The sequence below is a fragment of the Urocitellus parryii genome, chromosome 8 (genome assembly GCF_045843805.1).
Source record: "Urocitellus parryii isolate mUroPar1 chromosome 8, mUroPar1.hap1, whole genome shotgun sequence".
Taxonomy (NCBI): Eukaryota; Metazoa; Chordata; class Mammalia; order Rodentia; family Sciuridae; genus Urocitellus; species Urocitellus parryii.
This window is the reverse complement of record NC_135538.1, coordinates 78,296,619-78,440,797: the sequence shown is the minus strand read 5'-3', so window position 1 is coordinate 78,440,797 and position 144,179 is coordinate 78,296,619. Positions and strand designations below refer to the sequence as shown.

At 38.1% G+C, this 144,179-nt stretch overlaps 1 protein-coding gene and 1 non-coding gene across 2 annotated transcripts; one reads left to right on the top strand and one right to left on the bottom strand.

The window, feature by feature from the left end:
• Positions 1-11,512: 11,512 nt before the first annotated feature.
• Positions 11,513-11,703, bottom strand: LOC113198657 (U2 spliceosomal RNA). Its single transcript, XR_003302869.2, has one exon. It is a non-coding gene; the product is annotated as a U2 spliceosomal RNA (small nuclear RNA).
• Positions 11,704-44,566: 32,863 nt separating this feature from the next.
• Positions 44,567-126,359, top strand: Sh3bgrl2 (SH3 domain binding glutamate rich protein like 2). The gene is made up of 4 exons (XM_026411074.2): positions 44,567-44,740; positions 94,631-94,816; positions 118,345-118,425; positions 122,163-126,359. The coding sequence occupies exons 1-4, from the start codon at positions 44,696-44,698 to the stop codon at positions 122,172-122,174; spliced, it is 324 nt and encodes a 107-aa protein (XP_026266859.1). The 5' UTR covers positions 44,567-44,695; the 3' UTR covers positions 122,175-126,359.
• Positions 126,360-144,179: the final 17,820 nt, after the last annotated feature.

Below are 144,179 nucleotides of genomic sequence, written 5' to 3'. Positions count from 1 at the left end.
TTAATATTAATATTTGGATGCCAATTTTTGCTTTGTGTTATATTTACAGCTAAGTATGAATGATGTTAAATGAGCCAATATTAAAGTTAGGATTAGGATTTAGTATTTTGTACATCAAATTGTAATGATGGTGTTAGATGTTTAGTCTCATATGTGTTGTTGATTCCAGCAGCTTGAATTTCTTATCTGTATTCTAAACAACTGAACTACACTGTAAGATAAGTATATTCAGGAGATTCTACAAGAGTCAAAATATCTCTTCACTTATCAGTACATTGGTAGTTACCAGTAATTTTTTTGTATACATCATGTAAGGCTATTGCTAAATTGTTTTAAATGGCAAAACATCCTTTCTATATTTTCTTATTCTTCTATTCTTATTATTCAAATTATTTTCTGAATGAGATGGTTAAAGCTGAAAAAATCATTAATTTAATGTATACTTCATTTTAGTAAAGAGCTACTGCTCAGAATACCAACTCAAAATCACTATCAACTATCATAGCAATATAACTAAACGTTCTGCTTTAAAAAGTACTGTTTTTAGACTGGAAGAAAATATTTGATAGCTCCTCTCCTGCAGAGGATTAATACCTACAATACATAAGGAACTAAAAAAACTGTATATAAAAAAATCAAATGAATTATACATATACTTCTCAAAAGAAAAAATACAATGGCCAACAAATATATGAAAGAAACGTTCAACATCTTTAGTGGTTAGGGAAATGCAAATCAAAATTACACTGAATTTCATCTCATATCAGTCAGAATGTCAGTCATCAAGAATACATATAATAATAAATGCTGGAGAGGATGTGGAGGAAGAGGAACACTTTTACATTATTGGTGTAGAAAAGTACAACCACTATGGAGACCAATATGGCGGTTCCTTAAAAGACTAGGCATGGAACCATCATATGACCTAGCTATACCACTCCTCAGTATTTATCCTAAAGAATTAAAGTCATCACACTACAGTGATACTTGCATACCTATGGTTATAGGATCACAATTCACAGTAGCCAAACTATGGAACCAAGCCTAGGTGTCCATTAACAGATGAATGGATAAAGAAAATGTGGTATATATACACAATGGAGTTTTATTCAGCCATAAATAAAGATGAAGTTATGTCATTTGCAGGAAAATGAATGGAACTAGAGACCATTATGGTAAGTGAAATGTCAAACTCAGAAGGTCAAGGGTTGTATGTTTTCTCTCCTATGTGGAAGTTAGAGAGGAAAAAGGAAAAGAAAGGTGTGAGTTTTGGGGGGTAGAAATCTCATGAAAATCAAAAGACAGTAAAGTAGAGGAAAGTGACCAGAGGGAGAGAGGTGGGGAAGGAGGCCGGTAGTGCTGGGAAGTGATATTGACTGAATTGTTATGTGCCTGTATGTATGTGTAACAACAAATCTATCATTATATACAATTATAAAGCACCAATAAAATATGTGGAAAAATACTTTTCTTAAACTGGTATTATTACATAATGATAGTGTTGGAAGGATTTTTAAAATGGACATTTAAGAAGAGTCATACTCATACCTCATAGGTCTTTCACATCATGTTTCTAGTACAGCCTGAGGAAGTGCTATCTCTCAGAAATGAAGATGACATCATTAAATCAACTTCATTACTTCGGTTATTTCCTAGAGGGATTATGAAAGATATGAAAGTTTAAAAGCTAGCACAATCTTGGCATACATATAGCCATTAATATGATCACCTCAAGAGGCCTTTGAGATATGGCCAAAAGGCTATATCTGATTATTGTGTTTTATTCTGATATTATACTCTAAAAGCAGTGTTGAAACATAGTGGGATAATACCAGTCCCATCTATGTGAATTGATTTCCCAAGTATTTATTGAGGCTTTCTTTGTGCCAGCAATATAAGGATGAAAAAGACAGAGGAGGAGGGCTTCTGGTCTCAGTGTGGAGGTTTGAAGTATGAATAGACATCGGCAAGGGTGAGAGGCAGTATTCTAAGCATGTATAAATACAAAAGTCAAAATAAAAGTGGGAATATTTCTCATCTGCAGGAGCATAGAATTAAAGGAAGAGGATGGAAATGAGACTGAAGAATTTGGCAGGATCGTGGAGATGGTGTCTCTGTGGGGAAGCCCAGGACAGCTGGCAACATTGGTAGATGAGCAGCAGCTGTAATAGGGGTCATTAGGAGGCCATTAGAAGGTCCCCCAGAGCCATTGGCTGAGGACCCTGAGGAAGGTGAGACTGAGTGATTCTGAGGAGCTGCATTAACCCTGTCCAAAAGAGTTGGATGTTCATATGGGATAACATGACATCTGGTCTGACCTTGAATCTTTAAAAAGTAATCAATTCCCAGTGTAGATCTAGCTCTGAATGGCAAAACTTTGTAGGGCAATTTAGGATTATAAACTTAGCTCTAGAAGACAAGATTTCTTCTGCAAGTACAAAGCACAAGTAAAGATTTTTAAATTGTAAACATTTTAAAATTTAAATTGTAAAGCATTGATTTTAAGAGCCTACTGTTCATCAAAAGACTTCATAGAGAAATAAAAAAGACAAAATACAAATTGGGAGAAAATATTTGCTACACATATAACTGATAAAGATAGTTGGGCTATATAAGAAATTATTACAAATCAGTAAGAAAAGGACTATCAATCAATCCAGTAGAAAATGGGCAAATGATGTAAAAAATATTTCACAGAAGACAAATGGCCTGTGAATGTATTTTAAAATGCTCAAACTTAAAATCTGAAAACCATTAAGTATAATACACAATGTAATACTATAAAAAAGACAATGACCATATGGTCATCCCAAAAGACACAGAAAAAGCATTTGACAAAATTCAACACTTTTCAAGAAGAAAAAATTTTCAATAAATTAGAATTAATAGAGAAATTCCAGAATCTAATTAGGGGTATCTAGGGAAAAACCCAGTTGTCATCATACTTAATGGTGACACACTGAATGCTTTCTTCTTACCAGGAATAAGAAAAGGATTTCTACTCTTGTTGTTCTCTTTAGGGTTGTATTGAATCCTTTTGCCAGGGCAACTAGGCAAGAAAAAAACAAAAGATATCCAGATTCTAAAGGAGGAAGTAAAATTATCTCTATTTGTAGATTACATAATCTTGTATTTAGAAAACACCAAGAATTCCACTAAAAACAAAACAAGACATCTATTAGGACTAATAATTGAGTTCAGCTGAGTTGTAGGACACAAGATCAATTTACTAAAAATCAGTTGTCATTCTGCACAGTAACAATCAAAAAGCAACATAAAACCAAGAAAACAATGTCATTTATAATAGCAACTAAAAGAATAAAATATTTAAGAATAAATTAATAGAAATCTGAAATTTATGCCCTGAAAATTGCAAAACCTTTTTGAAGGAAATTAAAAGAAACCCAAATAAATGGAAGGATATTTTGTGTTCTCAAGTTGGAAGACAGCATTGTAAGATGGCAGGCAGTACTCTACAAATTGATCTATAGATTTAATGTAATCCCTATCAAAATCCCAGCTGTCTTTAGAGAAATTGAGAGACTGAACCTAAAGTTTATATGGAAATCAAAGAGACCCTGGATAGACAAAACAATCTTGTAAAAGAAGTTGGAGAACTCCCACTTTCCAATTACAACTTATTTCAGTGCTGTAGTAATGATGAAACTCTGGTACTGTCATAGTGAGAGACTCACGTGCAGATCATTGGAATAGAACGAAGAGTTCAGTCCTTCACATTTGGGGTCAATTGATTTTTGACAAGGCTGCCAAGACAATTCAGTGAGGAAAAAGTCTTTTTCAAGAAAAGTTGCTGGAGCTGGGCACGGTGGTGCACACCTGTAATTCCAGTGGTTTAGGAGGCTGAGACATAAGGATTGCAAGTTCAAAGCCAACCTTAGCAACTTAGTAAGGCCCTAAGAAGCTTACTGAGACCCTATTTCAAAATAAAAAATGAAGAAAAGGGGTGGAGATGTAGCTCAGCAGTTTAGTGCCTGCCACAGAGTGTAATACACAGTACAAAAAAAGAAAGAATAAAAGTAAAGGTGCTGGGACAACTGCATATCCACATGCAAAACAGTGAAATCAGACCTCTGCTTTACACCACCACACAATAATTAACTCAAAAATGGATCGTCTAATGTGAAAGTCGAAAGTGTAAAACTCTTAGAAGAAAACAGGCATAAGTCTTCATGACCTTGAACTAGGCAGTGATTTCTTTGATGTGATACAAAAGCATATGCAACAGAGTAAAAAACATTGATTGGACATCCTCAAAATTTAGAACTTTTGTGTTTCAAAGGAGACCATTAGGAAAGTGAAAAGACAACTGAACAAATGGTAGAAAATGTTTGCAAATTCCATATCTGATAAAAAAACTTGTATGCAGAATATGTAACAAAACCCAATTTAAAAATAAGCAAAGGATCAGAATAAATATTCCTCCAAAGAAGACACACAAATGACCCATATACAAATGAAAAGATGCCCAATATCACCAGCCACCAGGGAAATGCAAATAAAGACCACAGAAATACTATTTCACATCTATGAGGATGACAATCATCGAAAGATAGACAATAAGTCAGTGAAGATGTGGTGAAATGGAGACCTTCAAACATTATGCATGTAAACTCTGCAAAACAATGTGGCAGTTTCCTTAAAATGTTAAACATAGATTTACCATAAGACTTAGCAATTCCACTCCTAAAGAGATGTCTAAGAAATAAAATATATGTCCACAGAAAAAAAAATGTATACATGAATGTTGATAACAGCATTATTTGTAAGTCTAAGGATGGAAACAACTAAGATGACCATCAGCAGATGAATGGACAAATAAAATGTGGAATATCCATAAAATGGAAAATTGTATATTCAGCAATAAAAAGGAATAAATTATTGATTACAAGCTACAAACATGAATAAACCTTAAAAGCATCATGCTAAATGGTAGAAGCCAGTTACATAGGACTACATATTGTATGATTCCATTTATAGAAAACACCCAGAGTACATAATCTATTGAAAAATAAAGTCATCAGGGCTGAGGAACTTTGGGCTGGGAGAGTGGGGTAAGAATTGATGCTAAGGGGTACAGTATGTCTTTGTGGGGGGTGATGAAAATATTTTAAAATTGATTATGGTGATTTCAAAAACCTATCCATGAAATACATGAGGATCTTCTGTCAGCATGAAGCTAGGGAGAGATAGGCCTGGTACTGGGAACTTTCCATGCTCTCCCACAGCCAAAGATTGCCCAATGCATGTGACCGTTCCCTCTGCTTTGCTAGGAAGGTTCCTCATAGTAGCTCTGGATATGGGTTTAACATGTTAGGAACTGAACAGCCCAACTTTTAACCTTTTTTGGAGAAGAACATTCTGTAGAATCTCTTTGATGTTTCCCAATATAGATAAAGCCAGGTGCAGGCTCCATTTTGTCTAGAAGCTTGATCTGTCTGATCAGCTTGCCCGTCCTGCCCCGGCTTTTGAAATCACTTTCTGTGTTCTGTCATTTTTTTGCTGTTTTATTTCTCTTAGCTTTTATTTCTCAGCCAGCCCATTCCACCAAGGGGAACCCCATTCCCACTGCCCGGGCGGGATGGGATGTGGGCAGGAGGTGATGGCTGCATAACTCTGCATAAACTAAAAATAATTGAATTGTGTACTTTAAATGAGTGCAATGTAAGGTATGTGAATTTAGTAGAAAACTTGTTATAAAAATTAAAAAGCAGTCAATCTCATTCAACACTGGATGGATGAAAATTAAGTCACAATGATATTATTTGATTGTAGACAGTTGGGAAAAAGTTTAAATTTTGGAAAACATCAAGTATTAGCATGATCGCAGAACAACGAAAATTCTCATCCTCTGCTTAGGGAAGTGCAAATGGGAAGCGCTCCTTTGGAAAGCACTTTGGCAATAATTCTTACATACTAACCCAGCAAACTCTTTTCCTGAATTAAATACCAGCAGATGTGTATAATAACATTTATGACAACTCTTTTCATAACAGCAAAAGTCCTGGTGTAACCCAAATGTTCATCCACTGTGGAACAGATTTGGTTGACAGAATAAGCACCTAATTGTTCCATTAAAAAATTGTTCCCCAGGACTACAGATTGGTGCAACCACTCTGGAAAGCAGTAGGGAGATTCCTCAGAAAATAGTTTATACCCAAAGGACTTAAAATCAGCATACTACAGTGACACAACCACATAAAAGTTAATAGCAGCTCAATTCACAGTAGCTAAACTATGGAACCAACCTAAATGTCCTTCAGTAAATGAATAGATTAAGAAAATGTAGTATATATACACAATGGAATATTACTCAGCCTTAAAGAAGAATGAAATTATGACATTTGCAGGTAAATGGGCGAACTTGGAGAATATCGTGCTAAGTGAAATAATCCAAACCCAACAAACCAAAGGCCAAATGTTTTCTCTGATAAGTGGATGCTGATCCATAGTGGGGGAGTAGGGAAGAATGGAAAAACTTGGATTGTGCAGAGGGAAGTGGGGGAGGGCAGGGGTGTGGAAATGGGAAGGAAGGTAGAATGAGACGGACATTATTACCCTACATATATGTATGATTGCATTACCTGTGTGACTTTGCACCACGTATAGCCAGAGGAAGAAGTTGTGCTCCATTTGTGTACAATGTGTCAAAATGCATTCTACTGTCATATATAAATAACTAGAACAAATTTTAAATAAATAAATAAATAAATAAATAAATAAAAATAAAACAAAAACTTCCCCCAGTGAAGGAGAGGACATTCTATAAATAGGAATTAGGTGCTATTAGGGCCAAAAACTACCACCATCACCACAAAACAAATACCCTCTACACACAAGGTTTTGCTTGGTTTTACTTACTTGGTTCAGAACTCATAGGCAATAGAATATGGGTATGGTTGCTTAAATCTCTTAAACTCTTAAAAAGCAGTGCATCCTCTTATTATCCCATCAAAAAGCCCAGATTCATAGAAAGAATGTGACAATACAGAAAATGAGGGCTTGGTGAAATGGACGTTTTCCAGGATAGAGGAGATGGGACTCTGTGGGATGAAGGATTCTGTCTCTTGCCATGCACAGAGGAAAATTAATAGTGGGTTCAAGGCAGCTCACTCTCCTTTTGCCCAGGAAAAGGGCCAGGGGAAGCCGCTGGTGTCTGCATTCTCAAACTAGTTCAGAACCTGCATCCACATTAACTCTCCACCCCTGCACTGGGAAGCTTGGTTGAAAATCAGACTCATCCACCTTCTTCCCATTTTCTGTCTCCTTAGGCACAAAAAGAGAAATTGTCTATCTTCCCTCCGGAAAAAGTACTTTCTTTTCATCTGAACTGGATTCCCAGCGTCTCTTGCCACTAAATTATTCATCTTCTAAATGTGACATTTTTCCAGTTGTCCTTTCCATTAATAAATCCTCATGTGTCTCACCATCTTCCCAGGTGACACTGATGGCATCGATTTGCTCCCTCACTATAACTTCCTCTTCTGTCCTTGATATTTTAAGTCATCTCAGGAGTCCCTCCTCAGTTCTCCCTCTTCCCCACCATCAACTGTAAACAAATCTCAGTGTCAGTTGAAGGATTTCAAGTCCTGCAAACCTGACTCATCCAGCAAGACTATTTACTTCAGGGGGTAAAATCCAGAAATCATGATTTTTATACAATGTTTTTCACATTAAAAGGCAACAGGGAACTTTGCAGGCCACAGAGAGAAGGGGTTTTAAGTGGGCCTGCAAAAACATTAGGGAAAAAAAATCGTGATAAAGTAATGCTTAAGCAATTAAAGTGGATTTTACTTTTAAGATAAAGTTCAACCATTTGATAAATAGGACCAGTTTTATATACAAAGCTTACTTATTCTCACTCAATACCTTGTAACATAACTGAAGAGTAAAAACGCCCTTTAAACTTTCTACTATGTAAAGTTTCTTTGGCCTCCATTCATGTCAATTTTTAACAGTGTTAACCTTTCACAGTACACATCATCTCTCTGAGGAATTCCTGAAATTTTATTTCAAACTGTGAAGGATCTTATATTTATTTTCCTTATTATATTATGTGTTGCTTGTTTTTGTTACTGAAAGCTCCGTCCTTGTCCCCAATAATTTAATAAGGAGGACATGGTTTCGAGAGAAGAGAAAAAGGTTTATTGCTTTGCTAGCAAAGGAGAAGCACAGGGGACTCCTGTCTAGAGGCTGTGATTCTGTCCATCAGGGAGAACAGAGGGCTTTTAAAGAAGCTCTTCAAAGGCTGCATTCCAAGTGTGCCCTCATGCAGGGAATCCCAGATGGGCCTTGTTGGTGTGTTGAAATTCACTTGTTTATTTGGGAGATAGTCACTTTCTAGATCTTCCAGTGACATCTTCTTCCTATGGTGGGTGTGCGCTCAAGGACAGATAACTTGGCCTAGCATGGAAAAAGATAACCTTGTTCCCGGACCCCTGGTTAGGTAGGGGAAGAGGGAGAAGAGGAAAAGAAAAACAAATGCTTTTAAAACAGGCCTTAGAGCAGTGAGGGCTATACTCAAGCAGTGACATGTACCACTGTTAAACCTCCAGTATTTGAGGTGGCTTAAAATAAAACAAATACAAAAATAATGCAACTATATAAAAAGAAAAACACGAAGAACAAATATGCTAGTTTAGTAGGACATGTAGCTACACTGACCACTAAGCTCTGAGCTTCCTAACTGCAAAAGTGGAAGAGGAAACGGAAAACATACCAACATTTCTAATTAGAAAACCAAGTTTTATCTGTTTTCTTTTGAAACCAAATTCTAGAAGTTTATCAAAAAGAAAACTTTAATTTCATTTTATTGGAGGAAAAAAGCATTTTTTCAATACTTACAGTGAGCCAAGATACTAGGATTACAATGTTAAACATTTGAAAATGGTCTGTTAAGAAAGAAGTCTGTTAAGAGAGACAAGAATGAATGAATGAATGCATAAATAAACAAATAAATACAAGTTGCAATTGAGGAAGTGTACAACTAGGGGACTAACCAAGACACAGGAAGGCCTCCCCGAAGAAATGACATTTAAAAAACAAGCATGAGATAAAATATAGTTTCTGTACATAGACATGATTCATGGGAGAACAGGGCCTGGAAATGCTTCTCTGGATCAGATTTTGAAGAGCAGAGACCCAAAATGCATCTGTCAGATATCTTTCTCAGTTATGTAACAAACAGGCAAATTGGAACATAGGCTGCAAATCTGAAATGAATATGCCTAAGTATGAGGACAGGACAGAGCTGACAAAGGATTTTAACATGAGGGCTACTTGAAGTTAGATCCTCCTTAAGTAGCAGAATCTGCTTGAGGAGTCCTTCAGGGGAGTGTGTCTGCCTACTTGAGCCCTTCTCCAAGGTCTCACTTGAGTCAGACTTGGGTCTTATAATTGTCTCCACACCTCCTATTTAACCGAAAGAGAGACTAGTAAGAAATAGAGTTTTAAGATAGAAACAGTTCAAAATCATATTTCAGATTAAATAAATTAGAGATCAAAACCCCAGAGAGGGGGAAAAAAAGTTACTGGAAATCTTTGTTTCTTTGTTCTTTAGTGTGCTGGGAAAGAGTGATCAGAAGAGGAGATCACAAAGGGAGAGATGGAAAAGGTTGAAGATTGGGAGAAGGAGGGGTGCGAGCCTGCCTCTGTGTTAACAGGAATGTGATGTTGAAAAAAACTGACAAGCAGAAACAAGCCTAAATGCTGTTGCCATGGAAACACTGTACCATCTGTGTTCTTACCTAACCTACATTAAAGGGTTATATAACCCGGTAACTGGCTAAATATTAAAGTGGACCTAATAGTGAAACATGTTATTGTTATTATTTTTTTAAAATGGTGACTCTAAGTCAAAATGAAACACTGCACAATCATTCTTTTTTACTTACCTCCAAGAGAGCGCTCTGGGAAGCAATGACATTTTCCCTTAAGGCAGCAAGACATGCCCCCAAGTTCTGCAATGGCCCTGATTTTTCTATCCTTGAGAGTCTATTATTTTTATTTATTTTATAACTAGGCAATGTCAAAATGCTTGAAACCCATATATTGCTACAGTGGCAGTTGATTTACAATTAAATCAAAGGTAGTCTAAAACACAAAAACTGTCCTTTCCAAGAAAAAGGCACTCTCCATTGACCAAAGATAAATCCAATTTTCCTCAAATATATGAATGTGCAAAGAATACACTGTTCCTAGCACAGAGAATATTCGGAATCCATATTCCACATTGGATATGGAGCTTTCTTGTGCAGGAATTATGGCAAGAAGTATGGCATCACAATTAGTCTAAAAATCAGCTCTAAACCATCCCATCTACTCATGGTTTACAACAAGATATATTGGAAATGCCAGGTCACAGATAAGCAGCTTCCAATCATGATGAGCCAGAATGGAACAGGTTTGGGTTTTGCCCAGACCATTTTTCAATTTCTCTAGAAGAACTACTTCTTACGCCAGTCATTTCTAAGTCTGTATTTTCAGCTCTCGGTACTTTCCCATAGATAGCCTTCAGGCACCTCAAAGTCCAACAAGTTTAAAGATAAATTCAACGTTTTCACAACCTATTACATGTCTTGTTTTCTCTATAACAGTTACTATCCAAGCTCAGAAGTTCAAAGCTACCTTCCCTCTGCCTAGGTAACTAAGTGGGTTATCTCAACTATCATATCTTAGCCTAAGCTTTCATCAGTTGCCAAACAGGTATCTTTCTAAAGTTTGTTGGGAAGGTTAAATGAGAAAGTGTATGAAACATGCTCAGAATAGTACCTGGCACTAGAAAATGCTCAGGAAATGGTGACAGTTTCATGAGCATCCCTTGCCAGAAGACTTTGTGTTTTAGTCAGCTTTTTCACTGCTGTGACGAAAGAACCTACCCAGCACAATTGTAGAGGAGGAAAAGTTTATTTTAGGGCTCACAGTTTCAGAGATCTCCATCCATAGATAGGCGGCTGCCTACCTTGGGGCTCAAGGTGAGGCAGAACATCATGGAGGAAGAGTGTGGCAGAGGGAAGCAGCTCACATGATGATCAGAAGCAGAGACAGAGAGAGAGAGAGAGAGAGAGAGAGAGAGAGAGAGAGAGAGAGAGACTCTACTCTCCAGATACAAAATATATATCCCACAGCCACACTCCTAATGAGCCACTTCCTCCAGCCACACCCTACCTGCCTTCAGTTACCACCCAGTTAATCCCATTGGGGATTAATTCACTGGTTAGGTTAAGGTTATAACTGAATTATTTCTCTTCCAAACCTTCTTGCATTGTCTCACACGTGAGCTTATGGGGACACCTCACATCCAAACCATAACACATCCCAAGTTCCTAACCTATATTCCTGAGAACGGTACCTCTCCATTTTCCCCATGATTGTTCTCTGTTCCCTTCATGGCCCTGATTTTACAGAGTATATAATGATTTATCCATAGAAGTTTTCCTGTACTATTGTGTGCTGTGTGTGGGAAGCAGATAACTTGCCTTTTTTTTTTTGTTTTGTTTGGTTCATCATTCTTGGAAGTACTGCAATAGCAGGTCAACTTGTGGGGTGGAAGGAGCAAGCTCCTATTCCATCTTCCTGCTCCAAAAATCCGTTTCATATATTGTCCTTGGATAAAGGATGTATCAGATATTAAACTGACAAGAACAGACACTACACTCAATCTTAGCCAAAAGGCTGAGAAGTGATATAACTTGCCTTTTAGGGTTAGAGGCTTCCAGATAGAGAGAAGGCACACTTGATCAGTATATACAAGCAACATAAGGAGCCCTTCTTTGCACCTGATTGAGATGGCTAGACCCTGGACTTGGAGCAGATGCCTAACAGGATGAGCCATGGAGGGAGGTGGTGATTAGTGTGTTTCACGTGGGAGGAATGGGAATTATTTCAGCTAGGAGGTGGAGTGTAGTTGATGGTTTCCAAAAATGGCTGCATTGTTATTTCACATCCCATAAGCATTTGCAATGTGTCTCTGACACTTTTCTCTTTAAGAGATGGAGTCTATTTTCTCTCTCCTTGAATCTGGGCTAGCTTTGTGAGTTGCTCAGATGAATAAAATGTGGTATAAGTAATGTAGGTCTTACAGCCTCTATATAAAAAGTTTTAAAGCTCTGTTTTTACACTCTGCGAATGCTTCTTCTAAGAATTCTTCCTTGAGACCACAAAACTGTAAGAAAGCCCAGGCTGGCTATTTGGGGTAGTCACACATTTAAGATCAATGTGCCATGGCTGACAGCCCTAGCCAATCTGCCACTCAGGTGCAGCCACATGAGTGATGCCAAGAAAGATCAACAGAAGAATCACAACGCAACACGTGCAACTGTGAGCAAAAAATAAACTACTGAACTATTAATCATATAAATGAATGCCTTAGTAATCTGGTTCCAATCTTCCATTACAGCTCAACTTCTCACTCTGTTCTTGAATTTACATCAAAAAGTATTAAGACAAATATTAAGATCATAACTTTGTTCATAGAGTTTTATACAAGTCATCCTAAATTTGCAAAGCTGTGATAAATCTATAATATTTATAGTAAATTTTAAAATGGGAGTAATTAATTTACTTAAACTAAATTCAAACCTAGATTTAAATTTTAAGTGCTAATAGGAAATATGTGACATGGGAATTCAAGCAGCTGAATGAATATTTTTATGATCCAGTAATTGTTGCTGCAGCGTTCAGCACATGAGAGTCAAAGTGTGAGTTTTGCAAAAAAGACTTTGAACATGTGTCTTTACTCTAGTCAGTTTGATTAAACAAATTCACAAGATAAATTATTCCCACTGAGTGAATCAGGAAACAGAAACAAAAGACTGAAGGCATTATGGCAGATTAGTCACCAGGAAGCATCTGGAAATGGAATCTTGGTGACAATTTTTAATTTGGTTATTTCTTTCTGGACATTTGCTTATAAACTAAAAAATTTAAACCCCCAGTGGAAAGAATCCAGAGGCTTCTAATTTGGAATAAACAACAATATAATGAAATTTTGCAGGCTTTTAAAGATCAACAAAAGATTGGCTGGCTTTGCAGTTGGAAAACATGCTTAAATGTAGAAGAGGTCTTTCCAGAATTGAAAGACAATGGGGTGGAACAGCTGGCTAAGGAAGCACTCAAAACCCACCTGTATCCTATGTCTTCCCAATTTGGGGAATGGATGGAGGATTGCAAAGCTTACTTTTTGCTGAAGGAAAGAAAAAGTTGTCCCTGCTTACGATTCTGGTGATGTCTAAAGTCTCAGGAAAACCCTTACACAAGATCTTAAGGTTTTAAGTGGTAAAAATGTTTTTGATCTTCCTTATTTTTCTTAGTTATATATATATATTTGTATATTTGTCAGCAGGCAAAAGAATTATATAAATAAATTATATAAAATATATTTTATGTAAATATATATTTTATATAAATATATTTATATAAATAAATATATAAATGTTTTATAATAATATAATATAAATATATATTACTAAGAATATATATGTATATATGATATATATAATATATCATATATACATCTGACATAGTAACCTATAACATATATATTAGTAATATATATACTATATATATTCATATATGTATGGTGTTATTATATGTAGTATAATATGTATATTACTATATGTATGTACATAGCTATCTTCTTTTGTATTATCAGGCCCCTAAAAATTTTATTTTTTTATATTGAGAATTTGGACTTTTCTGTTGTCACAATTATGCTTTGACTACATTTGTCCTACCATGATGAACCCTGCTAGGTAGTTACACAGGGCCTGACACCAGTTCCTCACAGGAAAGTCTGACCCTTGGTGCCTGCCTGACTGGCTTGCAGACCCTTTAGACCATTTGCTCTTTGGTTAGAATGGTATCGGTTACTGTGTCAAGGAAATTTAATCTTTAGCTTTTTAAAAACCAGAACCCTACATTCTTCATTTTTACTCCATACTTTTTTTTTAATCATTTAAGCTCAGGACAATCTCATTTTCCAGATGAATTTGTATAAATTAATAAATTTTGTCATTTACTTACATGCTAAAATCTGGATGTAAAGTTCTGCTAATAAATAAATTGCATGAATAACATTGTTACTTACAAATGCATGCATTTTTAAAAAATATTTTGTTTTTAGTTGTAGTTGGACACGATACCTTCATTTTATTTATTAAAAAATTTTTTTTTCAAGTGTAGATGGACACAATACAATGCCTTTTTTTTTTTTTTTTAATGTGGTGCTGAGGATCAAACCTAGCACCTCGTACATGCTAGGCGAGTGCTCTACTACTGAGCCACAACCCCAACCCCCTTTTTGTTTTCTTTTAAACAAAACTATTTAGATTTTGGATGGGCATTATTTTCACAATTAAACATCAGACTCTAGTTTTGAGATAGATGTAAACATTTTTTCCTGGTTGTTTAAAATGAAAACACATTTTGCTTCATTATTGGCACAGAAACAAATACTCACAGTATATTTTCGAAATCCTTTAGACCTTTAGAAGGGACACACTGCTGACTTCACTACCAGAACCCCATCCATCCACTGTTTTATAAGAATGTAAACAATCTGTTTCACAGCATACCTTTTTGCACATAGGCCTGGTTATTCCCAAGACCATTGTGATCTTGGGTGTTGCAGTTTGGTTCAGCTAGTCTTACAATTTTCTGTGATTTGGAGCTTCCTATCCCTAGCTGAGACCTATGGCTTCTAAGCCACAGCAGTAGAAGTCTAGCCTTGCTGTAAAACATGGATGAATAAGAAAATGAGCAGTCTGATGGGCAGAACCAAGGATGGAAATTAGAGTACTGGAATATTAAGCTCAAAATATACAACTGGGCAAACCACATATGCTGAGTTTCCAGTTTACCAGGCAGAATGCTCTTCTTAGTTGAAATTGGAGTGGCTCTTTTCACTTCTTTCTTCCATCTTCCTTATCACTATCTCCCTCTTCAAACTTACAGTTCTGATGAGTGTTTACCTCTGGGCTCTGTGGCCTTATTGGATACTCCAGCTTTTCTTCAATTCTTCCCCTCCCCATAACTGCATCAGCCTAACTCCACAGGGAAAGCTGTACCCAATACAGATCCACTGCACCTTTGGGTGTTTCTTCAGCCACTGCAAAGAACAGTAGCAAGAGAGGCCTCCCTGGCCTCCTAGGAGGACAGTTACCAATGGAACCTGGACCAAAATGTACCAGGATCCTCCCTTCAGTACCTTTAGCTCTTTTAATTTCTAGACTATTAGTTGATCATTCATGTCAGAGACTCTTATTTTTCATAGTTTGAATTGGCTGTTAGTTTCCTGTAGACAGAAAACATGTTTAACCCAACGTGTTGCCCAAAGGGCTTGGCACATTGATCCTAATACCAAGAAGTCCTGACTTAATAGGATCCAGAGCTTCCTGCAAAAAGATTACAATTTAAAGTGAACAAGGGAAAATTCTGTCATACAAAATTGTGCGTGCGTGTGTGTGTGTGTGTGTGTGTGTGAGAGAGAGAGAGAGAGAGAGAGAGAGAGAGAGAGAGAGAGAGAGAGGGAGAGAGAGGGAGAGAGAGAGAGAGAGAAATCCAACTATCCAGGAAGCTGGCTCCTCACCCTGACTGTGGCTTAGACAATTTGAAGTGCTTGTTGATACTGCAAATGTTCCTCCCTTACCCATTCCCCTTATCACCAGTTTTGGATCCTGAGATGTAGGATACAGGTGGAAACTGCACTTAACTCACCCAGGTGATTGTCTCATGCCTGGCTAGGTCTAGCTAGGCACACTGCCTCCAAGGAAGACTGAAACACAGAGCCCTGAGTTACGAAAGTGGCAAGACTAAGTCTACCCTGTAAAATTGCTGTGGAGGAGGAAGGTGTAGTACTCCATACTTAACATTGCTTCCTATCAGGGCTGGAACCAGGAAGGGTGGAGATTCAAGTTGATCATTTACACTAAACATACATAGACTTTTGTTGCAAGAGGTGTCTCCTTGTCAGCAAGCAAAATAATTTCCCCTTGTATGATAAGCTCCTTTTCCATTCAGGACATCAGATGTTGGAATATATATTTGAGGCTGATATGCTGATAGTGAAAGTAATTAGGTAGCATTAGCTATAAATTGAAAGTTGTATGAGAGGAAAATAAAAAGATATGCAAAGGGAAGGAATTCTGTAATATTAGGAAAATCTCTCTGCCTATTAAGGACTTGGCTGAGACACATCCAAGTGAGTTTAAGAGGAATTTCCAGATCTAATAATGTATTTGTTTCAAGAATATGCCCTGCCTTGGCCAGGTGTGGTGGCACACACCTATAATCCTAGCAGCAAGGAGGCTGAAGCAGGAGGAGCTCAAGTTCAAAGCTAGCCTCAGTAACAGTGAGACGCTAAGCAACTCAGCGAAACCCTGTCTCAAATTAAATACAGAATAGGGCTAGAAATGTGGCTCAGAGATTGAATGTTCCTTTGTTCAATCCCAGATAACCCTGCAAAAAAAAAAGAATGTGCCCTGCCTTTCCATACTCAGGGTCCAGACCTGCACCTGCCCCGCCCTCTTCCCTACTAACAGGGGCTCTCCCACTCAGAAGAGTGTTTCCCTCTTATTCCTTGTCTCATATATCCAGCCTCTTTCACCCCCAGTCCTACAGCATGGTTAAGTCAACAAAACTGGGTTGGTACAATCTTTTTTTCTATGACATTTATTAATGGTTCATTCATACACAGTGTATATAATAGCCATATCGATCCAAAAAGTTACATAGCTACATTCCCATTAACTGTCAGAATTCTAAACACTAAATCAGTGGTATCTCATCCTGGCTCCCTTTATTATAAAGAAATCTTATTTTCTACTAATGCTTGTGGACACAGAGTTAGAAGGGGCTGGCTAAAAGCTTACCCATTTATTTGACTAAAGAAGGCAGGCTGTTCAAGTATCATTTCTCCTGTACCCCAGCAAATAGAAATATTATTGCATTTCTGCAAATGGAAGCACATTTCTAATGTCAGATTAGAGAATTTTAGAAATACAATCATTATTCAATCTGTTTTAGAGATACACTGCCAGAGATAATGCCTGCTTTTCCACACACTGATTTTTACATTTGCTTCTTCAAAGATTGCAAGACATTTTGCTGATATTTATATTCTAGAGTAAAGGAAGGCACACTATTACTATCCTTTTTGATAGTGGTAAAAGATTCCAAGGAGGCAAGCTCTGACAATGAAACAGAAATTGGATGTAAGCTTCACGTCCAAAATAGCTGATAGTTAAATAACCTTAGATACTCACTTAACCCATTGAACTCACTTTTCTCAGTCACGCATTTTTTCATTCAACATACATTTCTTGAAATATGTGCAAATGTTTATAGCCAGAAGAAATTAAAAAATAAAGTGCTAACCCTTAACTGCATTAAAATAAATAATTCTAGGGTTCAAGGAGGAATAAATCAAAAGGCTTGGACTTCATTTCATTCAAGACAAGTCACTTCAAAGTAACTCAAAATATTTTTGACATTCAAGATTAGGATCAAGTTACACTTGATGATCCAGCTCTGGCCCCTCGCCTCTGGCCTCAGGACACACTGAATATTGCAGTCTCTTCCATGACTTTGATCTTGTGTCCTGACTGCATGATCCCTATCCATTTCCTGTCTTCTGCACAAGGTCTGAGAGAAAAGTTGGGGATCTGAGAAAGAGAAGACTTGGCCATGCATAGCACATAGTAGGCACTCAAGTCAAAACTGATTAATTGAATTGAGTCTGTATTCTAGTTTGGATTTACAACCAATTAGACAATATGTGATTTTAGAGGGCAAAGTCCTAAACCTAATTTCCCCACGTCAAAGTGGGAATTTTAGACTAGGTTACCTTGACTGCCCTTTCTGCTCTAAAATTCTATGATTTTATTATTTAATATCATAGCTTTATCCTTGACTTGGATCTTTCAATGTAGGGCCCAATACCCACTGAACTGCTCTGTGAAAGAACAGTAGGTAACCTCTGAGTTCCTTGTCCTTATCTATGAAGGTGAAAACAGCCAGAGCTATCTTGTGTATTATGTAAAATAAGGACATGAGGTGCTTAGAAGCATTCCTGACAAACAGAAGGCAACCAACAAATGAGAGTTGTTGTTTTTTTATATTAAATTATAGTTTTCCCTCTACTCTTTTAAGCTAATAAAGGTTTGCACAATTGATTGGGCTTGTATTGACTACACTATATAAATTATTTAGTTTGAAAATCTTCAGTCATGGTATTCGACATAAAGCAAATCCAGATCTTAATAACGTTTCAGCCACTTACTGGTTGTATAGACTTGGATGGCCCACTTAGAACCTTAGTACCTCATCTGTAAAATATGGATAATTATGCCTCTCTTGCTGGTTCTCTGTAAAGATTAATTGTATGTAAATAATCTGGCATAGAAATATCTTCATAAATACTAATATAATCATATATTTGTGGTGTTAGGAAAGGATGGACCCTGGGTTTTATAACTTCAAGCATGGAAGAGAACAGGTACTCATAGACTATTAAATTCTGTTTTCCCAGTTGAAGCCTACAATGATTACTGACAACATTTGCCATAATGGTTTTTATTTCCCCACCTCATCTTTATCTGGAAACTCCCAAATTATCAGAGAATTAATAACTAATGGGTGGGAAACAGGTTCAGAGGATAAGAATCGTCAACCGCAATCCATTCCCAGATCTAATGCTGCTGAGCGCAGGTGTGGAACACCTTGCAATGCAAACCAGTGGATTATACAAAAGTCATTTTGATTTGACTTTGAAATGAAGCTTGAGATATTTTGGCAACAAACTTCCACTCTAATTAAGTTCCGTCTAGGATAAAAATCAGTTCCCATTTCCTGAGCTCACATCAACTGAGAGGCGACTCAAAGACCCACTTGGTTTCAGAGAAGCCCACTCTGCTACAGAAAACCCTCAGTGATCCACCAGTTGCACAGAACCAGAATTCATCTATTCATTAAGTGGGAAATGTTCAGGGAATATTGATTCTGTGCATTTGGCAGGCACAACCCAGTCCCACTCACATGCATCTGTGTCCTTCCTGGCCACCTATGAGTCTGGGAGCAGCTGTTAGGGACATCCAATTGCTGACCTTGTTGGCATTGTTTCTTGTGTTAGCCTGCTTTTCATTACTATAGCAAATAGTTGATATAATTAATTCAGAAAGAGAAAAAGTTGCCTGGGGATGTGAGTGATTGCCTAGCATGCACACAAGTCCTGGGCTCAATCCTCAGGACTGCAAAAACAATAAAATGGGGGTGGGGGAAAAGAGGGAGAGAGTTTTAGAGGTTTCAGTCCATGATAGTTGACCTTGTTGCTTTTGGTGGGGCAGCTCATCCTGACAGAGCTAAACTACTTACATCATTATGTCCAGGAAGTGAAAACAAAACAAAACAAAACAAAAAAAAAAAAAAAAGGAAGAAGCCAGAGTCCCATTATCTCCCTCAAGGACATGCCCTTGATGACTTAAAATCTTCCATGAGGCCCCTCTCTTAAAGTTTCCACCACCTCCCACTACTGCCAAGCGAGGGACCAAGCCTTTAATACTTTGGCTTTGTGGATCTATTTAAAATCCAACTGTAGCAGTTGTAGAAGGAAGCTCTATCCAGGGGCCCTAGACCCCTTCCTGAGAAATGGTCTTGCTGAGACTTTTGTTACCTAGGGCTGGGGGATGAGATACCTCTGCAGGACTGGTTAGCCCCAGTGGAAAGCAGCAGCTTTGTTTAGACCATAGCTAATAAAAGACCCAACTTTTAGAGGCTGTCCCATTTAGAATCAGAAAAGGGGAAAAAAAATCTGCAGCTCAGAAGGAAAGAATGTTTTGAAGGGCATCTCACTTCATTCTAATTCCAACTTCAAAACCAACATCAAAACCTATCAGTTCCAAGTGCCTGAAGCAGGTGTTTTATGCCTGAGATGTCTGAAATAGGTCAGTTCTGACCCCAGTGAAGGAACACTAACTTCTGAAAAGAAAAAATTTTTTTGATTTGACTTTCTTTGAAGGTAAGTTTGGGGCATTAAGTGAAGCTTTTAATCCAGAGTGGGGTAGGATGAGGAACAGGGATACAACAGTGAGAAGGGAGAAGCTATTCCTGCCTTAAGTATTTTTTAAATTAATTATTTATTATAATTAGTTATATATGACAGCAGAATGCATTTTGATTCATTATACACAAATGCAGCACATCTTATAATTTCTCTGGTTGTACACCATATGTGCAGTCATACATGTACCTAGGGTAATGATGTCTATCTCATTCCACGATCTTTCCTGTCCCCCTGCCCCCTCCTCATCTCTCCCTCCCCTTTGCCCAATCACAGTGCCTCCATTTTTTCCCATGCCCACCCCATTATGGATCAGCATCCATTTATCATTGAGAACATTCAGCCTTTGGTTTTTTGGGACTGGCCTACTTCACTTAACATGATAGTCTCCAACTCCATCCATTTACCTGCAAATGCCATATTTTCTTATCTTTTAATGCTGAGTAATATTCCATTGTGTATATATACCACAGTTTCTTTATCCATTCATCTATTGAAGGACATCTAGGTTGCTTCCACAATTTAGCTATTGTGAATTGAACTGTTATATGTGGCTGCATTATTATAGTATGCTGATTTTGAATCCTTTGGGTATAGACAGAGGAGTGGAAAAGTTGGGTCAAATGGTGGACCCATTCCAAATTTTCTAAGTGGTTGTACCAATTTGCAGTCCCACCAGCAATGTATGAGTATGCCTTTTCCCCCACATCTTTGCCAACACTTATTGTTGTCTATTCTCGATAACTGCCACTCTGACCTGCGTGAGATGAAATCTTAATTTTGATTTGCATTTCAATACATCAGTGATGAATCCTCTAAAAGAGAAATTAGGAAAACTATCCCCATTCACAATACCCTAAGTATTGAAAAGATATTATGTGCATGTGCTTTATGGCTGGAGGACAGTGGAACTACTGAGTTGTTCTTTCTCCCTGTACAGTCTCTGCTCCCCACCCCCTCTCTTCTCACCATTCTTGTTACACTGCCTCCGGGGAAGTACAGGACAAGATGGGAAGCAAAAGATCTATAGGTCATTCTGCCTTTGTTTTCCAAAATCCTAACCCTCTGAAAGAAGACCAGGCAGAGTTCTGGGGGATGTAGGAGGGAGAAAAGGCCTCCCTTTGGATTAGAAAAGAGATTTTCCCAGTTGTCTACTCAGGGGGAGAAAGTACACTGAAAAGCCAGCTCTGCTGGCTTCTGTACAGGACTAGAGGGCCCTGCTCTGAGGAGGGTGTCAAGCTTCAGGGACATAACTTCAGAGGACTCCTAAAGACTACACATCCAGGTCCCGAGTGCCCAGCTTGGGTGACAGATGGCAGATTTGGGACCAAAAACTCTCCTACTGTGAGGTTCCCACAGTATTAGAGACTGAATATTTATGTTCATATGTTGAAGCCCTAATCCCAATGAATGGTATTAGGGGGAAGTCCTTTGGGAAATAATTATACTTAAAATAAGTGTGAGGTGTGAGATCCTCATGGTGGAATAAATACCTTATAAGAGAGTAAGATGTGAGTACTCTCTCCTTGTACACACACACTGGGAGATCATCTGTGTTAGTCAGCTTTCAATGCTCTGACCAAAAGACCTGGCAAGAACAACTTAGATTAGGAAAAGTTCATTTTAAGTTCACAGTTTCAGGGATTTAGCCTATGGTTGGCTGGATCCATTGCTGTGGGCCCAAGGCAAGGTGGAGCTTCTTGCCTGAAGGACAGGGAAGAAAAAAGCTACTCATCTAATGGTGGCTGGGAAGGAGAGAGAGAGAGAGAGAGAGAGAGAGAGAGAGAGAGAGAGAGAGAGAGAGAAACAAGAGGAAGACAGAGGAGGGGAGAAGAGAAGAAGAGGAGGAGGAAGAGAGGGGTGGGGAGGGGAGAAGGAGAAGGGGTCACAGAGAAAATGAATCCAAATCCCCCAAATCCCCCTCCCTTCAGCCATACCCTCACCTGCCTACCTTTACCACCCAGTTAGTTCATTCACACTAGGATGGACTGGTTAGATGATAGCTCTCATATCCTAATAGTTTCACCTCTGAGTAGTCCTGCATTAACACAGGAGATTTGGGAGAACACCTCATATCCAAACCATTATATTCTGCCCCAGGACTGCCCAAATTCATGTTCATCTCATAAGGCAAAATACACTAAGTGCATCTCCCTAGATTTAACTTCCCAGCAGTGCCCAAAAGTTCAAGATCCAAGTCTCTTTGAAACTCAAGACAAACTCTTAGTTATGAACCCCTGTAAAAATCAAAAGCAAGTTACATATATCCAATATACAGTGGCACAAAATAAACATTTCCATTCCAAAAAGGGCCAAACTGCAAGTTTTTAGAATCTTCTGGCTCTGCTATATGTTCTCATTTCTCCTAGTACTGGTTAAAAACTTCTGGCAAAATCCGTGCCACTATCTGAATATTGTGTTGCCTGGAAGTTTTCTCAAACGGATTAATTAATCCATCATCTTTAAATTTGTCTTCCACTAAAGTCTCAAGACATGGGTGTTAGACCAGGACACAGAAAAGACCACTGACTCCAATTAAAATCAAATTAAAGCAAGCTTATTATTTCCACCAGCCGGGCTGCCTCTCCTTCCCCAAACCACGGGAACAAGACAGCAGCCTCAGCTTTCCTGTAGCCCAGCTTTATAGCCCAGAAAGTTACACAAAGGGGGGTTACAGATAACAGAACTCTGACAAGCATCATACTAACGGTAGTTTACATTTTTTGCTGGCCCCAACATCAGAATTTATGAGGACCATTAGAGCCTCAGAGAGGGTCGTTGTCTGGCCAGGGAAGGCCAATATTTATGAGGTGTCACTAAAGTTTCAGAGAGGGCTGCTATCTGGTCAGAGAGCCAGGCATGGGTGAGTTCAAGGCACGGGCAGGCATTCCAAGCAGGTTCAGAATTTGCAGTAATGTATAGTAAAGCCGAAATTAGCTTTTCATGGCTTTGTGGCAAGATGGCTCCCAATTTTAAGAAAAGATCAGGTTGTGTCTACCAATGGGCAAAATGTAGAAGTTCTTTGACAAAATATGACATGAATGGCCTCTAGTCCAATCTCCCCCAAATTTTTCATTCCCTCTGAAATCTTGTGAGCACATTTTTTTTTCTGTCTTCATTCCTATCCTCATTCTAGTCTTTTGAGCTTCCACCAGAATTGTCCATGAAGTTCTGCTTATAGCATTCTAAGGCTTCTCCAGCCTGAATCCCCAAACTTTTCCAAGCACCTCCACAAACCAGTTCCAAAGACTTATGAACCACACGGTCAGGTGAGTCATAGCAACAACCCCACTTCTCAGTACCAATTTCTGTGTTAGTCAGATGTTTGTCGCCATGACTGAAATACCTGAAGAGAACAACGTAGAAGAGAAAAAGGTTGACCTCATGGTTTCGGAGGTTCAGTCCATAGTCAGCCAACTCCACTGCTCTAGGCTGCAGATGGGACAGAATATCAAGGAAACAGTAGAGGAAACCTGATTACCTCATGGTGGGAGAGAGAGAGAGAGAGAGAAACAAGGGAGGGACCCACCTCCCCCAGCCACACCCCACCTGCCTATGGTTATCATCCAGTTAGTCCATTTAAATTAGGATGGACTGATTAGGTTACAGCTCTGGAAACCTACTCATTTCACCCCTGAATGTTCCTGAATTAACAAAGGAGCTTTTAGGGGACACCTCAATCCAAACCATAACATCCTGGGAAATAACATAACATTCCATAGCAGAAGGAAGTGTGGGAAGGCTGCAATCCAGGAAGTGGGCTCACATCTGAACCAAATCTGCTGGCACCAATCTCTTTCTCTCTCTCAGCCACCATGAGGTAATCAGGTTTCCTCTACTGTTTCCCTGATATTCTGTCCCATCTTCGGCCTAGAGCAATGGAGTTGGCTAACCATGGATTGAACCTCCGAAACCATGAGGTGGAACTCTTCTTTCCTCTTCTAGGTTGTTCTCTTCAGGTATTTCAGTCATAGCAACAAAAAGCTGACTAACACAGAAATTGGTACTGAGAAGTGGGTTGTTGCTATGACTCACCTGACCATGTGGTTCGTAAGTCTTTGGAACTGGTTTGTGTGAGAAAAGGAAAAGCAGACTCATGAGTGGCATTCAAAAACACTCATGGGAAGATGGCCAGACTGGACCACAAGAACTGGAATTTGAATTTGTGATTCCCCTGAGTACCAAACTCAGGATCTTAACAAAATCCTAGGTTCTAACACTTCATTTAGGATACCTTTGTATGTTGCATTACTATTTTATAATTATCAGGATCTTAAGGCAGGTTAAAGATTAACACACATCATTGGGTTGGCAGTGATGGAATTTTGTACATCAAGGAGGGAAAAATTACATGTTGTAGTATGATTTAGGAGAAGGAAATAGTAATTTCTCCTCCTCTTTCTCCTCCCTCTTCTCTTTTCTTCTTTTTCCCCCACCCCCTTCTTCCTCCTCCTTCTCTTCCTTTGGTAGATATGCTATGTTCAATATACAGCCAAACAGAAAAGTTGACACTGAAGGGCCTAAAGGGATTCTTTCTGTACCCCCAGCATGAAATATTGAGCCAGATACTGTGTCATTCTGGAAGTATGGTACCTGTCATTGCACTGTCATGAACAATTTATTGAATTGAAGCAGTGTGGAATAACTGCTTCATCAGCAGAATCTGAAGTTGCTGATGGTTGGCACAAGTAATTCTTCCTTAAAAATGAAATTTTTATGTTCATTTCTATCCTCAAAGTTGCAAGGAAAAGTTGAAAATATGCTATATATCTTGAATTTTAGAGCTGGAAGAAATCTAAAGAGAAGTGCATTTAGTATTTTCTCATGATGATCCACAGTAAGAAATAGATTTACGTATGAGACCCCATATATACATGTTCTAACATCTAATATCTGTCATATTATCACTTATTGTTTACTGTACTTCGTATTTTAATGTTTGTTTTGGCCCATTAAATTGTTTTGATCCACTAAAGGATCATGACTTAAAGTTTAAAAAAAATCACTGTTTGAATTACAGATCAAGATGAAATGACTTATCCAGGATCATACAGAAAATAGTTATGGAGAAATTAGTGACAGGGAACAAGGATGGAACTCAGGTTCTCATTTCATTGGCTCTCATGCACCATTTAACTAGTGAATTCATAGATAAACCATTAGATGTTTCATTTTGGAATACTTAATGTTTGATGAAGCCAAACCAGCTACTCTGCAGGCTTGCCGCCATGGTTCTTATTTAATCAAAGCATGACCAGCAGTGATTGTTCATCCTCCAGCCCTGGCATCAGAAGGTAGAAGAACCCTGGGGACTTCCATAAATCTTCATTCATCCATTTGATAAAACTAATGTTTGAGAGGAATGATGTTGGAGATACAAAAATGATTGGTCCCAACTTTTCAAGGAGGTCACAGTCCAATAATATATACCATATATCATATATATAATATATATTATATATATAATATAATGTGAGATACACTGTCACACAGTCACCATGGGCTCTTAAGGGGCCACCGAGGAGAGTATGTAAATCAAGTTTTGTGATCCTGGAAGACTTTCTAGAGTGACAGTTCAGTCAAGTTTGAAGAGAGGCTGTTAACTGGCTTGATGAAGTTTGAGTAAAGCCATAAAAACTGAGCAAACCATAAATTTCAAGGCAAGGAGGAAATAGGATGCAGTGGAGAGAGGTGAAGACAAGAGGATGAAGGATAGTGAGGTCATAGAGCCCAAACACAAAACTCTGTATACTGACACACACAGCTCCCACATACAAATACTGTACAATCTTTGGGAGCCAAGGAGGAACTTACTGACCGAGTTTATGTGCTCAACTCTCTGGCAGCCAGAGCAGTGAGGATGTAATGGAGGTGGAGAGCTGGGGAGAGGCCATCTCTCCCTTTCTCAATGTCATACATTCCCCTTTTGTAACAACGTCTTCCAACCCTTGCATATAAACCCCCCTTTGATGAAAAGACCTTATTCCTGGTCTTTCTGTTTTCCCAAGACATCCCTGCATTTCCTGGCACAATCTTGTGGATTTAAACACCCACTTGGATGATCCCTCTAATATCAGGTTTCATAGGTCTGTGACTTCCCAGATTCTGAAGACCTCCATTCTACCTTCATCACCAGAAATAAGATCATGCCCTAGGCCAGGCCCAGTAGCACATGCCTGTAATCTCAGCAGCTCAGGAGGCTGAGGCTGGAAGATTGTGATTTCAAAGCCAGCCTCAGCAATTTAGTAAGGCCCAAAGCAACTTAGCGAGACATGTCTTTAAATAACATACACAGAAAGGGCTGGGTATATGGTTCTATGGTTAAGTGCCTCTGAGTTCAATCCCCACTACCAAAGGGAAAAAAAAAAAAAAAGATCTTAGGTCTTAGGTCACACCAGCTCTGAAACTGTTCTCAGGTCTTATCCTGTGAAACTGCTCATATTTGTTCATTTTACTTTACCTACCTCCCACTTCTGTTTATTACTATGTGCTAGAACATGCACTTGGAGAGGAGGATACCAAGTTTTTAATGCACAATGTTTATAATGTTTATTGTGCTCAGGAAGATCCTAGTAATGAGATAGACAAGTAAAGAATTATAATCCACAGTGACATATGCTATTCTACCACTGGTAGCACTAATGGTAGCAGTAGTAACAGAAGTCAAAATTACTGTTTGATGCTTTCTATAGCAAGGCACTCTTCCATATGTTTTATGCATATGAACTCAGTCCTCTTAATAGGTAGATATTATTTATCTGGAAGGTGGTAGGGCCAGGATTCATAGCCAGACAATCTGGCTCCAGAAGCCATGCTTATAACCACCATCCTATACCATCAGTTATAAGGGAAGACACATTTTGCTATGGGAGACCATTAGAGGACATCTCTTGGAGGAGATGATTCTTGCCATGAGTCTTGAAAGGTAACATAGGATTTATCAGCTGAAGCTAATAATAGGTTGAAAGGTGATCCATGTTGAAAGAATAAAAAGTTGGAGGTAGAGAAAATTATGGGTACAGAAAATGATTTGGCCTGGCTGGATTGTAAAATGTATATGTGGGAATAGCAATAGAGCTGAGCACCCCAGAGGGCATTTGCTTGGAATCGTTATTACAGCATTTGCATTGAGCTTCACACTGGAACTACCTGTTAATTTTATCCTCTGTCAGAATTTAAGCATCTCTCCCTGAACCTAGAGTAGAGCTTTTTACATAGTAACCACTCATTTACTTACACAACTAGTTCTGGGAAGGTATTAGAGCAGATTACAAGGGTTTACCTGGAAAATTTGTGCAGAAAAGCCTCATATTCAATCTCATACTGAGTCATACATGCTGAGTCACATCTGTTGATGGGAACAATGTATATATTTGTAAGTGGCAGAAGCCAGAGGCCACAAAGAGGAAGAGGATAGTTTTAGAAAGGATTGGAATTGCAACCCAGGACAGATAGCAAGAAACCAGGCACAGGGTGAAGAAGACTGAAAGGCACTTTCTGATTAGGGAGTAGGAATAGAAAGAACTATAGAAGTGATCCAAAGTGGCATGAGAGTTTATTCCCAGGCAAGGCATTCTCTTCCAGGTAAGCATTTCTGGGTCTGCAGAGATGGTCTGCACAGGGGACAATAGGCAGAGGCAGCCAGAAAACTCACTGCAAACATTTGCAGTGGACAATGCCTGGATACCAGCACTCAGGCACTCTTGGATTGGTTGGGGATGATCCTACATCTCAGGGGGCTACAAACCTCATGGTTGCTTTAGTTTTGTGAAACATGCAGCAAGGATCACATCCTCTTGGAGTGAGAGCATGGGGTTGAAATTGAGCTTGCTTTGAGCCAAGCAGCAAGTGGGGTTGGATTATGCCATGAATTTACATCTGGACCGTACTTCCAGGATGATGTTCTGAAAAAACATCAGCATCCAGCTGGACCCTTAGCCACCTTGGCCACCTTGGTGACCTCTTTGGAGCGTCTTCTGGGCAGGGTAACTCTATAGCCCGTGAATGTTACCAGTGGTTTCCAGATGCAACTATAGTTCTGCACTTTATTAGATCAATCACTTTCTAGACAAGTCTCTCTGATCCTCAGTGTTCTCATCTGTAAAAGGGAAATATCTTCTCCAAAGAGCTGCTATCAGGATTAAGTGTGATTATACTTATAAAATATCTAGATTGGTACATGATACATATTAAACATTTCACAAATTACTGTGATTATTTTTTACTTTAGAAGCCTTTGGCTTTTCCTCCGTATGAGCTGTAGCACACAACAAACGACATGTCGAGTGATTTCTGGGTTTATATGTTTTCCTAATATTTTGTGTTTGTTTAAAATAATTTGTTTTTAAACCATCCCTGATTTCATCCGTGTTTTATTTTGTAATAACGTGGGTGAAACTACCTTCTTCTGTCATGTTTGGGAGGCAGCAAGGCCCTTAACAGCTGTTGATGACGTTGTCTCAGCAGAATGGCCCAGCATGGCTCACATCAGATGGCAGGGCAAGAACACCCACAAGGAGAAGCAGGAGCTCATTTGCATTATAATTCTGCACATGGCATTTCTCATGATACTTAAGTGAGGCAAATGCAGAAAGGTGACTGCAAGAAAAGCAGAAGCAGAAAAATAACAGGAAGGTGATAAGGACCTGGAGGCTGGGAATAGAAGCCAGCATTGACTTCTTGGCTCTGTGGCATTTCTGTTCTAAGCCCTTCTTACACTTTTTTTTTTCTCACTTTGCCCTTAGAGTAATGATGTGAGACACGGCTTATTATTTTTGTTTACTGATGAGGATCGTACATCTCAGTGTCTGGCCTGAGACCACGCAGGGAGGCTTTGCATTCATATCTTTCTGATTCCAGAGCTCATTCTCTAATTGGGAAAAATGACAAAGCTTCAGGAGACTAGGCCTGAAATTGCACCAGACACTGTGTTCAGGAATCAGAACTCACCCTCCTTATGGAGACATCCAGAGGTTAGACAGGGTGATCCTCAGGGTTCTTCCACTCCCATGAGCTGCCCTTATCACTTTGGGAAGCTCTGCTCAGTGATTTGGGAAAGCAACAAAAAAATGCATGGGGTTAACTATTTATTAGACACCCAATATTATCTCCTACTATATGTAATTCATATAAAATTTTCCACCCAATTTTCAATTATGAAAAATATTACTTTGATTCAATAATTATGAACATTTAATCATATTTGATTCTTCTGTATCCATGTGTCTGTCTGCCTGCATGTCTATCTATCTAACTGCATTTTTTGAGTTAAGGAGAAAGGACATCTTGAAATTTCACCCCTAAATATTTCACTCTGCATCTCCTAAGAGTAAGGCCATTTCTTACATAACTCTTACACTATTATTATACACAAGAAAATTGATAACCCGTTTAATATTCTGTTCAGATTCAAATTTCCTTGTCTCCAAAAGGTCTTTCATAGCTTTTGTTTTTGAATAAAGATTCAAACAAGTTTCACCCATTGTATTTGGTTAAGCAAGTTAAACAAGAACAGTCCCTCAATCAGGTTAAACAAGAACAATCTCTCAATCTTTGGCTTGTTTGTTTTGTTTAAACATTGACCTTCAGAAAAGGCAAGGCCAAAGTTTGTGAATTAACCTACATTCTAGATTTGTCTGATTTTTCCTCAGGGTGTTAGTTCACTCTTCCCACCCCCCCAAATTTTTCCCGTGAATGGAAAGTTGACTTTAAAGGCTGGATTGAAGTTATATTAAACATATTGGTAGGGATGTTTCTAAAAAGGTAGGAGAAATAATTTTTTTCTCTTTAATTGCTAATTTGCAGAATAAGGAGTTGTCACATCAATTGCAAGGACAAAATAGTTTTCTTTCTGTGAACTCTCTTATGGACTGTCAATTTTTACTGACTTAATTTTTATAATCAGTTGCAGCCATTTCTTTTGGTTTTCAGGTTACTCCAAAATTGGTCAAATGGAGCTCCTTCAAGCTGGCTGGTTCCTTTGTGTCCTTTTGGCATGTTCCCATCATTCTGTTGGCTACTTCTCAGTTCGGGGGTAGAAGAAAATAACTGGGTTCACTTTGGGCTTTTCCTGTACCAAACTCAGAAACAGCCATTTCTCCAAGGAACCCTGGGTCCTTGTATTGGAGATTAGTGTTTAAAAAATGAGATCAATGCACTCATTGAGCTCATTACCATTGGCATGTCATTGCCTGTAAGCTCTTTCAGAAGCCAGTGCTAGCAAATATATTTATTTAAATCATGAGTTCAGGGACTGAGGTGTAGTTCTGTGGCAGAGTGCTTATCTAGCACACACTAGACTTTGGGATCAATCCCCAGCACTGCAAAAAGAAACAAAAGCAAAACAACAAACCACAAAAACATGTGAATTTGTATTGAAATTTCTAAATAAAATTTAATATTATGGGATTTTTTTTAAACTTTAAAATTTTGGTATTTGTGTCTCTTTCCTCTTAAATAGAAAATTTCAGGTTCTAATAACATTAACATATTTACTTTTGCCATGGTCTATAATATATCTGAAGTAGATTTAAAATAACAGGAAATTATTGATTTCTTTGCATTTCCTTTTTGTTCTTAGAATATATTTCGTTAAGGATGAATAGTTAAGAGTCTGTGTTCCAAGGCATTTGACAGAATTATAGTCTATGTATATTATGTTGCTTGTGTGATATGCAGGGCAATTCAGTTCAGCCTGATTTTATATGTAGTTTGCCTTTCTAATTAAATTTTATATTTGAAAAAGTAAGACATATTTGAGCCATTATGTAGCTCAAATTCAAAATTATAAAAAATATAGTCAGAAAAATTGACTATATTCATCCATATTGTCTCCACTTTACATCACTTCCTTCCCACCTCCGGATCCCTCTAAATAACCTATTATTTTTATCTTTCACTTTGATATTTTATTGTATCTCTGTACTCCCCCTTCTTATACAAAAGATAATACATAATATTCATTTTCAGTTCCTTGCTTTTTCCCTCCTCAACAGTTATGCAGAATCTACATAATAGTACATATGTACATTCCTTGTTCTTTTTCGTTACTACCTACTTCAGTCTACAATTCTATACTGTTGTTACTATTTAGTCTTGGAAACAAGCAGTTTAGCTTATATCATTTTACTCATGGCCCCTTTTGCCCTCATGCGTACCCTGCTGGTCCTCATAAGCATTTAAGGTGTTGACTCCTGCTAGGGCTTTCCAGATGTGCAGAGGGAGGAAATGTCAGGTACAACTGACTCCTAGAGGATTCATCCAGTCAACTCCACTTGCCCTTGGAGGACAGGAGGGAAAATAGGAACACACCTCTGCTGCCATTCACTCTGGGCTTTTTCGCCTTCAGATGGGACACAGGGCAGGAGTGAAGGAGGAGAGAGGTATGGCTTCAATGTAGTCTGGTTTTAACTTTTGGATCTCTTCCCACTTCCCATAAGTGGGAAACATTTCCCTCTTGGGCTAATTTAAGAAAAAGAAAAAGAACTACAGGACTTACTAACTTTCAGAAGTCACACCATTGATTTAATGGAAAGCAAAGAAAGATTTTATTGCACAAGGAAGCTGAAACTTCCATTTGCAAAAATAAATGTTTCCGTTTTCTCACAATAGCTTAAATATACATAAATGAGTTCTCTGTGCTTTTCCCCTGCTCATCTCCAAAGCTCATAGCATATACATGCCCTGGTTTTCTTTCTTCCATTCAGTACTTCTAGAGGTTTGGTGCTGCCTCTTTTTTTTTTTTTTTTATAATTGGTAAATATAGTTTTATTGTTTTATTACAGGTAAAGAGATTAGCATTTGTTGAGATTCTATAACTTTTCTAAGATCATACTGCTTGTAAACAGAGTATTTGCAAATGATAACAAGCAAGGAAATAAAGACAGCCAAATTCCAGAGTCCATGCTATTAAACACTACATACTATAGTAACCATAGTACCTGTGTCTGTGTTGTAGTTTGGGTGTGTTTGACTCCCAAGGACAGAGGTGTTAGAGGCTTGATTCTCAAGGTGGTAGTGTTGAGGTCATGGACCTCTAAAAGCTGGAGACTGGGCTGGTCATTTAGCTCAGTGGTTGAGTGTTGAGACCATGGATTCAATCCCTAGCACCACACCACCACCAACCACCAACACACACACACACACACACACACACACACACACACACACACACACACACAGTGTTGGAGACTAGTGGGAGGCCCTCAGGTTATTATGGGCATGTCCTTAGAAAGGACTCTTGCTCCTGCCACTTCAGGGCCATCTGCCTTCACTGGAGATGAGCTAATGCTGGTGCCATGTCCTGAAATTTCCTGATCTGTGAGTTAATACACCTCTTTTCTTTATAAAGTTACATGGCCTTGGGTATTTCATTGTCATAACAGAAAATGGACCAATACAATTTGCAGCTATTTATCTTAGACACTCACTGTTATGGGTGGTTATTATTTGAATCTAGAATGTCCCCTGAAAAACCCATGTTTTGAAAGCATGATGCCCAATGCAGCAAGACTGAGAGGTAGGGTTTTAGGCAATGATTAGATCTCTGACCCATTTGCTGGATTAATCCACTGATAACTGAATGGTCTACTGGCTGGTAACTGTAAGCAAATGCACAGGACTATAGGAGATAGTCCCAGGGGCCATCCCTTGGGCTGTATCTTCCCTTGGCCCCTCTGTGCTCTCTCTGCTTCCCTGTCTTCTATGTGCTGAGATTTTCTCTGAATGCCCTTCCACCATGATATTTCTACCTTGGAGCTGGGTGACCATGAACTGATTCCTCTGAAACTGTGAGCCAATGTAAATCTTTTCTCCTGAGTTGCTCTTGTCATATATTATTACCACATCAATATAAAGCTAACTAACGTATGGTTTGAATTGTGTCTTCCCAAAATTCATATGTTGAAGGCTTCAGTACCTCAGAATGGGGTGCCAACTGATGTCTCTAAAAGATGAAGAGATTTGGACACACAGAAGAGACAGCAGTGAAGTATGGCAGCAAAATACGAAGTGAGAACACAAGAAAACCTAAATTACGTACTAGGGAGAGAGGTGTCAGAAGAAATAAAACACCATGGAATTTTAGCCTCCAGAACTACGACAATATAAATTTCTGCTGTGTAAGTCAGTCAGTCTATGGCATTTTGTTTTGGCAGCCTTTGCAAATAATTCACTCATCATATGTATTGACATAGCAACATGCGCACTGCACAGAGGTATGGACACAAGTTAGGTTGAGAACTTAGTCTTCACACAGCCTGCTTTTCCTGTAAGTAAGCATTTTATCAAACTTATGAACCTGCTGTAGATTAGTGTCAAAAAGAAACAGAAATTTACCAAAAGTAGCAAGACAGATTTTTATCCTGGTTTCTGCACTAAGGGAAGAGACTCCAATATAAAATGAACCCTATTTCTGCTAAAAGAAAAGTGGTTCTACCTTTTTTTTTTTAAATAGATAAACAAATGTTCTTTCTTTTGAAAACCTATTTTTGAAGCTCATTTTGTAGGTTGTGTCTTCCATTTCTACCCTAATCTTTAAAAAAATTATGGACAAACTAACTTGGTTAAATGTAAAGCTATTTTTGTTTGTCTTGCCTTTCTCTAAGTTGATCTTCTTTCCTCTTGAGTGGGTGTGCCAAAAAGAAAACATTCATGAGTGCGTTCATCAGACAACCAATGAACAAGGACTATTGCCTAGATTAAAAATTACATATGTTGTAATACATGCAGAATAAATTAACCAAGTTGTCAACCTATTAGTCCTTGAACAATAACATTTCGTAGAAATCAGAAGAGTCCTGTGTGAGGGAGAAAATCTTTTTAAGCTTTAAAATCAAGAACAGGGTGTAGTCATGATAATTTCCTGGCCTGAAAGAAAGGGGGAAGGTGTTCTGAAAGAGAACAATAAAAGAAGATGAAGTGGGGCTGGAGCTGCAGCTCAGTGGCTACACACTTGCCTAGCATGTGCAAGGCACTATGTCCGATCCTTGGCACCATGTAAAATTAAAATAAAGGCATTCTGTCCATCTATAACTATAAAAATTAGAAAAAAAAGAAGATGAAGAAGCAAATGAGAGGAAAGGGGAAAAGAGAAATGAGTCACAGTACAGGGAAGAGTAGAAAGGGTTTGTTCTATGTCACAGACCTAGGTCTGGTAGGAAGCACTCGATGCTGGGAGCTGGAAGGCACGTTTTCCAATTCTGTCATCTGCACAGGTGCCATCCAGAGAATCTGAGGAATCTGGTTGTAAGTCAAGCTCTTAGGAAAATATAGTACCTCTTTTTTTTGGGGGGGGCAGGGGCGGTACTGGGAATTGAATCAAGAGCACTCAACCACTGAGCCACATTCCCCAGCTCTATTTTGTACTTTATTTAGAGACAGGGGTCTCACTGAGTTGCTTAGTGCCTCACTGTTGCTGATGATGGCTTTGAATTTGGGATCCTCCTGTCTCAGCCTCCCTAGCTGCTGGGATTACAGGTGTGCACCACTGTGCCCGGCTAGTACCTCTTTTAAATAGTAGCTAAGAGTGCCTCTTTTAATTGTAGCCAATAGAATAGTGTATTCTGTGTACCAGGAGCTTATCCAAGCACTTGCATTAGTTATGTCATTTCATTCTCACCCCAAGACTAGAAATTAATTTTAGTCATTATCTCAATTTTCCTTATAATGAAACTGAGGCACAGATGATGCCATGGTCTGATGTCTGAGTGTCTCCCCCAAATACATTTTGAAGCCCAATGGGATGGTAGCGGGAGTCTGGGTATTTCAAGAGATGACCAGGTCATAAAGGTATGACCCTCATTATTTTAGTCAGTTTTTTTTTTCCTCTGTGACCTTAAGACCTGACAAGAACAATTTTAGAGAGGAAATGTTTATTTGGTGCTCAGGGTTTCAGAGGTCTCAGTCCATAGATGTCTGACTCCACCCAAAGTGTAATGGAAGGAAGCAGCCCCTGACATGATATTCAGGAAGCAGAGACAGGTCCACTCAACAAGGACAAAACAAAAGCCCCCAAAGCACCCCTCCCAGAGACCCACCTCCTCTATGCACACCCAACCTACCTACCTACAGTTACCATCCAGTTAATCTACATAAATATGATGAATGGATTAACATACTGATTAGGTTAAGGCTCCCATAACCCAATCGGTTCACCTCTAAACTTTCTTACATTGTTTTACATTTGAGCTTTTGGAGGATACCTCATATAGAAATCATAATAGACATGAATAGAATTACTGTTGTTATCAAAGAAACCTTGGAAAGGTTTTAGTCATTATCTCCATAATGAGATAATGAGGAAATGGGAAGAAGCCAACATCTATGAATCAGGAAATGGGCCCTCACCAGACACTGAATCTGCTGATGCCTTGATTTTGGACTTTCAACCTGCACAACTAGGAGAAATACATGTCTGTTTTTTATAAGCCACTCAATCTATGGCATTTTGTTATAGCAGCCCAAAGAGTTGAAGACATTTGTTAAGTAATTGACTAAGATAGTCACTATTTATTACCACTCAGACTCTGTTGTCTTTCTTGTTGGCAGAACCCCAGTAGTTTGGGTTGGTAATATGCCCACCTCTCAACGCAAACCCAAGGAATGTATGATATTGGATGTAAACCCATCTCGGTCTCCTACTCCCCTTCCCATTATGTATTTTCCCAGCATTCCTTGCAGGTGGCCATGTGACCCAATTCTGAACAGTGAGCTGACAGGCTTCTGTAAAAGCTTTTCCTCTCTGATAAGAGGAAAGCATATTTTCTGGGTGTACTCTTATTTTCTTCCTAATTGGGATTATGGTACAAAGATGCCATACTTGGCAGCCACCTTGTAAACATGAGGCAGCAAATCCAAGAAGAATGCCACTATGATGAAGAGGGCAGAATGTAAAGTGGAAAATCTCCTGGGCTTTGAGGATATTATTGGGTCTACTAAGATAAACATGAATTCACATCCCTGTATATATCTTGTTAACTGAAATCATCAAATGTAACTGTTGCTGCTAGGAATTTGTCAGGTTTGGCCCAAGTTGCAGCTGCATATTGATCAACTGACATGGAACAGATGTGGATTTTGGAAATAGGAAGCCTTTTTTTTTATTGATAGATTATTATTAGGTACTAAGAATTCCATCCAGTGCTTCCCACTGTCCAGCCTTGATTCCGCATACATAGTTGTTATTCTTAACAAAGCAACAAAGGCAAAATGTATCGAATAATAGGAAAATAGAAAATGGTGACATTTTAATTATCTGAATGTTACTTTTCTGTTTTACTATCTAAGACAGGAAGGATAATGATACATATTGCAAGTAAACTTTTGATCATACTACAAAGAATTCTTTGGAAAGACCCACATTCCATGTCATTCCTCATGGTTTTCACACATTCACTCACTGATCCTTGTGCTTCTTCTACCCAGCTCTTCAGTTTGTGAGAAAACCTTTTCACTTCATCCACAACATGCACCCTCTGTTTTACTAATCTTTGCATCTCCCACATTTTAGTACAGGGTCTAATGCATAATAGGCTATTGATAAATACTTCTGGTGTGGAATTAAAATTGCATAGTATCCCCTCCCTATTGAAGTTATCAAAATCACAGGCTTCAACACTTTTGCTTTTGAAAGATGACTTCTTAACAGTTATAAAATGTAAAGAAATGCAAATTGCTGAAAAGAGGGGGTTGGATATGTTACTGGTAGGATGTGGATGGATATTCAACAAATGAGTTGAATTGAACCAAACGGGCTTTTAAAATATTATGTGTTCCAAGCAAACATAAACTGTGATTAAAGTGATAAGGCATTTAACTATGTTGTTCTTGGGGCAAGAAAAATTTAATGAACTTTTAAAATATGTCTTATTTACAACTGGGAGCAGTTAACACAGGAAGGATTAAATTCCATTACTGAATGCTTCATTTTGTCATAAACTTAGTGATATCTAGGTCAGATCAGGGATCCCGAGCATAGCAAAGTTGCATTCACAGGAAAGACTTAGCTCTCTGGCATCGCTATTAAATGGAATTTCACTTAATTCATACATGCTTCCCTCATGAAAGATGCTCCAGTGTGGTGTAGACAGTGCTGAACAGAGTGCAGTGATATCTGCAAATTAAGTTGCCCGTGAGTGTAGCAGAGAGAAGTGGATGAAAAGAATAGAGGGAAAGAAATGATAACCTGGGGTTAAGTTGCTCTATTTCATTTTTCATCCTTTTGATTTTACTTTTAGGATAGAGTTAAGAAATTTAAAGGTAAAGACCTCCTTGTTTTCTTCAAAAATCTTATAACTCACTGTGTTAAAAAGCACTAAAAACACCAGTTCCATTCAGTAGGCCTTTGAAAATCACAGAGAAAACAATGTTAAATATATTGCTTCAACAATAGTAACACTTTATTTTGTTTAATCTGACTTTTCCATTTTCTTTAATTGTGTCTATCTATAAACACGTTCTTATATTTTACTGCAATTATTCTAAATGGCCTTTATGTCTAGCATAATGAGAAATTATAATGAATTCTAAAAACTCATTAGCCTTGTATTTATGAGGAATCAAAGTAGTTTCTGAATTCAACAATAACCTAAATGCAAATTTCATGTTTATCATAACATGGTAGTTGTTAACAAAGCAGCCAACTAATAAACAATAGAGCATTAGACATTCCTATAACTTATATTGCCTAGATATAGTCAAGCAATCATCAATTTTGAATCTTAATTTTGTTGCAATGATTCAAGAATATGTCCTAAAATGTCGTATAAGTATATTGACTCTTAGAGTCCTACATAATTCAAAAGCAAAAATAAAACCCCGAAACCAATTATCTATTTTTTTTTTCTTTAAGCACTGTAAACATTTATAATAATACATTCAACTTCCATCTTCCCCATTAGGCTGTAATCTCCATGAAGGAAGAGTCTGTGTTTGATAAACTATTGAATCCCCAGCACCTGATACAGCATCTGATGCCAATTGAATGAATATAGCTACAAGAAATGAACTAACACGGGGCATTAATTTTTCCTGTGGTCACCCAGCCAGCAGATCTAGGCCCTCTTGTTGCAGCTCCAAGATGGTGCCTTGTTCCATTCACATCCTGTCTCATGGCTTTTTCATGGTTGCTGGAATTCCTACAGTTTCCAGTGGGAATAAGTTTATTGGGGAAAAGAAAGATTTTTTTTTCCTGTCAAAGAGGATTGAGAACCCCTATTGGTTGGGAAGAATATGCACTATTTCAAGACTATGTCCTGAAATGTTGGTTTTGCATGCAATTCCTTACTTTACGATTTGCCTTCATTTTATTAGATTAAGAATTGACAGAATCTGTCTGACAAAGCAACATAAAGCAGTGAATGAATTCTCTTCTTATGAAATTCAAGCTGCATTATTTAACTTTATTGCTGTTCCATTTGGCTAATATCCCTTTTATCTCAAGCATGGACTCTAAACTTCATTAACATCAAAAAGATTTTGCTAAGTACTTTAATGGAACATGGCACTGTACAAAGAGGCTTATACAAAACAGATCCCAGTTACTTAGAAAGTTAAAATCACAGACATGAAACAAATATTTTTAGGACTTATATGCTTTATGCAGATGCAAGCTTTTTCCTGTTTTATTCTGGATGATTAGTAACAACTATTGAGCTGCATATTGTGACACATGACTGAAGTCCCAGCTACATGGGAAGCTGAGTCGGGATCATTTGAGCTCATGAGTTCAAGGTCATCCTAAGCAACAAGAACCATATTTAAAAAAAAAAAAGAAACACAACTACATACATCATCTTAATTAAGCTCCTTAAAAACGAAGAAGGGGAGGTATTGGCAAGTTGAGTAAATTGCCTGAGGTCATACAGTTGTGACATTTTTCTAGGTTTGTCTCTGGACTATTCCTTAACCTTTCTGACCTATCCTTTCTCATCCACAAATCTATCATTCAATAACAATCAAAACTACTGACTCTGCTCTCAGAGGAGCAGCCACTCAGAGCAAGGCAGAGATTGTGACAGGCATGATGTGATTTCTGTGAAGTTCCTTATAGAGTCAGATCCTTCAGAAGCTAGACAGTATTGGTTTAAGTGCTGTTAAGAATAGGGCTTCCCTGATGAAACAGAATATTAATCAGATTCAATTCCATTATAAAAATAAAATCAGGACAGTCAAGACTCCAGACTGTTTATAGAAGAACTCTTTATTTAATCCGCAGATAGACCTAAATGAAGGACATTTAGCTTCCTAGCTTCTGCCCTTGTTCTCATCCCCTCTCATCATTGCTCAACTTCCCAATGGGAGACATTGCCTTTGCTCTCTCACTGGCTCTTTGTCTTCAAGCCACTGCCATTTGGCTTCTGCTTCTACCCGTCTGCTGGAAGTGTTCTCATAAAGGTCAATGGTGATAAGAAACCATCACCATAATAACAGCTAGTGCTTCTTGTGGATTTAATCAGTGACAAACCCTGGGCTCAGTGCTTGACCTTGGAGGGAGAAACCTGGAGAACCACAGGGCCCCACAGGACCTGCAGTTGGTGTTGGTTTAGAGGGATCAGTATTTGAAAATCAAGACTGAAAAAAATCAAATATTTCGACAAAAATCTGAAGGAGACGTGCCATCCTGTTTGCTCTAGACTTCATAGTGCCCACCTCTTATGATGTGTCCCTTCCTCACCTCCTTTGTTTATGCCACCTGCCTGACCCCTAAAGGAGCATAATTTACTATCTGTGCTTTCCATGGTATTTGGTTCAGGATTTTATAGCTTCCAGGAAAAGAGACCCACTTAGAACTAGTTTAAGATTAAAGGAGGAGAGGGGCTTATGGAACAGCAACTCAAAAGCAGGAACTGTAGCAGACTTGGATGCGTGGAAGCTGAGACTGGAAGAACACCGCACTGGCCTCCCAGTTAGAGTCTCTGCTTCTCACTGCACAGAGGCTCCATTCTCCTTTTTCCACAGACCTGTGTTGTCCTTCCACTTTAGCTCCCTCATTGCCCCAACTTGTTCAAAGCTCCTCATCCTGTCCTCACCCTGCCACAGCATCTCCCTTTATATTCCTACTACCAACTACCTTAGTCATCAGTTCTCCCACTGGAAACTCCTGAGACAGGAACTCAATGGGCTAGCATATATTTTCAAGCCTGGTCATATATATGTATATCATGAATTATTTTCAAGCTGCACTAGGTCATCTGGGACAAGTACACAGATGTCTAAACATCTGTGACCAAATGGACTGGGAATTTCCTTTAGCTGTTAGCTATTCCTTACTTTGTTTCCTTTAGCTATTAAGCTATTCATTAGCTGTTGTCTACTTTCTGAAACTTTAAACTCTTGGGTTCTGTGCTACTGTATATTTTCCCATTTTGTACAGTTCTGATGGTTCCTTCATGCTTTTTATTCCTTGTTTTCCTTTCAATTCTTGTTTCTTTCTATTCATTCTTCTTATATGAAATCATAGACTTCAATAGATTTGGATACCGACTCCATGATTTCTTAACCTGGGTTCTTCTTGGACTTCCTCCCACCCGAATCTAGAGATTCTTGGAAGAAATTAAAAGGGTTCATGAACTTGAATGAGAAAAAAAATTACATCTTTATATTTTTACTAAATGCTAACCAAAATGCTCTCCTCCTTTAATCTTGAGTGGGTCTAGTTCCAATAGTTTTACCAGTTCCTTCAATTATGAATATAGGCAATAAACCACAGCAAGAACAATACTTCTGATTTAATTACTAATAGAAGTCATAGGTAGTTTTGTTTTCTAATTGTAAATATTGCAAAATTTTGTTTTTCCCATTACTACTTCAGAATCAGGGTAGCTAGTTATACTAGAACTTTATGCAATAATACTAATATAGCATATCAAAAATGTATTTACTATTTTTTTAATCGATAGATGGGCACAATACCTTTATTTTATTTTTATGTGGTCCTGAGGATTAAATCCATTGCCTCACACATGCCAGGCAAGTGTTCTACCACTGAGCCACAACCTCAGCCCCCCCAAAATGTACTTACTCTTTTGATAACTGTTTTGCAATGTAATTAGTTTCCTTTGCAATCCTTTTTATTTTCTATGCAGTACTGGAAACAAAAATATTTTTGAGATAGGGTCCATGGACTTCATTAGACTGCTAAAAGTCCCTAGTTTTCCACTGTACACACAAAAATTTAAGGACACTCACTTCAAACAGTTTTGCCAGATAGTCTATCATGACTTGTACGTGGGACAAGTCCTAGCAACTTTTCTAAAGCCTAATGATCTAATCAGTTTTCTGAGCTCTGTCTTCAAGTTTTAGCTGCTTACTCTATCTAAAGACTTTACTCATCTGATTGGTATCCAAACTGCTCCATGGTATGATACCTTGGTTTTGGTATTGGACTTGTAGCTTAATATCCCTGTTTTTTTTCAACCCTCAATCACTCTGTACTTGCCTGATTCCTGGACTGCTAACACACTTCACTGTGCATAGAACTGTTGAGATTAACTGTTTAAATAAGGATGGGAAAAATCATTTATTACCAGAGTAATATTCTTCAACTGCAGATCCTTGGAATGCTTACAAATTAAATGCAAAATTCTCAGGGCACTTTTCTTTGTATTTTTGTTTGTGGTGGCTTTAATAAAACTAGAAACATACCATGGATGCAAGGATATTACACTGCCCTCAATAGCAGGGTTATAGGAACAGGTTAAACCAGAAACAGGAATTGGCAAACTTTTTCTGTAAGAGACCAAATAGTAAAGGCTTCAAATTTTGCAGATCATTATGGTCTCTGTTGCTCTGCTATAGATAATATGAAAAGGAATGTGTTCCAATAGAATTTGAATTACAAAACAAATAGTTGTCCAAATTCAATATGTAGGTTGTAGTTTAAGGTTGCCCTAGATTAAAGCACTGTCAGGACTCTGAAATTTCTGTCACCCACCAGATGGCTGCTTTATTGTACTCTTCTGAAAGACTAGCTTCTTTGCCTTCTCTGGTTCTCATGTTAGAACATGGTTTCTATTAATGGTTTGAATATTAAATGTCCTCCAAAGACTAATGCTTTAAAGGCTTGGTCATCATCCTGTGGCACTACTGGGACATGGCGAAACTTTTAGGAGATGGGGGTTTAATGGAACTTAGGTTTGAGGTCACTAAGGACATGCCTTTGAAGGGGATGTTGACCTGGGCTCCTCCTCTCTTTCTCTCTTTGCTTCCTGGATGCTATTTGGTGAGCAGTTTCCTTTGCTATATACTCATGCAGTCATGATCTACCTCACCACCGGTCCCAAAACAATGAAGCCAACTGGCCATGGTCCGAAATTTCTGAAACCATTAGCCAAAATAAACATTTCTTCTTTTAAGTTATTTATACCTGATATTTGTCAACAACAAGGGAAAGCTGACTAGCACAGCTTCTGAAAGCTTTGAGCTTCTAGGTCATAAATTCAAGTTTTCTTACTTTTCCAGTCCCAGATCCAAATCCTTAGGATAGGGATGTGGCCTGACCTTGCTTGATTCAGGCACTTACTCTCAAACCAATCAGCTATGGCCAGAGGGCTGGCTCTTTTTGTATGAAAAGGTGTATGAACACTCTTTGGTGGTGGTGGTGTTGTGTTGAGGTTCTACCTCTATCACTCTAGGATCAGAGCTGAGAAACAGATGCCAGAAAAGTGAAAGGAGCTGGGTTGGTAAGCCAGTTAAAAATCCTTTGTTGTATCCATTCAAATCTACTTTTTGAACTTTTTTTCCTGCCAGCCTCCTCATGACTTTTCTGAAGTGATACCAGCTTTTTCCTGTTTTCCCCATACACGGAATACTACCTTGTATCTTTTATATCTGCAAGCTGACATTGTATTCATCTTTAAAGTCCCTTTTACAAAAGGTCAGGGACACACAACATTCTATTAGTACAGTGTGCCTCTTTCTGTTGCTATTTTTGTACCCATCTTTTTGTTTCACAGAAAATAGGTGCTCTGCTGACCCAAGAAATGACTTAACTTTTTCCATTCTGGTACCTCTCATGGAATAGGCTCTGAGTTAAATTTATTGAGCTTATATCCTCACAACTAAACAATCCAAAATGAAGAAAATGTTGATTTTTGTAAATACTTGCATTTTCACAGGAAATATGGTATTAATTTTATGAGAATTATATTATATATTATAAACATATATGTCCACATTTAAAGTAACAAAATTAAAATATATTTGCAAAATTAAATACACACACACACAAGCTACAGCAAAATTTAAATTTTTTGAACTCTAAGAAGAAATGAAATTCCACCAGGATTGTATATTCTTTTACTATACTAATAAAAAAGGAATACCACAGGAATGGCTTACTTAAGATAAGCAATAGGAAAGGTTAGAAATTAATATTCAAAATTGCTCTAGAAAATACACCAGAATGATTTATACAAGCAATTTACCAAGAGATCTCATCTTCTAATTTCTTTTTTTCTAGACCTATTAATTAACTTTGTTCCCAGAACTCTGCTAAAGTCCCCTGCTGAAACAAAGAAAGTAAATACAGTATTGCGGGAAAACGGATTCATTTCCACCAAACTGTGAGAAGCTTGGAGCTTTTGTCAAACAGAAAACACTTGCTAAAGAAGTATTCCTAAACTACTAACAACTACCTAAAAGCTTTCTATTTAATGGCAGCCTCCGGGGAGACTGCGCAGGAATGTGCAGCAGTTTTGAAAAAGGCTCAGATTTGGCTCAACTCTAAATATTAGGTGCACAGAAGCAGAGTTATTGTGTAGAATAGGGGGTGGGGCGGGTGGGGTCCTGATTCCCAATGTTGATAGAAGGATTCTAATTTCGCTTGGTATTTATTTTTTCTACTACAATTACAGTTTTGCTAAGAAAAATAAAATATCGGTTATACTCTCATCTGGGTTTCTAATTTTCAGCGTCTGCAGAAAAAAAGAAAACCTCTCATTTACCTAAAAGAATTGCCTTTCTACCACCTCCAGAGATGCTGGATAAACAGGCAAGCCCAGCCCCCATCCCCCAACACACACACACACACACACACACACACACACACACACCCCACATCTTGAGAACCTGGCCCGCCCCATCCTGTCAAACTCAGGTCGCTGAGACTAATCCTGTGTGTCTCCTTGGCGCGATCATGTTCGTAGGAGATCCTGGGTGGGGATGCTCTAAAACCAGTAAACCACAATACAGAACCTAAGCTCGGACTTTGAACCAAGCCATTTTGCCTAGTTTGCCTTTTCCTTGTATCACTGGGCTCCTTGCCACCCAAATCACTGTTTTCCCCGGCCTGCTGTGCGCTCTCCAGCCACCTGCGCGCCTAGGGGATCCAGGCACGGGAGGAGGGGGCTGAAAGCTGCGGTCCACCAGACACACTGGGGAGAGACGGAAACTACAACTCCCATCACGCCCCGCAGCCACTCCCTCCTCCCTCCACCCCTCAGCCTGCGGCCGGGCGGCGCTGGGCTTTCATCTGCGGACCAGCGGGAGGGAGCCAGATCCCGGCGATCTTCCTCGACGGCAGCGCCTTTGCAGACGGTGGAGGCAGCTTAAGCCGGCTTTAGCCTCAGCGTCAGTTCAGCCCGGAGTCCTTTGGCTCACAGGGTCCGTCCCGCGCGCGGCGAGAGGATGGTCATCCGCGTGTTCATCGCTTCTTCCTCGGGCTTCGTGGCGGTGAGTGTGGCTGGGACGGCGGCGGGCTGGGGTCTCGGGGCGCTGGGCGGGGATCCCGTGGTAGGTGTGCCGCGCTCGCCCCGGCGCGTCCTGGCGCGACCGCCTGCGGAGCCGGCACCTGGCAGGTGATCCATCACACTTGGACAACAATGAAAAAGGCGGGGAAGTAAGGTGGGTGGGGGACCCCGGGCTCACCCACAAGCCCACCCTGCGCTGCCTGGAGAAGGAGACGAGGCGGTGGGAAAATGGAGTCCGAGGGGAGCCCCCTGCTCCTGTAGTGCGACTTTGGAATTTTGGGGAAGGGGGTGGTTCTAGAGCTTTGTAGGTCCCCCTTCCCTTAGTTTTGTCCTTCCGGATTTGGGACGTTCAGTCTGCGTTTATTTTGTACTGGAGCTTTTCTGGGCTACTTTGGTTTGCTAATCTGACTCCCAAGTGAGACAAGTTTAAATGGGAATTGCTCTTCACCCTCTTACCTGCAACCAAGAACCTTTCTTTACTTTTATATCTGAGCAAAAGAGAACGGTAAACCAGGTCTGTCCTGTTGTGCTAGGGTTGTTTGATCACTTTTTGCCCAGGATGCAATAAATATTTTTACGGAAATGTGTGTGTGTTCTTTCCCCTCATAATGTGTGGGAAGGTTCATCTTGGGGGTCTATAAATTGTGGTCTGTAATTACTTTTAGATGCTGTTTGGAGGATGATGTGTTTCTTTAAGTAGTTGCCCCCCCCCCACATCACTTTTTTAATTTTAAGAAAAAGTTAGTAACCAAAGATGTCAAACTTTAAGGGAAAATTCAGTAGTATAGTTGACATCCCACTAAGACATATAGCACATGTGTTTTATACATTTATTGAGATTTGGTTTCCCTAGCTAAGAGTTAAGCTATAGGTTCAAAAGAATCCTGCAATACATAATCAGATGCATCAGGAAGTGCAATATTAATTGTTTAAAGTTTGCCTGCCTAGTAGCTCAACCTGATTGTCTCAAAATTTGTTTTTTGGGTGGAACAGAAGGTAGAATAAGATATCATTTGAATATCCTTATAAATTACTAAAACTTTTTATTTAAAAATAAATCTACATAGTATGAAGATCCCTATTTGAACTAGGAACAATATGTGGGAAACCCCATTTTATCTTTCTGTGCAGGCATGTTCTGGTTCTCAAACTCCTGACAGTTTCTGGTGTTTCTAATTATTTGTGGTTGCTTAGTCATACCTGCCTTTTATAGATTTTCCCCATTGAAGCTGCACTTCATGTGTTTGGAAACCTGTAATTCTTACTAAAGATGCTTTTAATTTCAACACAAACTTGCCTGCTTTGATAATTGTTCCAATGGCACTTTATTGCTTGTGGATAGAATGCCTTATAGCATTGAGCCTAGCCTACCTCCGGTAAGCCCAAGGCGAAGTCCAGGTAGTTATTTGGTTTATTCTGTCAGTAGTTCTAGAACCCTGCTTCCCTCTGTCATCAATCCCATGAACAGATGCTAATGCCTGCTTTTTGTATGCTTTTTAATTTTTAAAATTAATGTTATATGTTTGTATATGGAACCAAAATTAAGAAACTTAAGTTTTAATGCATACATTGGCTAATAATGTAAGTTTGAATTAGGTACCCCTTCTCTGCCTGAGTTTTTCTTCTGTAAAATTAAGGATTTTGAAGAATAACTCAGGGTTGTACTCTAGGTTTCAAATACTTTGACTTCCTCAGTTGAGTAAATGCGACAGACGCTTTATAAGAGCTTCTTTTACTTGAACAATATACCTATTAGCTTCAAAGTGAATTTATTCTTTTCCTTGGGTGTTTCATTGTTGTCTCAGGTCCCATCACTGTACTGCCTGATAACATATGTTCTGGAATGGTTGCATTGGATCTGAAGGTTATCACATAGCCCACAAACACTAATTATTCATTTTAATGGTCTGCCGTGTGAAGACCCAAGTTTTTCATGTTTTAGACTATCCTCATTCGTGGAGTCTCCCCAATTATAATACTGTCTCCCATATCAGTACATAGTTTTTCTGTAATACAGATACTTTTGGTGATGTAAAGTTTATGCTCATATACAAAAAAAAATGATTTCTTAGAAATAATGAAAATGTTTAGGTCAGCTCCTGGGCTGGAGAGGCTAAGTTCCTGGAAAAGCTTTTTTCATTCTAGCAGAGTTGGGCTTGCTGTTAGGGTTTTATTCAGTACTCGAGTGTGACCAGCAAGTGCATGAGAGAACAAATAATTTGATTCCCAAGTCAGTTTGGTTTTAGTTGAAGTTTATTAAACTATAAGGAAGGAATGTGACTAGAATTAGACTTAGCTAAGTCCCAGGGATTTCCAAAAAGATACTTTGCTGCAGTTAGCAATATGCTTAAATAAACTATTTAGAGAAAATCTTCTTTTCTTGTTCTGATTCCTCTGAGTTCAGAAACTTCAACAGTTGGAATAACTCCTATAATATAGGAGGGGGGATTGCCCTGTCATCTTCCCTGGCTCAAGGTCAAGTCTCTTTTTAATAGGAATTGAAAATAATGTGAAATTATTATGTCATGGATACCCCCAAATCAGAAATCTCTTATTATACAACTGATAATGTTGCTGTCATTCATTGTTATAATGAGGGGATATTTTATTTCCATTCTAAGAATATAGTATAATCATAGAATTGTCATTTTAAAATTTAATTTATTCTAAATATATACCCCAAAGGGGAAGCATTGGTAACTTTGTCCAGGAAATACATTAATGTGGCTTTTTCGCTTAAAAACATTAAAATCAGTCAATTAGTTCATGCATGTATTTATTCAACTGTATTTTCTAAACATTTGTAGCCTGCCCAGTTCTGTCCTTGGTCTTTGGGGGAACCAGAGAATAGAGGGTGTGGTTTCTGTCCTGAAGGAATTCACAGACCAGGTGGGGGAAATGAGATGGGAAAGGTGAAACCAGCAGTAATAAAGTACAGTCCCCAAACAGGCCCCTCCTTCAGGAACATTCTTACCAGAGATAAAATCATATAGAGTGCTGCATTGCAGGCTGTCAGATAAGGAGGAAATATGCCTGAAATTGTAAAATATGCATGTGGGAGCCTTATGCAGATGGCAGGAAGAGGAACTGAGTTAGATTTGGAGCCTTGGAAACAGTTCATGTGCCCATCTTGCTCAGGCTAGAAAGGGAGGAGCTTTGAGGCGAGGGACGGATGGGCAGCAGAGGTCCCACTTTTGAGGACAAGATAGATTCAACTTCCTGAGAGAAGCCCATGATAACAAATTCCACAGTTCTCAGCATCTCAGAGATGTTTAAAGTATCTGTTCTTATCTGTGTCCTGGAGCCTTTTGTTCCTCAGGGAACAAGGTGCTCTCTGGCAGGGAGCAACCACACCACCCACCCCATGTGATTTCAGAAGTCTTTACCTTCCTGCTTGCCTTGACTAAAATTTCTCAAAAAGCAAATAAAGAATTTTATCCTTGATTAAAGTCTCTGGGCTGAGTTAGAATTAGAGGGAAACCGGAAGTGATTTTATAGTGAAGTCCAGCTACTTAATTTTATAGAAAAGGAAATTTGGGCATAGAGCTTAAGTGACTTGTCCCGAGATCATTTATGCTGGTCATTGTAGGGCTAAGATGTAACTGGAAACCAGATTCCCGATTCTTGAATGCATTCATTCATGGGTTCACTTATCCATGCTTTTGTTCACGTGTTAACACTCATGTTAAGTTTACCCACATGTTAGAGATTGAACCCAGGGCCTTACACATGCAAGTCCACTGCCACTGAGCTGCATCCTCCAGGCCTGTATTGATTAAATCATATGTTTGTCAAGCAAACATTGAAAACTGAGTAGCAGGCTCTGTGTTAGGTGATATTAGATGCTAGGTGTCAGGTTGGTCAGGAAAACAGACATGGCACAAATCAGTGCCTGTCTCTCTGAAGCTCAGAGACTTAGCATGCAAAATACTTAATCAAGAGGGATGAAGGACTGATTCTGGCTTGAGAGATATTTTGGTGGGGGAGGGTGAAATGAGCTAGACAGCAGTATATCCCTGGGTCTTATAGAGCTAACAATCACTGAGAGCAAAAGAGACAAAGAAATTGGAAGCAAAATTGAAAAATATGGAGCTTTGTCGAGGGGTATCCAGGTCTGTGACACTATTTTCAAGTGAAGGTGGGTACAATGGGGGAACACACAGAAACTATGCTTATAGTTGTCTTGCTTTTTCAACTGTACAATGTATACCCACTACTTTGCATGATTGATTATTATTTTAAACATATAATTATCATGTACCAGTCAAGCTGTTGCATCCCTATGGAGTGTATTTAGTGAAGCTGCATTGTGTAAGAAAGCCTTAGAAAAGAGTTCTGAAGCAGTTAAAGTCAGAATATGATCGTGTAGAATAGACAAGTGTTATTTTCTAAGTTATTCTAATGCTTTAATGAACCAGTGAGAATATGGCTAGGTTCTTTTAGATCTTTAATTTGTTGGATTAATGTCATGTCACTGTCATATGACAAGGTAGTTATTTGTTGAGGTTTTACAGATGAAGAGGGCAGGGCCCCTGAGTCAAATCCTGGCAGGCAACTGACTCCAAAGCTTCTGGAGTAGTAGTGGTCTACTGGTCTTGGTCCCATCCTGGGGGAATGAGTGCATCAGGAGTGCCTGATAGCCTGCAAAGTGTAGGACAGTCCCACACAGAGAACTACCTCACCTAAAGTGCCAGTGGTACCTCCTGACCAGAAATAGTGCTGAAGGGTATCAGGAGAGAAGAGTGGAGTGAGATTAAAATGAGATTTATTCAAGTAGTGATCAGGAGAGGCAGGGACAAGTTAGGGGCCAAAGACAAGGATATGGTTGTAATAGAAGGTCAGGCTGAGAAGGCTTGTTTTCGTTTCCTAGGGCCACCATCAACAAAGCACCCAAAACTATGGTGCTTAAAAAACATAAATATATCTCACCATTTTCAAAGATAGAAGTCCAAGATAAAGGAGTTGGCAAGATTGCTTCCTTCTAGGTGCTGGGAGGCAGAATCTGTTCCATGTTTGTCTTGTAGCGTCTGGTGATTGGCTGGCAATCTTTTGCATCATTGACTTGTAGATATATCACCCTGATATCTGCCTTTATGTTAATGGATTTTCCTGTGTGCATGTCTGTGTCTGTCCCTGTATCCATGTTTCCCCTTTTATGAGGACACAGTCATATTGAAGTAGAGCCTACCCTAATGATCTCTTCTTAATCTGCAAAGATCCATATAAGGTCACATTTACAGGTTTTTGGAATTAGTACTTTAACATCTTTTTGGGGAATTTATTAAACACACAGTAGCATGCAATATGAAGGTTGAAGTAAAAAGACTAATGGAATTTCCCCCTGGAAAGACTAAAAGACTATAGGCAAATTTCTTTTCTTTTTTTTTTTTTTTGTTGTTTGTTTGTATGTTTTGTGTGTGGAGGCAGGGATTGAACCCAGGGCCTCCTACATTCTAGGCAAGTGTTCTACCACTGAGCTGCATCTCTGGCAAATTTCCTTAATCCTCAAGTCAGCAGTTGCATATCAAGTTATATAGAATTGTAGTCTACGTAAAAGCTCTTTTTATAGCAAGGGAAATTTCAAAAGGGAATACCTGACTTCAGTTTTTCTAGTATATTTTAATATTTCACAAGTTGAATGTTTTTTCCATTTTACAATAATAAAAATCCTACAATACTTATAAATATAATTTATAAATTATTAAATTCTGTAATAACTTATGAATATAGAGGCCTGGATTACTTTATGACATTGAGGTCTTTTATCCAATTGTATTTGGACATGTAAATAAGCATTTAAATCCATTTGGGGAAACTAAATTTTGACAAGTTTTTATAATGCGAAGCAGAAGGTGGTTTCCACATTGCAGACAGGAATGTAATACATGAATCTTTTTCTTTTCTGTTTTTCAATTTATTATTATTTTTTAATAAAACAGAAAAGGAGAACAGCTATTGTGAAAGACTCAACAGTTCCAGTAAGAAGCACTGTGAGCTACCTACTAAAGAATATTTTACTTTAGGTTTTCCCTAAATTTTAATTTATAAAAAATTTTTAATTTATAAAAAGTTCTGAAAGGAATTGTGTTTTTTCTTAGTCAAGTTAGAAATGAGTGACAGAAAGTCTAGATTTATAATGAATGTTTCACTCTTTAAAATAAAAATTGGCATGATTTTCTGATCATTACATCTGTGAAAAGTACTTGTGTTATTCAGCTTTTCTTTGCTGTGACCAACATACCTGACAAGCACAACTTAGAGAAGGGAAAGTCTATTTTGCCTCACAATTTCTTTTTTTTTTTTCATTACAGATGCAATTATTTTATTAATATTTTGATCTGTAGGGTTGAACCTGTAGATTCAGAGGGCCAAGAAAGTTAATTTTTTTTGTTTTTGTTTTTGTTTTTTTATTGATTGTTCAAAACATTACAGAGCTCATGATAAATCATCTTTCATACATTTGACTCAATTGGGTTTTGAACTCCCATTTCTACCCCAAATACAGATTGCAGAATCACATCTGTTACATACTCACATTTTTACATAATGGCATATTAGTGACTGTTGTATTCTGCTACCTTTCCTATCCCCTACTATCCCCCCTCTCCTCCCCTCCCATCTTCCCTCTCTGCCTCCTCTGTTGCCTCACAATTTCAGGGATTTAGTCCATGGTTACTGAACTTCATTGATCTAGGTCCAAGGTAAGACAGAACATCATGGTAGAGGGTGTGGTGGAAGAGTGCTCTTCATTCATCATGGCCAAGAAGCAGAGAGAGAGAGAGAGAGAGGGGCGGGGGCGGGGAGGGAATGTAATACAGGGAGGATGAACATTTCCAGGGCTTGGCCCCAGTGACCCACTTCTTCCTCCCATGCCCCACCTACCTGTACCTATAGAAACCACCCAATTAGTCCATTCAAACTAGGATGGACTGATCCTGTTATAGTTCTCATAACCTAATCATCTCAGCTCTGAATATTTCTGCATTAACGAGGAGGGGCCAGGGGAAACTCTTATCCAAATCATAACAATCTGCCCCCACCCCCTGAAAGATCAAGTCCACCTTATGGTGTACAAAGCATTAAATCCATCTTAAAGATTCCATGGTGTCAACCATTCCACCATTGCCCCAAAGTCCAAGTCCAAAGTCTTCTCTGAGATTCAGGGCAAACTTATGACTGTGAGCTCCTGTAAAAATCAAAAGCAAGTTGCATGCACACAATATACAGTGGCACAGAGTAAACATTTCCTTTCCAAAAGGGAGGAATGGGGACATAGAAAGAATGATTGGCACCAAAGCAGGACTACAACTCAGCTGGGCAAACAGTTTTAGAGCTGCACCTCTGGCATCTGGGGGCACATGGTAGTGAGACGTGACTTCCAAATGGCTTGGGCAGTCCTATCCCATTGACTTTACTCTTAACCTGATTCTCTATGCAGCCAACAGCTTTTTTTGGCATAGGCTACATTACTGGCATCTCTTAATCTCTCTATTTCAGCTTTGGCTTCACCTGTATAGTTTCACGCATTACCCCCTCAAGGGTTGCTCACCCTCTCATGGGCTGCCTGTAGGGATTTTGACCCTGCTACACTTTGCCTGGCCTCCTCAGCCTTCCTTTGAAATCTCTATGGAACCCTTCATGACCCCTTAACTTCAGCATCCTGCATTCCTGCAGAACCAGCACCATATGAATGATGCTATCATCAGTTTGCTGAAAAGCTAGACACCCAGAAACCATTGCTGCAGTGGATTCTGAGTGCCTGGGTAGCTGAGTACTATAAAACAACTTCCTAGGCCTCCCTGTGTAAAAGGGATTTTGAAATTCTTCTGAAAGGAATTTTCCTTCCTAGATTCTTGAGCTTGTAAGGAGTATGGTCTTGCAAATTCCTGAGATGCCCTTAAGCCAACTTTCCTTTAGTTTCTGCAAAATACTGAGCATCTCTTTAGTGACTGTAATTTCTTCAACAGTCATACCTTCCTTGGCCCCGTTTTACATGCACTTTTCTGGCCAAACAGCAAATTTTGAAAATTATTCAGCGTTTCTTTTTGCTCCCAATTCTCACAGTACACCTGGATAAAGCTAATAGCAATACTCATATCACTGACCACTGTACTGCCTTGATATTTCCTCCCACCAGATTAATTAATCCATCACCTTTAAATTCAGCCTCATTGAAAACTTTAGGAGATGGGCAAAATATAGGAAATTTCTTTGCCAGAATATAGAATGAGTGGCCTCTAATCCAATTCCCAGTAGAATCATTGTTCCCTTCTGAAATTTCATGAACACAGTCTTTACTGTTTGCATTCTGGTCTTCTGAGCTCCATAAGAATCACTCGTTAAGCTCTGCTTACAGCCTTTTGAGGCTTCCCTATACAAGCATCTGCAAACTTTTCCAAACTCTTCCCACAGACCATTTCTAAAGGCATCTGAACAACATGGTTAGGTTAGTCACAGCAGTGACCCCTCTTCTTGGTATCAATCTCTGTGTTAGTCAGCTTTCCATTGCTGAGTCTATTGCTCTAGACCCTAGGTGAGGCAGGAAATCAGTGGTGGAAGGGCATGGTGGAGGAAAGCTTCTCCATTCATGGTGGCCTCAGAACAGAGAGAGGGGAGGGGAAAGGGGTCTCAGGAGAGATAAACCGTTGAGGGCATACCTTCTCTACTCATGCCCCGCTGCCTACACTTACCACTCAGTCAGCCCATTCAAACTAGGGTGGACTGATTAGGTTTTAGCTCTTATGATCCAATCATTTTATCTGAATATTCCTGCATTATCACAGGAGCTTTTGGGGGGCACCTTATATTCAAAGCATAACAGTACTTTATTTCAAAATATAGATTTTAAAAAATGAGATCAAGAAATATGAACACAGTCTTTACTGTTTGCATTCTGGTCTTCTAAGCTCCCATGTTAAATATCAGTTATTTAAAAAGTTAGCCTACAAGCTGTAAACTCAGAAGGAGAACCTTTCAGACTTCAGCAGCCGTTCAGCAAGAACTGCTTTATTGGGTATTATTATAGCTGCATAGTTAGAAACTTTAAGGTTCTGATTTCAATCACATTCCATATTCATTATTTTTCTTTGATTAATTTTATATTACACTGTTTTTCCAGAGTATAAAACAGTACCTGAGCTTTTCTAGTTAGAAATTTAATGAAAATTTTCTTTTTTTTTTTTTCTGTTGCAATGGTCTGGATGTGGTTTTGTTTCCCAAAGTCTCATGTGTTGGAAGGTTGGTTCCCAGTGTGTTGATGTCAGGAGGTGGTGGAACCTTTAAGAGGCGGGGCTTGTGGGAGTGGTTGACTCACTGGGAAAGCTGCCTTCAGACCTGTTAGCTTCTGAGAGAGGGGTGATTATAAAAGAGCCAACTAGGCTTGGTGGCACATCCATGTAATCCCAGTTACTCAGGAGGCTAAGTCAGGAGCTGACAAGTTTAAGGCCAACCTCAGTGACTCAGGCCACAAGACTTAGTAAGATCTTGTCTCAAAATAAAAAATAAGAAAGGCTATGGATATGGATCAGTGATAAAGCACCCCTAGATTCAATCCTTAGCACCAAAATAAACACATACATAAACGAATAAATTAATAAATAAAAGGGCAAGCTTGACTTCTCCCTGCTGTCTGGCTTCCTGTCTTACCATGTATTATCTCTCTCTCATGTGTGCTTCTGCCATTAAGCTATCAGTCATGATGTGACAAAACCGAGGGGCCCTCACTAGAGGCTTAACTCAGAGGGCTGCCTGGTGTTGGGCTTTCAACCTTCAAACCTATGTTAAATAAACCTTTTCCTTACATATTACCCAGCCTCAGATATTTTGTTATAGCATGGAAAATGGACTAATAGATCTGTGAAAAGACAAATTAACTTATAAGAAATGTTTTCTATTCCTGATTGTGTACAATCTTCACTTTTGAGTCTCTTTGTAGTTGTAGTGTAACATGTCCTTAAGCCTTTCTGTTTAGGGTTGTTTTAGACAGTGACCAACATGTACCATTACCTATTTCTTTTGGTGGGGGGTTGGGGTGCCTGTGAGGGAGGAAGGAAGGAGTTTGGGGGTTGGAATTCCAAACAGCTAGAAACTGACAGGCTAGTTTAAGGCAGTGCAGCCTCTCTTTGTCTCCCTCTTTTAATAGCCTTATCTGGTTTTTTTTTTTTTATTGGTCGTTCATAACATTACATAGTTCTTAATACATCATATTACACGGTTTGATTCAAGTGGATTATGAACTCCCGCTTTTACCCCGTATACAAATTGCTGTATCACATCAGTTACCCTTCCATTGATTGACATATTGCCTTTCTAGTGTCTGATGTATTCTGCTGTCTGTCCTATTGTCTACTATCCCCCCTCCCCTCCCCTCCCCTCCCCTCCCCTCCCCTTTTCTCTCTCTACCCCTTCTACTGTAAATCATGTCTTCCATTTGTATTCTCTTGACTTACCCCTCCTTACCTCTTATATGACATTTTGTATAACCCTGAGGATCGCCTTCCATTTCCATGCAATTTCCCTTCTCACTCCCTTTCCCTCCCACCTCTCATCCCTGTTTACTGTAAATATTCTTCTCAAGCTCTTCGTCCCTACCCTGTCCTTGTTTACACCCCTTATATCAAAGGAGTCATTTGGTATTTGTTTTTTAAAGATTGACTAGCTTCACTTAGCATAATCTGCTCTAATGCCATCCATTTCCCTCCAAATTCTATAATTTTGTCATTTTTTAATGCAGAGTAATACTCCATAGTGTATAAATGCCACATTTTTTTTATCCATTCATCTATTGAAGGGCATCTAGGCTGGTTCCACAGTCTTGCTATCGTGAATTGAGCTGCTATGAACATCGATGTAGCAGTGTCCCTGTAGCATGCTCTTGTTAGGGCTTTAGGGAATAGACCGAGAAGGGGAATAGCTGGGTCAAATGGTGGTTCCATTCCCAGCTTTCCGAGAAATCTCCATACTGCTTTCCAAATTGGCTGCACCAATTTGCAGTCCCACCAGCAATGAACAAGAGTGCCCTTTTCCCCGCATCCTCTCCAGCACTTATTGTTGTTTGACTTCCTAATGGCTGCCAGTCTTACTGGAGTGAGATGGTATCTTAGGGTAGTTTTGATTTGCATTTCTCTGACTGCTAGCGATGGTGAGCATTTTTTCATGTACTTGTTGATTGATTGTATGTCCTCCTCTGAGAAGTGTCTGTTCAGGTCCTTGGCCCATTTATTGATTGGGTTATTTGTTATCTTATTGTCTAATTTTTTGAGTTCTTTGTATATTCTGGTTATTAGGGCTCTATCTGAAGTGTGTGGAGTAAAGATTTGTTCCCAGGATGTAGGCTCCCTATTTATCTCTCTTATTGTTTCTTTTGCTGAGAAAAAACTTTTTAGTTTGAGTAAGTCCCATTTGTTGATTCTATTTGTTAACTCTAGCGCTATGGGTGTCCTATTGAGGAATTTGGAGCCCGATCCCACAGCGTGTAGATCATAACCAACTTTTTCTTCTATCAGATGCCGTGTCTCTGATTTAATATCAAGCTCCTTGATCCATTTTGAGTTAACTTTTGTGCACGGCGAGAGATAGGGATTCAGATTCATTTTGGTGCAAATGGATTTCCAGTTTTCCCAGCACCATTTGTTGAAGATGCTATCCTTCCTCCATTGCATGCTTTTAGCCCCTTTATCAAAAATAAGATAGTTGTAGTTTTGTGGATTGGTTACTGTGTCCTCTATTCTGTACCATTGGTCCACCCGCCTGTTTTGGTACCAGTACCATGCTGTTTTTGTTACTATTGCTCTGTAGTATAGCTTGAAGTCTGGTATCGCTATACCGCCTGATTCACACTTCCTGCTTAGTATTGTTTTTGCTATTCTGGGTCTTTTATTATTCCATATGAATTTCATGATTCTTTTATCTATTTCTACAAGATATGCTGTTGGGATTTTGATTGGCATTGCATTGAACTTATAGAGAACTTTTGGTAATATCGCCATTTTGATGATGTTAGTTCTGCCTATCCATGAGCAGGGTATGTTTTTCCATCTTCTAAGGTCTTCTTCTATGTCTTTCTTTAGGGTTCTGTAATTTTCATTGTATAAATCTTTCACCTCTTTTGTTAGGTTGATTCCCAAGTATTTTATTTTTTGGGGGGATATTGTGAATGGAGTAGTTGTCCTCATTTCCGTTTCAGAGGATTTGTCGCTCATATACAGGAACGCCTTTGATTTATGCGTGTTGATCTTATATCCTGCCACTTTGCTGAATTCATTTATTAGCTCTAATAGCTTCTTTGTAGACCCTTTTGGGTCTGCTAGGTATAGAATCATATCATCTGCAAATAGTGATAATTTAAGTTCTTCTTTTCCTATTTTTATGCCTTTAATTTCTTTTGACTGTTTAATTGCTCTGGCCAGTGTTTCGAGGACTATGTTGAACAGAAGTGGTGAGAGAGGGCATCCCTGTCTTGTACCAGATCTTAGAGGGAATGCCTTCAATTTTTCTCCATTCAGAATGATGCTGGCCTGTGGCTTATCATAGATTGCTTTTACAATGTTGAGGTATGATCCTGTTATCCCTAATTTTTCTAGCGTTTTGAACATAAAGGGATGCTGTACTTTGTCGAATGCTTTTTCTGCATCTATTGAGATGATCATATGGTTCTTATTTTTAAGTCTATTGATGTGGTGAATAACATTTATTGATTTCCGTATATTAAACCAGCCTTGCATCCCAGGGATGAATCCTACTTGATCATGATGTATAATTTTTTTGATATGTATTTGAATCCGATTCGCCAGAATTTTATTGAGGATTTTTGCGTCAAGGTTCATTAGAGATATTGGTCTGTAGTTTTCCTTCTTTGATGTGTCTTTGTCTGGTTTCGGAATCAGGGTGATGTTGGCGTCGTAGAATGAATTTGGAAGTTCTCCCTCTTTTTCTATTTCCTGAAATAGCTTGAAAAGTATTGGTGTTAGTTCCTCTTTAAAGGTTTTGTAAAACTCTGCTGTATACCCATCCGGTCCTGGGCTTTTCTTAGTTGGTAGTCTTTTGATGGTTTCTTCTATTTCCTCTATTGTTATTGGTCTGTTTAGGTTGTCTATATCCTCCTGGCTCAATCTGGGCAGATCATAGGACTCAAGGAATTTATCTATGCCTTCACTATCTTCTATTTTATTGGAGTATAAGGATTCAAAGTAATTTCTGATTATCTTCTGTATTTCTGAAGTGTCTGTTGTGATATTGCCTTTTTCATCCCGTATGCTAGTAATTTGGGTTCTCTCTCTTCTTCTCTTCGTTAGCATGGCTAAGGGTCTGTCAATTTTATTTATTTTTTCAAAGAACCAGCTTTTAGTTTTGTCAATTTTTTCAATTGTTTCTTTTGTTTCAATTTCATTAATTTCAGCTCTGATTTTAATTATTTCTTGCCTTCTACTTCTTTTGCTGTTGTTTTGCTCTTCTTTTTCTAGGATTTTGAGATGAAGTATGAGATCATTTATTTGTTGGTTTTTTCTTTTTTTGAGGAATGAACTCCAAGCAATGAATTTTCCTCTTAGAACTGCTTTCAATGTGTCCCATAGATTCCGATATGTTGTGTCTGTGTTTTCATTTAACTCTAGGAATTTTTTAATTTCCTCCTTGATGTCTTCTAAAACCCATTGATCACTCAGCAACCTATTGTTCATTCTCCAGGTGATGCTTGCTTTTTCCTTTCTTCTTTTATCATTGATTTTCAGTTTCATTCCATTATGATCAGATAAGATGCATGGTATTATCTCTACCCCTTTGTATTGTCTAAGAGTTGCCCTGTGACATAGTATATGGTCTATTTTTGAGAAGGTTCCATGTGCTGCTGAGAAAAAAGTGTAGCTACTTGATGTTGGGTGGTATAGTCTATATATGTCAATTAAGTCTAGGTTGTTAATTGTGTTATTGAGTTCTATAGTTTCCTTATTTAACTTTTGTTTGGAAGATCTGTCCAGTGGTGAGAGAGGTGTGTTGAAGTCTCCCATGATTATTGTATGTTGGTCTATTAGACTCTTGAACTTGAGAAGAGTTTGCTTGATGAATACAGCTGCAACATTATTTGGGGCATATATATTTATGATTGTTATGTCTTGTTGGTGTATGGTTCCCTTGAGCAGTATGAAGTGTCCTTCTATATCCCTTTTGATTAGCTTTGGCTTGAAATCTATTTTATTAGATATGAGTATGGACACTCCTGCTTGTTTCCGCGGTCCATATGAGTGATATGATTTTTCCCAACCTTTCACCTTCAGTCTATGTATATCTTTTCCTATCAAATGTGTCTCCTGTAGACAGCATATTGTTGGGTCTTGTTTTTTGATCCATTCTACTAGCCTGTGTCTCTTAATTGGTGAGTTTAAGCCATTAACATTTAGGGTTATTATTGAGATATGGTTTGTTCTTCTATCCATATTTGTTTATTGATGTTACTAAACCTGATTTGTTATCCTCTATGACTACTTTCCCCCCTTTACTGTCCTACCTCCCATTGTTGGTTTTCAATGTTGTTTTCCATTTCCTCTTCCTGTAATGTTTTGCCAAGGATTTTTTGAAGAGATGGTTTTCTAGCTGCGAATTCTTTTAACTTTTGTTTATTGTGGAAGGTTTTAATTTCATCTTCTAACCTGAAGCTTAATTTCGCCGGATACACGATTCTTGGTTGGAGCCCATTGTCTTTCAGTGTTTGAAATATGTTATTCCAGGATCTTCTAGCTTTCAGAGTCTGTGTTGAGAGATCAGCTGTTATCCTGATTGGTTTACCCCTAAATGTAATCTGCTTTCTTTCTCTTGCAGCTTTTAAAATTCTCTCCTTATTCTGTATGTTGGACATCTTCATTATAATGTGTCTAGGTGTGGATCTCTTATGGTTTTGCACATTCGGCGTCCTGTAGGCTTCTAGGATTTGGGATTCTGTCTCAATCTTCAATTCTGGGAAGTTTTCTCGTATTATTTCACTGAATAGACTGTTTATTCCTTTGGAATGGAGCTCTGTGCCTTCCTGTATCCCAATGACTCTTAAATTTGGTCTTTTGATATTGTCCCATAATTCTTGGATGTTCTGCTCATGGTTTCTTAGCAGACTTGCTGAGCTGTCTATGTTCTTTTCCAGTTGAAATACTTTGTCTTCATTGTCTGATGTTCTCTCTTCTAAGTGATCTACTCTGCTGGTAGTATTCTCAATTGAGTTTTTAAGTTGGTTTATTGTTTCCTGCATTTCTAGAATTTCAATTTGTTTGTTTTTTATTACCTCTATCTCCCTGTGAAATTGATCTTTGACTTCCTGGATTTGTTTGTCAATGTGATCTTTCATTGTCTGATTTTGCTGTCTCATGTCTTCCTTGAGACTCCAGATCATCTGAAGCATATATATCCTGAACTCTTTATCTGATATTCCATCTGTTGCAGCTATTACCTCTTCTAAAGTTGAGTTGACCTGCATTGCTTGTGGTCCTTTCTTTCCTTGTCTTTTCATACTGCCCGCGTTTCTTTCTGCTTGGTGCAACTGTTGTGTTTTGAAATTTACCCCCTATTTATTTATGTTGCTCTTGTATACTTGAAAAGTCTCCCTTGCAGGTGCGGGCGGCGGCTGTGCCCCTATTCCAATTGGGGTGACGTGTCTATCACGCTGGCGGCTCTCTGGGCCTGTTCCGGGAGTGGAAGGCGGCTCTGCTCTGTCCCTATTCCAATTGGGGTGTCGTGACTACAATGCTGGCAGATCGCTGGGCCTCTTCCGGGCGTGGGCGGTGGGATTGGCTGGCGGGATTCCACCTAATGGCAGTCCCTAACCTCCCTGCTTGCTAATTAATGGCTTCTCTGAGGCGCCACGCCTTCTGTAGCTGCGGGGCAGGCCGCGCGAATCAGTTGGCCTGGATCTCCGGGGTCCTGCTGCTGGCTGTTTTGATGTTACAAGCTGTTGGAGAGTGGTGGTGTATTCTTCAGCTTTCCCGGATGGTGGCCACTGACTGCCTGGATGGAGTGTCCGCTGTTTTGATGTTGCACTCTGAAGGAGAGTGGCGGTGTATCCTTCAGCTTTCCCGGATGGTGGCCGCTGACTGCCTCGGTGGAGTGTCCGCTGTGGGGGATGGGACTGTACCGCTTTCTTCCCCTTCTGAGAACCCGAGCTCGGCCCAAGGGTCCGTGTGGGCTTGGCTGGTGGGATTCCACCTAATGGCCTTCCCTAACCTCCCTGCTTGCCAATTAATGGCTTCACTGAGGCGCCACGCCTTCTGTAGCCGCAGGGCAGGCCACGCGAATCAGTTGTCCTGGCTCTCCGGGCCCTGTTGCAGGCTGCTGGGATCCCTGGCACTCTATCACTTTGATTTTTTCTGCTTGCCCCTCCCCCAGCGCTGGCTAGCCAGGTTTCCTTTTGGCTGCTACTGGGAGGAGGGGTTGGAGGTCAGGTGTCTCTGGTTTCCCCCTAGCCTGTATGGAGGCTCAGCTTGATACTCCCTCTCCCGGCAAGCCTAGGAGAGATTTTATGCGAATTCCCGCTGTCTGGGGGGTGAGCTGAATGACACCGACCTGTTTTGATGTCGCACTCTGAAGGAGAGTGGCGGTGTATCCTTCAGCTTTCCCGGATGGTGGCCGCTGACTGGCTCAGCGGAGTGTCCGCTGTGGGGGATGGGACTGTACCGCTTCCTTCCCCTTCTGAGAACCCGTGCTCGGCCCAAGGGTCCGTGTGGGCTTGGCTGGTGGGATTCCACCTAATGGCCTTCCCTAACCTCCCTGCTTGCCAATTAATGGCTTCACTGAGGCGCCACGTCTTCTGTAGCCGCAGGGCAGGCCACGCGAATCAGTTGGCCTGGCTCTCCGGGCCCTGCTGCAGGCTGCTGGGATCCCTGGCACTCTATCACTTTGATTTTTTCTGCTTGCCCCTCCCCCAGCGCTGGCTAGCCAGGTTTCCTTTTGGCTGCTACTGGGAGGAGGGGTTGGAGGTCAGGTGTCTCTGGTTTCCCCCTAGCCTGTATGGAGGCTCAGCTTGATACTCCCTCTCCCGGCAAGCCTAGGAGAGATTTTATGCGAATTCCCGCTGTCTGGGGGGTGAGCTAAATGACACCGACCTGTTTTGATGTCGCACTCTGAAGGAGAGTGGCGGTGTATCCTTCAGCTTTCCCGGATGGTGGCCGCTGACTGGCCTTATCTGGTTTTATCTGCCAGCACAGGCTAATTACTCAGGAACTGGACTGTGGTAATTTGCAGGATTAGTATTGTTACCTCTTATATATTTGATTGGGGTTCCTCCAAAACTCTAAAAGAAATCAACTTAGGAAAAGCATTAATTGAGTGTTTCTTTCTGGATGCATGACAGATTTACAGTTGGACCTGCCTACCAATGTGTAGGTCCATGGGGCTCCACCTACCTACAAACCTTGATACTTTGAGGCTTGTGCAGCTCCCTGAAGACTCTGTTACAATTTGGTTGGTCCCTCTGTTTCCCTTTAGCAGCATTGAGAACGTATTCCTGAGGGGATCTGATTGGAACTGGCTCAGTATCTGGCAGAACCAAACAGGGGTGGGTTTCCTGGAAGAGGAGGAGGTGTACATCAGGGTGTGTCTGCTTTGTTGTGGACTTTTGTGAATCTCCTGCCAGCAGAGCTTCCGAGCTTCCGAAGCAGAAGTGGAATATTGGCTGTGACTGAAGGCAGAGGGTTCTAATTATTTTAGGATGTGTTTTCCATTTCTCTGGATAATAGCCCAAATCTGGATCTAGTGGCTATAGGAGTGTAGGGCGAAGACTCAGAGACCAATTAGGTAACTTGCTTGACAGGTCAGTTCAGTGGTATTTGGTGAATGCAGTATAGAAGTCAGCAGCTATTGCTGCATACCAGTCTGATATTGCAAACAACAAAGCAAAACAAAAAGCCCAAAGCAACAACAACCAGCACAACTTTTGATTTAGTTTGTTTTTCTTCTGTGGGTTGCACAAGGAGTGGGAGTGTGGCCTTCCTCATTCATGACATTCCTGTGTGGATTGGAGCTCACTGGTTCTCTACTTTAATTATTATGTTTCCTTATGGAGATTAAAATGGGAATTGGCCACCTCCAATTGACCTATACCCTCAATTGACAGGAACTTTGAATTACACTTCCCTTTTATGATGAATAAACTACTTACTAGCCAGATTAGGTGTTTAGGTTGAGTATTTGCTGATTTATTTGATTCTGGAGAAAGTTTCTATTCTGTTACCTGCAATGTGCTAACTACGCAGATGGTCATAGTCTTGCTATATGTTATACCTGGTTTTATTCTATTTATTTATTTATTTATTTATTTGGGGGATATTGGAGATTGAACTTAGGGAGACTCAACCCCTGAGTCACACTCCTACTTGTGTCCCATCTATGAGACAGATGTTATTGGAGGGCAGTGCACTTCATAACGAAGGTAGAGGTGAGTTGACATCCTGGCTCTGACACTGATGAAGGGCATGATCTTAGGCAAGTAACCAGCCACTTTGGGAAAATGGGATTGGAATACACCTTATACATAGGATTGCTGTGAGACTGAAGTGAATGAATGAGGCCAGGTAGGCATTCAGCAGAGTTCCAGGTGCACAGTGAGTACTCAGTTATGTCACCTATTATTCCTGTTATGTCATCATCACTGTCTTTAGTAGTAGCAGTAATAGCAGTAAAAAAAAAAAATTAAGGCCTTGAACTGTGTAAGAGCTTTAATCATCCAAAACATTATGTATAGTACATAGTACTTGTTAAGCTGAGGATACAATCTAGTGTAATTTTAGGAGAGTTTTAGTAAATTTTAAGTGTAACGTGTTTTCTACTTAAACTTGAATTAATAAGAAATTACAACTTAAGCATGCCATCCCCCAAACATACCACTTACAGATCACAGCATGCTGTGAATAAGCCCTCAAGATCATATTTATTTATTACCTGCAATGTTCTTACTACTGTACGGATGGTCACAGTCTTGCTTTATACCTGGTTTTATTTTATTTATTTCTGTATTTTTGGGGTACTGGGGATTGAACTCAGGGACACTCAACCACTAAGCCACATCCCCATCCCTATTTTGTATTTTATTTAGAGACAGGGTCTTACTGAGTTGCTTAGTGGCTTGTTTTTTTTGCTGAGGCTGACTTTGAACTCATGATCCTCCTGCCCCACCCTCCTGAGCTGCTGGGATTATAGACATGTGCCACCATGCCCAGCGTCATACCAGGTTTTAGAGGTCTGGCTTGATTTAAAGTTTTCCAAACTTGGCAATTAGATTTTTTCCCAAATGATAGCTTTGACTGATGGGCCGTGGTTGCTTGTGGTCTGGGAGGAGGTCTTGGAGTTTTGTCTGAGATCAGGAGGGAAATGATGTGATTGATGGTTGGTGCCTGCTCTGGCACCCAGAGGAAGCAGGATCAGATCTTATACCACACACATGCTATCCCTGTTGTAAACAGTGCATTTGGACTCTGTCTTTTAAATTCATGTAATGAATATAGAATATTTAGAGTCCCTGAGTAACAGCTAAGAGGAATATGAGATACTAAGTGGAATTGATGGATGATATCCTTTGCAAACATTCGCTCTTTGCGCACACTTCAAATTGGGGATGTGGGATAGCAGAAAAGGACCAGGATTTTTTATATTTAATGAAGATGAGTGGTACTTCCCAGAATCCTCACGGTGAAATTAAACACTGAATTTTGACTGCTTATGGAATGAAGGGTAGGCACATTCACATCTGGCTATGAGCAGGTACCTGGTTAAAGAGGTAAGGGGGTTTGTGGGAAAACGTGGTGGAGACAGGAATAAGGAGAAAGATACCTGGAATATGTAGACTCATTGTGTTGACACTTGGAGCATTGAAAGGGCAGGTTAATAATTATTCTTTACCTGTAGTGAGCCAGGTGGTAAGATTTTCTTATTGGTTATTTAACCCTTAAATTGCCCTGCAGTAATACACATTTTACAGTTGAGAATATTGAGGTATAGGTGCATAAGTTTAATGCCAGGATTGTTCTACTCAGTGTTGGATCCTAGGTTTTATTTTGCCTTCTAATTTTGTGTCCTGTGCTTTTCCTCTTATACCACATTGTTTGGAAGAAGAGCCCCTGACCAGAGACCCGTGAGATCTTGGGTTGCACTAATCCAACAGATAGGCTAGAAAGACAGTGTGTGAGCTCATGCTAAAAAATGGGGATAGGGCAGAATTTCCAAAGGAGCAGTTCCAGGAGTCCTACTGGGCTGTTGAGCTGGTAATTGTAGGCAGTATCCTTCAGGCAGGTGAAAACAATGGCTTTGCTCCTACAGAAACTGGGAAAAGCCAAAAGGAATGTGATTTAAAATGGAAAGCTAACATTTCACTATACAGGAAGTACTAGGGGACTGTATGTTTGTTATTTATATTCCTTAAAGTAACTAAATATAGTAGTCATTCATTTCTTTTCTGCAGAGTAGGAAACCAAACCTTCAGATAACTTGCCTTATCACAGATCCCAAGAGGTCCATTGCCAACCTCTTCCTATCATCCATGTCTCAGAGAAAGAAATCAGAGATTAGAAGAAAATGAGAATGGGTGGTGCTCCCAAGAGACTGTTTAATGTTTTGTTGTGTGTCCTGAAACAAAAGGTTTGCTGTGCCTAAAATGTGATTCTCCTTTTGTTTGTGATAAGTTTGGGTAGAACTGACTTGATGTGTTAAACTGGAGTGAATGGATGGGATGAGAGGATAGGAGGGCAATTTGGGAATGGAAAGATTGGCTGGGGGGCTGAAACCCAGAGATTAGGTTGAGGCAGAAGTATGTACTACACTGGGACATTTGGGACAAGTTGCGATATGCTGGGACAAGTGGTGGTGGGGGAGATTTGTGTCCTTATCCTTTCCATGTTAGATCTTAGGTTCCTGAGACAAAGAGCTGATCTTCACGGGCTGATCATTCCCTATTTTCTACTCTGAAAAACAAGTACTTTTGGGGGTGGAAGGAGTTTATCAGTATGTTGCAGTCTAAGGTGGGAATTCAATGCAAGACAGAGAGAGTAGAAAGTGGAAGGCCAGAGTCCAGACTGTTGGTGACTGGAGGGTCTGGCAGAGTGCAGATAGCCTCCAAGGGTAAAGAGAAAGAAGCAGTTTTAAAAACAACAATATTCATAACTAGTTTTTAGAACCAATATTAATATTATTGGTCATTACACACACACACACACACACACATACACGAAGGCAGGAAGCATACAGGAATGGTAATTAAACTGCTGTTTATAAACTTCATCTGCTTAGTTTAATTGTTCCAGGATTCTTATGTTTTGTTTATTGTAAACCATTTCTCTTTTTAAGATCAGATTCTTTACATGCAATTTACTCTCAGAGCCTCAAAAACCTGGGAGATAAGAAATTTGTGTGGTACAGGTGAGGCGATACATGGAAAGAATGTGGACTTTGGTAGCAGAAAGACCTGGGTTTGAATTGTGGTTCTGCTATTCTAATGAGCAAGAAGGCTGAACAAGTCCTTTCACTTCTCTGGATGTCATAACTCCTATTTGTAGAGTCATCGAAGCTTGACGATAATGATAGCCGTTATTATTATGAGTGTCATTTAAATGTAATACAGCAATCATTCTCCATTTTTTGTGACTTTTTAATTTTAAATGAGCTATTAAGATTGAATTAAGGAAAAAAATTGCGCTGATAATCAGATAATAGATCCTGAGTTAGACAGAATGTAGACTGAGGAAGACCCAAAACTGACATTGTTTATTGAGTGTAGAATAGAAGTTACAATCTGGTTGTAGAGTCTAAAAACCTCTCTTTAGTGAATGAATGCAGGATTTTGAAAATTTTGAGCAAATATATTTTAAATGCTAAAGGATACTTGTCTCTCATACAAACATGATCTGGATATCCGACTGAGATGTCTGGAGATCTCTTGATTTGACTCCATGGATTCGCCTATTCAGGATATTTCATATAAATGAAATCAGACAATTGAGACCCTTTATGTCTGGCTTCTTTCACTTAGTATGTTTTCAAGGTTCACTCATTTTGTGGAATGTATTGACATTTCATTCTTGTTATGACTAATATGCTAGTGTATGAATATACCACATTTTATTTGTCCATTGATGATGAATAATTTGGGTTGTTTCCACTTTTTGACCATTGTGAATAATGCTACTATGAACATTTGTACATAGTTTTGTATGAAAATATGTTTTCACTTTCCTTATCTAGGAGTAGAATTGGTGGTTCATATGCTAAGTCTGTTTTATGGCTTTGAGAAACTGCCAAATTGTCTTCCAAAGTGGCCATTCTATTTTACACTTGCATTAGCAATGTATGACATCCTTGCCAGCCCTTGTTTTTGTCTATGTTTTTGAGGATAGTCATGTTAGTGGACATGTATTGGCATTTCAGTGTGATTCTGATTTGCATTTCTGTAATGACCAATGATATTAATATTGTTTTTAAAAACTGGTTATGATTATTATTGCTTTTAAAACAGATCTCATGTATCTCTGAAGTTTAAATTTTTTCTTCCATTCCACACACAGATATTAATCACATGTTTTGAAAATTAATTCAGTAAATCAGTTTCTATGTATCTATGAGTACCTTCTAATATCCAGTGTTCAGCCATGTTCAGGATACAGAGTGGGTATTTGGTATGATCTTTCCCCCACCAACAACTCATAATTGGATGAGGAGAAAAGATAAATGGATGATGACATAGGACCATATGGGATGTACTCCCAAAATTGTACTTACAAGATAGGATGTACCTGTAGGTTTGTCACAAGGGCAGATTTATTTGTTTGAGGTGAGAGCAGAAAAAGTCATATACATAGCTTAAATAGAAAAATAACTTCTCTTGAACAAGATTTCACTTCAATAAAAGGCTCCAGTGGGAAACAAAAAAGACGTCTTTGTTTTCAAAATGTTTGGTATGAACTTGTGAACTGGAACAGGTATTTTCCATGGCTTTTTTTTTTTTTTTTTGGTCTGTGGAATAAATTTGGTTTGTTTATTCGTGCTGCCCTTTGTTTTAGACTTGAGACCCCTTTTTTCATTTGTGTATATTTTAGTAGTTTGAGAGCAAGACAAATGGGTACTCTATGGTTAGTTTCACACTGAGTTTTTAAAATACTGAGCTTGGTTCTAGGAGATAATTAACAAGGATGAGATGATTAATAATTTATGTTTTAAATTCCTTTTCCGTAAAAGAAAAAAAAAAAGACATCATCATCCTGTTAACAAGATTAGTCTCTGTGTTAGGGTCAAGCAAGGTTGGAAAAACCTCATTGGCCCTACAGAGCTTATGACTTCCAGGCCTCACTGTGGGCCTGGCAGTGTGGGCCCTCTGATCTGCTTCTGGTCTGCCTTTGCAACCTTTTCAGTCTCTTCCTTAGGCTGCTCTGTAAATGCACCTGTTTCCCCCACTCCTCTGTGTCTTTTCTGATGCCTATTTCTTTGCTTTGTCTGTGTTCACCCTGTATCACAACTAATCACAGTCCCTGCTCCCTTCAAAACCCAGGCCAGGGTCATTTCCCCATGAAATGTTCCCCTTTCACTTCCCTTCTTTTTCACTCTCCAAACACAATGCTCTTCCTCTACCACTCCAGGACAGCCTTTGGGATGGCTTCCTGGTAGAGGAAGAGCACTGTGTTTGGAGAGTGAAAAAGGCCTGGGTACTTTCCACCCTTGGTTGTGTGAGTTCTGAGTTCTTCAAGGTTAGGAGCTGTTCCATTAATCTTTATATTCTCCCAAGTTTCCTATTACAATACTTGGCATGTAATATTTTATTGAATGATTGCAAGAGAAATACTGTTTCTGTAGTTTCCATATCACAAATAAAAAACAAATCAGAAGAGGAACAGGAATGGAGTTTATAGATAGAAGTCGTCTTTGAAAAATGTCTAGGCTTTGAGGGATATGATTTGTTTTACAACTTCTTTAAACCTAGTGGCATAAAGAATTTATGTTATGAGGATAATTTTATTGTATTATTACTTCTGTTTAGATATCAGACTCCTAGAACCCCCCATGGAATGAAGCAGGGTGAGTGATTATATATTCAGAGTACATCCTTCAGGGTAGAGGCTTTTCAGGAAGAAGGTGTCCTCAAAGCCCCAGGGAGGGAGTCAGGGTGGGAAGAGCACAGAAGTGACAACTGCCTTGTGAAGGCAGATCTGAAGAACTCCAGTTTGGGGCTCTGTTGGTGTAAACTAAAACAGCAGACATTTACATTTAAATGAGCTCTGAGAATGTCAGTACACCACATCAAAGTGCAAACGTGGAGTGTCATGATGATTCTTGGTCCAGAACAGATTAAATCAGGTTTGGCCTGTGTGGGTTTGAAGCACTGTGCTTAACAATACAGAACAAATGGGGTACATTTTAGAAAGATTTCTAAATTAAAAATGGTTTAAAATAAAATGTAACAATAAATTTGTGTTTAAAGGTGTGAGCTTCAACTGTATAGAAAGCCTCCGTTTCTGGATCTAGGACAAGGTACTTCTTTGCTCCTAACTTTGCCCCCTATGTTGCAACTCCTTTTTCGCCTTCCATTCTCTCTCTTTCCACCTTTTGTAAAATCCCTCCCACATTCTCCCCATCCTTGGAGCTGTTCACTCTGTGCTCCTTCTCTTGACATTTCTGGTGCTGTGCTTTCTGTTCTTTGCTTGCACATCTGCTGCAGGCTTGCTGTCTGTCCCCCATGCACCTTCTCTGCAGGGTACCTATCTCTCGCTGGCCTGGCTCTACAGGCTGGCCTCTCTTAGAGCCAGTTTCATATTGAAGTCACTTGTTGGCATGCCCTATGACTATACACAGCATCAAATTAGAGGCCTAATTTGTTACCTGTATTTCCTAGGGCAGCATTTAGCATGTCACAGGTCTTATAAATGGCTTGTTAAGAGAGCAGTCTCTACCTTTTGAAGAGATTTTGTTTTTTCATTCTGCTGGCTCTTATTCATTCATCCTTTCTCTTTCCTTTGTTAGTTTTAATTTCTCCACTTTTTCTTTTGGATCAGGGTGAAATGGAGAACTATATGGCTAAAGATACAGAGGAATTTGAGGTAGAGACCAGAATTTGGAAACACTCTTTAAGTAGCAGATTCTTATCTGGAATGCAAGTGTTAGGGTCATCTGCAAGAAGGGCAAGTGTCCATAAAGATTTGAGAAAGACACAAAGCCTTCCAGCTACATTTGATAAGGATGGAAACAGCACGGAGTGTCCAGCTGAAGTTAAGACAGTTGTAATTTTCATGGACAGGACACACTGGCATTGCAGAGTAATTCAAGGAGGAAGGAGCTGGTAATGTGGTGAACCCAAGACAGGAGGCAGGGCCACAGAAGGCAGATAAGAGCTTTCAAACTTTGTCTAAGGTGTGTCATCTTATGCCTACTTTGGAAATGTATATATAATAAGTTATATAATTACACATTAAATAAAGTATAATTCAAAATGATCTGCTGTCCTCCAAATTGTTTTTCAAATGTAAACAGTAGTTGTTAAATCATCTCTGGAGTCACTTTTCATACAGTTGAGGTCTGACTGATACAGAAATGGCAAAAACATATTCCTAAACACAGTGTTGTGAGCACCACCTCTGGACATTGATAAAAGCACTGCCTTTGGCTGAAGTCCTGTAATTTGTATCCATGGAAAATACTGTACTCAGCAGGATTTCCTCCTTACTGCAGGGATTTTGACTATTATAGCAAGTTTTGCTGGAACAGCTTTTCTACAAAGTATCCTCTAATTAACAGGAAGCACATACATGAGGAGTTGTATATAATTTTGAGAGAAAATCTTGCCAAATAGTGGCATCGTAAATTCATATTTTATGCTTGACTGACTTTTTTCTTTAGGAAATAAACATGTAATCTTTACAGAAAATGTAAAAACAATAAAATTCAACACCCACATCTTTCATTTCATGTTTCTGCTAAAGTTTTATTATGGTCTCACATTACCAAGTGATGCAAGTTTTTAAAAAAGCGTAGACTAAAAGTAGTTTGTTAATACATCTGTTGATGGAGAAACTAGCTAGAGCCATTACATTGCATCACACAGGTGGGAAAGGACATAATCATCTGCTGGTATGTGATGAGCAGCTTCTCCAAAGCCACACTACTACTGAGACCCATAGGGTTCCAATGGGATGCTCATGTTGTTTTCATTTTCCAGAGGAATTTATGGCTAAGTTGGGGAATGAGGCACAGACTTATGTGACTATTATTGTTTTAATTTTTAAAAATTTTTGATACTATGGATTAAATGCAGGGGGACTTTATCTACCATTAAACCACATTTCTGCCTCTATTTATTTATTTATTTATGCAAAGTTGCCCAGGCTGGTCTTGAATTAGTGAGCCTCCTGCCTCAACCTCCCAAATAGCTGGGATTATAGGTGTACACCACTATACCTGGCCACAATCATTAGTAAATAGTGCAAAGTTGTCATTAAATGCTAGGTTCCCATGACCATGGAGATGTGTGTGTGTGTGTGTGTGTGTGTGTGTGTGTGTGTGTGTGTGTATCTAAATAGGAGTTTGGTGAAGGATATGATCCTTAAGGGCAGTGGTTAGCAATATTGTGTGTGTGTGTGGCCAGGTGGGGGAGGATACAGAACCTTGAACTCAGGGACAATCTACCACTTTTTTTTTTATTACTACTTTTTTTCATATTGAGACAGGATCTTGCTAAGTTTCCTAGGTGGCCTTGAACTTGTGATCCTCCTGCCTCAGCCTCCCAGGTTGCTGGGATTTCAGTGTGTGTCACTCTCCGAGGCTAGCCTTGTCACTATTGACATTTTGAGCTAGGTAACTCCTGTAAAGGGTTATCTTGTATATCCTGTGATGTTTGACAGCATTGCTTCTGCCTACCAGCTGCCTGTAGCAGTTCTGGCAGTGATCAAAAATATCTGTAGACTTTGCCAAGTATCTCCTAGGAGAGCAAAGTCACCCCCAATTGAGAAACCCTGGAACTGCTTCCTGGGGTATGGTTGAGTGCAGTCTGAGTCTTGGAGAATAAATAGAACTTGGATAGGAAGGGTGGGTGATGTGGAGGTTATATTAGTTGAGAAGAACCATTCAAGTAAAGACCCAGAAGAATATCTAGAGGAGTGCTACTGAAGTGTGGACCATGGATGAAACTATGTATGACAATTGTGGATAATCACTTGGAAACTCTTAAGGCAACTGTACAGAGTAATTTTATGTCTATCAACTGCAAAAGACTTTTATTTTGTGTATCTTTGTTATTTTGTATTTCTAGAGATTCTTTTTCTTGTTTTATAAAAATATCTTTGGAATATTTAAATAAAAACATCACCAAACTGGTCTTTTGTCACTGAGACTGAGAGAGGCTGTGATGAGCCTGAATGTCAGGTACACAGTAGGGAAATAAGATAGGCTAATTATGGTCCAGATGGAGCATGAGGTAGGTCAGAGTGGTTTCTGAGATCTAAGTGTTCGACACATCTTGGACCTGGTATATAAATATTTTTAGGATGAATAAATGTCTGGAAAACCTCCAAGCAGAGGAGAAAGGACCTAGGAGTAAGGAAGGTGCCAGCAGTAGCTGTTGTGGAGATGGGAGTGACTTTTAGTAGGGTATGTTAATGTCAATTAGCCTGTCTTTGTGGTTTTAGTCTTCTAGTCACCTGATCATTTCTATTTAGAAGCATTTTCTATTCCCTTAGCCTTGGGCCATAATCCTGAATTGATAATGGCCCATTTGGTGCTGTCATTTATGCATTTAGGACCTCATGTGTCAAATTATGTACTTGCCTCTTGAGATTGTAAACACTTTTTAATATCTTTCACACAAAGTACTTTTTGTGATTATTTGGTGTTTCTTATAGCTGTCCCTTAAATAAAAATAAATAAAGGATATTGTATTTTGGTTCATTTGCTTCCTCTTAGAGTAGGAAATGGTCTGTGTCCTTGGCATTGTTTCTGTAGTGGTGTAGGTGGATGGTGACCACTGGTGTGAGACTGGGAAGCCTGTAGCCATGGGCCTGTGCACATCTTCTTTAGAATCTTTAGGGAGCTTGAGTTTGCTGAGACTCTATCTGTCACCTACCTACCTTCCTACCTTCCTTTCTTCCTTTCTTTGATTCGTTCGTTCATTCTTTTTCCCAAGACATATCCTTCACTAAATTAATTGTCTGATGAAACAAAATACAATACTCTGCAGAGAAAGATAGCTGTGTTTTGTACTGGAAGTCAAATGGATGTATATATAAATATGTAGGATGAATACTTCAGAAACAAACCCAGATATACATATTATATTAGGTAATACCTAGATTCAGTGGTATTTAAAAGGGAAACATAAAACACCTTAAGATGATAGTGACTTCAAGCTCTATGTGATATTTTCTTCAGTATTTAGTATTCAGTAAAATCTTTCTAGATAGAAGAAGCAAGAATGTATGGCTCATAATCAAGAGAAAAATATTATTAATAGAAACAGTAAAAGATCACCGAAATTATATGGTTAATAGGGACTTTATTATTGTTATTTTAAAATATATTCATTTTTATTTATTTATCTATTTATTTATTTATTTACTGGGTACCAGGGATTGAACTCAGGGGCACTTGACTACTGAGCCGAGTTCCCAGCCCTATTTTGTATTTCATTTAGAGACAGGATCTCACTGAATTGCTTAGCACTTTGCTTTTGCTTAGGCTGGCTTTGAACTCGAAATCCTCCTGCCTCAGCCTCCTGAGCCACTGGGATATAGCTGTGCGCCATTGCACCCAGCAAAATTTCATTTATTGACACATAAAAATAATACATATTTATGGAGTACCATGTGATGTTTCAATACATGTATACACTGTGATATATTCAGGATAAACCTGTCTCCTCAAGTGTTTATTCTTTACATGTGGTGAAACAGAATCTTTTAGCTTTTTTGAAACACATAGTACATTATCATCATCTGTAATCATCACTGTGTAATATACCACCAGACTTATTCCTCCTGTCCAAGTATAGCTCCATTGATCAACCTTTCTCCATTTTTCCCTCCTCACTGATCTCCCTAGCCTCTGGTAACCATGCTCCTACTCTAAACTTCTGTGTGACCAACTCTTTTAGACTGCATATACAAGTGAGATTGTGTGGTCTTTCTGTGCATGGGTTATCAACTTAACATAATGACCTCTAGCTCCAACCGTGTTGTGGCAAAGAATAGGATTTCTGTTTTCTTATGGTTGAATAGTATTTTATTGTATATATGTACCACATTTTCCTTATTCATTTATCAAATGATGGATACTTGGATTGTTACCATTTCTTACTATTACGAATATAGTGCTACAGTAAACATGGGGGTGCACATCAGATGTCTCTTTGACATACTGATTTAATTTCCTTTGGATAGGTACCCCGTAGTGGCATTGCTGGATCATATGGTCATTCTATTTGTAATTGTCTTGAGGAACTCCAATCTGTTTTTTATAATGATTGTACTAATTTACATTACCACCTTGTTATTTAAGCATTACCATTTTTTACACATCTTTATTAGCACTTATTATTTTTCATTTTGAAAATAGCTATTCTAACTGGAGTGAATGATATCTATCTTGTTGTGGTTTTGATTTAGATTTTCCCAGTGATTTTTGAGCATTTTTTTTCATTTATCTGGTGACCATTTATATATCTTCTTTTGAGAAATATCTTTTAAGATTTACTGCCCATTTTAAAATCAGTTTATTTGTGGGTTTTTTTTTTTGCTTTAGAATTGTTTGAGTTCTTTGTATTTTGTAGATATTAACCCCGTCAGATGTGTAGTTCGAAAATATTTTTTCCCATTCTGTGGGTTGCCCCTTTGCTGATTATTTCATTTGCTGTGTAGAAGTTTCTTAGTTTGATTTGTAGTAATTTTTTAAGTTTGTAATCCCATTTGACTATTTTTATTTTTGTTTTCTGTGCTTTGGGGGACTTTTCTAAAATAACCTGCCCATTTCAATATCCTGAAGCATTTCCCCTACATTTTCTTCTAGTAGTTGTATAGTTTCACTAATTCAAGTCTTTAATCCATTTGGAATTGATTTTTGTAAACAGTGAGAAATATAGTTTTATACCTTACATGAGTGTTAAGTTTCCCCAGCACCATTTATTGAAGAGACTGAACTTTCTTCAGTGCATGCTCTTAGCACCTGTTTTGAGGATCATTTGGCTGTAGATGCCTCAGACTATTCTTTTCTATTGGTCTGTGTGTCTGTTTCTTTACTAAAACCATGCTGTTTTGATGACTAATTTTTTGTAGTATATTTTGAAGTCAGATAGTATAATGCTTTCTGGTTTGGCTATTGTTTGTTTGGTTTTTGGTTCCATACAAATTTTATGATCGTTTTTCCTAGTTCCATGAACAATGTCGTTGGTATTTTGTTAAGGATTGCATTGAAGCATTGAATCTGTTGGCACTGAATCTGTTGGTTTCTTGATACTACCAACCCATGAATATTTTGCTTAGGCATGAATATGGGTTGGATTTCTTTGAGCACATCAAGCATAATATTTTATATTATGTGTCCGATTATTTCAATCTGATGTGCTGTGCTTTTGTCATTTTCCCCCCATTCCTACTTTTTTTTTTTTTTTGCAACTCTGGCTCATGATGCCATGTGTTATTTCTTAAAGTGCTTAATTTTTGAATATTCTTCCTTCCTACTGTCTCAAAACTAATTGCTCTAAGTAATATATAGAGCTTTAGGCTTTTTCCCCCATTTGTCATGAAATGTATGAAATTCAGACCATTCATCAGAAAGGGGAAGTAGATGTCGGATTGCTTCTTAGAAGATCTGTGTTCCAGTTTTGACACCTAATACTTACATACTGAATTATTTGTGGTACATTACTTTACTAACCTCTCCGCATCTGTTGTTGTTTTATCTTGTTAAATAATTAGGTTGTTAGGTCATTAAATGGCTGTGGGATGAATGACTGGTTTCAGGAGCATGGTCTAGGCAGTAGCAACTTCACATCCACTGTTTCTGCAACTTCATCATCTACAGAGGTACTGTGAAAATTACCGTAGAATTAAAGAGACATAGCATATATTACCTCCTTCCAGAATTTAAAATTACTTATCTAGATAAGACCCAGTAGCTCTTAGACAGTAGCAGAATGAATACAAGGTAGCATATTCTTTGGTAGTTGAGAGGAAGTAAGTGAAGAATATTCTGGACTGGGGCGGTATTATGTGAGAGGTAGGCTCTAAGTTGAGTTTTGTAGGGAGAGCAGCACTTAAATATTAAGAAGGCAAGAGGACATTTGAGGCAAGGTGACTGGAGACAATCAGTGAAGATTTCTGGGGCACAGTCACTGTAGTGAGGAAGTGAGTATAGGGAAGGGAGGAGTGGGAGGAGATTAGATGGAGAAATTGGTTGGAACTGAGTTGTGATAAGCCTCAAATGCCAGGCTTAGAGTGAGAACTTCATTTTGTATTTAGAGGGCTCTGGAAGGTTTTAGGCCAATCAAATGATATATAAATGAAATTTCAAGATATTCATCGATATATAGAATAACCAGGAATGGTATATTATTTGGGTCCTGTTGGGAAAGAGATGGCATAGAGATGGCATATGCAACAGAACAATTAAGAGGAACTTAAGAAAGAATAGACATGAAGTCAAGAAAAGATTTGGAAAGCATTCCAGGGGTAGCAGCTGCAAGTTGGGGAGGGAGGTGTGACTATTGGACAGGGGTGACTGAGCCATGTATGCTTTATCGTCCAGCTGGCTCGCTCAGGCTTCTTCACTTGTTGGTGTTCTCCCAATCCTTACAGCAGAAAGAGTGCAAGAAGCCCTAAGTGATTTTCAGGACTCTGCTTACATGAGACTGGTGAATACACCACTGACCAAAGAAAGTCACAGGACCAATCCAGATTCAAGGGGTGGAGAAATAGACTCTAGTTCGAGGAGTTGCAGGGTCTCCTTGTCAGGGTGTAGGTAAGCAGAGAGGGAGAACTTTAAACTTAGCACAATGTATGAAACAAGAAATAATGTTTTCACTGATCTTTAAGATTAAAAAAAAAAGAAAATTTCAACTGCTACTTATTTTAAACATGGTTGATATGAAGTTCTGTGGCTTAAAATTCATATTTTATTCACTTTCTGAAAAGTTAGGGTACTCAGTGGGGAAGAAATTTACCTTTAAAAGGTAAGAATACTTGCTGTGATATGATCACACAGCGATATAGTTTTACTAAAAATGAAGTAAATTCCCCAGGTCTTTCCAGTGAATAAGTGGATGGAATTTATGTGCAGTTTTGTTTGACAGTGTGTATATTGCGGCACAGGACTAAGAATCTTTGTTGTTGCTTTAAAATGTCTATTTTCGTTTCTGTTCTGTGTTTCCTTTTCTGGACAAACACTGATGAGGAACCCCTAACGTGGCCTGCTGTCATTTCTCCAACTTGTTCATTAGTCAGTTAGATCCACTAAGCCAGAGGTGAAATGAATTAGACCTACAATTAGACCTACAATTCATTAAAAGTGTAATTAGTGTTATAAGAAATAATTAAGAGCACAGTGAAAATGTATACAAAGGAAAGACCTTACCTAACCTGGGTGCTTTTGTCAGGGAAGATTTACTTGAGAGGGGCTTGTAAGACTGAGGTCATAAGAAAACAGAGTGAGTTACCTAGGCGAGGGCAGATGCACTGGGAAGGGATTTCATGGACTGTTGACTGCTTTACATCTGATGCAGGAAGAACAGAACAATTGAGCAAATGAGGGGAGACCTGGGTAATGTTAATCTTAGAGCAGTAGCTCTTAAATCTATGAATTACCCCGGAACTTAAAAGAAATGCAAATGTGTACTTTTAAAAACAACTTTATTGAGGGCTGGGGCTGTGGCTCAGTGGTGGTGCACTTGCCTGGCATGTGTGAGGCACTGGGTTTGATTCTCAGCATCGTGTATAAATAAATAAAATAAAGGTCTATCAATAACTACAAAAATATTGAAAAAGCCCTCAGCTTTATTGAGATACAATTAACATACCACACACTTCATTCTTTTAAAGTATGTAATTCACTGACTTTCAATACATTTAGAGTTTAGAACATTACCCTGTTTTTCAACCATTTTTTGACAACTTTTTTGTTACCCTACAAAGAAGTCTCAAAAATTACCCTTAGCCAGCTGCCCCTAGTCCTTCCACCTTCTCTCTTCAGCCCTAGTGGACACTTGTCTAGACATCTTATTCTGGACATCTCATATCAATGGAATCTTACAATATGTGGTCCTTTGTGGCTGGCCTCTTTCACTTAGTATTATGTTTTCAGGGTTCGTCCATGTTGCAGCATGTCTCAGTATTTCATTCATTTTTATGGCCAAATAATGTTCCATTAATTAAAAATATAAAATACAGGGCTGGGGTTGTGGCTCAGCAGAAGAGCGCTTGCCTCACATGTGCGAGACCCTGGGTTTGATCCTCAGTACCATATAAAAATAAATAAGTGAAATAAAGGTATTGTGTCCAACTACAACTAAAAATAAATAAATAAATAAATGTGGTGTGTGTGTGTGTGTGTGTGTGTGTGTGTGTTTGTGTGTATAAAATGCAACTTCTTGAGTTCCACCTTAATCTTACTGCATCAGAAATTCTAAGGGGTACTCTTCTGTTACCTGTATTTGAATAAGGCCTCCAGGTGAAACCCAGGCTTACTTGCAGGGTCAAGAGATACTGCTTCGGAGTGGCTGGAATGAGGGGGATGTGAAGCTGGAGAGCTGGGTTATTCTTATCATTGCTGGTCCTTTGTCTTAAGGATGTTGGGAAGTTATTGAAAGGTTTTTAAACAGAGCTGTGAAATCATCCAGTTGATGTTTTAAAAACAATTCATTTAACTTTTCAATAAAAAATAATTTGGGGGAATCTAACTAAAGGAAGCTATAGGAAGCCCTTGAGGGAAGATGTAGATATGACATTAACCAGTAGCAGTAAAGATGGAGAAATGTGGATGGGAAAGCTTTGAATGCAGAAAAGCCATACTAATGTGTGTATGTGTGTGGGTGTGTATGTGTGATACCAGGGAGAACCAAGGTGAGATCCAGGTTTCTAGGTTGGGCAGGAGAGTGGGTGGTGGTGTCACCACTAAGGTCTTCTGATTTTTCTGTCCTGTGCTGAACTCTTGGTTACTCATTCCTCTCTCTAGAATCTGTTCTTTCAGACAACCCCAGAGAAAATATACTGGATGACCTTTGAACATGGATACTCTTGAGAAGACACACTACATCTGGAACCATAAGTAGTGTAAATAGCAATGTGTGTGCACACACTCAGCCTCTAGTAACTGTACAAAATTAAGAATATAAATGTCTGAGAAGGTAGAAACTAATGGTATCATCAAAGTGTTTAGACATAGGTTGTGTGTAGAAGTCTTTCCAAGCAAGGTGCATTTTCATGATTCAGAGAGAAAAGATGGAATGTTTTGAGGAGAGAGGACAAGAGATTGAAGGTCGTAGCCATTTCTAAAAAGAGCGCCTGTTAAGATTCCAGGACTCTGGGGCTGGGGATGTGGCTCAAGTGGTAGCGCGCTCGCCTGGCATGCGTGCGGCCCGGGTTTGATCCTCAGCACCACATACCAACAAAGATGTTGTGTCCGCCGAGAACTAAGAAATAAATATTAAAAAATTCTCTCTCTCTCTCCTCTCTCACTCTCTCTTTAAAAAAAAAAAAAAAAAAAAAAGATTCCAGGACTCTGAAGATGAGGTAGAGTCTAGGGTGGCTGGTGAGAGGCCTGGAAATATAGGACCAGGAGACTGTGGAACTTTTTATTTTTAAAGCCAGAACCAATAAGAAATTGTAGAATTCTGAAAGGCCATGACCTGTGCTCAAGAAGAGCACTCTTGACTACTTTTAGATGAAAGTGGTAGGACACTAAATTTCTGGAGGTGAAGATAGCAGCCAGAAGGGGGCTGTGAACTAGGGAATAGTAGGCAAGCTATGAGGGATAGTAGAATTTCCAGGATTTGGCTGCTAAAGGAAAGAGCCAAGGAGAAAGGATAGCTTGGGGTCACTAGGAAACTGGAAGAGAATATGGCTGTTTTAGCTGGTGGTGGAAGAATTAGGGAGAGGGCTGTGGAAGACGCTGGTTTTAGTTTTCATGATTCAGTACTTGGAATTAAACATTTTATTATGATTTAAAAAAATTATTAAATTTGAGGTAACAGATTACATAGATTTGTTGATCTTTTAAAATTTTAACTTAGTATTTTTCTACCTATTTTTAAATTCACAAAGAATGAGGAGCAATTATTGCTTTAGTACCTTGTAATCTGGATTGTGAAAAGAATTGACTAAGGTATTTGGACAATACTAGTTCCAACCAGAAAATACAGGTGAGGGCTGGGGTTATAGCTCAGTGGTAGAGCTCTTGCCTCGCATGTGTGAGGCACCAGTTCAATTCTTAGCACCACATATAAATAAAATAAAGGTACATTGACAACTAAAAAAATACAAGTGATATTTTCGTTGATGACAGATGTGCCAGTTTTGGTTGCTATGACAAAATACCTGAGGAAATCAACTTAAAGGAGAAAAGATTTATTTGGGCACATGGTTTCAGAAGTTTCAGTCCCTGGTCTCTTATTCTTTTCTCTGGGCCTATGGTGAGGCAGAAAATCACAGCAAGGAGCATGTAGCAGGACACAGCTGTTCCATATTGCATCAGCTCAAGAGCAGAGATGGGTAGGAGGAGCCGGGGACAAGATTTACCCCTTAAGGCAAGCTCCCAGTGACCTACTTCCTCCACCTAGGCCCCACCTTCTGAAGTTTTCACCACTTCTCAATAGTGCTACCAGCTGGGGACCAAGCCTTCATAAATGAGTCTTTTGGGACATTCCAGATTCAAATCATGAGAAGAAGCATTCAGCGATTAGCAGGACAATGGTAACTTCTTGATCTATTAAAAAATATTCCTTAAACTCAAAAACAGCAGAACATAAACTGTTGCCTACACGTTTCAGTTAGGAAATTAATGAAGTGATTGGATTTAATTACATATTAACTTCTTGAGTTTAATCTATAATTCTGAAAGAAAACCAAAATGGGGTATTGACTAAAAATCAAAGGTGTTTAAATTCATGCAAGTGTCAGTTTTAAACGGACCAGGAAAGATATTTCAGGTCCCCAGGGGACCCTACTGGAGACATTTGTTAATTCCCCTTTACATGGATGAAGTCCCTTGTTCTCCCTCTTCCACCGTCTCATTTCTCTTTTCCTCTGTGCAGCAGAGATGAGAGAATTAAAAGGTGCAGTCTTGAGAACATATATGAATGCATAGTGCCTTTTCCTAGGTTTGGCTAGTGTGGACAGGCTAGTTGAATTCTATTCTGCTAATGACAGGTATTCTGCAAGGTGGTTAGATATATACATAAGGAGCCCCTTTTTTTCTGTCTTCATCACTTCCAGTCTGCTTTAACCTGCTGCCTGGGTTGGGATGGGAGTACGACTGGTTAGCATAAGCCTGGGTGGAAGGTAAAAATCTCAAAGAATGTGTTCTGCTAGATAGCACTATGCTCATATTTAAAAGGAAACTGGTTCTTACCAAAACATATGTTCCCAGATGGTGGATCCCCTGTTTAAATATAGTTTTATAGCGTAGGCACTATCGTTGCTTGAAAGCTGACTCCCAGTTGTAACTCATAGCTCTCTTGGGGGTGTGCTGAAACAAGGTAGAGGCAGTTATATACCTGCCTCATGCCTTGACCAGTACCAGGAACTTTCTAGAATACTTTTGTGGAATGATGAAATGAATGAGTCAGTAGATGAATGGAGGAGATATCTATTTATCTATCCATCCATCCATCCATCCATCCATCCAACGAAGGAGAAGAGTTGTACTGATGTCACCAGTGTCTAGCAAAGGATTCCATTTGCTGAAGAATAGAATAGCTCAGGAGGTTTGTGGCCTTAGAATAAAAACTATAAAAATAATAAGGAATGTCTGGTGAATTCTTTTGACATGCTGGGCACTCCACTGAGAACTGTACAAGCTATTTAGTTCTCACTGCCATTTCTTTTAAGCTGAATTACTACCTATATTTCACAGATGAGTAGATTAAGGCTTTGAAAGAATAAGTAACTTGCCCAGCGAGACAAACATACATCATTTTGTGACTGTTTAGGACTAGTTAATCTCATGACTAAAATGTAACTGAAAGCTAATGGATGAGGATTAGGCCACATTGTGTTAGACCACAGGGCCACCTGTTCATAGACCAGCCGTGTGCCTCATAGACCTCAGCAACATGCTTTCCCTGTTTGGACTAACCTCCCTACCTTTTCTACACCATCCCTGTGTTACTGCTGCCAAACTGACATGGTGAGTGTATGGTGTTTCATCAGCGTGGTTTATTTTTGTAGCTGTGTTAAGTTTTGCACTTGTAGGCAGTTCTGTTGTCATGCTGAGTGGCCAACAAAGTGGTGGTGTTATTGATAATGGAAACAGAAGGGTGAGGAGAAAGAGACAGATGGATGGGTTGATGTGTGACAACAAGGGTTTTTTGGTGTTCTCTTTTACCAGTGAAGTTGAGGTGGTGATGGAAATTTAAACATAAATTTTCAGAAAGGCATTAGAGCTGTGGTGTTGGCCTTTGTGAAAGAGGCCAGTTTCAAGATGCAGATTTTAGATAGGTCCTTCCTCATAGAGGTGACAGCTAAAGTTGTGGGAATATATGATATCACCAAGGGTAAAATTATTAGTATGAAGAGAAAACAGATTCTGAAGGATTTTTTGAGGGTTTATGTCTTCATTTTGCCTAATTCGGGTGTGTCAGTATGCACTACATTCCTGTCCTTTTTGCCTGTAGGTTATTACCATGTCTCATGTATTAGCAGTCATATTTTACTTCTATCTATCTATCTATCTATCTATCTATCTATCTATCTATCTATCTATCTATCCATCTATCCATCCATCCATCCATCCATCCTAGTGGTACTGGGGATTTAAAGTATACTTCTCTAAATATTATACTTAGTATACATCTACATAACATAGTTCTATTTACCCTGACAGTTTAGTTAATTTTCTTGTACTTCATTTTAGTTTGACGTTTTTTCTTTTCTCATCATAGATGTGCTAGAATGTTTCTAAGCAAAGAATATGGGGGCACAAGCCACACTTTCAGAAAATATATGAGTTTTTCTCTTCTGTTTTTGCTGGTTTTACAAAACAGTAATTTATAAACTGTATTTTTAAATAAATTCAGTGCATATTACTATACTAATGAACTATGTACATTATAAAATGTGCACAAAATAGCAATTAAATGATGAGATACAGATAACATTATCTTTAATTTTATTTTTTAATGATAAAGTGTTTCTTTTTTCCTCACCACTTTTTTTTAGTGAGAACAATGTGAGCTAATGATGAATATTATAATTTCAAAATTTGCTTTTAACAGTTGTCATTGCTGAAAAAGATAATTCACAAAACACGTAGATGCAAATGACGGATGAATATCATTAGAATTAAAGAACAATAACAATCATTTTCTGATTCCATTCTAGTCATGTAAAGGTTGTTAAAATTTTGATACTTAAAATCACACTGTATTATCAAATATCCATCTGTTATTCCAGAAAATCAAGTGAAAGATGGTACATTTTTATATTTAAAAAACTCATTGATGCTTTCATTCAAAAGACTTTTAGGAAACTAGAAAAAATCTGTCTAGGTTTTTTTAGTGATAGTTTTTATAGATGATAGCATTGTTTTCAGTAACAAAATAACATTATCAGAATTTCTTAAAGGTGCTGAAGATTGAACTCAGCACCTTTAACTTTAGCTCTGCCACTGAGCTACATCCACAGCCCTTTTTATTTTTTGAGACAGAGTCTTGCCGAGTTGCCTATGCTATCCTTGAACTTGTGATCCTCTTGTCTTAGCCTCCTGAGTTGCTGGGATTACAGATGTGTGCCATCACACCTGGTATCTGTGTGGTTTTAATAACTGCTAGTTAGCTTATCCTGAAAACCATTCATTATTTCATGAAAAAAATCAGCAAATTTGGAACACTTGTTTTTTATATGAAAGAAAAAAAAATCTTTAAAACATACTTGAATTTCCAATGTCAACATTATGTTTTAATATAGTAATGTTAAGTACTTAATAGAATTTATTTGCATGGACTATGATAAATATGAAGATTATAGAAACAAAATATTTGTAATTCAACTGAAACATCTTTTACCTCAAATACACCTGTTATTATGGAAACTCTGTAAGGTATATTTCTAAATGCCAAGTACTTGGGAGGTAGTATGAAAAATGAATACTTTAGGATGATGAGATGTTTTTAAATTAAAACTTCTCAAATTAGAATGATGATTTAGCATTATAAACGTGAAGAAAAGAAATCAGTGCAAGTTGTTCAAGAAAGCATGACCAAAAAAGTTGACTGGTTAAAGAGAAAAACATGTTAAGATTATTTTTCAAGCTCATTAATTATTTGTTTAATAGAAATACAAGTGTCTACCAAGTATTAAGAACTGTGCTAATGATACACAGATGGAAAAAACACAGTCTGTGCATCATTAAAATTGTATCGTTTTAATTTGAAACATACAATAACGATTCTTTCAAAAATTGCCCTGTATTTTACAATCCGTCTTTCTTACATTCTGATTCTCTAAAATCCAAGCTTCAATTTCTTGCAAGACAGCCTCTTTGTCATCTTTGACTTAGTAACCTGGTATTTTCTTTCTAGTAAGATAAACTGAAATAGAAACCAGAGGCACGTGTAATCTCATTTTTAAGCATTGTTGGAATGTTGACAGCTGATGCTTGTTAGGGCTTATTCTATGCCTCTGCTGTCTTCCCCAACAATGAAACATTGGTGAGTGGCTCAATTAGGAATGTGTGCAGGGAACAGAGAATCTGACCAACTCCAGCTTAAACAGTGGTGTCATGGTGTCTCCTGGGAAATCTGGAGGCTGAACTTCATTGGGGCCTGCATTACTGGGATTCTTTTGTCCTTTACCTGATGCCTGTTCCCTCAAGGGTAAAAGGCTCCCCTGCCACCCCCATCTCTAGCTCTCACACCTGGATTCCAAGCAAGGAGACCAGGAGGGACAGGGCCAAAGGCCCACGCATCTTAATCTGTCTGCTGCACCAGGAAGGCAAAGCTGATTTAGGCATACCTCTCTGGCCCCAATCTGTGTCATGTGGCTGTGTCAGCTACATGGGTGGTAGGGAAATTAGAATTTTAGTTTTTTCAGCCCCCACAGGAGACGGAGGGAGTGGCTTTGGAGTAATTTGTACAGTGTCTGTCATAGTACTTCATGCCATTTGTATCCTCTTTATTTTTTCCCACATTTTATTTTATTGGTACGTCATAGTTGTACATATTGGTGGGATTTGTTGTTACATATTTGTACATGCACACAATTTAAAATATAGTTTGGCCAATATCACCCCCCATCACTCCTCCCTCCTTTCCCATGCTTCACCTCTTGGTCCCTTTCATCTACTGATCTCCCTTTGATTTTCATGAGATCCACCCCCACCCATCTTCCATTTTTCCTCTCTAGGTTTCACATATGAGAGAAAATATACCACATTGCCTTCTGCATTTGACTTATTTTTCTTATCATGATGGTCTCTCTAGTTCCATCTGTTTTCCTTCAGATGCCATAATTTCATTTTTATTTATGGCTGAATAAACCTTCACTGTGTATATTGTACATTTTTTTCATTAATTTATCCATTGATGGACACTCAGGCTGGTTCCATAGTTTGGCTATGCTATTGTGAATTGTGCTAGTATAAACATGGGATGCATGTATCACTGTAATATGATGAGTTCAGTTCTTCAGGGTAGATAATAAGGAGTGGTGTAGCTGGTTCATACAGTATCCCTTTATGACAAGGTAATGCCTAGTTCGTCTAAGAGTCGAGTGTTATTTAAAGAATTTTCCATGAAATCATATATCTCTGAGTTACCTGCTCAATTGCTGAAGAGTTCCTGGGAACTTTGAAAGGGAAAAGAGCCTTGGTCCTATCCTACCTTTTTAGTTGAAAGGAGGAGTTGTCTTGGGGCCCTCTGCCTCCTCTAGTCCAGTCTAGCCTCTTCTTTGCTAATTTTGTCAAGTTTTAAGAACATCTCTCTTTCACTCTTCTCTTTCCTCTTCCTACCTTTTGACTTTTTTCCATTTGAGATACATAAAAAGCCCTGACCAGCTTACGTCTACCTCATGTCATTAAAAAAAAGGAAGCTGTGGTTTTGAAGTATGAAAGTAGGTGAAATAAAACCTATTGCCTTTGAAAGTACTTAGATACCAGTTTATACTTTTTGCAGAAAGCTACATCTAGGGCAAAGAGGGAAAAGCTGATATGTTTGAATGAACAGTTGAGCAAGTGTCTTTTACTGCTTAGCTCTTTTCTTATTTAATTCTCCACTAGACCTATTGAAAAAAGAAAGCTACTGGTTTCATTTCATGGATTTGGAAACTGAGGCTGACAAAGAAGTTAAGTAATTTCTCTAAGACTACCCAAATGACAGGACCCTGATTAAAACCTAAACAGTCTTATCTCTAAAGTACATGGGTTCTTTTTCTTTCTTTCAGTTCTCCTCTTTGTCCTTTGTGCCTCATTTGTCTATAATTAAACTTACTTTCCCACAGTTGTTTGTATTCAATATCAATTTTTTGAAAAATAAAGCCATCTTACTCAAATTGTTTATGCTTCCTCATCTACTATTGCTTCCAAAGGTCCCAGGGTGCTGCTGAATCAGCTGTGCACACTCAGAATTTAAACATGATGAGACATGTCTGGAAGCCTCTGGAAGAAATTTCCAGGGTCTTCCTAATTATATAAGTTAACTGGCAACCTCCTGGGAAAGCTCTAAACCTACAAGAGGGAGTAAAGGCATGCAAGTTTACTTAGAGGTCATTGTCACAGAGTAGGGGATAAGTCTGAGTCAATTGCAATGTAATTTATTATCTTGTCTTCTGATCGACTCCCTTGGGACTCTTGAGGCCAGAAGGTTGCCAGTGAAAGCTACAGCGTCTTTACTAAGATTTCCATGGGTCGCTAAGTGTCCATGCTTTGTCAGCAAACACTGCAGCACAGCCTGGACAGCTGCCAGGGGGCCTATGGCTATAGTTCATGAAGGCTTGGGTGCAGGCATTAGGGCCCTCTGTAGATCCTAGAGTAGAAAGAGTAAAGGTTTATCTGTGTTATGGCTGGGAAGACAGCTTGAAGCACATCTAAGGAGCTTGTTTCAGAGCTCCTGGATGTATTTGGGGAAAATGGTTCAGGATGTTAGAACCCTATGATAGCAATTGGAGGCAGAATCAGGGAAATACCAACATTTTTGCTTAATTCTCAGTTGCCATCAATTTGCAATGTATTAACAATTTAAAATCATTTGAGTAAAGCAGCACATTATGTTCTTGCAATTTTAAAAATTAACTAATAGAATTAAAGTTTCTTCATACCTTGTCAAAGCTAGAAGCAAAGTGTTTAAAAAACATTCAGGATCTAGAGATTCTTCTGAATTATTTTGGTTATTTCCAGTTAGAGATAGAATCCTAGAACATACTTTTAAAATTAAGGATTTAGAAACACTCGTGTTTGATCCACTTTTCTGTTAGACTAAACCTGTAACATTTATTCCTGAATTAAATTAGCAAGTGAGTTTGAATAGCTTTTCTTTAATTTCACCTAGAAATCTCTGTTCCTTGCTGAAGTGATAATTCTTTAATCATCCATTCAGTTAATGTTTATTGAAGACCACCTGAGTGCACCAGTCCCTGTGTTTACAGAACTGGCATTGTGGAGGAAGAGGTGAGGGAAAGGAAAAAAGGGAAATAGATAAGTAGATAAAATTTTAATAAATGGAGACAATAAAGCATCAGCAAAGTGATTAGAGTGAGGGTTGTCTGAGACCCAAGGAAAAAGTACTGACTGGAGTGTCTTGCTGCCCTTCAAGTACTTGCAAACATTTTGTGTATTTGTTAACAAGTGTGTATTCAGTGTCTGTTGTGTGCCAGCCACCACTGGTGATACAGCAGTAGGCAAATCAGAAAACCCCTGCCCTCGGGTAGTTTATATTCTAGTAGGGGGAGGTGGACAAACAAACATGTGCATGTTACATGCTAAATGCTATGGTGAAAAAACATTGAAAGGGTGAAGTTCTGCAGTGGCTGGTTAAAATGTAAAATCTGGTGGGCAGGGGATGGCTCACTGAGAAAGTGAACTTTGCACCGTAAATTAAGAATGAAGATCTGAAATCCAACCCAACAGGTGCATGAGCTTTTCATGCACAGGGTATTTAGTAATTAGTTTAGACTTTGGGGACCACACTTTCTCTATTGCAATTACCCAACCCTGCCATTGTAGGGCAAATTAAGCCATAGACAATATGTAAAATGAATGAGTGTTGATTTGTTTCCACATAGCTTTATTTATGGCACTGAAATTTGTATTCATATAATTTTATATGTCATGAAATATTATTTTGATTTTTTTCCAATCATCTAAATCTGTACAGGTAATTTTCAGCTGCAGGCCATATAAAAATAGTGATATTTTGCTTGCCCCCAGTCTAACCCAAGAGATTTGGCAGTATTTCTTCCCTTCAATTGCTGGGTATGGTATGTAATGGTGTATATTGATAAAGTGAATGCAACTTTCATCCTTTTGTAGATATCTTCCTGTTTTAGGTCCAATACCCTGATTGCTGCTTTATGAAGAAAGTAGTGAAAATTCATCAATTGATCCAGTTACAAATATTTACTCACTTTTTTTCTTTATTATTTATTTATTCTAATTTGTTATACATGATGGCAGAATGTAATTCATTTCATATTACACATATAGAGCATAATTTTTCAAGTCACTGATTGTACACAAAGTATTTTCACACCATTTCTGTCTTCATACATGTACTTAGGGTAATAGTGTCTAACTCATTCCATCTTCATTCCTATCGTCTTTCCCCCTAACTTCCCCTCCCACCCCTTTCCCCTATCTGAAAGTTCCTCCATTCCTCCCATGCTTCCCCACCATCACCATTATGAGTCAGCATTCTCATATCAAAGAAAACATTTGGCCTTTGGTTTTTTGGGATTGGCTTACTTCATTTAGCATTATATTCTCCAACTCCATCCATTTACCTGCAGATGTCATGATTTTACTCTCTTTTAATGCTGAGTAATATTCCTTTGTGTATATATGCCAAAGTTTCCCTATCCATTCATCTACTGGTCTACTGAAGGGCATCTGGGTTGGTTCCACAATTTAGCTATTGTAAATTGTGCTGCTATAAACATTGATATGGCTGTGCCCGTGTAGTATGCTGCTTTTAAGTCTTTTGGGTATAAACCTAGGAGTGGTATAAACCTAGGAAGGTCAAATGGTGGTTCCATTCTCAGCTTTCCAAGGAATCTCCATACTGCTTTCCACATTGGCTGCACCAATTTGCAGTCCCACCAGGAATGTATGAGTGTGCCTTTTCCCCCACATCCTCACCAACATTTATTGTTCTTTGTATTCTTGATAGCTGCCGTTCTTACTCTAGCATTTCTCTAATTGCTAGAGATGTTGAACACTTTTTAATGTTTGTTGACTGATTATATATCCTCTTCTGAGAAGTGTCTGATCAGTTCCTTGGCTCATTTATTGATTGGGTTATTTTTTTTTCTGTGTTAAGTTTTTTGAGTGCTTCTGGTCTTGTACCACTTAGTACCTGTATTCTTACCCTTGATTATTGTTATTATTACCTTGATTATTACATTATTTTTTTCATTCTTCTTTATTTAACATCAACACATTTGAACTAGTTTTTGCATATCATGTATTTCCTCATTAAGCTTTCAAATAAAATCTTGAACAAACGTGTGGGAGGCCATCCTCGCACGTGATTTGAGTTATCTCCCTGGCTGGGTGAGAGGCACCTAGACTCAGCGGTGTCAGAGCCTTCCCCACCCTGTCCCAGGTACGAGGGCATGCCTGGCCACTGACCCGAAGACCCAATTGCTGGCCCTGACCTTGGGATGCTGTCCCCCTTAACCTTCATTGGATGGGATGTTTCCTTGAATTTTTTGTTCCCCAATAAAAGCTCACTCCCCGGCCTGCTCTCTCTCTCTTGCTAGCCTGTTCTGTAAACTTCGCCACCGCATTAGGTGGGAAATAAAGGTAAATGAGGGTCTGTCTCTTTAATTTTAAAACTCACTAGCAATTTTTTATGCATCGAACCTTCTTTTATGAAGCCAGCACTGGACACATGGCAGAAACGTGTTTAAAAAAAAAAATAAAAAGGTTTTTGAGTGCTTTATATATCCTAGAGATTAGTTCTCTGATGTGCTTGAGGTAAAGATTTGCTCCCATTCTGTAGGCTCTCTATTCACCCCACTGATTGTTTCTTTTGCTGTCACTCACTTATTTTTAATTTATGTCTTGCAGTTTTTGTTTCCAGGCTCTACTGTGTGGTAATAGCTTTTATTTAGAAATCTTCCTGATAACACAGTATTTCTAAAGATATTTGAAGCAGCAGTTGAGAATTTTATCAGGTGGTATTACACTTGGGTGCAAACTATAGGAAGCTGGATAAAGAGTGGCTTACCTTGTTAGGGGTTTGTTTGTCTGATATAGAAAAGTTTAGAGTAGGCTGTGCAAGAGAAGACTGGGGTGGCAGATGTGATTCCTGCTTCCTGCTTAATCTTGGCATTTGTTTTCACCTTGTGAAATAGTTTCTGTACCTCCAGGTACTGTGTCTTCCTACTTCTCTGACCTTTTTTTGTTAATTTCCTTCATGACCTTCAAGAACCTTTAAAAAACATAAACATAAATCATTGTAAATGTACTCCAAATTTTCTCCATTTTTTTTTCCACAAACAAGGAAAGAGAAGGCTGAGGGCAAAAGGAGACTTTGTCTTTTAATTCATGAAGTGGAGTCTTCCCAAGGACAGTTTGCCTTACATCTACTTGGCCAAAACTATATCATGGAATCACTTCTACCTACAGAAGTATTTGTGTAAACAGGTTTTTGTAATTGAACACATAGCTCTCCTAACAAAGCAAACTTCTTTTATTAAGAAAGGGAAACTGGTTACTCGGTAAATAGCAACTGTCGGCCTTGGCTAATAAGTGTATTTAAATAAAAACAAACATGGGAGTTATAGGTACCTTCCACCCATGGATAAGTTGACACAGGTGAGTCAGAGATTATTGTCCCACAATTTGCTACTCCTTCATTTGCTCAGTAGGTTTTTAAAATATTGATTGTAAGTTGCATTACATTTCAGAAAAGCTGAAACATGGAGAGAATAAAACTCATTGTGTGAAGGAAGTGATTGTGCATGGTATTGTTATTTGGACTCTGGGATCATGCCCAGCACATGAGGTACCCTTGGTGGCTTCCTATTGCTACATGGGAAGCTTTTTTGTCATTTGCGATCCACCCTGAAGGCCATGAGCTCTAAACCATCTCTGCTTGGAAAGCTTGGACCCCAGTGTTTTAGGCCACAGTCACCTCTGCAGATCTTAAAAACAACCGGTAATGGTGTGACTCATATTCTTTCCTGATGCTAAGGCCATAAACATCCATTGGGAAACTTCCTTCTCTGGGTTAAATTTTTTCCAGTTTGTATAGTGGGTGATTTGCTATAGTATTAACTACCTTATATAGTATTAACTACCTTATATGGGTCTTAGGTTTTTTTTCTTTTTTCTTCCATTTCTTCTTATTTTTTAAAAAAAAAATTTTTTTGTAGATGGACAATGTGCCTTTATTTTATTTATTTTTATGCTGTGCTAAGGATTAAACTCAGTGCTTCATACATGATAGGGAAGTGCTTGCTACTGAGCTATAGCCCAAGTCTTCATTTCTTCTTTTTACTCATTTAGCTTTTCATGAAAGAGTCAGGAATCATGGGGATCAGTGGCTAACAAAAGGCTTGAGATTGGGCCTCTTGTCACAACCTGAGCACTTGGTTTATAGGAAACACAGCATCTCTGTGCCATAGACCACTCCCCTCCTGGCTGTTCTCCACGGAATTCATGTGTTTAAACCTAAGCTCCAGTGCAACGACATTAGGAGGTGTGCTGTTGGAAGGGGATTAGGCTCCAGAAAAGTAACTTGTCCTTTCCACCACATGAGGACATGGCAGAAAGCTTCCATCTGAGAACCAAGAAATGGGCCCTCACCAGACTCCAATTCTGGAGCATCGTGATCTTGGATCTCTAAGCCTCCAGAACGGTGAGGAATAAATTTGTTTATATGCCACACAGTCTGGTATTTCATTATAACAGCTCGAATAGAATAAGATGTCCACTATATAAGTTACAAGTATACTAAATATCCAACAATAGACTAGTAGTTAGCTGTATATGTACATGATGGGATTTTCAGGCAGATATTAAGATTAACGCTTTTAAAAAATGTCAGTGTCTAGAGAAAGTATTTATGATATGTCGTTGAATGAAAGGAGCAAGACACAGTCTGTTTTACCAAGTGTGATCCTGTGAAAGGAAAGATCAGTTGTACCACAGGGATTGCATCAACAGATGTGTCTGGTGTGTGCCAAGTTTGTATCAGTGTGTATAGGGTGGGGTAGGGAAGTAAGGAAGCCGTTTTGTCTTTTCTGTATCCTAGTAATGAGAATATATGAGTTTTAAAGTGGCCACAGTTTGGGGTAAAGACAATGTTATCTGTGTATACTTTATTTGGAAAACCACGGTTTTATTATGTATCTTGATTTTTTTATTACTATCATAAATATTTAAAATGTGTTGGAGTTATGGAGCTCTCAGGAGCAGAAAGTTTAAGTTCATTTCTCTAAATTTTGACAGTGGTTGCCTAGTAGTAGCATTACAGGTCACTGTTTGTTTTATGATTTCCTGAACAAATTCAAATAACTTGTTTTATAAACAAACTGGATCACAAAGGATATCGGATATCATAGTATGCTAAGAAGGCATTATTATGGTCTGGATCTGGAATGTCTCCTGGAAGCTCTGTTGAAGGCCTGGTCCCCAATGCTGCAGTGTTCAGGGGTGGGGCTTTGGGTCAGGGCTCTGACCTCATCAATGGATTAATCCTTTGGTAGCTGAACAGACTAGGTGATTTGGTGAAAACTACAGGCAGGTGGGCATGATTGGAGGAAGTAGGTCACTGGAGGAATGCCCTTGGCACTGTCTTGTCTCTGTTTCCTTCCTCTTTCTTTCTGCTTCTGGTTCCATGATTGAGTACCTTTTTTCCACCATGCCCTTCCGCCATGACATTCCACCTCACTCAGGCCCAAAGCAATGAAGCCAGTCAATTGTGGACTGACACATATGAAATCATGAGCCAAAATAAGTCTTTCCTCTTCCAAGTTATTCTTGTTGGGTGTTTTAGTCACAGTGATGAAAAACTGAGTTAACATAGAATTTATATACCCAGGGGTAGTGGGGAACCTTTAGAAATATTTTAAGCAGGAAAATGACATGATTGTTTTCACAAGAATATGCTCTAGTTGTAGATCAGAATAAGTAACCACTTTGACTTAAGTTTCCTCATCTATATAACAGGAACAATAAAATCTATCTAGTAGGCTTTTAAGGGGAAATTAAGCAGGAATAAATGATGCTTTTAAGCCAGTTGAAGTTTCAAATAATATAACCGCATTTCTGAAACTGTGTATCAGTGAAGCAAAAAAGTAAACTTTTCAGAAATGAGAAAAGTCTGTATTCAAGAAATTCAGATCACTTTTATAAATTTGTATTTATAATTGTGACATAATTCTCTCATCTTACAATATCACTGAACTTGAAGTTGACCTATTTTTCTAGCATTTTATTTGTGTCCGTACTAACTACACCATCTTGTTAGTCATTCAGGAACTTCAACCCAGTGAACAAATGCTCTTTGCACATAGCATATAACACATTTTTGGGGGGGGGGGGTTTGGGTAGGATGGAGATAACTGTGTGTAAGAGCTTATTTTGTGAGCATTTTATTTTCTCTGATGAGAGGTCTTTCTAACTGCTTGATCTCTCAAAATGGTTCTTTGCCCTGGTCTTGTAAAATTTTCTTCATCTTTAAGTTTGTTCTTTACGCAGATTCTTCATAATCACTTAGAAAAGGCAATCTTGTTTTATTATGTTTTACATGCCTGTTTAAGACACTGAATATTGTCATTCCATCTGTATTAGTTAATACAGACCCTTAGCTTCTTTAGAAGGTGGATTAACATTTGGCATATCTGTAGATGTGTCCACAGCTCCTCAGGAGCACACCTGACCCCTAGTGACCAAAGAAGGAAAAGTGAAGGATAAGAGGAATGAGAGGGTTAAGAAACTGTTCACAGGAAGATGGTGCTCCTGGTTTCCTCTCACCTTGGAAGCGGAGAACATTTTCCTCTTGTGAACTGATGAATGGATTCTCTCATGACAGTGGTTATAGCTGTGAAATGTCTGAAAGAGGCTGCTGAGGGGAATAGAAATGCTGCTCTCATCAATCAACGAAATATTGGCTTCTCAGATGTGGTACCCACGGTTTTCAAATGGTTTGGGGCAGCAGGAGCTTTAGTGACTGTAAATGTCAACTACTTGTGGGGTGGGGGTCAGGTGGGAAGAGGTCATGGTCATTGGAGAGCTGTAGCTCTCTCCCCTCACGTCTGTTCCTTCTGGGCAATCTGATGGAGCCTGGGAAGCGTTCTGGGAAGTCTAGGTAGAGAAGTCTCTATGGCAGGACCTGCATAGTCCTGCATTGGATGTCCAGCGTGCAGACAGTGCAGGACACCTCTGTCAACCACCTCTTTTTTGCATCGGTTACCTCTGACAATGAGAAATCGAATCTCATTATCATGTTTCAGTTTGGAAACATATTTATTGTTTCAGATGAGCATTTCTCTTCTTTTGTTTGTCTTCTCTCTAGATAAAGAAGAAGCAGCAGGATGTGGTTAGATTTCTGGAAGCCAACAAGATAGAGTTTGAGGAGGTGGATATCACAATGTCAGAAGAACAGAGGCAATGGATGTACAAAAACATCCCCCCAGAGAAGAAGCCTGCCCAGGGCAACCCGCTGCCACCTCAGATATTTAATGGCGACCGGTACTGTGGAGTAAGTGGCTGGACTGTTACTACACCATTTCATTTTCTTACTCATAGCACATCAGCTAGAGTGCAGCTGTATTTTTTTTTTAATACAGTGAAGACTGTGACCTCTTCACTCAGGGCCATAATCCAATGAGGGAAAGCTGGAGGGCATATGAATCCAGCGTCACATTCAGTGTGTGCATGTGAGTGGTTGTGTGGTGTCTTGGGTGTGAGTCTGTGTCTGTCTTCCTGTTTCTCTCTGCTTTGAAAGAGGGGATGGGAAGGGAAAATGTGTGTATGTGTACTTGTTACGTTCTAAATGAAGCTTATCTTTCAATTAATACATTTGGTGGGGCAGAGTAGAAGAGGGAATTATTTTTGAATCTTTATCCCTCTGTGGTATAAATAACTACTGAAAACTGATTATAACTCAGAGTTCCATTTTTTATGATTATGAACCAGAGGGATTCCTATGAACTTCTAAAACCTATTAGGTGTCTTTCTGCTATAAGTACCATTTAAGAAGGTGAAGATAATTTTGTTTAATTATCTACCTACCTTCTTAGTCCTTTTGTTAAAAAAACATTTGGTGAACTTCTTTCTAGGTTAGGATTTGCCTTTTGCTGTAGCTTTAAGTACATGGGTCAGTGTTTATTTTGGGACCATAGTTCTTTTGATGAGGCCTGGAGAAGGAGAAGGAGAAGGAGCTGCATTGCTGAGGTACTTGAGACCATAAATAGCGGGGTTGTCTTTAGGGTGGAGTAAGGGATGATAGTGTGCTTTAGTGACTTCAGAGGAAGCAGTTGCCTTTCCCCAGGGCTCACACAGATTAAGAAGTTGGAAAGTAAAGCCATGAATAGACTGCACAGCTTTCTTAGCTGTAGATGTGTGAGGAGAATCCTGAATGTGGACTAGGCATAACTGGTCCTGGTACTGCCTTACATTGGCCAAGATACCTTTGGAAATTTACTTATCTTTTTAAGCCTGTTTCTCATCTTTAAGAAAAGGAAAGTAGTATCTGTCTTACCTCCAAGGATGTCTTGTCACTGTTTCTAAAGTCCTTCTTTTTTTTTTTTTTTTTTTTTTTAGAGAGAGAATTTTTAATATTTATTTTTTAGTTCTCGGCGGACACAACATCTTTGTTGGTATGTGGTGCTGAGGATCGAACCCGGGCCGCACGCATGCCAGGCGAGCGCGCCACCGCTTGAGCCACATCCCCAGCCCTCTAAAGTCCTTCTTATAATACATTATAATATGAAAGTAAAGGTTATTATTTTGTGGGTTTTTTAATATCACATATTTTACTGGGTGAAGTAATAGGTGTGTACTATTCATGCATGACTGCAGAGAATAGAGCGTACTATTATGCTTGTAGACCAAAGTGAGGAAACAGTTGAAAATAAAACTAAAAATCAAGTAGCGCTAGAAGGCTTAAAACAAAAATCCAGCATTTTTTTCTCCCTAGGACAGGTACAAAAATACCTCTGTGCCTTTTGTAGTGTGGGGGTACTTTCTGGGTGTAGAAATCTAGGTTGAAAGAATTTGAATGCTGTTGCTTCATTGTCATCTGCTTTCCAGAGCTGCAAGTGAAATGTCTAATGCTGTTTTCCTTGATCTTTATTTATATGTTGTTTGTGTCAGTCTCTTACATGTAAAGTTTTAAGGTCTCTTATTCAGGTATGTACTCAAAATTTTTTGGTAAATTACTGTCGTGTACACTATTTTGCATTCATTGTGGTGAGTGCTCATTGTGCCTTTATAATCAAGAAATTGTATGATTGTATTATTAAATATGTTCTTGTATTGTTTTCTCTGAAACACTTCTCCCTAGTTTTTCCCTGTTGCCTTTGTCTTGAGTGCCTTTTAATTTAGGCGTTAGATTTTTCATATAATTTTCTAATCTGTTTTTCCCTATTATCTCCCTCTTTGATTTTTTGCTCCTTCTTTAACTCTTAATTCTTTCATTTAATTTTTATGTCATTCCCTGCCCCCCTTGTTTTTTAGTCTTTTTTTCTTTTATTAGTGCATTATGTTATACATAATAGTTGGGTTCATTTTGACAAAATCATACATGTATGGTTTTAATTTACTCCATTTCAGTCCTCAGTGCCTCTTCTTTCCTTTCCCTCCTCCCTCCCACTATTCTCTTTCCTCTACTGGTCTTCCTTTCACTCATTTGTTTATTTTTATTTTTTTACTTTATTTTATTTTTTTAACAACTAATACATTTTTATTTATATATGACAGCAGAATGCATTACAGTTCTTATTACACATATAGAGCACAATTTTTCATATCTCTGGTATTCACATCAATTCGTGTCTTCATACATGTACTTTGGATAATAATGATCATCACATTCCATCATCAATTATAACTCCATGCCCTCTCCCTTCCCCTCCTAACCCTCTGCCCTATCTAGAGTTCATCTATTCCTCCCATGCTCCTTCTCCTTATCCCACTATGAATCAGCCTCTTTATAGCAAAGAAAACATTCAGCATTTGGTTTTTTGGGATTGGTTAACTTCACTTAGCATTATCTTCTGTAACTTCATCCATTTACCTGCAAATGCCATGATTTTATTCTCTTTTATTGCTGAGTAATATTCCATTGTGTATGTGTCACATTTTTTTTATCCATTCATCTATTGAAGGGCATCTAGGTTGGTTCCACCATTTAGCTATTGTGAATTGTGCTACTATAAACATTGATGTGGCTGTTTCCTTGTAGTATGCTGCTTTAAGTCGTTTGGGTATAGACTGAGGAGGGGGATAGCTGGGTCAAATGGTGGTTCCATTCCCAGATTTCCAAGGAATCTCCATACTGCTTTCCATATTGACTGCACTAATTTGCAGTCCCATCAGCAATATATGAGTGTGCCTTTCTCCCCACATCCTCGCCAACATTTATTGTTGTCTGTATTCTTTTTTTTTAATATTTATTTTTTAGTTTTTCGGCAACATCTTTATTTTTATGTGGTGCTGAGGATCGAACCCGGGCCGCACGCATGCCAGGAGAGCACACTACCGCTTGAGCCACATCCCCAGCCCCTGTCTGTGTTCTTAATAGCTGCCATTCTTACTAGAATAATATGAAATCGCAGAGTAGTTTTGATTTGCATTTCAGTTATTTGGCTTATTTATTGTTTTGTGTGTGTGTGTGTGTGTGTGTGTGTGTATGTGTGTGTTTAGCTTTTTGAGTTCTTTATATACCCTGGAGATTAGTGCTCTATCTGATGTGTGAGTGGTAAAAATTTGTTCCTAAGATGTAGCTTCTCTATTCACCACACAGATTGTTTCTTTTGCCAAGAAGTAGCTTTCTAGTTTGAATCCATCCATTTATTGATTCTTGATTTTAATTCTTGTGCTATAGGAGTCTTATTAATGAAGTTGGGGCCTAATCTGACATGATGGAGATTTGGGTTTATTTTTTTTTCTGATAGGCGCAGTGTCTCTGGTTTAATTCCTGGGCTTTGATCCACTTTGAGTTGAGTTTTGTGCATGGTGAGGGATAGAGACTTAATTTCATTTTGTTGAATATGGATTTCTAGATTTCCCAGCACCATTTGTTGCAGAGACTGTCTTTTCTCTAATGTGTGTTTTTGGCATCTTTGTCTAATATAAGATAACTGTAGTTTTGTGGGTTAGTCTCTGTGTCCTTTATTCTGTCCACTGATCTACCAGTCTATTTTAGTGCCAATACCATGCTGTTTTTGTTACTATTGCTCTGTAGTATAGTTTAAGGTCTGGCATAGTGATGCCACCTGCTTCACTCTTCCTGCTAAGGATTGCTTTAGCTATTCTGGATCTCTTATTTTTCCAGATGAATTTCATGATTGCTTTTTCTACTTCTATGAGTAATGTCATTGAGATTTTAATTAGGATTGCATTAAATCTGTATACTGCTTTTGGTGGTATGGTCATTTTGACAATATTAATTCTGCCTATCCAAGAACAAGAGAGATCTTTCTTTAATTTCTTTATATAACATTCTGTAGTTTTCGTTGCAGATGTCTTTCACCTTTTTTGTTAGGTTGATTCCCAAGTACTTTTTTTTTTTTTTTTAATTTGAGGCTATTGTAAATGGGGTAGTTTTCCTCATTTCCTTTTTAGAGGATTTGTTACTGATATACAGAACTGCCTTTGATTTGTGGGTGTTAATTTTGTATCTTGCTACTTTGCTGAATTTATTTACTAGTTCTCGAAGTTTTCTGGTGGAATTTTTTGGGTCTTCTAGGTATAGCAAATAATTTGAGTTCTTCTTTATCTATTCGTATCCCTTTAATTTCTTTCATCTGTCTAATTGCTCTGGCCAGTGAGTCTTTCAAGAACTATGTTAAATAGAAATGGTGTAAGAGGGCATCCCTGTCTTGTTCCAGTTTTTAGAGGGAATGCTTTAAATTTTTCTCCTTTAGAATGATGTTGGCCTGGGGCTTAGCATAGATATCTTTTATAATGTTGAGATACATTTCTGTTATCCCTAGTTTTTCAAGTGTTTTGAAAATGTATGGGTATTGTATTTTGTCAAATGCTTTTTCTGCGTCGATTAAGATGATCATTTGAGTCTTATCTTTAAGTATATTGATTTGATGAATTACATTTATTGATTTTCATGTGTTGAACCAACCTTGTATTCCTGGGATGAACCCCACTTGATTGTGGTGCACTATCTTTTTTATATGTTTTTGTATTCAATTGCCAGAATTTTATTGAGAAATTTTTGCATCTATGTTCATTAGAGATATTGGTCTGAGGTTTTCTTTCTTTTATGTGTTTTTGCCTGGTTTTGGAATCAGGGTGATATTGGCCTCATAGAATGAGTTTGCAAGTGCTCCCTCTTTTTCCATTTCACAAAATAATTTGTAGAATGTAGGTATTAGTTCTTCTTTATAGGCCTTGTAGAACTCAGCTGTGTATCCATCTGGTCCTGAGCTTTTCTTCCTTGGTAGGCTTCTGATGGCATCTTCTATTTTCTTGCTTGAAATTGATCTGTTCAAATGTGTATATCATCCTGATTCAATTTGGGCAACTCATATGCCTCTAGAAATGTCAATGCCTTCCATATTCTCTATTTTATTAGAATACAAGTTTTCAAAGTAATTTCTAATTATCTTATGTATTTCTGTAGTGTCTGATGTGATATTTCCTTTTTCATCCCATATGTTAGTGATTTGAGTTTTCCCTCTGCTTCTCTTTGTTAGCATGGCTAAGGGTTTGTCAATTTTATTTATTTTTTCGAAGAACTTTTTGTTTTGTCAATTTTTTTCAATTGATTTTTTGTTTCAATTTCATTGATTTCAGCTCTGATTTTAATTGTTTCCTGTGTCCTACTGCTTTTTGATTTGTTCTTCTTTTTCTAGGGCTTTGAGATGTAGTATTATGTCATTTCTTTGTTGAGTTTTTCTTCTTTTAAGGAGTGAACTCCATGCAGTGTACTTTCCTCTTAGTACTGCCTTCATAATGTCCCAGAGATTGCAATATGTTGTGTCAGTGTTCTCATTCACCTCTAAGAATTTTTTTAATCTCCTCCTTGTCTTTTGCAACCCAGTGTTCATTCAGTAGCAAATTATTTAGTCTCCAGGTGTTGGGATAGTTTTTACTTTTTATTTTATTGTTGATTTCTAATTTCATTCCGTTGTGATCTGATAAAATGCAGGATAGTATCTCTACTCCTTTTTTATTTGTTAAGATTTGCTTTGTGGCATAATATATGGTTATTTTAGAGAAGGATCGATGTGCTGCTGAGAAGAAAGTGTATTCACTTGTTGAAGGATGAAATATTTTATATGTGTTTTTGAGTTCTATAGTTTCTTTGTTCAGCTTTTATTTGGAAGATCTATCCAGTGGTGAAAGAGGTGTGTTAAAGTCATCCAGAAGTGTTGTGTTGTGGTCAGTTTGACTCTTGAACTTGCGAGGAGATTGTTTGATGAGCATAGACACTCCATTGTTTGGGGGATATATATTTATAATTGTTAAGTCTTGTTGGTGTATGGTTCCCTTGAGCAGTATGTAGTATCCTTCTTTATCCTTTTTGATTGACTTTAGTTTGAAGTCTACTTTATTTGATATGAGGATGGAAATCCCTGCTTGTTTCTGCAGTCCATGTGAGTGGTATGATTTTTCCCAACCCTTCACCTTCAATCTGTGAATGTCTTTTTCTATGAGATGAGTCTCTTGGAGGCAGCGTATTGTTGGGTCTTATTTTTTGACCCAATCAGCTAGCCTATGTCTTTTGATTGGTGAGTTTAGGCTATTAACACTCAGGGTTATTATCAAGACATGATTTGTATTCCTAGCCATTTTTTATATCCACCCACTGCCCATGTATGTCATGGTTCAGGGCTGTAGATGTCTCCAACTTTATCCAAATAATGAAGTTTCTGTTTTTTAAATCTTTTGTTATGTTGACTGTTTGAGAGAAAGGAGGCCTTGACATCCTTGCTCTATCATTAAAAGCAAAGTCTTCAGAGCCCCTTGGACAGGGGAATGTATTTAATGAATAAAAGAGTATAATGTTGTGAAGTCATGTTAACTTCATTCTCCTTATTTTTAGTTCTTTATGACTTCTGAATCTCTCTGTGTCTTGCCCTGTGGAGTCTGGGGAGGTTGTTTCAGGTAGACTGCCTGGGAGCTGGCTAGAGGTTATCATATTGATTAAACTGTGCAAGATAAATGGCATCTTCTCTGCTCCAGTGGTTTCGCTCCCAGGATAGTGACGACAGCAACTGCTGGAGTGTGTCCTGTCATCATACTCTGTTCTGGCAGGCCTGTTGAAGACAATGTCTGCTTTTATCCACATCAAGTAAATATGACCCTAACAAAGCATTAGAGGGCAACCAGCACGAGACCTCATTTATCTACCTGCTCCTGTGCACCTTGCTTTACCCAAGGATGGTTTATGAGTGGTCTCATGTGGTTGGTTAACCTCTAGAAACCTATCACATCCCAAGTGACAGGATCCAGAGAGTCTGCCCATTCTTCTATACCCTGAATTGACCAGGAATTTATTACTTTATTTCATACTGAATTAACTAAGCATATGGTACATGGAGTAAGGGTGGCCAATGTGGTCAGTGGACTTCCCTCTCACATTTAGCATTAGAATATCCTTTCTGTTGGGAGGAATTTAAGCTGAATGGAAGTTCCCTGGCTGACTCTCAGTTCTTCTTACCCAGATTTTGAACACTGAGAGGAAGATGAACAAACAGGTTCAGTAGGAATCTGTTTGTGGCAGTGAGTATCCAGGGGTGATGGGGCCAGGCCATTGCTGTCTGGTGACCTTACACAGCTGAAACTGGGTGTGGCCCGAGTTTGTCCTTGGCTACTCAAAACAACAAATCCTTCCTGTTTCTTAAACTGGTTCTCCAGCTTTAATGTGGGTTCTGTCCTCTCCTCACTATGCCTCCATGGATTCCTTTCCCCTTAAGTTGCCGGTGACCTTTCTAGTTCATTTGCATTCAAGAACCAGAACTGGCACCACCATGTTGTTATTGTTGATTCCCAGGAATGTTCTGCTGTGAGCAGGATTTTTCTCTGCAAATCTGGAGATGGGTTCTAAAGATAAACGTCCCAATCCCTAGGCTTTCTGATGAGTTTTAGTGTGTGGTTTAGATTTTAGAAAGCTTGGGTCCTCATGTTCAAAGTTTTAATTCTTTTTTCTTTTTATAGAACTGGCATGTGTGGAATGTGCTAGAAATGAAATCCATATATACCAAGGGAAAATATTTATTCTCCTTTTATCCCTTTTTTCCCTTTCTGTTTAGCAAGCAGATGATTTGGATTTTTAAATATATTTTTCTTTTTTTATTATTAGAAACCTTTATTGTAGTAAAAAACATGTATTGTAAAAATCTTAGCCATTTTAAATGTACAGTTCAGTAGTATTAAATTTAATTCACATGGGTGTGAAACAAACCTCCAGAACTTTTTATCTTACAGATTGAAACTCTGTATCCATTAAACAACTCCCCTCAGCATCCTTCCCAGCCCCTGGCCACCACCATCCTTTCTATTTCTAAGAATTTGACTACTCTAGATACCTCATTCATATAAGTGGAATTCCACAGTGTTTGACCCTTCATGACTGTCTTCTTTCACTTAGCATGATATTCTCAAGGTTTATCCATGTCATGGCTTTGACAAGACTTCCTTTTAAGGCTGTGTACTGTTTCATCCATTCATCCATCAGCAGTCATTTGGGTTGCTTCCACCTCCTGGCTGTTGTGAATAGTGCTGCTATGAACATGGGTGTGCAGATTTTAAATTCCGTTTGATCTATATGTCAGAGCAGGGTTCCTAGATCATACGGGTAGTTCTACTTTTAATTTTTTAAGGAACAGCCAAACCATTTTCCATGCCTCTTGCAATATTTTATAGTCTCACCAGCAGTGCACTAAAGTTCCAGCTTCTCCATCGTCACTCACACCTGATATTTTCCGCCTTGTTTGGTTAAGTTCTTGTGGTACTCAGTCTATTGTGTGTGAAATGGTATCTCATTGTGTTTTTTATTTGCATATCTCTGATGATTAGTGATATTGAATATCTTTTTAATATGTTTGTTAGTCATATTTATTTATTTATTTTGGTCCCAGGGATTGAACTCAGGGACACTCGACCATTGAACCACATCCCCAGCCCTATTTTGTATTTTATTTAGAGACAGGATCTCAATGAGTTGCTTAGCACCTTGCTTTTGCGGAGGTTGGCTTTGAACCAGTGATCCTCTCCCTCAGCCTCCCAAGCTGGAATTACAGGTGTGCATAACTGTGCTTGGCAGTCATTTATATTTTATCTGTGGGAAAATATCTTTTCAAGTCCTGTTCTCTTATTTTAGTCCAGTTATTTGACTTTTTTGTTGCTAGGCTATAGTGATTGTTTTTTATATTCTCGTTAGATAGTAATCCCTTTTCAGGTATTTGACTTGCAGATATTTTCTCCTGTTCTTGTGTTTTTACTTTGTTGACTGTATCCTTTGATGAACAAAAGTTTTTTCAAGTTTGATGTACTCCATTTATCTATTTTTGCTTTTGTTGCCTGTGCTTTTGTTGTCATATGCCAAATCCATGATAAGCTTTTCCCATGTGTTGTCTTCTAAAAGTTTTGAAGTTTCAGGTCATAGGTTTGGGTCTTTAACACATTTTGAGTCCAGTTTCATTCTTTTGTGTGAGAATATCCAGTTTTCCATATCATTTGAGAAACTTGTCCTTTTCCCATTGAGTGGTCTCGGCATGCTTGTCTATCATTAGACCCTATACACAAAGGTTTGTTTTGAGCCTCTCTATACTATTCGTTTATATTTTTTGTCTTTTTGTCAATATCACACTATTTTGATTACGAAGCAGTGTAATATATTTCAATATCAGGAAGGAAGTATGAGTTCTTCAACTTTGTACTTTTTCCAGATGTTTGGCCATTTGGAGTTCCTTGACAGTCTATAAGAATTTCAGGACTTTGTTTCATTTCTGCAAATAAATGCTCTTGGGATTTTAATAGGGATTACATCGAATCAGTAGATTGCTATGGGTGATATTGACATTTTAACAGTGTTGAATGCTTCATTGGGTGTGATGGGACTTGGCTATATTCACAGTTATTTGGGAGGCTGATGTGGGAGGATCACTTGAGCTCATGAGTTTGAAACCAGGCTGGGCTGTCATAGTGAGATGACATCTCAAATGCAAATAAACAAACAAAAACCCTCCAAAGCATTAAGTTTTTCAGTCCATTAACATGGGTATCCATTTATTATGTCTTCCTTAATTTCTTTTAGCATGATTTGTAGTTTTTGGTGTATAAATCTAATTAGGTTTATTCCTAAATATTTTATTCTTTTGATATTATTATAAATAATTTTTTAAAATTTCCTTTTCTAGTCATTCACTATTAATGTATAGAAACACAATTAATTTTTTTAGTTCATTTTGTGTCCTGTAGCTTTTTTCTCCCAAGCTATACTGTATTCAGCTTTATTAAAAACAGTTTTCACAAACAATCATGTATTTCAGGCAGGACATGAGCTGACAGTACTACAACTTCCAAACTCCCTTTTTGGGTAGACTACCAAAATCAGAAAGCCACTATAAACCCAATGAAGTCTTCATGTGATGCTCTGAGTAGGGCAGGTTTAGAAGACACAATTGACATTTCACATTTAACATGTTTAACAGCTTTTCATGAGCCAACCCTGACTTTCAGGAAATGAAATGAAAATGTCAGAATTATCAGTCTAAAGATCCACAGTTGAGAAAAGTAACTGCTTCTCTTTTGAGGGACACTATCTCCAGATTCTTTGACATATTATAAAACCTATTGTTGGGAGTCAGATCTCAACAGGTCTCGGGGTTTAGGGGAGTTAAGTCTATGCCCATGGCAGAGATGGACAGGAGGACATAAAGATGAATTTAATTTTTCTACACCACAGGACTTTTGTCCTAAGGTGGCTGTGTGTGCCATCAGTTAATCCCTCCTTCTGGGAGCCAAGAGGAAGTCTCTCAAAAAGAGCAGGGAAAGGTGTTTCCCCGACAGCAGTCCAGCTTTGGAGATATTCTACTGCTGATACGTGCTCCTTCCCCCAAAAACAACAATGAAGTGTTCTGTGTGCTAACAACATATCTTAAAAAAAATTTCATTTTTATAAAACTTGATAAAAAATAGTATTTCAAACCATACAGTAACCAGATACACACTGTTTTAGTCATCCTTTTCACTGCTGTGAAAAGACCTAACAATTTCAGAGAAGGAAAAGTTTATTTAGGAGCTCACAGTTTCAGAGGTCTCAGTCCATAGAAGGCTGACTCCATTCCTCAGAGCTCCAGATAAGGAGGGAACGTCACAGCAGAAGAGTGGGTGGAAAGCAACTCAGGACACCATAAGGGAAGGGGAGAAAGGGGGTGGGGGAGAGACACTGACTCCACTCCCCAGGAATGAAATATATACCCCAGAGGTACTCCCCCAGGAACCTGCCTCCTCCAGTCATACCCGACTGCCTGCAGTCACCAGCCAGTTCATCCCATCAGGGGAATAATTCACTGATTGTGTCAAGGCTCTCATAATACAAACATTTCACCTCTAAACCATGCATTGTCTCACACATGAGCTTTTGGGGGATACCGAATATTGAAACTATTACATACACAGTTATAAAACACTTCCCTTGGCATCTGCAGCACCTTCAGCTTTCTATGCCTGGCCAGTTTGGGCATCTTCATTTCCTCAGGGTTCTTCACATCCTTGTCAGTGTCGGATTTCTCCTTTTTCCTGTTAGGTACTGTCTCTCCCTTCTTGCAGGGGCACTTTGAGGCTTGGGCTCTGGCTTTGGAGGAGCAGGTTCATCAGACAACCTTGCAGATCTTCTCTGTGATTCATCCTTCACCTTGGCTTTATCTCTTTAGCCTCTTCTTCAGCCTTTCTCCCGGGTATGGTGGCAGTGCCAGGATGCTGGCACTGGATGCTGGGATGAAGTGGTGTGCAGCTTTGGTCAGCTGAGGGGTTGTTTTTGCCTTGTCTTCTTTGTGTCCCATAGCTTTGCTGAATTTGTGTTTTAATTCTTTATTTCTTCTTTTTTTTTTTTTTTAAAGGTGGTACTTAGAAATGGAGATCCAGTCAAATTTGATCTGGCTGGGAAACACTGATTCATGGATTAACCATCAAGGAGGAAAAAGTGGTGGCTGTACAGATAGACAGGTCAGTGTAGGTTTAGCTGAGGATGCCAGTGCTCAGTCAGACATAGGGCAAAGGTGAAGGGAAATAGAGCGGGGTTAGATGTAGTTAGAGTTCGTTTTGTAAAATCCTGTCTTATAATGAGAAAGGACAGTTTATCTGAAAGACAAATGGACAATTTTAAAGAAAGATAACCTTTGACCATTTCCATTAGGCATCTTTTAAGAATATTTTAAAATTATTGCCAGTACTTTTTTTTACACTCTTAAGTGGTATTTAAATGAATTCAGAATGTTAAATTTGTGGCTAATCATGGGATGTAAACCAAGTCAGAGGATAATAAAGCTGTTGGCTAGTTGTATTTAAATAGCGGTTTGGGGCTAACTATGCCTGCCTTACCACATGCTACCTGAATTGAGGCTTGAAAGTAGGCTAGAGAAGGGTTAAACTAATTTTCAGGAGGAGCAGAAAGAGTGAATGACCAGAAGTAGGTTTTTATGTCATTCCTTTACCTCTCCCATGAAGAGAGACAAGGAGACGTGCTAGCCTCTACTAACCATTGGCAGAGGCTTGGGACCTCACCCCAAGCATACTGAAGTGTGTCTATCTGCAGTTGTCCCAGGTACAGTGTTTATATGAGACTTTGGAGAAGATTGTCATGGGATCATATATTTTAAGTATATTTGGCAACTTATTTTTGAATTATGAACAATCTATTCCTCTAATTATGTTTTACAAATTTGTGATTTGGACATGAGATTTAATTTTGAAAAGTCTTTCTGCTATTCTCTGTGTGTGTTGTGTGTGTGTGTGTGTGTGTGTGTGTGTGTGAATTTTTAAATCCCCAAATGTAAACATGAGAAATGATCTTCAACCAAGGTCTTACAAGAAGTGGTTGGAAACAGATATTTAAAAGGTTTACACATTGAAGTAATTGGTTATCTAGCATTATTATTGTTAGTATTTCTCACTTTTTCAGCACTAAAATTAATATTCAAATAGAGATAATTTGAAAAATGAGAATGGGAAAGAAGGGGCAGCAGTCAGTTTTACCTTTCAAATAAGACTGCAAATCTCTGTTCTATGTACTTTCTCTTTTCTTAAAATAGTCTTCAACTTTAAAAATCCCACTGTTGAACATATGTCATTTTGTGCCTTGCTTTATTCTTTAACAAAAACAGTTCCTGTGTCCTTATAAACTTATTTTTTAGAAGTTCCTTTGGGTGGATTATTATATTTAACCTACTCATTCCCCTATGGTGAGCTAGTTAGTTTGTTTCCAGTCACTTGAAATGACAGTCCATTACTAAAAAGCTGTTCTGAAGTACAGTAAATTGAAAGCTATTTTAGAAAACACATTCTCATTTTAGGCTATTCCATTCCATTCTCAGTTCTTTATCGTTCAAGACAGGGCCTTGCTAAGTTGCTGAGGCTGGCCTAATACTTGGATCCTCCTGCCTCAGCCTTCAAGTCACTGGGAATATAGGCATATACCAACACACCCAGCTGGGCTATTCAAACCTTCTTGCCCTCAAAGTCTGTCAGTCAACAGCAATGATTTGTGACATATGATGAGTGGAGTTATTGTTATTAGTTCTAGAATCTGGCTTCAAGATCAAGAAAAAGACATTTGATGAAATGTAAGTAAGAAAATTTAAAACTAGATGATTATTGTACGCATTGATGGCATAACCAGAGTCAAGGTCCTTGTTGTCCAGAGATGCCCAAGAGAATAAAGTCTGTCTTCCCAAAACATCCATTTGACTTGGTGATTGAGCACATTGTAAAACATATTTTTTACATAGCAAAATAAACACAATTTATAGGGCAGGATGTCCCATTTTCATGAACTTTTAAGATTAAGCAAAGCTTCACAGGAATTTCACATTTACAGGGACTGCTTCAGAATTATCTTCCAGTCCTCAGGCAATCAATAAATATTTTAGGTTTTGAGAGCCACGTAATTTTCTGCATATTATGGTCTTATTTCATTTTGATTTTTGTCTGGTTGTTTTATTTTGTTTTCCAACCCTTTAAAAAATGTTAACACTATTCAGTGCTCACGACACCTTCTGTAGTTCACCCCTACTCAGCTTCATCCATTCATATTTCCCTCAGGCTCCCAGAGTTCTTCATTGGTCACATTTGAGAAACACTGAATTGGCAGTTTCCCAAGTCCTCTCATGGCAGTTAAGTATATCTTCTGACAGTGGAGTAGAATAGAACATAATGAGGGGAAGAAATTTTTACCTGTTTCATAGCTTGTCTTTAGTAATTATGTGCTAACAGAATTGTATTTTAAGAGTTAGTAGGCTGGGAAAAACCCTGAAGTCCTAAATTTTCATCCTCATCCCCAGGAGACTGTGCTGTACAATATAGATATTATTGAAAAGTTAATGGTACATCATCCACATGATACTTAGAGTAGAGCCCTAAAATCCCCCACTCCCCTTTTGTTTTTCACTTCATACATCCAGAGTACCAAATCCCAATAATTCTGACCTATTTCTCTCTCAAAACTCAATTCAGATGTACTTGTTATTACACTGCTAATTAACTAGGACTTTGCTTATTACTCCCCCTCCCCCATTACCAGCAGGTGTAGACTTTTTACTGCTATTGACTTTTATCTCATAAAATTTTCTTGACATCTTTGCCTTCAATTGGTCCCCAAGCTCCTTGTGCCCATTTACCTTCAGCATGTTCTGTGACCTTCTTACCTTAGAACTGGTACTCAAAATGCTAGGAACATGGGACATACTTAACAAAGATCAGTCCTTCTGTTTGGTTCTGCTCATGAAGGACTGAGCCTTTGCTGTGGGTGATTTGAAGTCCCTTAGTAAATTGAAAGCTATTTTAGAAAACACATTCTCTGCAGCATTCCATTTTATTAATAAAGGTCAAAGCCAAATTTGTCAAAAGCAAATCCAGTGAATACAATGAAATCTTTTTGTTTGGGAAACCACCTCTATTAAAAGCTCATCTATTCTACAGATAGAATTTTCTTAGGAAATCTTTTTTCTGAAATTGGAAATCTGTACTCTAAGCCCTTCTGTCTAAAAGATCAGTTATCTAATCAAGGAGAATCTTCTCTATAATCTGTAAATATTTTTATGTGGCATCATCTCAGATACTAGGAAAGGGAAACTCAAGTAGTGGGGAATAGGTGACAAAAATTCTTTGTTGCTGATTACTGATCAGCTGTATGCCCAGAAGCATAATAGTTGAGTTAGATATTCTTTGCAGTTCTATCTCTTTCATATAACTATAATTTTTATTCTTTTGTCTATAAATGTTTAATCTTCCATTTTCACCTTACCAAGATGTTTGCCTCGATATTCTACAGTGATGAATCCCTGGGACGTGACTTTCATAAAAATGATGACTGGTGCTGTGAATATTGAAAGCTTTCATCCAGTCTGAGGCCACCCCAGGTGCATGTTTAGTACATCTGAACTAATATTCAAACTGTTGGATTTCTTTCTGTTAGCAGTTTTCTTTTTTTTTCTTAGTCTTATATAATTAAAGATAATGAATCAAGAGCAAAACAGTTAAAACAGTAAGGACATGTTGATACCAATGTCAGTTCAGAAACTGACATTGGTATCAACAGAAAGGCTATTTTCAGAAAGGCAGGAATCGAAAGCGGGCTTCCTTTGCCTTCTTTATAGGTGATCCCTTCCATTTTCCCAAAATGGACCCTCTTCATTTAAGTCCTGCCTTGTTGTTTTCTAAGTTACTTTCCTTCTATGATTCGTTTATTAATGTCTCTATTCCTTGATTTTAAAATTAGCACAGTGTTTACACTTTTCTTTGATACATGAAGGGAGGTAGCTTCTGTCATTTCTCTCTCATTTTGATCAAGTGCACATATATACATAGTATTGGTGTTTATTTCTTCTCTCTTCTGTAATTGTGATAATTATTTACATAAATATCTTATATTGGTGTAATTCTGTAAATACTGCTTCCTACAGACTTGTTCAGTAGTGTGAGCAGCCACAGAGGGTATACAACCTATTCAATCCCGGGCTTAGAGGAGAAGGGCACAAACACCAGTATCTAAAGGATTCCCTTCACAGAGTTCAGCAGTTTACTCTCCAGCACACACCTGTCTGGAAAGACATGAAAAGATACCTTTTCTTTTTCACATTGCTTTTTGTTTTCTTGGACTACCTTCTGAAAAAAACACTTTGTTAACTTGGCATTTCTACCTGGTAAGCTTTCTGATTTTTTTAAAACATCTTCATTTGATTCTCATTCTTAATGGATCATGTTGTTGGGTCTAAAGTTCTAGAATTAAAATCATGTTCCCTGAGGAAGCATTACTTCTTATTCTGTATTCATGGTATTGACTGGAAGACTTCATGTCTGCTGGATCAGATTTTTAGAGGTAAATTGTTTGATTTCTCTCTCTGGAAGATTTTAGCATGTGTGTGTTTGAGTTCTGGAATATGATTTTTTAATTTATTCTGCACAGCAATAGCAATTGTTGGAAGTTTCAATCTGGAAATTTATTTCACTTTGGAAAAGTTCTGTTTGTTTGACTTTCTCCTCTCTTCCATTGTCTTTCTTCTTCCCCTGCGGGATTTATTGTTTTGGGGACCTTTGGCCCTTCATGCCAGCAGTGCTCTTCACCTGTTTAATAATTTCCTTCTCTTGATCTTGATGCTGTGCATTCTAAGAGGCAATCTCAAGTTTTATTTTCTAGATCACTAGCTTGGTTTTTAGTCCTGTATCATTCTATTATTTAATGTATTTATCAATTTTTTTAGCAATCAAATTTCATTTCCAGAAGCCCTTTTGTTGCTGTTGTCTTATTATTCCTTTAAAAATATTGGCTTGTTCTTGTTTGTTGTTGTAGTATTTTCTTTAATTACTCCAAGAACATTAGTTAGCAGCATTTTTCTTGGTTTCTTGTGTTCTCTGAGCTATCTCTATGTTCTCCAGCATTACTTCTGGTTTCTGGCCTTTGTCTTTCTTAGAAGCTGGCGTGACTTCTCCCCAGACTTGCACAGGTCTTTTCCCTTTGGTAGGAGGACTGAGACTGTGTATAAGGCTGGGTGGCAACAGAGAAGCAGGATGAACCCCTCCAATGCTAATGAAAGAGAGCGTTACAAAGGCAGTGGAGGATGCTGTCCTTCCAAGACACACCTCCGTTCCATTGCTTTCTGTGCCTGATTTGGAGCCCAGACTGACCACAGACTCAAGAGTTTGCTCAGCAGTTCACAGTTTTGTCCTGAGAGCACTTCTTGAGAGCTCTGACTACACTATACAAAGGATTGCCTCTGCCATTATACACACACTTCTTTGTGCTTTAGTGTTTGCCCATCACAGTCTCCAGATCATTGTAGTCATTGTCTCGGGCATGCAGTTTCTGTGGGAGTTCCTTGGGAAGGATTGCTTTTCTGTTGTTTTGGTTCTGTCACTTAATTGTCATTGAACCATGGTTTCCTTTCCTGTTTACTCTACCTTTCCAGTTGTATTTGCATTATATATTCTAGGCATTTCATAAAATTGTATTGCTGGAGGGTTGGGGATATAGCTCAGTTGGTAGAGTGCTTGCTTTGCATGCACAAGGCTCTGGGTTCAATCCAGCACCACATACACCCACAAAAGAAGAAAATCATATTGCTGGACCCCTCCAACTTCAGTAGCACTTGGATAAGAGAAGAAATGGCTGCATGTGCTTACCTGCCATCTTGCACCATTGTGGTCACCGGTGTTAAACATGAATTAAGAATTTGAAAGCCTCAGCTTTGAGCTTGTGCTTATTTTGGTGTTTGGCATAGAAATTGCTGAATGAAGCCTTGTAAGGTAACTACATCTCACCCATTGTACTAGGACTGGAACTGCCAACTACTTTTTCTTTCTACGTCAAGATTTCATAACATAGAGTATATCATTAAAGATCCTTATTCACTAAATCAAGAAATTTGCTCAGAGGCTATCTTTTAGGCCTGAAAGAATTCAAGCAGAAGGAGTCTCTCTCCCCATTTTAAAACAGCAGCAGCAGCCATGGTAGCAACTCTGTTATAGTCTTAAAAAAAATCTCTTTAAATTTTCTTTTGGGTAGGCCAGATTTCCTTTTGACTCATGTATACTGATTGCTGTCACCATTTCCTTGTTGGCCCCATGTTGTTTTTGTTCGCTGCAGCCTCCTGTTTGCTTGTGCCTCTGGCATGTAGAAATAATATGGTTCTGTCACTTAATTGTCATTGAGCCGTGGGAAGCAATACAGCTTTTCAGAATGACTGCTGTGGGCTTTCCTAACTGTTCTCTTAGGGAACACTGAAAGGGCAAAGAACTTTAAGATCTTTGTCTCAGATGCTTGCTTAGTCCATAATGGTCTAATTGGGGTGTGCAGATAATGTCCTTATGTGAGCTTGTGGAAGAATGAGACTATTGTTAACCCTACCTGTTGTAGATTTTATCTTGAGCTTCAAAATGTCTCACACATTGGTTTTCACTTGAGCCTAAACAAGTATAGGTGAGGGGAGACTCTTCTTTTTTCTTTCTTTGTTTTTTTTAAACAGCTCTTCAGCTTGCTTTTTTCCTTCTTAAAATTATAGCTTTTAAATAAATGTTAACCATAGTGAATAGGAATGCTGAGTTATGCTATTATCTATACAGTTCAAAATTTTTTATTTTTCTAAGCAATTAGCATTAGAAATAGTTTTCATCCTTTGTCTTAAATGTAATGAAAATACACTGGCTTACTGAAACTTGCTGCTCTGATATTGCATGTAATATGTGTGTATCCTTCTGCAAATTCATTCTTAACTGATTTTTAGATCCTATAGTTACAGAATGTTGATTGTTCTGAAAATTGCAATCTGCAGACACATATTTACAAACACTTCAGGGAAAGTGCCTTTGTATGAAATTCAGCAAGTCTATTTAGAAACCTTATGTGAGTTTTTAAACTCTAATGCTTTTAACCTTTGTAGTAGAAACTCTAATATTTAAAAATATATATCAGCTTGACAAGTGAAACAATTTGATTACAAAGCAGAATTTTTTTTAGAAAGTATTATAGCCCAAGGCCATAATATAAGAATACTATATTCATATTATAATGTAATAGCAAGTGATATTTAAATTCCTAAGACTGTGTTCTTCCTAAAGGATTTCACATCGTACAATTTAATTCTGAAAGAAGGCATTAACTATTAAGAGGCTTTAGATTTTAAATTATCAATCATCTATTCTTTGCCCTAGTATGACAAAGGAAATAATTTAATTTCTTGCACACTTTAAGATTTATCAAAACACTCAAAAGCTTTGAATGTTAGAAAGTTAAATTTTTATGCTATTTTAAAAAACTGGTAAATAATAGAGTAAAAATAGGATTTACTCAAACTATATTACTAGCATGATATTACCTAATGCATGACACATTGGTCATTTATTAACAAACAACTCATCTGTTCTTTTGACACAGATTGTGTTAGTAACCCAATATATGTCATGTACTACTCTGTTTGATTTTTAAAAATAATTTTCTATGAATTATTTTGTTTTTAAAGCTAATTAGCAAATTTTGTACTTGTTACTTTCATACCTTAAATGCAATTTTCTAAACTTTCAGTGGATCCAATTCAGTATTCAGGCAAGAAGCCCCCCAGCCTTAGTGATATGGTATTAAGTTAAAAGTTCATAAAGTAACAATAAGATTTACAATTTTTATGACAAATACTGTTCAAGAGAAAATTTTCTTTTTATAAATTAGAAATGTCATTTTTAGATTTTTAAATATCTGACTTGCTAGTGATGAAAAATAAGAGCAATTTAGTGTGGATAAATGGTTTGTTGATCATGTTACATATTTTCTCTATTTGCATATATGTACATATTTTTAGATGTTGTTTTTGTGTGTATGAAACTTATTTGGGAGTTTACCTGATTTCCAGTTTTGTGATTTGGAGAATTGTGATCATTTTGATATTTTAAATATAAACACTGAAACCTGAAGTATAATTATTGTCTCATTGCAACTTGCCTTTTATTCATTTATATATACAATATTTTCATGTTATTGCCACAGTCTTTGAAAGTAAAATCACACTACATTTATAAAGATTGAGTCATCGTTTCTCATTTTATTACATTGCTGAATTTCACACTGACATCAGAGATTTTTAGTTAAATAGAAGAAAGAGAAGCCTATTAAACTCAAGGGCAGAAACAGAATTTTGATATCTACTGGCCCTTGATCTTACCTATTCAGTCAAACAGGAGAGGAACAAATTTTCAAATTGATATCCCTAGAAACAAGAATATCTATGCCGGATTTTGCATTTGGCTACACCTTAAAGTCCACTAAATTGCAGCTCTACTGGATGCTGCATTATTTCTGAGAAGTCTGGAATTATCTATCAGGTTACCAATAAAATCTGGAGTCCGAGAGCCTCTATAGTATCTGACACAGCTGGGAAGAAAGTCTGAGGAGGTGAAATGATAAAATTGTATAACTCACATGGTACATTGATGGGCATTAAAACCATAGATGCTGATACATGAGCATATACCCAATCCAGTTTCCCAGAAATGGGATTTGTGAAGCAGATAATTGTTGGTGCAGTGGTCTTCTCCTCAAAACTGATGAGTTAGGCAGAACCAGACTATATAGGGCCTTTTACACCATATCAAAGATTTTAGTCCACATTATATGACCAGTGAGATAATAAGGTGCCATTTATGAGAGGTCCTTATTGTGGAGTGGAAGATCATGAATTGTGGTTTAGACTTGTTTTAAGAGTCTTTAATAGTTTTTTGCTCATGTAGAACTTGACCTCAAGGGAGAGTTCAGATCTAGAACATTTAATTAGAATGGATTTCCTAGGAAAAGAATTTAGACCCAGGAGAAACAGAATAGGCTATAAAGAAGAACAAGCACACTGAATTTATATAGTGGATATCTAAAAGGATAGAATAAATATAGTTCATAATTTAACTGTCTTCCTCCTCTTATCATATCTTACTCTAAGCATTTGGATACAACTCTAAGCAAAAAATTGTTAAAGAGAATGTGTATGGAACAGTATTATTTCTTGAACCTAGATCAGTGAAATGTCACTAAGCTTTTTGAAAATGGCTTTGTGACAAATAATGTAACATTTTTAGTTTATGGAATTTTGTCTTCATTATACACCAAACTTGCTATCATTAGAATCATATTTTATCTTAGAAAATTACAAATGTTCTGGGGCTGGGGATGTGGCTCAAGCGGTAGCACACTCGCCTGGCATGCGTGTGGCCCGGGTTTGATCCTCAGCACCACATACAAACAAAGGTGTTATGTCTGCCGAAAACTAAAAACTAAAAAATAAATAAATATTAAAATTCTCTCTCTCTCTCTCTCTCTCTCTCTCTCTCTCTCTCTCTCTCTCTCTTTAAAAAAAAGAAAAGAAAAAGAAAATTACAAATGTTCTTACAAATTCCATGAAATCTTTTGTATCCAAAGCAACCTTCTACTGCCTCATTATTTTCTTTACTTGAGTGTTTTATAGTATAATTTCTGAAACTTAACATGTTGAACTCTAGCTTTCCCTTAAATCTTTTCTCAAATCTTTTTCTATCAAGTCAGAAAGCTCAGAACCCCTTTATTCTTACTTCTTCCAAATCTTCACATCTGATCCACAACCAAATATCAATTCTGCTTCTGAAATAGTTCTCTGGCCTGTCTAGGTCACCATATATGTGGCCATCATTCTGCTCCAAGCTGTCACTGACATCTCTTACCTGAATTACCATGGTGCTCTCTTCACTTTTCTCTCTGGTTTCCTTCTTGCTGCCCCCTCTCTGAGCATTCTTCGTATAGGTACTTAGGTATTTTCTTAAAGGAAGGTGAATCAGTGTGCTCCCTTGCTTAAAACCCTTACATTATTTCATTTAATACTTAAATTAAAACTTTTTTTTCTGTTTTACAAAGTCCAGCACATGTGGATCCCAGTCAACCTTGCCCTTTACTGTGCTTTCCCCTGCCCTGGATGACCCTGTCCCAACACGTTCTGTGCTAATTCTACATCTTTATATTTTAACTTAAATGCTGAGCCTTTCTTTTCAGATATTTCTTCTTCTTGGTTTGTCAACACAGTCTTCTCTTTAGGGCTGATCCTAAATGACAGAGCAACCAGTGCAAAGCCTAAAGCTCAGATGACCATGAATTAAAATTACTTAACTTCAAAATCATGAGATTGGTTGATAAAGATGTTGGACAAGAGAATCTGTCCACAGAGCCAAACAGTTCTGTGGGGACAGGTGCATGGAGTACATGGCATGCCCTGGGTGTGAGGCCATGTGTTATAGTCCCTGTGTTTGCTCCACATCCTGCCCCTTAATTGGTTGCTGCAAGGACAATTGGCCAAAAATTGTATTGTTGGATGCCTGTAATCTGCTTAGCAACTGCCTGAGTATATATACATGGTAACTGCACAATAAAATCAGACCTGCTTTCTGCTCCGTCTCTGGAGGTCTTAAATAGCAACTCCGCAGCCACACTCTCCTCTACCCTGTTCCATGGACCCCCTCACTGGACGAGAGAGAACCCATGCAGTTCAAAAGAGGAGGCATGCTTTTCAAGAAGCAAACTTCTACTGTACAAGTTACTGACTCATTTAGATTTCTAGACTAATTTCAAAAGTACTTATAATGCCATTGGCTCAGCTCAGCAGTGGATTCCTTAGGGCTCAGTGAGAGCAGCATACAGGGGACTCCGTGCCTGGTTTCTTGTTGGGCAGGATGAAAGAAAGAGTGTGAATTTCAGCACTAGTTAAACATGGCCCCAAATCTCAGCTCTTCCACTTGGTGGTCAAACTTGGGCAATATATTGCTTCTCTTGGAGCCAGTCTCTAATCTCATGGACTGTGGTGAAGAATAAATGATGTAATGATTTTAAGGCACCTAGAAAAAAAGGAAGGCCTGCAAACGATTCTAATCATTGTCTACTGACAGTATTTATCCTTAGGAAAAATTTGCCATTTTTAAAAGTGATTTACATCAACTTAGAAACTAGGTAGTATGATACACGTAAACTTTGGAAAGAATTCACACACTGTCTAGAATTTCTCCCTGGCTTCTCTTGTGAAAGTAGCAAGAGAAAAATGATTCTGTGTCTGAAGCAAAGATAAATGTTAGAGAGAATATAGTTTCTTTTAGTCTTTATTTGATCTTTTTATTCTCTCTGAAGACATAGTCTCAAAGAATGAGGAAAACTTCAAAAGCAGAATAGAAACACTGGCATTGACACATGGAGACCTTTGTGGCTTTATGTTTACCTACTGATTTTTTTTTTAAGCCATAGATAGCAAAATGTCAAGAGTGAAATTGGGAGGCAGCCTTCCATGTTGAAGCCTAGAGTAAAACCTTAGGTCAGTGTGACTCACACAGACAGGTGTTACTTTGGCACATGAGGTTTTCCTATTTTCGTGAGGTATATGTCCCTATTTCATTTCTGTTGTCAAATGTTTTACCTTTTAATCCTGTCACAGGTTTTGGATTAAAAACTTGTTACATTGATCATCATACTCAAGGAAATTTTTAGGCCCTAACAGATTAAATCTAGTAGCTATGTGTCATTCTTTGGCCTGGACAGAGCAATGATACATTTTTTTACTTCCATAAAGGATTTTTCAGCTGGGGGTGTAATCTCAGCGACTTGGGAAGCTAAGACTGGAGAATCCAGAGTTCAAAGCCAGCCTCGGCAACTCAGCAAAACCCTGTCTCTAAATAAAATATTTAAAAGGTATGGGGATGTGGCCCAGTGGCTCAGCACCCCTGGTTTCCATCCCTGATACAAAAAAAAAAAAAAGAAATTTGTCAGAAGCACCAACCATACTGTTTTTTTTTTTGTTTGTTTGTTTATTGATTTTACTTTCCTCTTCTTTTTTCTAGGATTATGACAGTTTTTTTGAATCGAAGGAAAGCAACACTGTCTTTTCATTCTTAGGCCTGAAACCACGATTGGCATCAAAGGTAGGTTATTTTTTCTCCTTTTTGCTTTAAAATTCATCTTTCTTGAATTGTTCTTAGGGATAGAGGTTGAAAGTGTTAAAGAGATGCACAGATAGTCTCTATTCATAATTATAGACTATCTAGTATTAAGACACACAAAGATGCCTAGGTTTTTCTGTTTCCATTGTCAGTCATTGCCATAAATTAGGACATTGATTTACTTATAATTTAGACCTCATTCTTCCAAAAAGACTTAAGGTAGCAAAAAGTATAGCTGCTTTCTATTTTAAATTGCAATTTTTATCACAGTTCACTCTCTGCATTGGTGGATTAAAACAAGGGTCAAGAATATAAGCCGATGTGCTGGCACAGCCTATAGTCCCAGCGGCTCAGGAGGCTTGTGAGTTCAAACCCAGCCTCACCAAAATCAAGGTGCTAAGCAACTCAGTGAGACCCTATCTCTAAATAAAAATACAAAATAGCGCTAGGGATGTGGGTCAGTGGTCGAGTGCCCCTGAGTTCAATCCCTGGTACCCTGACCCCAAAAAGAATATTTGAAAAGAAAACTGCCTCTGCACTGAACATGTACAGTTATTTCTTCTTGTCATTATTTCCTAAGTAACACAGTATAACACCTGTTTACCTCATGTTAGGTATTATAAGTAATCTAAGGCTGATCTGAAGTATATAGGTAGGTGTGCCTACATTATGTGCAGATATTTTCTCTAAGGAACTTGAGTATCTGCAGATTCAAGGGGGTGGGATCTTAAAACCAATCCCTCACAGATACCTAGGGACAACTGTACTTTAAAATTTTTGTGATAGCACAATCAAGGCCATATTTGAAAATTCTTTTGCACATTTAGCTTTTTTACATTGAAGGAAGGGTGTTCTATGATAAGTGGTCAGTCTTGGAAAAAATACTGCAATTCCTAAGCCAGTCAAAATATTTTTAAAGCCCCTTTATTAAGTCATATGTCTTTTGGAAAACCTGAAGGACCCAGGTTGTATCATATTTAGACCTAAAAATTTTAATTTTTTTCATAACTTAATTAATATGTATTTAACACATTACTTTCAAAATTAAAAAGGTATTAAGTCAGATAAAATATTTTGATTATTTGACTTTTATAAATAGTACTTATTTCTTATTATAAAAATAACCTAGACTCATTTAGAAAATTTGGAAAAATATGAAGAAAGTATAAAGTAGAACATAAAAATCACTATTCACCATAAAAACCAAGCTATTCACATTGACATTTTTGTGTGTTTCCTTGCGGTCTTTATATATATATATATATATATATATATATATATATATATATATATATATATATATATAGTAGCTGAGGTTTTGACTATATTTACAATAGAGACTGAATTCTAAAGTGTGTGTGTGTGTGTGTGTGTGTTTTTCACACAATTGAAATGGAAGTACATTACTGGGAGTTTTATTGTCTGTAAGTAATAGGCCTTTTGAGACTACCCAGGATCTCTACGATTTCTGGAACACCTGTGGGAGGAAGGCAGAGACATCAATAATGTAAATTATACACCAGTACCTGCAGTGCATAGCCAATGTGAAATCTTGCTTTGTTTTAACATCCGCAAGTCAACAGATGGTTGTGGGTGGTTTCCATGTACGAGTTTTAAGTAGAGGCAAAACCCACACATAAAGTATTTACAGGTTCTTAAAAACTATTTTTATGAAGATGTAACATTTGAATACTTGTTAAAAAATTAGAGTATTTTTATAACATGTTTCATCCAAACATATTAAACAGTATAGATTTATCTTCAAAGAACTAGAAAAACTGGGGTAGGAAAAATCTAATGAATGTATAAACCCAGGGGATACCATGGTCTATGTAAAAGCCTTTTTAAAAACCCTGTGTACTTGCCATCTTTGTTCTCATTTTCCCCAAAGATGTAGGTTCTTTAGACACTCTGCAGTCTGACTCTTTAATTCTTTAAGCTGTTTAGGCCTGGGGTTGTAACTCAGTGGTAGAGTGCTTGCCTAGCCTGCATGAAGACCTGGGTTCTATGCCCATCACTGGCCCCATGTCCCCAAAGTAGAAAACAAAATTTATTCTGTCTAGAACTTCTTAAGAAATCTATTATCTATAAAATACACATTCTCACATGGCTTGTGGCCACAATGTTAATGTTGGTCTTGGTGCTATTGCAGCTGACTTGATTTGAGTGGACCAAGTTCAAAAGCACTAAGGGCCTTGGGCAGCCCCACCCATTCAGCCAGCCATCTTCAGTTCCATGAAGGAGAACTAGCAGGGCAGGAGCACTTGGGATCAGAGCAGATGTCCATAGTGCAGTGTCTGTGTTGCTTGCTCTCACAAATATTCAGGGGCTTAGAGGTTAAGAGCAGCTTAGACTACATCTTTATATGAGAGAAGGGAAACTATAGGAAAAATTTAGCCTTTTCTCCCCATTTTAGTGACTTATTATTCACTTTGGTAATAATCCATTATATGGTCTACAGATTAAGGCTTTGACAGCGTGTTCACAGATTTGATGTACCAAAAGATGAACCCCCTTTTCTTATCTCCTTTCCTACTCCCTACTTTCATGCACACATGAAAGATAAGATAGGAAAGCCATCCAGGAAACATAAGGATGCCGTTAGCATCTATAATTGCTCCACAAATGGGAAAAGAGCATTCATGGGCCCCACAGGCACAGGTGCAGTGTAGATTCCAAGTAAGCTGCTCCCAGAAGTAAACGGAGCAGAGGAAGCCTGGAAATCACCAAATGGTGTCTTGCAGGCCACATTAGCTGTGGATATGTTATCTGTCCAGTGCAGAATTTTTGAAAGTCAAAAGTAAATGGGTTGATAATATTTATTTAATTTTTTAATTTGTTCTTATTTGTTATACGCAATAGTAGAATGTATTTTAACATATTATACATATGTGGAATATAAATTCTCATCCTTCTGGTTGTACATGATGTAGAATTACATTGGTCATAAGTTGCTAATATTTAAAATACAGATTTTTATGCTTTTCTTGAAGTTGGGAGGTGTAGAAACTCAGGAAAAGGGAACACTGTCCCCTGTGAGTGGCTGGAGCCAACAGGGGCTGGCCCACCATGGTACTTACACAAGCACGAGAAAAGGAGGCCTTCTTGCTAATAATTTTATGTTGAAACTCATCAAGTTTGTTATTTTAATAGACTAATCAGAGCCTGTTATAGAAGTTTTTGCTTCCTGATCTTTGCCATTCAGGGGTGATATTTAGAATACTTAACAGAAGGGAAATGCTGCCAGAGTTGGAGGCTATGGAGGCCTCCTGTGCCAGGTGACAGCTGTTTAGCAGTTGGATCATGGCTGGAGAGGAGTGGAGGGGCACTTGGGTGATTGAAGCAGCGACTATTTACTAGCAGTTATGGCCATACCAATGCTGTTCTTCACATAGGGTCAGCATAAACCAGTGCCTCTGCAAGCCCCCTGGGTGAGATAATGCTCACCCATCTATGAGCTAGTAGAATGGTACCTTTAAGAGGAGACTCAGTGGGATGTTGCTTTCTACTTTTTATATTTGGCAGATCAGATGAATGTGATTTAAATCTGGGCTCTGATCCCGAAACCCAGGATTTGCTCTTAACAATCACTTGGGGGTAATGTATTTCCAACATCTCTGTTCTTGACATTTAAAAAAAAAAAATACTGCCAAGAGCAGATTTTCTTGTCAATGTAACGCAATGCTGTAACTGGTGTTTTTGTTTGTTTTTTTTAACAGGCAGAACCTTAGTGAGGCAAAGTGGAAGGTGACGGAGATGCATTTTGGAGCACCCATTGGTACTCGGCACACACCTGCTTACCTAATGCATCACTGTGACAAAAGCCACATGCATCAGTAACTTTGCTTGCCACGAAAAGGGTGTTTTTGGAAGATGTGGGTATAATGGGGATTGCATGATTGCTTTAAACCAAATCAGGACTGAGGTGGATTTTTTCTTCCCAATTTGCCTGCAGTTGCCTCACTCACCTGAAAGTACTGTCTTCTGTTACGGGTGTGCTTCCTTAATAACTGATAGACAAGTGGGTGGCACCATTAGAGAGAAAATGTTGGGTCTGCCCTAGGATATAGTAGATGTCAGTATTGCATAAACCTACTTCTCTTTAAGCTGCTTGGATTGCATCCTTGAAATTAGTCTGCCAGGCTTATTAGAATCTTTGAATAAAAAAGAAAAAAGCAATGCTGATTGACAAAAGGGCATTGAAGATTTTTGCTACAGAATCATAAACATCACTGCTCCAGTGCTTTGTAATAACACCTGTTGAAAATGTCAGATGTTCTAGATTCCTTTTTGTAATGGAAACTCTTAACCCTCACAAATCCTCTAAGCTCCTACAGATGTTTCCAGAAATTACTGTTGCAATATTGCATGATCACAACCAAGTTACAGGGATGAAGATAATTACTATTGCAAGGGGAAAGTTTCACCTAAATGCACAAGACTGCTTGAAAGATATATTTTAAGAGGTGCACTAATTAGATAGTCAGTTTATAGGGAAATTGTCTGATTCGTATCTGAAGGCATTTCAGCTTTAGCAATTTATATATACATAAGTGCACATATATTTTTTAAATTCAGCTCCCCAACAGCTGCTTATTCTATTTTGTGAAAGGATTATATTTTTTTGAGAAAGGAAGATCTCAGTTAGATATATTTTGTGGACCCTTGATGATGCATATTAAAAGATACCAATATTGCTATAGAATTAATTTTTTTCTTATGTTACTTTTCATTGTTCTACTATTTTTCTCATCTAGCCACAGTCTCATACTTTTCAGAGTAAAATCGATACACATTCTTACTTCATATATAAGCACAAGTGAGTTTTCAGAGCAACATATATGAGAAGGGGGCTGTCTAAAGAGTAACTCTGAATTGTATTTGGCAAGCAGATCTGCTCCCATTGGAGTGGACGCTGATAAACACTGAATATGTTACTTTATTAGGGCAGAGGTGTCTTTTCCATATCCTTATATTTTTAAGGGTTTTGAATTGCCAAACATGGAACAGCCTTGAATATGATAAACTCTAAGAGGGATGACTAAAATACTCAATTATTCCTAGCATCCTAATACTAGACCTTTTATTATGATACTGAGAAGGATATGTGTAAGAAATTGAAAGAGCAAATGAATTAAAGCATCACATACCCTGTCCCCATACCTTGATAAATGTGGACTATTCTAAAGCACTTTTTGAATGCTGAAGCTGAAATCCCAGCCTGATATTTGCAGTTCAGGACTAGAGTCAGACGGAAAGCATGACACAGATCTTCTTGACTGGAAAATATATGATCTGCAGTTTTCTCTCCAAGGAAAGCTGTTGTCAAATCATGGGTATTACTGGTTAGTTGATATTAAACAAGATCCAGGTCATATTCCATTTGATATATCCCAGGGACTATCCAGGAATGTTTATTTCTAACTGGATATTGTATTTGAGTATGTTAGTATGTGAATCTTCTGCTAAGGCTTATAAGTTTTTTTTTTTTTTTGTATGAACCCAGGGGTGCTTTTACCACTCAGCTGCATCTCTCTCTCTCTCTCTCTCTCTCTCTCTCTCTCTCTCTCTCTCTCTCTTTATTTTGAGACAAAGTCTTACTAAATTGCTCAGGCAGGCTTCAAACTTTCCATCCTCCTGCCTCAGCCTCTGGAGACACTGGGATTACACCATCCAGTGGTGTAATTTCTTTTTAAGATACAGCAATTTTTAAAGTTGTCATGTTGTAATTATTCAGTTTACATTTAGTCTGCTCTTACAAGTGAGTGCTGAGAACTAACTTAATAAGGTTGAGGCTTTGCAAATTCTAGGATTGTAGTATCAATACCATGATTGCTAACCAGAGAAAGCCACCCAAATTTGTCTGATAACTTTCAAATTAACTATAATATGCTTAGTATGATTATATTAAACATAGTGCTAAACTACTATCAAATACAAACCATCTTACTATGATTTTGGGAGGGGGCTATAAAGAAGTACAAGAGAACACCCTCAGGTGGCAGTGTCCTTGCTAGGATAGACTAGAAGCACAGTGTATGGAATCTACCACAGTATCCAGGCTCCACAGAGTACTGAAGTATTGCCCTCCAGGACCACCCTGTTTACAGAGAATATAGTGTCCTTAATCATACTCCGACCAGCTGAATTCCAAGCATAAAGTAATGATGTTCTTATTTCCTTTAACTAGCTGCCTTTGATTTTGATAATCCCAGTCTTTAAAACCCAGGAAAGAAGTGGATTTGCAGGCATAGATGTAATAACAAGGATATTTCAAGACAGAATTTTAGTTTCCTATAATAGGTTTCTTAGGTTGCTAAAAATCAAATATGCCATTTTAAAATTATATGAAATATAGAGTACCATCTTGCAAGGTGTATGCAGACCAGAAGAAAAATTACTTGGGGAAATAACTTGTTTTTCCAAATTCTGATGTTTTATTAAAATCAAAGAAGAGAAAATGAAGGTATTTTGCCCTCAGACTCTAATATATTTGAGATTTTTCTGTTTTATTCATTAATTCAACACTTATGCATAGATGTTTTTGTAGCACATGAATTTAATAATGAACTGAACTTATTTTTATCTTTTTGTTATGGAAAGGTACCAAAGTTTCTTTCTGTTTTGTTTCATTTGTCTGATTTTATTGTGGGACTTTGCTTTTTCCTAGAAATGCTTTTCATTGAACAGCTCTTCTTAAGTGTCGGGATCCACTTCAATCTATATAATTATTGTTTTTTAGATATCAGTTTGTATGTGTTTGTCTCTTAAGGCATTGATATTTATACTCAGCATTAAAGAAAAATGAATTCCAGAAAACAAGTGTTCTAAGATGGAGTTTTGTTTCCTCCCATTTATCACATTTTCTAATTTTAGTTCTGGGTTTGGCTGAATCCTTTCTGTTTCCCTGGGAAGATTTGTTTTTACTCCTCTCCACAAACCTGTGCATAAAAGAATCTGTGCATGAAAGCTGCAGATTTGGTTGTAAAAAAAGAAACAATGCAGATATATCATGTGATCATTTGAGGAACTATGCAGGTGGTCCTGCCTGTGTTGGGAGGGGAACACAGAGTCATCTCATACAGTGACCAGTGATAGTGACCAAGGACAGAGTTAATCATTCAGCCACTGCCTTGGTTCAGTTCCCTTTGTGGTCTCAACTGAAGCCACAGTTGATGGATATGGTCCCCTGTTGGTTGCAGAATACAAGGACAGGTTAACCACTACTTATTCTGTCAGGGTCCCTTTGAGGCAGCCAGTCACCTCTGAAAGCAGAAGAAAACTTTGCTGAAGGCAGTAGCTGAGGTTGCTTTTATCACTAAACTATGTCAAACCTTAGAACACCAGGATAAAGGGAGGGTGGAGGGAGGGATCAAAGGGAACAAGCTGTAAATTTGCAGAAATGTGCTAAATCATGAAACCAAATAAGCAAAATGACCACTGCCTTCTTGTGTCTCAGATCTGCAAAGTTTTCCTACTTCTAGAAATGCATGATTGGCTGTCCTTTCTATCAGCATATATTGAGCCCTTAAAATGTGATGGATCCTATCCAAGGAGGTCAGTAGTCTCCACCCTCAAAGATGAAGCAGAAATAAAAGCAGCAGTTATGTCCAGTGGTAAATGAGAGAGTTGAGTAAGTTCTTAGCACTCCAATCTGTGGTTCATCTGAAAAATTACATGTAATCTTTTTCTTTTTTAAAACCATTTCAACTTTAAAAATTTCATACTTGTAGTGGAATACACATAGACACCTACATACACATATAATATATATTAAAGATAAAGCATAATAATAAACAAATCCTTGTGTGCCTGCCACCTACCTTACTGCTTTTTTGTGAAGCACTGTGTGTTGTTCCCCCAACCTATCCTCCTCCTTGTCCGATAAAAGGAGCCCTGTCCTGCTTTCATGCTGATCACAGCCTTCCTGTTCTTTATCATTTTGTTTTCATGTATGTATCCTTAAAGAATAATAAATGGAATTAAGCTGGATATATCTTCTGTCATTTCCTTTTTACATTTATTGCAATAGGAGTTTTTACTACTAAATATTGCATTGTATGAAAATATCCCATATAAATATAAATAGAAAAGGAAATGTTGCTATGAACATTCTTTTGTTTGTGATTTGTGGTGCACATACCTAAGAGTGGACAATATACCTTGAATAGAATTGCTGGATTGTACAATAAAAACACATCATCAGCTGTAATTGATAAGGTCAAATTGCTTTTCAAAGTAACGGTACCAATTTAATGTTCCCACCAGAATGTCATAATTTCCAGGATTGTAGATCCTGGCCTACATTTGGAATAGTCAAATTTTTGCCAAGTTGGGTATCATACAATGGTATCTCATTGTGGTCTCACTCGGCATATTTTCTCCTATTACTAATTTGAATGTGTTTAATATAGAAATTTCTATTTCTTCTTCGAAGAAATCCCTCTTAATGTCTTTTACCTTTGTTTCTTATTCAGTTGTATTTTTGCTATTAATTTAAATTTTTTCTTTATACTTTGCTTTTATTGGTCAATACTGATTTATCTTTTTGTTTTTATTTGTGATGCTGGACCTTGCATATTCTAGGCAAACATTCTACTACTGAGCTGTACCTCCAGCCATGATTTAAACATTAAAGGGAAGACAAACAGATTAAAAATAGAAAAATCTTCTGAAGCAATTTCCAGAAATATGAAAAGCATGTGAATCTATATTCTATTTGCAGAAAATAAAGTTGAGTGCATATATTATATGCTTCTTGCATATTGATTTTCAGTGTGTCAGCATGTCAGCCAAGAAATATACTTTGGGTACTTTTCTTTGCTCTAGGAGGGTTCTTTCTCTAAAGCTATTTTAAAGCTTATTAGCTCCAGTTATTTGGCAGGAAATTAACATGATTAATGTTATGGTTTAGTTTTTCTGATACAGGACTTTACCAAAAGGAAATCTTTATATAGACTTGATGTTTGTATATACTTGTTTCCTTAGTTTGTCAAAATGTAATGGGCCTGTAGCAATAAGTCACAATGATGTTATACTTAAAAACATTAAAATTATTACTCTAAGTCATAGGAGACTGTATTGAACCTCTGCTTATTATCAGTGAAGATTTAAGCTGAGTAAGATGGATCAATGTCATGCTGAATATAACCCTATGGATTGTGCTGGCAGCATGTTCACATGTACAGGGACTGATTGGCAGACAGGAACAAAAGACTTGAGTGCAGTCTTACCTTCTGAGGTGCCTGCTAACTTGGGACATATTTAATAGCCTGAGGATACTGGAATTTGAAAATGTATGAACTGAAAACTTAGTATTTTTATAATGAATAGAACATTAGACCTTTTTATATAATAGTACTATAGTGTTGTAAGATATATCATTTGGGGCCCTGTAATAAAAAAATTCACTATAACCAAAGTTTTCACTAAAAAGCTCTTTGGAAAGTCTCTGTCTATACTATGTTACAGAAATGAAAGTTCTAGAATACAGGCCAGTGCTGTACAGTATGGTACCAACAAAGCACATAAGCTGTCAAGCACTAAAAATGTGCTTAGTTGTACTTCACAGAAGAAACAATTGGTCAACAAATATATGGAAAATTGTTTAACATTTCTCTAGCAATTACAGAAATGCAAATTAAAACTACACTGAGATTTCATTTCACTCCAGTCAGAATGGCAAATATCAAGAATACAAGTAACATTAAATATTGGTGAGGATGTGGGGGAAAAGGTACAGACATACATTGCTGGTGGGATACAGATTGGTGCAACCACTCTGGAAAGTAGTATGGAGATTTCTCAGAAAACTTGGAATGGAACCACCATTTGACCCAGTTATCCCACTTGGCATATTTCCAAAGGACTTAAAATCAGCATATTATACTGATATGGTGTGGCGACATCAATGTTTATAGCAGCTCAATTTGCAACAGCTAACCTATGGAACCAATCTAGGTGTCCTTCAACAGATGAATGGATTAAGAAAATGTGATATATATATATATATATATATATATATATATATATATATATATATATATACACATACACACACACACACAAACCAAACACGGAATATTACTCAGCCATAAAGAAGAATGAAATTATGACATTTGCAGGTAAATGGGTGGAGCTGGAGGCTATTATTCTAAGTGAAATAAGCCAATCCCAGAAAACCAAAAGCCAATGCTAACACATAATAAGGGACAGGGGAGGGAAAAATAGAAGTTCAATGGATTAGACAAAGAGGAATGAAGGAAAGGGATGGGGAATGAGAATAGGAAAGACAGTAGAATGAATTGGACGTAACTTTCCTATGTTGACATGAATACGTGACCAGTGTAACTCCACATCATGCACAACCACAAGAATGGGAACTTATACTCCATGTATGTATAATGTGCCAAAATACATTCTACTGTCATGTATATCTAAAAAGAACAAATTTTTAAAATATGCCTAGTTGAGGGCTGGGAATGTGGCTCAGGCGGTAGCGCGCTCGCCTGGCATGCGTGCGGCCTGGGTTCGATCCTCAGCACCACATACCAACAAAGATGTTGTGTCTGCCGAGAACTAAAAAATAAATATTAAAAATTCTCTCTCTCTCTCTCTCTCTCCTCTCTCACTCTCTCTTTAAAAAAAAAAATATGCCTAGTTGAATTTGTGACACATTGAGATAAATGTATTTCAGGTTTTGTAGGCAGTATGAAAGAATAAAATAATACATTAGTTTTATATTGATACATATTGAAATGATAATTCTTGGATATACTGAGTTAAATGTTAAAGATAAGTTTTACCTTTTTCCTCTTTTAAAAGGTAGCCACTAGAAGCTTTTAATTTACATATATGGCTTTCATTGGATTTCTCCAGGACTGCACTGTTCTATACCAACCTTTTTACCCCAAATTACAATAGAGAAAAAAAATGTCTAAAAAAATGTTTTTTAGGTTTTGGCAAAATGTCTCCATTTGTAATAGTGAAAGGATGTGTGAATATCTTTGGGTACATAATTTTCTAACAATGCTGTCAAGATAAAGGCTTTTCTCATTTTGCTTTTAGCCCCTCTAGCTTGAAGCATTTTTTGGCAAAAGAAAAAGTGATATATTTTTTTAAAATTTGTATTGTGTTTTGTAGATTTTCTTTTTTGTTGTTTTTTTTTCCTGGAATAACAGTTGACAGTGATGTTATGGGTCATCATAACATGTGACATCTCTCTGTCCAGTCTCTTGTTACTCTGCCATTTCATAAAGCTGATGCTTCCTGTTGAATTGGATTATATCTGCACTAAGTCACAGTGTTATTTTTTGTATTTTTCTTCTTTTTTTTGAAAAGGGAATTTAATGAACCACACAGATATCATCTTTAATCAGCAGAACAGTGATGAATATTAATAGGATTTAGTCCTAGATTTCTCTGTATCTAAACTCATTTGAGCTCATAAGAATATATGGATAATCTGTCTTGAAAAAGTTTCTTTCTGGTCTCATTGCCAAGTATTAAAACAGAATAGTATTAAAGAAATATTATTTCTTTCTCTGCCCAAGTTTTTAACATTTTTCTTTTGGGCTATGCTATTAGAAAAAATATTTTTTGGAGGAGGGGACCTGTATTTTTGTAATTAAAATAAGTGACAATATTCATTAAGGGGAGGAATTTTTTTTCTTTTTTCTGGTATGATTTTGTTTGGAATTTTTCCCTGAAATAAAGAGAGTGATTGAAATGCAGCCCTTGAAATCCAAGAGATGCCAACCACTGTGTTTTGTGTAGCTAGTAATGCTGTTGCTTTAGGCTTCATTATTAGTTATTCTAATGAATTACCACACCTATGAAGGATTAAGCTTTTGAGGATGGTTTTGAATAACTTGTCCAAGATAAATGCAGACAAATAGTCTTCGTGCTAATTTGATTTAGTTTTTTGGTATTATCCCATTTAAGTTCTCTCATTTTTATCCTTGTCAATCTAGTGCATATCATGTACTAATACATCACTAGGTATGAAAACAGATTTAGGGTCTTGGAGGGCCCACAGCTTGGCTCAAGGACTGAGATCAATAACCAGCAATTCAGCACTGTTACCCTAGCCCAGTCCTAACCTTTCCTCCCTCTCTTCTTGTCTTTGTGGTAAACCACTTAAACGATGTGCCCCAAGCCATGTCCTAACTAAATAGTAAGTGTAACAGAAATGATGACAACAGTCTTTTCACACACACACCCCTCTCCAAAACTGGGAATCAAAAGGATGACTCTGCTGCAGCTTCCCGTACTGCATATCATTTCACATGCCTAATAAATACTTATTATTATACTGGGATATTCCAATAAAAAAATGAAGAATGGAATTCAGACATTTTTTTCTAGCCATTATAAGGTGGCTCTGCAAACAGAATTTTAGCAATTGTATTTCACAGCTAAAGTGACTACAGCATTCAGACTGGGAGATAGCTTCTATATAACACAAGAAACCTCTTCCAAATCATGACTCTTTGAGGGCACCTGGCTGTCTCCTAGGGAAGGCACTCCAGAGTGAACCAGTTCTCTATGGGCAGCTTTACCAGAACCCCAAACATGGTAAATGGTTATTTCTTCATTGAGGATAGACAGAGATCTTGCTGGAATCGGATGCAAGCAAAATGACACATGGGTGGTAAAAGAACAGGGGGTGGGAAGTGTCTAGTTCCAGAGATAGCTAGCTGTTTTTGAGTGTGCCATTTTAACCAAACATGGATTTTAGGTGTTGGTGGAGATCAGTTTTCTCCATTATTCTCCCCATTGCTGAAAACTGTTTATTGATCATGCTTATGCAAATAAATGACCCTTTATCGGGTAGTATTTTCAGTATAGTATAATTTATATTCTACTTTTTTGGTGATTGAATTAGCATTGAATGGTAATTTGTACCTGTCTTGTGTCTTTTACTTGGTGAATATCTGAAGGGAGTGGGAAATAAACCCCTTGCTGTTTGAGTAAGGGCATAATTGCCAGTCACTAGTTAAATCCAAATATATTGTTATAAAAAACTGATTTGTTCTCTCTTGCCTCATAGTCTTACTATGAGAATTTTTTTGATACCAAGTATTGTATTTGTGTTTACCTAATATCTCTGAAGAAAGTGTGGTATTTGTAACTCAACTGTGTGAATGTTTATTGTTTATTATTTCAGAAAATAATTTTTGGTGGGCGGTGTATTTAATTTTATTTGGTTTGGACGCTTTGTCCTAAGAGAGCAATTCCTTGTATGTCCTCTTTTTACTGTTATACAATAAACTTGTCATAAAAGCTGACTCTGTAGTTAAATGAAATACATGGTTTGTTATATGTGTTCAACAGTCTATTTGATGTTTAAACATGTGGCCAGGTACTGAAAAATCTAGTTTTTTCTTTTCTTTTTTTTTTTTTGGCGGGGGGGTGGGCAATGCTGGGGATTGAACCCAGGGCCTTGTGCATGGGAGTCAAGCACTCTACCAACTGAGTTATATCCCCAGCCCCCCAGTTTTTTCTAATCGTATCATTAGAACTTTGATTCTGTATACCTTCTTTCCTGCTGACAATTACCAGTTAGTAAGTTTAAAACATGTCGTTTCAGACATGTTTAAGACCAATCAGGAAATAAACATCACGTAGGGATTTAAACAGGGAAGTCAAACATAAGGAACTGCTAAACTCTGATTAAAGAGTAGCTATCCTAGAGTGAAGGAGGATGCCCAAGGAAGGACAGACTTGAAGGGAAGCTGTCCTTCAGACCTCCTTGGAAAAGTCATAGTTGCAGTCCCCTGGATGGCAGGGAGGTTCTCAGAGCACAGGCAGGGATAGGTGAGCCATAGTCGGTGGCCAAGCACTTGTGCTCAGGGAGGGGTTGTAATGCCGACAGGTCTGGAGCACACGTGTTCATGTTGCAAGGACTGTGGGAGATTATCATCAAGGCCAGGCCAAGGCTGCAAGGTCCTTAAGGACCTTGAGCTGAGCAGAGCTACTCACACCACTGTCTCACTGTGCAGCAGTCAGACCCTTCAGAGGAACTCCTTCCTCTTCTGGTATCCCTCCAACACACTTCTGAGAAAGTCAACATCGTGCTCACTGTGGAAGAGCACTCTGCCCACTACCGCAGAGCCATGCTTGAAGAGTAGATTTGGAACGAAGATGCCCTAAGTTGATGACTAGCAAGTTTCATAAAAGATTCTGTAAAAGGATTGTCTTAGAGACTTCTCATCTGGAATTAGTCTCATTCATTAAGAGCAAAAGGATTGTCAGCATTTCGTAAAGCATAGGTAATTTAAGCAAAGATTTCCATTACGGGCAATACTGATGCCTTGCTACCAAGTATCCAGAGGCTTGCTATGGGAAGCAAGTGACTCAGTGACTAAGCTGATGAGTGTCTTGTCACAAATACAGATGTTCCAGGAAGACACAAAGTCAGATTACAAATCTTCTAGTCTTCCTTACTTTTTCCTCAACCCAGTTTCATAAGCCTGTTGAAATTTAATTTCAAGGAAAAAGCACAGTGCTGAAGTCTTTTTTACAATTTATAAACATGACTCCTCCTGTGATCAGTTATTCAGTGATAATGTACTAACCTACTTTTAAAACAGTGTTCTTAGCCCAGCCCCGTAATCCCTCTGTAATTCAAAAATAATAAATATGAAGAGCCTGATCATTCTATAAAGGATATAGCTATTGGCTCTCTTTTAAATTTTTTCCTGTGGCAAATGGGAAATTGAGAAAATTCTCTGCAACATATGACCCATTCATTCACCCTGAAAGATATTGCCTGGCATAGAAAACAAAGCAGAGGACTGACTATTGGGTAGGTGCCAGATCCAGCTAAATCCAATAGTGTGCATGCCTAGACTCAGTCCAGGGACGCTAGCACTTAGTGGTAGATAGGGGATTCTGCTCTATACCATTTATTAACTTTGAACAAGACTGAAGTCAAAGAAACATTTGTCTTATTGGAAAAATAACTGGCTTCAAAAGAAGGCTGGTCCCAGAAGAACATGCCATTCCTTATCAGTGCAGCTCTCACCTTCACACTTGAACCCGGCGGCGCCTATTTTCTGTTTTGATTTTTCTCATCAATACCTTGGGGGCTTATGTTTGCCAAATCAGGAGTAGATGATAGAGTACCAGTACCATTCTAGACCTTGTTGGGAATATGAAAGTAACTTCCATTGTGGCTTTGTCATACTAGGAGCTTGTCACACAGTCTTGACATCAGTGTGGTGTGGTCAAGACCACCTGTAGAAAAGATGCTGTGTTGGTGAGGAGATGGCCCTGGATGCCTCTTGGAGCCTTTTAATTCTCAGTCTGTGGAATGGATTTTACAGATGTCTCCAAGTCAGAGACTAACAGTGGTGTTAGTTCCAGATGTCAATTACTCTCATCCCATAAGCCCAGAATTTTTCAAGCGTTAATATGCAAACAAGGGACAAATAGGGAGATCTGAGACTATTTATTGTTTTGCCAAAGTATTAGTTAACTAATTTCTCCAAATGGAAGGGTCATTACTGACTTACAGTGAAAACAGACCCAAACCAGATACTTGTTTTCATCTTACTGTGTAACTATCCACTTTTTCAGTTTGATTGATATTGTTTTATGTGCATGCACATTTTTCTAAACCCTGAACTAGCACAGTCAATTTACTCACCTTTGGATTATTTCACTGGTTGAGAAGAAATCCTGCCCTTGTTGGGCTACTTATTAATTTTAGCTCTAATGTCAAATATCAATACAAACTGCTTATAGAAGCCTGACAGAAGTCTGATAGTTTAGCAGTTACTAGTTATAGTCCTTAATATGAGCTAACTGCTGTTCAGTGTTTTTCTTGAGTAGAGCAAGTGGGTGGATGATAAAAACAGCCATGTTCTCTTGTCTTACAATAACCTTGATTATAGGCGAAGTTCTTTGCCTAACAAAAACTGTGGCTATATTTAAAGCTGTTGGAGAATGACTGCATAAATATTAAAAGTAAGATTGAGAAAGCTCTCATTTTCTGATGTGTGTGCACATATGTGTATATATGTGTACATATATATAAGTGGACATTTGTCTCAATATTTATCTCTACTAAATCTCAAAGAGGGAGAGGGAGAGAGTGAGAGAAAGGGAGAGAAAATATTTTAAAACAGAATATTCTTCCAGTTATTCAACTTTTAAGTCTTAGACTTGGTTATGAAATGTGACCTATAGCAACTATCATATGTAAAATGCAGCAAGTACAAAGTCAGTAACAAGAAGAATCATTGGGAGGGAATGGCAGGTAGAATTGCAGAAGTAGTTAGCAATACCATAGAATAAATAAGGACACAAGAACAAAAGAGGCAATTCTAGCATAAAAAGGAAAAATGAGCCAACAACTTTTACCACCCCTCCCCAAAAAAAGAGTCACATTTTAAAATCAAGAGAGGCAAATCTTCTGAATTTGGCAATGTTGGGAATAACTGTTCATAAAATCAGAAAAGGGTCAGATTGGGAGGTAGGTTTTTCACTTTTCTATAAATCGGTCTAAGTTCTCCCACCTAGCATACTTCGTTCATACTTAGTAAGTTGTAAAATTTGAGAATGAGAAAGGAACAAGTGTTAGCGACTGAGGAGTGAGCTTTCAGAGTTTATTTCCAGCATTCTTAATTCATCTGTCCTTCACTACTTGCTGCCTTGAAGACCACAGTGACTTAAAAGTGCTTCCAAAAACGCAAACAAATCTAATGGAAGGAAAAGTACTAGAACAGTGTTGAATAAACAAAACAACTTTTTTGTGTCCACAGAACTAGATTCACTTTTAATCAATACTCAGATTTAAAAAAAAAAAAAAAGAAAATCTGGATGTTCTGGTGCTAATATGGACAAAACAGAACAAAAGAATAAAACATAAGTAACCAGGCACATCATTTATTTTCTTAGTTTGAATTTTACACAGACAACTGGATCTAAAAGGATGTAACAGAGGAAAATGGCCATGTTCTATGATGAATATATATAGGTACATTTACTGGATAATAACATTTTGAAAAAAAGAGTAAACATGCCGCATAGGTACAGAGCCAGGTGCCCTTTGGTGTCAGGACTTGGGTGGTGGCGACACCTAGAGGCCTAATAGCTGAGTACAAGTTAGAAGCTGAGCTTTGTGTTAAATTTTCACTGTTAGCGAAGGCAAACAAAAAGACATGCACACATAGCTGGGAAAATGAAACCTACCTTTCAAAAAGTGTTTAGTATATAATGTTTACTTAAATTAAATTGAGAATGAAGGGTCAGGGAAGGGGAAGTTTTTCAATGTTTCAGAAAGTTACCTGTTTTTGGAGGGAGGTGTCTGTACCTATCCTCTGGGGGGGGGGGGGTAGGGATTAGGTGGGGGGCGGGGAGAGGCCAGAAGCATTATGCTCCAATGTGCTTTATTGCAGTGCTCATTCTTAAGGAATTCTAGAGATTTTAACACTAAAGCATAGACCAAGTAAGATTTCTCACAGCACCAGCCATAGGGTCTTGCATCAGTGGGCATTAGAAAATATTTAAATAAGCATGACTTTGTGTTTGGTGAAGTGTGAGGCACTCTGCTGTGGGGCCAGCAGAATGCTGGGGCCGAATATCTGTGAGTGCAAAAGAGACCTTGGTCAGGCCCCAGAGGCTTCATCTATAGCTTCCCTTGCTGCTCAGGAAGAGAGGAGATAGAGCAAATAAAGGGCATAGAAGAAGAACCTGGGGTACCTTTCTATTCATACATTCTGTACAATAACATTAATTCAGCAATGTACTAGATTCCTGTTGCTGCTGCAAGAAATTAACCAAACTCAATGGCTTAAAAACAACACAAATACATCATAGAATTCAGAAGATCAGAAGTCCAAGGTGGATCTCACAGGCTACAATCAAGATGCTGGTAGGATGCTCTCCTTTCAATAGGCTTCAGAAGAGAATTCATCACTTTCTTGCCTTTTCCAGCTTCTGGAAACTGCCTGCCTTCCGTAGCTCAAGGTCACATCACTTGCACTGCTACTTACATCTCACATCCCCTTCTCTGACTGAGGCACTTCTATCTTCCTCTTGGAAAGACTTGTGATTATTACATTGGACCCACCAATGTAATAATCCAGGATAAACTCCATCTTTAGAATCCACCTGCAAACTCACCTCTGTGGATGTGAGGCAGATGTATTTCTGGGTGCCAAGGATTAGGACATGGATGTCTTTGGGAGGAGAGGACATTATTTGCTTACCACAGCAACATATTAGCCAACCTTGTCAACCAGGCACAGGATATATAAAGTCCCTACCTCTAATGGGGTGAGCTTGTAATGATGCAGACAGGTCAGATTTAATAACAGGGCAAGATTGTAATTATAGGCAACTTAGTAATGACCTAGCTCCAATGAAGTAATCAGTTCTGTGTCTAGGCAAGTGACATTTGACCTAGCTCTGACCAATCAGGAAGAGTTAGCCAGATGGGTAAGACAGGAAATTTTAAACAGAGTAAATAGTTTATATAAAGGCCCAGAAATGTATAAAATAGCTAATATTATTAATGAGATGTTGAGTTGTATTGCTGAAAGTGGCAGGAAATGGCTTAGCTATGTTAAGAGGGATCCTCCTTCTTCCTACAATAATATCTATTCTGTTTTTTTTTTAAAAAAATAAGGAAAAGAAAAAGAAAGGAGGTAGATCTATCACATAGACATTGCTTCCTGGTTGTTCATGGTGTAGGAAATTGTGTCCAGCTCCTGTCAAACAGCCAAATGTATTTTAATCTACTTTTTTTATTCGCCACTTCTACTGATAAAAAAAAAAAAGAAGCTATAATGCTGGAATGATGATAAGTAGTTGACAATCCAATGAAAATATTAAAAGACAATTTCTAGAGAAGGATGTATAATATATTTTTCATAAGACTCTTAATATAGTTTTGTTCTCTCACCACTAGCCTCATGAAAATTTTAGTGAGATTTTCATTAAGAAGAAAAAGATCTCCATGGTAAAGACCCAAAGGTGAATTGTTAAAAAATGTGAAACAAATGTGATATTATTGAACCATTTTACACTAAAGATCTTGTAAAACATCTATTTCCATGCTATTATGGAAATTTTATTTGATTTTTATCTTTTGAATATGGACTAATCCCCAGCTGGTGCCTATTTCACTGACTGACAACAGATATGAGAAGTGTGTTTAAAGACCTCGAGGGCCACTGAATTGAGTCTCCAGACCTATGCAGATCCTTTGCCTGGAAAGCTTGTGGACAAGAAGGTTTTAGTAAGGAGAGCATGAAGATTAACAAGGAGCTGCAAACATACTTTGTACCAGACCTGCAAGAAATAAAAGTTCCCCTCAGGGAAACACAGCCCAGCTACATGCCAAAGGTAAACAGACACACACACACACACACACACACACACACACACAGATCAGGCATTATATGTGTTAGATGATTTACTTGAAAGATAACCACATTGGAAGTGTCACTAACATATAGTGGAAGGTCACTTAAACTAATTCTGTCTTGGAGAGTCTGCCAGAAAGTTCTTGTTAGAGGAGATCATTTTTAAAGATGAAATCATAAGTAAATGAATGATCAATCAATAGAAAGGAATTTCCTGAGGAAGGAACTTGGAAGGAGAGAGCCTCAGTCAGAGGTAATGGCATGTCTGAGGGTACAGAGATAGAATAAAGGTTTGGAATGATTGAGTGTATGGACTAGCCTAGTATTCCGTGCTATGAGATTCAGACATTATAAACTTTTGCTACTCAAAGTGTGGTCCAAGGACCAGCAGCATCATGTGGAGCTTATTAGATGCTACTCCAGTTAGAAATCTTATTTTAACAAGATCCTCAGGTGGTTCAGAGTCACAACTGTATTTGAGAAATTCTGCTATAGACAAAAACCATTGAAGAATTTAAAGTAAGTGTATCTGTTTTAGTCAGCTTTGTGTCACTGTGACCAAAAGAACTGATAAGAATCATTCAGAAGAGGAAAAGTATTTTGGCTCACAGTTTCAGAGGTTCAGCCCATGGTCAACCGACTCCATAGCTATGGGCCAGAGATGAGGTAGAACACCATGGCAGAAGACGAAAGCAGCTCATAACATGGAAACCAGGAAACAAAGAGAGCGCTGCTCACCAGGGACAATATATAAACCCTAAAATCATGCCCCCAGTGATCTACTTCCTCCAGCCAACCCTACCTACTTACAGTTTCCACCTAGTTAATCCATATCAGTGGATTAGTTACAGCTCTCATAATCTAATCATTTTACCTCCAAACCTTTTTGCATTGTCTCATACATGAACTTTTGGAGGACACCTCATATCTAAACCATTAAAGTGTCCAAGAAGTTTACCATCATTTAGCATAGTGACAGTTATGAGATAGTTTAGGAAGACCTGGAGAACAGAAAAGAAGTGTCACCCCCAAAAGGGAGAAAAACAATAGAAAGTATTTTCTGAAAAGCCAAGAGAGAGAAGGATCTCAAACAAAAGTGATGTCAAACAAACACTAGGGCACATCCTTTGGATTTGGTTTAGGATATGAGTTTTGGAAGAAATCCTTAATTATTTATGCCAAAAAAAATACAGAATGGTTGCTGAAATGGAGCAATAGTGAAAGGAAATGGAATAGAGCCAGCGATGCCTTTAGAAAGTTACTAAAGAAAAAAACTTAAGTTGGTGCAAGAAAATTCTAGTAGCCGTTTGGTTGTTAAGGACTCTCCTGGAAGCAGGCAAGCATTAAAAAAGGAAGATGCTTTAATAAAATCTTAGGGGAGCCAATGCAACATTGAGAGCCCAGAAACGAAGGTGAAGACGGAGAAAATGGAGATCAGAGATGCTAATGGCTCTTTGAGGATTTTTACAGAAATAAATCAGAGAAAGAAGTTAAAAATATGTAATGAGGCGGGAGGCAACTCTCCATTTTAAATTGTGGTCATTAAGAGTATTTAAAGTATTGCCCTGTCTCATTAATAGCAGGAGGGATAAGCCTTCCTATTGTCTAACCTAAATAATAGCTTCTCGGTTGGCTGGTCACACTACACAGTATGTTGGAAACTCTCTGTATTAGGATTCCTCTTGGCATGTCACTCCCGTGTGTAATTCTGAGTGCATGAGAAACTGGGTGGGCTGCAACATATTCTTAATTTAAGTGCTGTCTTAATTCAACTTATTATCTGGTCTACAGCAAGCTTTTAATCATTTATTTTTAATATTTGTCTTATTTATTTATGATTTATTTATATTTATGATTTATAGTTTTATAATTTGTATAGGATTTATTCATAATTTATATTTATTTATAATTTATAATAATTTATAATTTATTTATTTATCTTATTTAATTTTTTTAGTATCTTGGAAAAAAACATTCTTCCTTCCAGGCATCAGTTCTACCCAGGAGGCAAAGCCTAGGATGGCCTCCATGTTGATAAGTAGCACGCCCACACAGACACTTGGGTATCTAGTTGTGTCTTTCTTCTACCTTTGGCCATTCTAGAATAATGCACCAAACTTTGATATGATGATGACCTTTTGGTTCCCATTATTTTTGTGTTCTTTTTTTTTAAGTAATTAGAACTAAAAATGAGAGGTTAATTGCTATACTTGTTGGAATATTTATTTTTACTCAGTCAATATATATAATAATTTCCTCTAAATAAACCATAATGAATCTGAAAGATTTTTAAATTGCCTATTAATTAGTTGAGTTGAGTTCCTGGCCCTGCAGGGAACCCTCCCATATGTGATCTTCATTTCTTTAACACTATTTGCTTACTGTCATCACTCCCAGTTACGCTCTTCCTTTCCTGCTGCATAGTGTGTGCAATAGAATTCACGTGATGTTGAATCCTACTTTCTTAAGCCTCCCCTACCTCCCACACCAGTGCTCTTCTCTGGGCAGCCCATCAACACTGTTCTAGTCAAGACAGAGTATCTCCCTTCAAATCATTTATTTTTCAGCTTAGGGCTTGGTATGCTTTTTCTATAAGGGACACCAGTTAGTAAATATTTTAAGCTTTGTGGGCCACATATGTTCTCTATCATATACTCCTTTTTGTTTTTTAAAATAATTCTTTAAAAATATATAATCACTCTTAGCTTGCACAAAAACAGGCTTGATTTAGTGTGTGGGCTGGTAGCCTAGCTGATTGTCCACTTGGCAGGCACTTCTTTCAAGCCTTACAGAAAAGCAGATCTCATTAAGATAATCTAATTCCTCTGTTCTTATTCTAGTTCTTTTTTTCTTTAGCAACCTCTAGAAATAATCTACTGTAGACTATCTAAGAAAGAATGTGCTGACCAGAAAACATAGGTATTCTGGATTACTCAGTAGTAGTTTCTAATTTCAAACTTAATAAATCAGCAAATTATCACAACGTGTGTGTGCATGTGTGTGTGTGTGTGTGTGTGTGTTGTTGTTGTTGTTGTTGTTGTTTCTAAATGAATCAGATTAGCTTGGCTTGTACTGAAAAATTTCTTTTGGAGGCCTGTACCATTGAAGGCTAGACTGTAAAACCTGGCTATCCCAGTTTATTCCCCCTGGGTGGCCCAGTCTAGGCTTGCCTTTGAAGCCAGCCTTTTCAGTTTTCTACAGGGGCAAGCAACTGAATAGAGACGGGGAGGGGCTGGAGTCTGGCAAGTGGAGACAGTGAGGTTTTGGTGCCAGAAGAGTGAAAACCTGAGTCCACTCCACCACTACCTTTCTGTCTTTTCAGGAGTCCTTTAACTTCTCTGTCCATTGCTTTATATGTAGACTGTCGGAAGAAGATTGCCTACGCACTTTCCCATCCCTGAACCCACAGACCACATCGCCCTCAAGAGGGTGTCCATCTCCCATTCTTGTGAATCTAGCCTGGCCTGGTGACTTACCTTGGCCAGTAGAATGTGGTAAAAGTGACACTACTAATTTTAAACTTCTGTTTTGTATAGCTTTTGCTTTCACTCTCTTGAGCTCTTGCTACCACATAAGGAAGCTCGAACTCAACTACCCAATAATGACAGACCATGTGGTCAGACGATCAGCCCCATGCTGAGCCAGACTGAACACAGCCACATGTGAATTCTCAAATGGCATCATGTGGAGTAGAACTGCCCAGCCATAAGAAATAATGAGTTTTAGGGTCATTTGTTTAAATGCAACAAATAACTGAACACCACATCAGCCAGGTGTTCCCTCCTCTTACCCCTCCTTCTAGCAGTAAGCACAGAGCTCTGGGCCTCCGTGCTTTGGAGTGCAGCAGGATGGAGGAGGAAAGAACTCAGCAGAGCTCCCCACAGAATCCTGATACCACCCTCTCTGTTAATGTCAGTGAGTTGCAATGAATAGTCGAAGCCCAGTTACAATGGATTAAACACCGTGGAAGTTTACTTGTCTGTCACATAAAAAACTAAAAGTATGGTGAGAAGTAACTGATCAGAAACAGCATAAAGTGCCAAGACCTTTTCCATTTTAAATAAGAATATGCTTTTTCCAACATAGTAATCATATAACTTTACTGCCTTCAAATTGCAACACTATTTCAAATGACTAAAATGATGTTTAACTGTTTCAGAGTTGCCCACACTGATTCTTAGTATAAGTGATTGATATCAGCTCAGAATGCCTTGGGGGAAGCGCCTCACATTTAGTTATAATATCTAGTCTCAATTTCACTACCTCAAGCTTGACAAAAGACCAAATAATAAGTCTCTTTCTGGAAAAATCAAGAAGTCTATGGTTGAATTGATAACTGAAAGAGGTGAATTTAGTCATAATTATTAAGCTTCAGGGCCCCTGACTTGCACTTGCCTTCCAAGACTACAGAATGTGCTCACATGATCATATATTTGTGCAAAATCATCCATAAAACCAGGTAAGATTATCCCTTTGGACCTACCCTGTCACCACTTCTCTTGAGTCAGTGTATTGGATTGAATGAATCAAAGGGGGGTTGAATTGAGGATACATTAAGTTTGAGAAATATTGGTGTGGTCTGCAGTCACTTTTTATATGGGGAATTTATTGCCAGATGTGGCATGAGCTCCAGGAATCTTCCCCTTGCCCACTGTACTGATTCATGGCACCATGGCACAATGACAAAGGGCCAAGGGTAGACTCATACCATAATCCTGTCCAGCAACAGCTGCCATTGAAGAAAATAGGCATAGAAAAAATTAAGGTTTATAATGTACAGAGCCATAAGCTAGTCTGTGGAAGATCCTTTCATTAATCAGTGTGTAGAACTATTTTTCCTGCTGCTTTTTCAAAAACAAAGTCCTCACTGGTCCAGAATATAAGATATAAATGACATACATAATTATAAAAGCAATATGCACTTCTATTTTGTTTTATGGAAATTGTACAGAATTCCAATAAAATCCATTGTAATTTCTGTTTGGAATCACAAATCTATAGCAGATCAGTGAGTGTGTATGTGATGTCACCTATTTTATGCATCACAACACATTGCATTGATCTTAGCAATCCTGACACAGCCTGCCCTGACACAGTCTGGTGGTTCCAGACAGAGTGACCCACAAAATGGAATTCACAGGATACTTAAGATTAGTTACTGCATAAGAAAACTTTAAATGTTCTGAAATTTTATAACACCTATATGAAAGAAATGTTATAGATATTTCCTAAAAATATACATACCATTCCCAATAATGGATTTGGGAAATTTCCAATACTATCAATATTTTTTAAAGTTTAATCAAATACGCTAGAGTAGAAAATGAATTCAATTTTTTCTACAATTTGGATTACAAAATAATTTCATATAAAGAGGTGATCAAAGAACATGTAATAAAAATGTAGGAAACAGTATTACAGAGATGTGCTAGATATTTAATGATAAGAAATGTTACTTTTCTGAATTTGGTAATATTGTTATTAGTTTTTAAATGCATAGTTGATGTGACATCTTCTCATATTATAAGTACTTTAAGTATAATTTTAAGTATAAGTACTTATAAGTATAATTTTGTATTTTAATTTTGGATAATCTCCAAATTTCATAAAATTTGAATTCATCCTGAACTCTAGAAGATCTTGATCAGTTCAGCTAAATAAAAATAGTCTGTTTTTTCAAAAGAGCAAGACTTTATATTCTGGTGTATAACTGTGATGCTGGCATTCAAAGATGGCACTTAATGAGCCTGCAGATATTTTTCTCAGAGCTCTACAACATGGACTCCCAGGCTGCAGGGCAAGTGTGTCTTGAGATGCTCTGCTATTAGAAGGGATAATTTTATTATTTTAGGAATTATTCTAGTATCCAATAGGAAGAGTTCTAATCCCTGTTGAATTTCATATTCTGACAGAGTGAGCAGAGACCCCCTAAGCCAAGTGCACTGTGAGCTATCTCAGTGGCCTGCACCTGTTGGACAGAGAGCCATATGCTCCACCCTGAAATAAGTTATGTTGGGCACACACTGTGGCATACGTTCTGACTTCTGCCTCTGAACTTCTGGTTTGTGTTCAATACAATTGTTAATTGAAAAGAGATAGTTCTTCATTTTTTTGCGAGGCAAAAGTGAATAGTGAATACGTTCAAGTTTAAATTTCACCTATTAGCATATCTTTGTCTCATAACTGTGAGTTTTGCTATACTTACTTCACTTCCCCAACTTACTGCTTTAAAATAAACATTTTTCTCAGAGAAATTCAATTTTAAGAAGAGAGAGATGTTTAATAATCAAGAATAACAATTACCCAAAATATATTTTCCTCTTCATTTGAGGACATATTCCCTGGACCATATCCCAACTG

Excerpts from the sequence above, each read along its gene's own strand:
- Sh3bgrl2 (XM_026411074.2), top strand. The coding sequence starts at position 44,696 with ATGGTCATCCGCGTGTTCATCGCTTCTTCCTCGGGCTTCGTGGCG. Across the intron at positions 44,741-94,630 it reads CTTCCTCGGGCTTCGTGGCG|ATAAAGAAGAAGCAGCAGGA; the intron begins GTGAGTGTGGCT and ends TCTTCTCTCTAG. Across the intron at positions 94,817-118,344 it reads ATGGCGACCGGTACTGTGGA|GATTATGACAGTTTTTTTGA; the intron begins GTAAGTGGCTGG and ends TCTTTTTTCTAG.